Consider the following 144,179-nt stretch of genomic DNA (forward strand, 5'->3'; position numbering starts at 1 on the left):
ACAAGTTCACCAGTGACAACAAGCATGGGATCTGCTCTTCCTGCCTGGCTGGCCTTACAGAGTTCAGAGAATGGGAAACTACAATTACTAACAGCCTTTGAGGAGAGAGTTTGGAGTGGAGGAACTTGACTGGCCTGCACAGAGTCCTGACCTCAACCCAACAGAACACCTTTGGGATGAATTAGGCCCCTTTCACACGGGCTTTCCGATCAGCCTGTCAGTTTTTCAGATGCTCCATGCACCCCTATGGAGCAGCGGATGTCAGCAGTGACATCTCCGCTGACACCAGCTGCTATACGACCCGATCCTGTCCGTGAAATCCAGAAGGATGGAAAGCCTGTTTTCCAATTCGTCTGGAGAATCGGATTAGATGAAAATGGACAGTTTTCATCCGATCTCCTATAGAGGAGAGCGGGAATCTGACAGGTCTGTCTCTGCAAAGTAAGCGAAGATGGACCCGTCATCCGCCTGCTCAGCAGGGATCGGCGGACTGATCCCCGCTGAGCAAAGCGGAGTCCGCCGGGCAGAAAGTCGAAGGACCATTAGAGCGGAGACTGCGAGCCAGGCCTTCTTGCGCACATCAGTGCCTGACCGCACAAATGTGCTTCTAGAAGAATGGTCAAACATTCCCATAAAGTATTATAAAACAGCGCTACCAGGCGTGTGAAAAGAATATTCAAATAAAGTGCACTAATGATAAAAACTAGATCCCTCAATAATAACAATAATAATAAAGTGCATCAGTGACAAAAAATGTAATACCATACAATCATATAATAATTATTATTAAAGTGCAAGAAAATTCTTTTGAAGTAGAGTGCCAAAATGTGCAATAGGTGCCAAAGTGCTAAATATAGTGCAGTCCAAAAATTATAAACAGTCCACTTGTATAAAATAAAGTTCTGAATATCGTGCTCCACACAAAGTGCCAAGTGCTTCCAGAGAAACCCTTTTGGGGATCCACTCACCAGACTTAGGATTGGCCTGAGGATCTTATTCAATAAATCTCAAGTTACTGCACTCAGAGTGGCACCTGTGTTTCCTCCCTAGTTCGCTCCAAGCAATCTTCTACTTGTCACTAGAGCTGCCTCAGGAGTGCCCCTTGGGATATTTTATGGACTCCCTTTATGGACTTTCTTATGGACCTCTTTTATATATGGACTTATGTATTGTCCTTCAATTCTATTGACAACCATTTTTATTGGTTGTTGTGTTTAGCGACACTTGTGAAGTCCCTGGTGATACTTTCATTGCCCGTTGTGCGCCAGCTGTTTTTATTTTCATGAAGATTACTACGCCTGCTGGTCTGTTGACAACCATGTTTGGACATCTTACTTTTTGCATACTTATGACTGAGCTGTAATATACAGAGCTCTAAACTAGTGATTGAACCCATGGGGATGTTCGAGTCTACAGAGGTATACTGCTATGTTCTCTTGAGACTATCAGCACTCCTTAAGGGCCACCATCCATAAACATGGGCTACCAAGAATTGCTGAGGGGGCTGGGACTCCCCTTCCTTTTATCAGAAGGACAGCTATATACATGGTCAGAATTTCAACCAGTTCCTGCTGAACCGGCTGATATTCGGCCCGTGCATATCCAACTTTAGGTGACTCTCCCTATCCAATTAGAGATGTTGCTCCTGCAGCCATTTATTCAAAGTCCCCACTAGACGCTGCACCTTTTTACCTCCCATTCGCCTCTACCGGGAACAAGGCACACCATAAGCACCTTACTCTCACCTCATTGTCTTTCCCTTCCCCTACCTAGATCTCCTGATTGGCTTCCCCTCCTCCATTGATCTTCCTATTTGTTTTGGGATCAAGGTGAGATAGGATTAGACCCCTAAGCCATCAGGTACATGATTGCATATCGCTAGTTTTTAAGCCCATACAAGCTTATAACCTTTCCTTACCTAAAATTAGGCCTAAATTTAGATGAGACCTTGATTCTTCACTCTGGCCTCCTATAAACCCTTCCATAAAAATCTGATCCCACAATTCTCTAAAGCGTATAACTATCTTCTTGATGGTGACTCATTCCCTTGAGACACTCTCTTGGCTCACATTTCAGTAATCTCTAATGACCGGTTCACACTGGAACTCTTCTTATTTTGATAGCCTATTAATTTCAATGGGTTGGCAAATAAACTAAAACGCGGAAAAAGTAGTGCAAGCTGTTTTTCCAGAACACGTGGCCAAAAACATGTTGCGTTTCGGATGCTATTATCCCTCTCATGTGTCTCACAAGGGCAGCACGTGGTGCAGAAAACACGCACGGAATGCACCTTTCCTGCACCACCTTTTGATGTAAATGGGCCCTAGAGAAGAAAAGGATATGCACGAATGCAGTAATTATTGCCCTACTAACCACCACCTCCTCCCAAGTGTCAAAGCTCTTGATACACACTGATCAAGCTTGATTTATCCAACAAACAGAAGTGAGGGACTCTGAATTTGATTCATTATGTAGCCTCGCCAAACCACAGCCTCTCCCTTATACCTTATGCTAAAATAAAGCATTTAACAGCAATACCTGGCAATTCATCCAGGAAACTTTATCCTCTATAGATCCAGGGCCCAAAATGCAAAAATAAATTCAGGCTATATATTCTTCCCTCAAAGTGTTCAGATATGTTTCCCATTACAAACCCTATGAGTCAAGGGTACCCTCTTTTCCCCCACATATTCATCCTCACAATGGAATCTGCACTATAGACATCTGTGGCTTTTCAACCTACTCCACCACCACACAGCCTATGCAAAAGTTTTTGTTTTCTTCCTTTGACACCAAAACCAATTTCCCCTCACTTATAGCCCAACCTAAAATATCCAGTCAGCGTTCCAAATAAAAAATTAACTACCACAATCTGAAGCCCTAAGGATTCTCCTAACCAATTTAACAGTACACATTCTTCCCCTGCTACAGACAGAAAAACATGATCCTGCTAAATGGCTTCAGGATAAATTTACCTGGTTTAGCCGTAAGAGTGTGATTGCAGCTTTTAAAAGTTGTATTTAATTGAATACCCCCCCCCCCCCAAGACTTATCTTTTCAAAACATCATCTATGTCCCTATCCCAACACTTTCTCACTGATTTTAGATTGATGTTCCTATGTTTTTTATGGGCGCAGGAAAAGGCAAGAATCAAACTTCAGGTTCTCAACCGTTCTTAGACACCATTCTCTAACAGAATCCACTTGTCCCAAAACCTTTTTCAATCCTCTTGGCATCTCATTGTTCCCTTCCTAGGTAAGCCTGTTTTTGACCTTCTGATTCTCCCTTTCTAATGCCCCATACACACGTGCAGATTATCTGCAGACTTTTGTCTGCAGACTTACCAAAACCATATAATATGAGGTCAAACCTAAACACTTTCAATTTGTATGCAATCCGGCAGGCCCTTGCACTACATAGAAAAGGTAAGTCTGCAGACAAAAGTCTGCAGATAATCTGCACGTGTGTATGGGGCATTAATATGTTTTGAGCCCTTCATTTTGATAGAGCTGGAGGTTTTTACTCTCGCCCTCTTTCAGCGTAAACATTCAGCTTGGTCCACAGCTGGCGTCTTACTACAACTTTCTCATTTTCTCTGCTTGATATCACACAATGAAATGCTCTTCTGAGCCACCACCCATTTCTAGAAGTTTTGCCTTGAGTTGTCCCAACAATGACACAAATGACATTAAACTTTACTGGATTCACTTATTCCTAACCTCCCTATATTTGAGCCTGGAAAAAAAAAAAAATCTCAAATGTTCCTTTACAGAGAACCAAATTGACTGAATTCTAATTTTAGCACATAAATGTTCAGTTTCCAGTAAAATCCATAAATTTGAATACAAGCTGCTGACATGATGGTACAAGACCACAGAATCACTACACAAGATGTACCCTCAAAGCTCTGTCCTGGTCTGACATGTCTTCTTTCGCACTAAGAATTTACTTTTCCCTTTCTACTCCCCCTTCAACTGTAGGCCCCACATATGTCCTATGTCAACCCTCCCTCCCAATTCTTTCTCAAGCTGGCCATAGATGGATCTTTTTCTATCCACATGAGCATTGTGGATGGAGATATCCCCCCCTAGCCAGAACATTGTATTCTGACAGCAGGACTCTCTGCTGTCAGAATACACTGATCAGCAGCTGGAGCCGTTGATCAACGAAAGTTTTCTAGCATTCCTGATCAACTTCTGTCAAGTGGGAGCAGCTACACATGGATCGAAATTCAGCCTATCCCTACTGAACTTTGATCCATCTATGACCAGTTTTACATTTTCCCACCCTTTCCCTCCAATGGATATGATCTCATATCCTCCACTTTCTCTTGTGGAAACATCCTTTCCCATTGCTCTCTTCCTATTCATTTTACGTGTTTTCCTTAAAATGAGGATCTCCAGAGCCCAGACAACTGTGCAACCTACAACTGTATGGAAGAGTAACAATTTATTAGCGCAGCCTTTGTGTTCTTCTTACAATAAAAATAAAAATGCTTTGTGTCAAATATCTGAACACAAGAACTTCGCAAGCTTTAAGAGTTACATGACTGTGTGATCCCTGTCCAGGAAGAAAATGCTGACCTTTAGTAGTACCTGAATAAAGATATCTCTGTTTTTCTGTTAAGAAAAGCAAATCAGGGAATTGCCAAGGGGAATATTGTGATATCTGAGAACTAATATATATGTGTAGGTCTTACGAACATATTACTTACCTTGCATGTATTTAGTAGTGAAAAGTATACATGATGGTAGGTCCATTTAAAAATATAATCTAAATATATTAGCCACATAAAAGGATACTTGTTCATTTTTCAATTTTAATTTATTTCTCTGTGAAACTTCCACGAAACAGAATAATGCAAAAATACAAGCAGATGGCACAGTGTATACTGTATCATGAGATTTATTATGACAAATACAAATCTTATGGCAAATGAACATTTCATGATACAACTTTTTAAAGGTGCAATCACATTCTCACTTCACATTCAAGCTTTGTGCTTACTATCATAAACCATACAAATACACTGTACAATCATCAGATCCCTATTGTATGATTTCAGCCGCACATATTAAACTTCAGCCACACAAATCTCAAGTAGTCAGGAATAGTAAACATATTTGACCTTTCAGATATTCTCCTATCCTCCAAAGACATGTCAATATACAGAGAAATGCAGGGCATACACGGGTCGAATTCAGAACAAATTTTCTTTCGAAAATCAGAAATGTGCATTTGGTGATCCGATGGCGCCACCATTGATTTAAAAATTTGATCAACCAAGCCTTTTCTTTCACCTCATATTGCTACAGAAAAGAATGCTTGTGGCCAGGAATCTTTATTTCTTTCCAGGAATTTACTTTTCTTGCGCTCACGTGCACTTATTTTTCATTCGTTTTTCAAAAAATATCCAACATTCCTGATCACTCAAATTCGACAGCCGCATGAAAATCAGCCTTTGCTGCGGCCCACTAATAGTGCAAAATTCGAATTAAAATTCTTAGGATTTTCCTAAAAAAAAAATATTTTGAAATTTGACCCATGTAGGGTCGAATGTCTCTTATAGAAGAGATTTCTCCAATTTGTTTTGGTAAATGCCTACATAAGACACTAGATTGGGTAAGTAACTCAGCTGACTAGCCTTTAGAAAAAACAATATCTTTTACACCAAGGTAAAAGCGGTGACAACCAGGCCCTAGAGGAATGGAGAACCAGTGCAGTCAAAACCCTTGATATGATTGTTATTGATATTACAGGCCTACTGAATGTCTCCCATTTTAAAGCTGCTAGATTAAGACTTCTAGCAACTGCCAAATTATTAGCAGGGTACCACAGGGAGCTGGGGAAAGCTGAGGGGTAAGCTAAACCCCCCCCCCCCTTCCATAAATCAGGGCCCAGGGTTCTATGTCTAGACTCATGGCTATAAGATCTTAGAGGAGAATTATAGAGATCAAGTTATTCCACATTTGCTCATTAGTAACCAGAATCATTCAATACTTATACACTCTAGAATTTTAACAGGTGCTTTAATCTGTGTTTTCTTAGCATATTGGTTGAATGACCTGTCTTCCTAAAGATAAAAAAAAAAAAATTTCTACAATAAGGTAATATTTCATCAAAATGCTTAAAGTGGTTGTAAAGGAAAAAAAAAAAAATTACTGCCAGCCCCTCTGTTTTATGAAGCCATCCTACACTGTGTAAATGTTACCGTAAAACAATGCCTCTAAATACATTACCTCAGATCTTTTCAGGCCGGTCAGATGACCTCCGGCCTGCTCTCCTCCTCAGATCTAAGGGCTACAGCAAGAGGGGCCGAGATCCTCTCTGTCAGCCGGTAGGTCACGTGACCGCTGTACTGTCCACTCAGCCCCTCCCGCTGTAGCCTTTAGATCAGAGAAGAAGACCCGCTGGAGGTCACGTGACGGGCCAGAAAAGATCAGAGAGAAGGCATTTGGAGGTATCATTTTACACAAACATTTACAGTGTAGGATGGCCAAAATAAAGAGAGGGTCTGGCAGTAATCTTCATTTAACTTTACTGCCGGTGGGAGGGGAGGGGCAGCTCACACACACAGGAGCTGAAAGGCAGCGAGGGAGAGGGGAGAGAGGAGAGAAGTGGGATGGCAGAGGCATGTAAACTGACCACTGTAATTATGGATCAACAGCCATGATTACCATGGTCAGCACACTAAGGGGGACACAGGAACAGGCAGGATCAACCAGGTTTTTTAAAACTTAGAGAGAGGGACAGTTTAGACAGCACAAGCACTGTGCTGTTTAACCTGCTATAAGGGAACAGGATCTCGCTCGATTTTTTATTTTTTTTGGGGGGGGGGGGGGGTTATAAGCATGTTAATTACTGGCAATCCAGTAAGTACATGTAAGTGGTTGTGAGGTATGTTCAATACATCATAAACCTAAGAATCACAATTGTTCCTAGGCAGATAACTGCAAAGTAACATGATAAAGATGAAACCACTACTGTGGCTTTACAAGAACAAGTAGTGCCATTGTCAAAGCTGATCATAAAAGGCGTTTTGGGAAAGCTCTAGACATATTAATGTATACAGATCATGTTAGATCACATTAAAGAGCACTTGTCACAAACCTGGTAATTCAAACTTCATGCAAAACAGCATGCAAAAATGATCAGGCGATACACAGATATAGGTAAGTGAAATTGTATGCAACAGTCTCTTCTTGCGAAATTCCAAATGATCCCATTTCACTATTGCATCCTTGGTGGGTATGCCTTGTAACAGGTGGCCCGATAGACCAAAAAGGAGGCTCAGGAATGGGGGCATGCTCATCATTTACTGTTGAGATATGCAAACACGGGAGTGTTAGTTGACACCATTTCTAAATCTACTGACTGTTTTCACATGTGAACTGAGGATAGTATGGCTTATGTATTTTGTTTTACCATAAAGAGAATTTCAATTTCCCAGATTTGTGTTCAATTAGTTTAAAGTGACATTAGCATTTTTTTTTTTTGTCTCAGTCGTAACTGTGTAGTATAAACATAGCAGGTTCATTGGCTAAATATTTTCATTTTGCAGGAACTTTCCTAGTTTCCATGAGGTTCCTATCCAAACATCATTTCTGAGACACAATACAATAGCATAGGATGTGACTTTGTAAGAAAGTATGCACATGAAATCGCAGAGGGTAGCAATTATTAAAACTGACTGTGGGTGTTGGGTAAATGACTAAGTTCTATAAATGTGGAAAACATCAGATTAGGTAAACGTAACGCACAACTACAACCCTGGACAAAATACAATTTTTTGCTTTAAAGGGGAATGTCCCTTAAACATATAAATCATTTCCAATTTCCCAAACCACAAAATTAGTCTTTTTAAAATGAGTTTCTGTTTGCTACATAAGGCCCTTTATTTCATTGCTTCAGCCACTATAAGATATGGTGTTCCATCTCCCCACTGTCCAGCAGAGAACATACAAATGCATTGTCATGATGTTGGACTTATCCAGTGTTGAATGCATAATGCCATGGCAAAGCGTTGATAAATCATTCAATGACTGTTTGATTTAAAGTTCAGTTTTCACTTTGTGCATCAAATCCTGTTGGTCTATTTTCTCAGTGAGCTCAAACCAGCGGTTGAAAGCAAGTAAAGCCACGTTTTTTGCAGCCACTGCAATCATTTCCACTGAGCTGGCTGCCCACTCTGCACCGCTAAGATAATACAGACCATCATGGAGAATGATAGGAGGAAGTGATTTGGAAGAACTGGCTGTGCCATAGTTTGGGAATGCCTGCCACTCAATGACCTGAACAGAATAATAGGACTTAAACAGAGTCTTCAGTTCCTTCCTGTCCAAAGGCCGTGAAGAAAGCACCCGCCAAACCCCAGCTTCCTGTGGAGGTTTGCGCCGGAAGCCAACAGACACATTGACTGGGCACAAGCTTTGTAGACTGTGAAATATAGCATCTGGACTGTCTGTGGAGAGGATACAAGCAAACGGGAACAGTTTGGGATCCGTGAAGCCAAAATAGGAAGAATTGAGGTAGCCATGGACGATGGATGTCACCACTCGATGGTAATGACCTGTGTACTCAGGAAGAGCAGGTTGGAAATTCAGAAAGGAAATAGGGAAGCCTGTTTTTTGTAACGGAGCAGCTAGAATCACCAAATCATAGTAATCAGAACCCAGTGTCCCATCTCTCTCATACTTTACTTCATATAGGGGCTTCTTTTCTGCAAGAAAAAAACAAACAAAGCAAATACTGTCACGCAAAGTCCTGATCACTTTGTATACGGTTTAGGAGTGACCTGTACATTAAAGCTCTACCACAATAAAGTTAACATATAGTAGTACTATTTCCCAGCACAATTCTAGAGGGAAGAGGGGATTTAACCTGTATGGCTTACAGTGATAGCAAAGTCTTGATTTATTTTAGTTAAAAAAAAAAAAAAACGTTATAAAAGTGGTTTTGCACAGAGCAGCCCAGATCCTCCTCTTCTTGGATCCCTCGCCAGTGCTCTGACTCCTCTCTCCTGTTGAGTACCCCCCACAGCAGGCAGTTTGCTATGGGGACACCCGAGCTGAGCCACAGCTCCCTGTGTCCATTTAGACACGGAGCCGTGACCCGCCCCTTTCTGTCCTTATTGGCTGACTGACTTTGATTGACAGCAGCGGAAGCCATTGACGCTGCATTGCTGTCTCAGCCAATGGGGGGGGGGGGGACCTGGGCAGCCGAGACACTTCTGCAATCTCCATCTAGATGGAGCTCAGGTAAGTATTAGGGGGGCTGCAGCGCACAAGGTTTTTTTTTATCCTAATGCATAGAATGCATTAAGATAAAAAACCTTCTGCCTTTATCTAATCCTGTTAAAGTGGTTGTAAGTGGCAGGTTACCAAACTGGTCATGCCATCTGGCATGGTACTGGGTTGACATAAATACAAACTCCTTGGCAGGTAAAAAGCTGCCATACATTTATTTTAGCTGTTTGTCTACATAATGGTGATAATTTGATTACTAATTTCAGCCACTGGTCAGGAGATAAAGAATCATAAGCTAAATCATTATGGGATAACAGATGAAAGGTACTTGCCTACTTGTTAAACCCCTTTGGATCAGTCATATATTTTTTTTTAAGCAAACACATAAATCTATTAAGCAAAACAGTAATGAACAGAAGCCGTATTCCCAATCCCAAGATTAAACTTGCACTCTGAAGGGAGCACTCATTAATTTACCAGGCAACATGCAATTCAACTTTAGCAGAAAACAAGCTCAAATCAGATTATCATGTCAGCATATGGTATTCAGAGCTTATCTGAAATGTATAATATCATAAATGGCACTAAATGACTCGCACAGCTGATCAAATAATATTCAATGCTAGACGTGGTCACACAATGTGTGTATTTGGACACAACTCCCCTCCACCTTTCTGCACGCACATCTTTCAGACATGCTCTTACACTTACATAATTGAAGATCTTCATGGAATAACACCAACATTCTGCCCTAATTCACTCAACCATGCTCCATTTGACTGAGGAATATCCAATAGTCCAGTGTTCCACTTAGTACAAAGTGACAAAGTATCTTACAAGCCCACCACCTGACTTATATTCGTCTATGAGCTCTGTGTCAAGGACATGCTATCCTTCTTATGTGAAAGTTTTTAAACCTGACGATCGGTTGAGGATCGGACTTTTTTTTTTTTTTTCTTTAAAGCGGTTGTATACTCACCTAAAAGAAAAAAAAAAAAAAAAAAAACCTGCAGGAGAAAGGCATAATGAGCTTAGTATGCATCCTAGCTAGATACTAGCTCATTATGAAATACTTACCTTAAAACGAAGCCCTGACACGGTTACCTGATCACCGCTGAGGGAGCAGTCATGTTCCCTCAGCGTCTCTTCCTGGTTCGGAGGTTCCAGGGCTGTGAGTGGCCGGAGCCGCGATGACATCACTTCCGCGCGCATGTGCATGAAGTTTCTTTCCGGCAAGGATCCGGCAAAGAGCTCTGAAGGTCCGCATGCGCCACTGGTTTCAGTGGCTGGATGCAGGACGAATATCTCCTAAACTTTGCAGGTTTAGGAGATATTAATTATACCTACAGGTAAGCCTTATTATAGGCTTACCTGTAGGTAAAAGGTAAAAAAGTGGAGTAGACTACCACTTTAAATACATACCCTTATACATACCTTAAAATTAAATTCCAGCCTTAATATAATTTTAAATAGTTTGTTTGGGCCAAGCTGGCCTGAAAAAGCTATTTCCATTACAGAATGACAGGGCAGCTGTGTGTGTGCTATAAGATACTTGTAGCATTAGCTACATATAGTAAGCGGCATTGTGTTCCACCAGCAGCATGGGCAACTTCCCATCTGCTGCCATTAATAAAGAATAGGGGTAGAGTGCTTCTCCACCATTTAGGAGAAGCCTTGTATTTATATCAGTGAATACAAGGCTTCTTCTGATTGGCTGGGTTTGGGCGAGCAGATGATATCACAATTTCCACCCCAGCTAAAGGAAATTTTGTATTGTATATTATTGATAAAAATACAAGGCTTTGAGGTCTGGCCATTCCAGATCTACAAAAATACTATTAGGCGGCTCACTTGGTTAGATTCATCAACTGATGCCGTCACGTGGACATTAGGCTTTGGCCGCGACAGGAACAGGCCCAAACCCAGATACCGCTATGGTGACTTGCCCTCCTCTCTCAGGGCTCACCCTTTAATAGGATACATGTTCCTTGCTTTCCTCCACTGTCTGCCTGCTTTTCCCTATTTTGGGCAACCTGTGTTTTCCACCGGGCCTTCGGAATGGGACTTTCCGCACTTTAATTGATTCCAGGAGCTATCAGGCCTCCCACTTTCTGGTAGTGGATGCCTGGCCCACCTTGCAGGCTCTGGCAGACTCTGAGGGCCCTTTCCACTTGAACTTCTGGAGGGCCTTGAAGTTGCATCATTTTTTGTGCTCTCTTCCACCTCCACGTGACTTCCGCCGCAGTCTGACTAAATTAGAGGTATATTGCTCTGAGCAAGGAGCTTTACCTCATACACTCTCGAAGATGTACTCCCTACTGGTAGCACCCCCAGATGATTACCAATTGACCTTTCTTGAAAAGTGGGAATTGGACCTGGGTAGGACATTTACGGTGGATCAACCCAATAACATTATTAGTTGTGCCTTAAAATCCTCAATCTGTACAGGAAGTTCAGGAAACCAATTTCAAAATTTTGACTCGTTGGTACCATACGCCGTCTCGCTAACATAAATATTTCCTGAATACGAATTATTGTTGAAGGCTCCAGGAGGAGCAGGGGACACTATTGCATTTCGTCTGGTCCTGTTCCAAGCTCAACAATTACTGCAAAGAGGTCCGGAGGATTACCTAAAAATTTACCAATTCCGTTATCCTGGAAGACCCGACCTTGTCCCTCCTTCATGCCTCAAACATATCGATCAGCTCCTGAATGCCATCAAATCATGCACCCCCCTTACCTGGAAAATTTCCCAGCCACCGTCCAATAGATTCTGGCTCCGTTAGATCAAAGAGTTACACCAGATGGAAGATCTGGTGCTTTCTGCGCAACATACACGAGAGGCATACTCAAAAACCTGGACTTTGTGGAACGCTTGTTCTACTCTGAGGAGGGTAAAGCCCTCTTTGATGTGAATTTAGCAGGCTGATGGGTGCGAGTGACATTTCTTTTTTTCTTTGCCTTACTTATCACTCTCCTTCTCCTCCTTTATATAATAAAAAATTCTAGCAGTTACCTGGGTAGTGTCATGGGTAGGCTCTGTTTTTGCCTTCATCATGTTTTTATTGAATGAGGTCCATCTCATACCGGACCGATCTCTGGCAGTGATAGTGAATTCTTTACTTCAACTGGTCTATATAGACCATCAATTCCGAAATATTCTGTTTTTCAGTCATGACCACAAGAAGTTTAAGGTTGTACTTTACATGAATGGATGCACCTTATTCAATCTTGTTATTTGGATGTACTGGAAACTGCTTCTTTGTTAAAAAAGAATTTGTAAAAAAAAAAAAACAAAAAAAATAAAAATTTTCTCCTGTATGTTGGAGAAGCACGAAGCCCAACTTAATTGAAATCCAGCAGATGGTGGGAAGTTGCCCATACTGTTGCCAAAACACAGCACCCTTTAATGTATGTAGATAACACTACTACAGTATGTTACAGTGCACACAGTGGCACCATCAATATGTAATGGAAATATTTCATTTGGGCCAACCTATTTAAAGTGAAGTTAAAGATGTAATTCTTAGAATTCTCAGATTCTTAAAGTGGTTGTAATGGCACAAGGTTTTTTTTACCTTCATGTATTCTATGCATGAAGGTAAAAAACCTTGTGTGCAGCAGCCTTCCAGCCCACCCTAGTACTTACCCGAGTCTCCTATCGGTCTAGCAATGTCCACGAGAGCCTTACCTCTCCAAGGACTCTCACTGTCAATCACAGCAAGGGAGTCAATTAGAAGACGGGGGGGCTGTGGCTCGATGTGTGAATTTGACACACAGATTAACAGGTCAGAAGCATGCCTGCTTCGGTGCCCCCACAGCAAACCGCAGGAGGGAGAGGCCTGGAGCGCCAGCGTGGGACCCAAGAAAAGGAGGATCAGGGATGCTCTGTGCAAAACAACTGCGCAGAGCAGCTAAAGCATGACATGTCTGTTAAAAAAAAACAAAACAAAAAAGGAAAAAAAAAAAAAACACTCAAGGCTTTAATATCGCTTTAAAACTTGTGGACTTCAGGCCTGCCCATAGTGACATCATGGGTCCTTCCTCATCTTCCTTAGCACAGTTGCAGAGCCAGACCACTAGACCAGTGAGTCCCCCAGCTCTGAGTCCCAGCCCAGGACAGCAGCGGCGGCAGCGGAGCACTGGTTGCTATCACCGCCCGGCGTCTAGCAACCAGTGAGGTCACCTGAGGGGGAGGAGAGCGAGGCCCCAGCATTCACTGCGGAGCCTCCTTCCTCCTCTGCTGCATGCCGAGTGGAGTGTTGGCTCCACCTACCTCCTCCCTCCAGCTACTCCAGGCCAGCACAGCGAGTCTGAGCGTCAACCTAAAAAAACTGAGTAGGAGCAGTTCTGGGGACCCTGATGTGGGATTGGGGGGCTCTGTGGGGACCCTGATGTGGGGCTCTGTGTGGACAATGTGAGGGAGGGGCTCTGTGGGGACCTTGTCGGGTGGGGGTGCTCTGTAGGGACCCTGATGTGAGGGGGGGCTCTGTGGGGACCCTGATGTGGGACGCTCTGTGGAGACCCTGATGTGGGGTGGGGGCTCTGAGGGGACCCTGATGTGGGATGGGGGCTCTGAGGGGACCCTGAAGTGGGGTGGGAGCTCTGTGGGGACCCTGATGTGAGGGGGGGCTCTGTGGGGACCCCGATGTGAGGGGGGGCTCTGTGGGGACCCCAATGTAAGGGGGGGTTCTGTGGGGACCCCGATCTGAGGGGGGCTCTGTGGGGACCCCGATGTGAGGTGAGGGGGGCTCTGTGGGGACCCTGATGTGAGGTGGGGCTCTGTGGGGACCCTGATGTGAGGGGGGACTCTGTGGGGACCCTGATGTGAGATGGGGCTCTGTGGTGACCTTGATGTGGGGGGGGGGCTCTGTGGGGACCCTGAATGTGAGGGGGGGGCTCTGTGGGGGACCATGATGTAAGGAGGGGGCTCTGTGGTGGACCATGATGTAAGGAGGGGGCTCTCTGGAGACCCTGATGTGAGGGGGGGCTCTCTGGAGACCCTGATGTGAGGGGGGGGCTCTCTGGAGACCCTGTGAGGGGGGCTCTCTGGGGACCCTGATGTAAGGAAGGGACCCTGATGTGAGGGGTGGACTCTCTTGGGATCCTGATGTAAGGAGGGGGCTCTCTGGGGACCCTGATGTCAGGGGGCTCTCTGGGGACCCTGATGTAAGGAAGGGACCCTCTGGGGACCCTGATGTAAGGAGGGGGCTCACTGCGGACCCTATGAGGGGGGATCTCTGGGGACTCTGATATAATGAGCGGGGCTCTGGGGACCCTGATTTAAGTGGTTGGACTCTCTGGGGACCCTGATGTAAGTGGGGCTCTCTGGGGACCCTGATGTAATTAGGGGGGCTCTATGGACCCATATGTAAATGGGGGCTCTCTGGGGACCCTGATGTAACAAGGAGGGCACTGGGGTCCCTGATGTAAGGAGGGGGCTCTCTTTGGACCCTGATGTAAGGTGGGGGGCCCTGGGGACCCTGATGTAAGAAGGGGGGGCTCTGATGTAAGAAAGAGAGAGGGCTCTGGGGGCCCTGATGCATGGGAGGGTGGCTAAGGGGACCCTAATGTAAGGGGGGTGGCTCAGGGCATCTTTATGTAAAATGGGTGGCTCTGGAGACCCTGGAGTAAGGGGGAGGGTGACTCTGGAGACATAAGGGGGAAGGTTCTTTGACGTAAGGGGAGGACTCCGATAATCTGATAAAGAGGGGGATGGGGATTTATGATGTAAGGGGGGACATTCATGTAAACAAGGGGGCATGTCCTGACTGCAGCACTCTGTTGTTTTGTCTGATGGACTGGCTTCTGATAAACAGTCCTGCAGTATTCGGTCAGCACATGCAGCCAGTGACTGCAATGCTGATAAGAGTATTCTGACAGTGGGGGAATCCTGCTGTCAGAATATACAGACACAGCAGGGAGGATTTCCCCATTCACCTTGGAATGTGTGGAAGGGGAATTTTATTCAGTTTATTTTGTTCAGCTGGCTGAATGAAAATCCTGAACCATGTATGGCGAGCTTTACTCATGGTCCCTGTACTCTATACATTATGATGTTTTGTAGGTTACTGGCCTCTGAACTCTGCAAAGTATGTTGTACATTACATAGCCCTGACCAAGGTGTTTATTGTCCCAAAAGTTGCAGGTTGTAATGAAGATCTTCCTTAAGGTAGGCTCAGTGATCAGTTTCTGTGTGAAGTATAGCATATGTGATGGAAACATTTAATTTTTTTTTTTAAAGGTTCGTTCATTCTGAGGTTTATATGTGTCTATAAAACAGTTACCTGTGGCACAGTACTTAGGAGTATTTTGTGGTACAAGGATTGGGGTATGTGTGTGCAGTGTATACAGCGAGTAGGCACAGATTCTGTTTTATCGCCCCCCTTTAAGCCCTTTCCACTTTTAGCTGGGTATACACTTAAAAGAAGAAGTACGGGGAAAGCTCATTTGGCTGTACTTCTATGGATCATAGGAGTGCAGTTCATTTTGCAATACAATTCTGTAAGTAACAACTTATTTTCTGGCAGTGCCCCTCCCCTGCCTTAGCTGTGGTTGGTAATCCTCCTGGCCTGGGTGACATGTGAACGTGGCTCAGTTCAAGATCAATTAGAGCCTGGGGAATTTGTCAAAGAAAGCCTGGGTCCACATACGAGTTGGATGATGCTAAACTTTATTAAACTCGAAGGGCCAGCACTCTTTCCAGAGAAAAAAAAATAACTGCATAAGATCCCTACTAAGAAGCAGCCAATAGATATTAATGAGATTAAAATAGGATTGTGGTGAAAAGTCCTTGAACAAGGAGAATGGGCAGTGCAATCTAGGCCTGCACGCGTTATCATTTAGTGGCTGTTACATAAAAGTGTGAAGGCAGATTTCCAGAGCTGGCATTCAGAACAGACTCATTGTATTCAATTTTGCTTCTATTATACAGCACAGTCTGGGACTTTTTTAGTTGTAGACATCCCTTATGACTTCAAGTTTGGAAAAAAAAAAAAAAGTTAAATTAGATAATTTGTAATGCAGATATTTAAATATGTCAAAGAATATGCTGCATACTACAAGTGAATTTAAAACAAGTTACACAAAAAAAAACAATAATACTATCCCCTTGTTTTATTAGTAAAGGCAAGCGTAACAGTCCACATACTGTATTTTTGCTATGGAGAACCAAGATGTAAATCATCAGTTTTCATATGCCTAAAGTTATTTCAGCTTTTCAGTACATACGTCAAGAAGTACACTGGTGGAGAACCATTGTGCCATTCTGCTATTATATAATAGAGTTAAAGCTCCCTCTGCTGGCGAATCACAATACAGTGCTGCAATATTGGGCAAAAGACATTATGCATATGAGAAGCAAAGTAAACTCTCAAGTTTAAAATATAACAAATGACTGCATTTATAACAGTATGTATATGCATAGTCCAAAGTTATATTTGCTACGATAATAAACCCTATTAAAAACCTTCATGTGGCTATTAAAATTAATGTTTTACCCAATAAATGGGATTTTTGACTTACCGTAAAATCTATTTCTCTCAGTTCATTGACAGACACAGCTTCTCCATTATTCAGAACTATAAGGTTATACTGCCCCCTACAGGAGTAGCAGAAAACTTGGCTATGCCTATGGGCAGTCCCAGGTGGTTTACTCCCCCTCTCTGCTATAAGTCTTCAGTTTAGTAACAAGCAGTGACAGAAGTATTACAACTCCATAGAGGGGTGGGTGCTAGGTCCGTCAATGAACACAGAGAAATGGATTTTACGGCAAGTCAAAAATCCCATAATATTTCACAGCTTCTCCATTTTTCAGAACCATAGGGAAGTCCCCAAGCAGTGCCAAACATTAGGGTTGGGACAACAAAATAATCCCAAGGCTAAACACAATAGTCAACCAGGTAAACAGGAGCTCAACAAAAAAGACAACTGGAGCTCAACCTGAACAATACACCCCCAAAGAGGGAACAGGCCCTCTAAACAACAGCCTGCAAAACTCTGCGGCCAAAGGAAGCATCTGCAGATGCCAACACATCCACTTTGTACAATTTTATGAGAGTGTGCACCGACGACCAAGTGGCCGCCTTGCAAACCTGCGCCACTGACGCCTGATGACGAAAGACCCAAGAAACACTAAGCGCCCGAGCAGTGTGCCGTTACAGGGAAAGGAGGAACCTGACCCCTGATAGAATAGGCCTGAGTCACCGCCTGTTCAATCCATATGGATATGGTCACAGAAGAAGAAGGGGACAGCCCTTTTCTGGGCCCGTCCGAGATCACGATTAGGGAGTCTGAGCTCCAAAAACACTCTGGCAGCCAAATACACCCAAATCGCCCCAACCACATCCAAGGCATGAAAAGCAAATTCCTTTGGATGTTTAGGCCTTGGACACAGGGAAGGCAACCCAATGTCTTCATTAAAATGGAAAGCAGAGACTACCTTAGGAAGGAACGAAGGATATGGGCGAAGAACCACCCTATCTTTGTGGACCACCATTAGGGGGTACGACAAGATAACGCCGCCAGCTCCGACACCCTGCGAGCAGAAGTGATAACCACCAAAAAGGCCACCTTCTCGCACAGTGTAAGCAGGGGAATCTCCCGATATTCTCAAAAGGGAGGCTTCCAGAGAACTTAAAGCACCAAGTTCAGATTCCAGGACAGTGGAGGAGACTGCAACAGTGGAGTAAGATGTTGAACTCCTTTAATAAAAAAGGTACACACCAGGCAAAGTGTGGCCAGGGGTCACTGAAAAAAGTTTGCCAAGGCCGACACCTGGCCCTTGATGGTACTCAAGGCCAATTTTCACTCAACACCTCGTTGAAGAAAAGTCAAAATCCGAGCCACCGAAAGAGCGTGGGTGAACGCCAAGCGACTCACACCACAAAATGTATGCTTTCCAAATACGATGGTAGATCTTCCCAGAGGTAGACTTCCTAGCCTGGAGCAGCGTCAGAATCACTGACAGAGGCAAACCTCTATACTTCAGCACCTGGCTTTCAACAGCCAGGCTGTCAAAGCCAGAGACTGTAAAGCAGGATGGAAGTAGACCGTACTTATACTTGGGACAGTAGATTTTCCCTAAGAGGCAGTCTCCAAGGGACATCAGTTACCAGTCACACGAGGTTGGCTTACGAAGACCGATGAGGCCAATCCAGGGCAACTAGAATGACCGGAATTCCTTTAGCCTTGATTCTGCACAAAAGCTGTGGGGGAAGCTTGAGAGGAGAAAAGGCATATATCCGACGATACTGGCCCCAAGGGGCCACCAGAGCATCTGTGGCATCCACCAGAGAATCCCCTAACTTTGCCACAAACCTCGGCACCTGTTGAGTCGGGAAGCCAACAGATCCACCTCAGGGGTGCCCCACTGGAGACATATCGGATAAAACACATTTGGATGAAGGGACCCCTGGTCCAACGCTTGCCGACTGAGATATCCACTCCTGGAATGTGTACAGCGGAGGGGGCTGAAACAAAGCGTTCTGCCAGCCGGAGAACGCCGGCTACTTCCAGGGCTCCCAACACACTCTTTGTTCTGTCCTGGTGATTGACATAAGCCACCACTGCCTGATCGTCCGACGTTCTAAGACATTGATCGGTATTCTGGATTTCTCCAGCGTACAACAACCCTGAGCGAAGCTCAGTCGCCGGACACCTCAGCAGCCAGCCAGACAGGCGTCCGTGGTGACCACTGTCCAATACAAGGGGAGAAAGGCGTTGCCCTGTTGAAGAGCAAAGCCGTCAAACCAGAGACCCCCTGGTTTCCCGACTCAGGCCAGATCCTATTGTCCAGAGATTTAGGACACTTGTCCCATTTTACCAGGATCTCCTGTTGAAGGGACCTCGTATGGAACTGTGCAAACGGGACCGCCTCGAAGGTAGATACCATCAGGCCCAGCACCCACATGCAAGTCCGAAGGGGGGACCATCTACTGGACAACAGGAGATGAATCGCTGCATGCAAGGAAGGAACACTCTGGCTACAGCGGAGACCAGAGTCAGACCCAGAATATTCCAATATCCTGTAATTAAATCAGAGCAGACTTCTGTTAATTTAGAAGTCAACCGAACTCCTTCAGGGTCTGTATAGTGACAATGTCGTCCATCAAGCCCATAGCCCAGTACCGCAATCACCTGCTGAAGTAGCAACGCCAGAACCATGGCCAACACTTTTGTGAAGAACAGAAGAGCGGAGGCGAGACCAAATGGTAACGCCACAAACTGATAATGTTCTTCTCCTACAGCAAAACAGAGAAAGCGCCGGTGTCATGCACATACTGGAACGTACACAGGTAAGCATTCTTGATGTTGATAGAGGCATGAAAAAATCCCCCTGATGTAGGGATGCCACCACCGTGCGAATGGACTCCATTCTAAACTTCTGTCACCGCACAAAGCAGTTCAGAGCCTTGAGGACCAGAATCGGATGTATGAGAAAGACGGGCCATGTCTGCGACAAGTTTTTTTCCTTCCCAGATTGTGGAAGAAAGGTACTTTCTCCCCCTGTGAGACTCCTAATAATGTCATCCAGGTTAGCCCCAAACAGGCGATTGCCTTGAAAGGGTTAATCGGTAAGAGCTTTTCTTTTTTTTAAGTCTGGTCCGCAGACCAACACTTAAAGCACAATACAACCCCCAAGCACCACTGCCAAAGCAGATAGCTTAGAAATCAGAGGAGCGGCATCTGAAGAGACATTGCAGACAAACTGCAGCCCCTGGACCAACTGGTCCGCCAACTCAGCAAAAGCAGGGGGAATCTGCTCACCCTCTAGGTCATGGTGCAAAAGTGTAGCCGACTGTTTGTCTGGCCTCAGCGCCGACCCAGCAATAGTGAACATATTGCGGGCCACAAACTCCACCTTCCTGTCTGCCGGAGATTTAAAAGCCGGAGATTCCTCTACCGGAATCATGGCTGCTTTCTTCAACCTGGAGACAAGGGGGTCCACCACTGGTGGAACAGTCTACTTCTCAAGGAGAGACTCCTCAAAGGGATACCACACCGCAAAAGGCGTGTAAGAACCACAAAAGAGACATTTTGGACACTCCCACTCTTTAGAGACAAATTCACAGCAGGAGGGACAAGGAAACACATCTGCCATGTGAGACGGCATGTAGGTGCCCATAGGGGACTGGCATCTTCGCATCCCCCATTCAAAGTTTCCCACACAGATGCAATCAGTGCGTTAACTAGCACCTTCTCGTGCACAGCTACAGGTGTGGAGGCATCATCTTCATTAACTGACAATCAGGAAGAGTGGCCACAGATCCCACAGGGTGGGCCAAGTCCACTGCGGCCGAGTCAGGATCTGATGAGACAGATGAGGCAGGGGATGATTTTTGCTAGCCCGCTTCCCAATGGCCACCTCCACCCAGGAAAACAAGGACTCCAGGATCGCCGTCAGTGCACCCATAAAAGGCTGCAGCCTCAGAGGGGTTCAGGTGGGAAAACGTACTTCTAAGACTCCAAAACAAAGAGGAACCCCCACAAAAAGCATCTAGCACCGCCATGCTCCACTTGTGGCGTCCAAGGGGAAAGAAAAAAAAAAACAGGAATCAACACCAGGGGAAAGGAGGAGCCCCAGAGGCTCCCGGGTCATGGCTCCCGCTCCGTTAGCACACCGGACCAACGAAAAATGGCTGCCAGACTACACAAACATGGCCCCTGGCCACATAAATACATAGGCTCATCGAGTCTCTCAGGGACCCAGGAAGGATCCCTGTAGCCCTGATATTTACCCAGCTGAGAAGCCCAGCTGCCAGCAGCGTTTTCCCCACCGGTACAGTGCAGCACACCAGTCCCAGTCACTATCTCAAATCACCACACTTCCCAAGAAGAGGGAAAGGGGGTACCAGATGGCCCACAGGGAGCTCCAACAACCAAGTGGGGTCTGAGGAGACTCCACAGGTCCGACCATCCCAGGGAGAGCCCGCATCCACCCCCAAACACTCCAGGGGGATAGATACTCCCCATACTAGGAACTAGGTGGGCACCGCTCCAGACAAAAGTACCTCGCCATCGAAATGGGGGGCTGTCGGCCAGGAGGAACGCTGCGACTCAGACAGGGAATCGGTCGTATGCAACCTCGCGAGGCGTTTAACTCTCAGGCCAGCCCCCATCTTTTGGGGTTCTGTTGCGGCCGACCTAGAGCAGAGCTTTGGTCTGCGCGCGTTTGGTGGCCAGACTGGGATGACCAACGTATCTAGATTGTCCAGCCTGTCGCCCTGTCCGGCAGTTGATTGTAGATCTCGCAGGAAAAGAAAATCCGGAGAAAAAAAAGCCATTTAAAAAGGAAACAAATTGCCGGGACCAGAGATCCCAAAAGGGAACTAGGTCCTTACTGCTGACTGGGCAGAAAAAAAAAAATAGATAGATATTTTTTTTATATGGAATGAATGACACACAAAGCAGAGGCTTGGGAGTATGCCTGCTTGAGTGACCCCCTTCGCAATCTGGTTTCTCTGTGGGCACTCGACAGGAGGGAGGGAGGGGCCAGGAGCGCCGGCAGGTGACCCGAGAAAGAGGAGGATTGTGGCTGCTCTGTAAAAAAACGCTGCACAAAGCAAGTAAGTATGGTATGTTTGTACTAAAAAAATATACACACACACACACACACACACACACACACACTGAACAAAATGATAAAGACGCAAAACTTTTGTTTTTGCCCCCATTTTTTTCATGAGCTGAACTCAAAGATCTAAGACTTTTTCTATGTACACAAAAGGCCTATTTCTCTCAAATACTGTTCACATATCTGTCTAAATCTGTGTTAGTGAGCACTTCTCCTTTGCTGAGATAATCCATCCACCTCACAGGTGTGCCATATCAAGATGCTGATTAGACAAGATTATTGCATAGGCTGGCCACAACAAAAGGCTACTCAAAAACGTGCAGTTTTAACACAGCACAATGCAACAGATGTCACAAGTTTTGAGGGAGCGTGCAGTTGACATGCTGACTGCAGGAATGTCCACCAGAGCTGTTGCCCGTGAATTGAATGTTCATTTCTCTAGCATAAGCTGTCTCCGAAGGTGTTTCTGAGAATTTGGCAGTACATCAAACCGGCCTCACAACTGCAGACCACGTGTAACCACACCAGCCCAGGACCTCCACATCCAGCATCTTCACCTCCAAGATCGTCTGAGACCAGCCATCCGGACAGCTGCTGCAACAATCGGTTTGCATAACCAAAGAATTTCTGCACAAACTGTCAGAAACCATCTCAGGGAAGCTCATATGCATGCTCGTCGTCCTCATTGGGGTCTCGACCTAACTGCAGTTCTTCGTTGTAACCGACTTGAGTGGGCAAATGCTCACATTCGATAGAGTCTGGCACTTTGGAGAGGTGTTCTCTTCACAGAGGAATCCCGGTTTTCACTGTACAGGGAAGATGGCAGACAGCGTGTATGGCTTTGTGTGGGTGAGCGGTTTGCTGATGTCAACATCGTGGATCGAGTGGCCCATGGTGGAGGTGGGGTTATGGTATGGGCAGGTGTATGTTATAAAAAACGAACACAGGTGCATTTTATATGCACAGAGATACCGTGACGGGATCCTGAGGCCCATTGTTTGCCAATCATCAACGACCATCACCTCAAGTTGCAGCATGATAATGCATGACCCCACGTTGCAAGGATCTGTACAAAATTCCTGGAAGCTGAAAACATCCCAGTTCTTGTATGGTCAGCATACTCACCAGACATGTCACCCATCTGATTTGGAGCAGTTCAACAGGGAGGCCACCTCACTATATGGAAGATTCAGAGAGAGAGGGTATCCCCATCGCATCTTACGCAAAGCCAAGAAAAGGGCTCTACAAACTGATAGAAATGCCCTACTAATAAAGAAAACAAAGAAAACTACCAAAACCGAGAGGGATGAATCGCAGGGTCACACTAGATTTATTACGAAATTTGGCAGACAATGGAAAAATGTTCAGTCCATTCTTCAGAAGCATTGGCACATCCTTACATCCAATCCCTCCACTGCTAGAATCACGGGGACCAAGGCCACTTATGGTGGCAAGAAGGGCCCCCAACTTGAGGGACCTTCTGGTCCACTCTGAATATAAAAGAATTGGTAAGGGTAATTGGCTGACAGATGTGCCAAGAACTTCTGGTATGTTTCCTTGTGGACACTGTCAGATGTGCCCTTTTGTTGAAAAGACCCTGCCTTCTGGAACACACAACATACTAAAACATTTGAGATTAACCCCCTCCCATCCGCGCTACAGCCCATATACGGCTGCAGCGCGGACTTGAATTTTCGGGAGGCCGTTTTTAAACGAAACAGTGACACGCCCCCCGCGCGCGCGCGCATCGGGGAGAATCTGTGTCGGCCGTGTCCCTTGGACACGGCCGATCACAGATCGTGGTGAATGGCCAATCACAGCGGCCATTCACCACGTGATCAAGCCGTCCAATGAGAGATGATCTCATATGTAAACATATAAGATCATCTCTCATCGCCGGCACTCCTTCCTCACACAGACACTGCAGTGTGAGGAAGGAGGGGGAGCCGACAGCCGCTGGGGACACACAGGAATGTAATCAGGGCACTGATCACCAGTGCCCTGATTACTAGAGGTAAAAAAACCACACACATTGCCCCCCCATCAGTGCCCACAGTGCCCGCCATCAGTGCCCCCATCAATGCCCACAATCAGTGCCCATAGTGCTGCCAGTCAGTGCCCATCAGTGCCTGCTCATCTAGGCACTGATGAGCACTGACTGGCAGCACTATGGGCACTGAGTGTGGGCACTGATGGTGCTGCCCATCAGTGCCACCCCGTCAGTGTCCATCAGTGCCATCCGCCAGTGCCCATCAGTGCCGCCCAGCAGTGCCACCTCTCAGTGCCCAGCAGTGCCACCTCTCAGTGCCCAGCAGTGCCACCTCTCAGTGCCGCCTATCAGTGCTCATCAGTGCGGCATATTAGTACCTCCTCATCAGTGCCCATAAGTGCCACCTCATCAGTGCCACCTCATCAGTGCCCATCAGTGCAGCCTATCAGTGCCCATCATTGCAGCCTCATCAGTGAGGGAGAAAAATTTATTTTCAAAATTTACTCGCAGAAAATAAGAAAAACTTTTTTTTTTTTTCAAAATTTTCTGTCTTTTTTTTTTTTGTAAAAAATAAAAAACCCAGAGGTGATTAAATACCACCAAAAGAAAGCTCTGTTTGTGTGAAAAAAATGATAAAAATTTCATGTGGGTACAGTGTAGCATGACCGCGCAATTGTCATTCAAAGTGTGCGAGCGCTGAAAGCTGAAAATTGGCCTGGATGGGAAGGGTGTTTAAGTGCACAGTAGGCAAGTGGTTAAAAGGTTTATTAACTGTTCATCATCTAGAGTTACTTACTTGCTTGAATGTCCCTGTCAGAAATATATAGGTAAAACAAAACGTCAACTGAGGGTTCGTTTTGGAGAACATCTTAGGGATATTAGAAAATCCTCAGACCTAGACAAGGAAAAAGCTAAAAAACTTGAAGAAAATCCGGTTGCTTTACACTTCAGAGACTATCGTGCAAGTAAGACAGATGGTTTAAAAATCAAAGGTATCTTTCTCTTGGACTTACCTCCAAGAAGAGGGGATTTTGATGGGATTTTGACAGGATTTTGTTGCGTAAGGAAAAATTTTGGATTTACAATGTTAATACTTTGGTACCCAATGGGTTAAATACAGAGTTTAACTTAAACATTTTTCTCGATAACTAAGGCTAGCCAGAAGTAATGTCCCTATCTCAATTTTAGTATTTCCCTACTTCCTGTCTAAATCGAAGCACCACTCTTCGATCTTGGTGTTAAAGTCAACTGCATCCCGGGTATGTGTTTTACTCTTCAGAGGTGGTATGGGGACCTTCAAGTGATTCTTCTTACATATTTCTTTCCTTACCTTTCCCTGCCTTTTCTTCTTAGCAATTTGGGGTCTCTAAGTATTCTTCCAAGATTGTATACTTTACTTTTAGACGGATACAGTACATATTTTATATAATCAAGACGCTGTGATTTTTTTGCCTTTTGACTGTGTTCATCATAGTTAAAGACTATCTCAACTTTTTTATTATCCTACATCTTATCTAAATTGAAGAATTGCCACTAGATCCTAGTGTTAAGGACAACCGCACTTCGGGTATGTTTATCACTCTTCAGAGGTGGTATGGGGACCTGAAACTGTTTTTCCTCCTGTCTCTTTTCTCATCCCTTCTTACCTCCTCCATTTGGCAACCTGGGATCTCCAGGTATATTTTTAATATGATATATTTGATTATCTGTCAGATATAGAGTATTCTGTATAATCAAGATGTGGTGATTTTTTGCCTTGGACTAGCTTCCATATTTGTCCTCCCTTCCCTTGTAATACTGAATACCTACCTCCCCGGGTAATAGACTGAGCCCAGGGAGAGATATATACTTTAGATCTCTACCCAGTTTTCATCTGTTTGTCAGTTAGTGATTCTTATTGTTACATTTCTCCCTGCTTCATACATGATCTTGAAGTGCAGGAGTATGCTAAGTATACTTTGCTCTCTTTCCCTCCTGTACCTCATGATCCTTGATGATTGTTGCCATGTCTCATCTCCTGATTGACTCAACTGTGCCAGTTGCCATGTGGTCATGTGGTCTATCACTATTTTGCAATCCTAACAACTTACTGTGGGGGAGGGAATGTCTGAAATCCATTGAATTACACAATATAAAAAGGACATATACCTCTCCCCTCCCCTGATCCGAAGAAGTTTGCCGAGTGGCGGACGAAACGCGTCATCCAGTGATCGCTGTTACTCCCAGATGAAAGGCGGGTGTGCTCTGAGCTGCTCGTGAAGCCTTAAGGCCCGTACACACGTACCGATCGTCAGCGAACGATCGGACGTCTTTTGTCCCTGGGCTGTCGGTGTCTGTTGAAAAGTGCAAAGACAACACAAGAATTTTGTCCGTCGACTACAGCCGACTGCAGAAGTGATCTCATGTAATGGTTAACTTTCCCTGCGTTTTTTCTTTTTTGAGCATGCCCAGTCTTGCAAATCTGCGGTCTGTCGTCCGAATTCTGTACTGACTGGCGAACAATCGGCCGCTCTGGTGTCGGCATACAAAGATTTTAATGCTTGCAAGACAGACTCTTGTCGGCAGAATGTGCGCTGACGGCTGTCGGAGGCACCATACTAACAAGCGTACAATCGGCAGATCTTTCGTCCGTCGACGTTTGTATGCCGACGATCGGTACGTGTGTACGGGCCTTTACAAACCGATGTGTGTGGAGAGACACTGATGGGCCGTAGCTGCCATACTCACCACACTTTATATTGGAAAAAGGAGAAGCCAGCTCATGGGATCACTCTCTTCAGCCTCATCTCCCCTTACTAACACAGATACTTCATTTGGACAATCTGAAACTGGCTTCTAAGTTCTTATCACCAGCCTGGTCACGGTCAACTTTGGAACTTCATATTGGGGGCACAAGTGACAAGAAGCAGTGAGTATCACACTCCCCATGTTTGGGCGATATAGTATTATCCTGCTTAGGCTCCCCTCTATCTGCATTGAACCGTTTATCCAAGGTGGATGTGTGCTTGAACTTTCAGCTATTATACTCTTTGATTGGAATACCTGACATCAGTGGAATATACTGTTTTTCCATTCCCCTATAGTCAGTCTCAGAATCTCCCTTTGGATGAACTTTGTATTTACACCAGCAAATGTCTCATCAGGTGTGTTCCTCTACAATGCTGATTAATTGGATCAGCTCATGCTGCCCTATCAGATATATAGCACTCTGAAGAGCGACACACACCTCCAACATTGAATTTGACTTTTTGAAATGTGATACACTTATCACTGTGGTTCTTAACTCACGTTTCAAGTGGACTTCAAGTCATGTAATTTATGCCAACCATCACATTGCTACTGTGCTTCACTACAGAGTGGGAGTCACTACAGAGTGGGAGTTCGGATATCTGTGTATTTACACCAGCAAATTTTTCATTAGGTGTGTCCTCTTACTATGCTGATTAATTGGATCAGCTCATGTTGCTTTATCTGAAATACAGCACTCTGAAGAGCGATCCACACCTGCAATACTGAATCAGATTTTTTGAAATGTGATATACTTACTGTGGTTTTCAGATTGATTCCAAGCCATGCAATTAATGCCAACTATCACATTGCTATTGCGTTTCACAGCATAGCGGGAGTTTTGATATTTGCTTATTCTACAGCTGTGAGTGACATATCCCCTGTATTCATTCCCCTGCACGGTCATTGGGATGTTCTTTTAATCATGTTAATGTCATGTCTTGTGATTTGTGTTTGCAGATATGTGTGACAATATGTTATTAATTCCCAATTTTTGAACAAAGTATTTCTTTTTACCCTTCACACTGTGTGGGTGTTGCCTTATCTTGTGAATGGTTACTCCCATTCCATTTTGTTTTTGATGGTTCTACTCCCATAGGTTCCCCACACCCCCCCTTTTGGGGTGAGTCGGTGAAGGACTACCCCCACCAACCAGTTTTTTGACTGGGACCCTTTTTGCATACGTCACCCATTGACCATGTTTGGGATGCTCTGGATCGGCATATACGACAGCATGTTCCAGGTCCTGCCAATATCTAGCAACTTCGCACAGCCATTGAAGAGGAGCGGACCAACATTCCACAGACCACAATCAACAACCTGATCTACTCTATGTGAAGGAGATGTGTTGCACTGCGGGAAGCAAATGGTGGTCACCCCAGATACTGACTGGTTTTCGGACCCCCTAATACAGTAAAACTGCACATTTTAAAATGGCCTTTATTGTGGCCAGCCTAAGGCACACCTGTGCAATAATCATGCTGTCTAATCAGCATCTTGATATGCCACACCTGTGAGGTGGATGGATTATCTCAGCAAAGGAGAAGTGCTCACTAACACAGATTTAGACAGATTTGTGAACAATATTTGAGAGAAATAGGCCTTTTGTGTACATAGAAAAGTCTTAGATCTTTAGGTTCAGCTCATGAAAAATGGGGGCAAAAATAAAAGTGTTGCGTTTATAAATTTGTTCAGTGTATATATTGCCTTTAATATCACTTTAACTAAGGCTCCGTTCACATCTAGGCGTTTTGGGGCGTTTTTGGGGCGTTTTTCTGCTCTAGGATCAGCTCTCAAAACGCCCAACAAGACAAATCCTATTCATTTCAATGGCCCCTGTTCACATCTGAGCGTTTTGACGCTGTATACAAAACGCCCAACGCTCAAAAAAGTACATGAGCTTCTTTTTGGGCAGATTAAAGGCGTTTTCCATTGATCTCTATTCAATCTAAAAACGCCTGCACAAAAATCGCGGTAAAAATCGCGGTAAAATCGCGGTAAAAAACGCGCGAAAAACGCTACGCTCAGGTGTGAATGTAGCCTAAAGGGTAACTTCACTTTTGTGGGAAAAAACGTAGCAAATAAAATAAATAATAATATAGCATATACAATTGCGATACAAGTCATATTTTAATTAAATGTTATTAAAAAATGACCTTTCTTTTTAATCTACAGCTCTGTAATATTCTGTTAAATGCAATCCAATATGGCTACCTGGAGGTGTTCTGTACAGAGAAACTATACAGTACGCCAACCAGACATATCATTTCCTGCTTGTGTGATTGGCTCACTGATTTTGCCAGAAGTCTACACTAAAATACAAGTCAGATTTCAGGCATTCCCTGCAATAAAAATGCAATGTTTGGTGAGATACTCCCAATAGGAAATCACATCTAATAGGATGCAAACCCTGCAATTTTCCTCATTAGAGCCCTACAGGTGCAGCAGCTGATTGGTAATTATGAAACCACTCCCATTAGATTGCACATGGACACAGGCAAAACACACAGGGATTTCTTCAGAATAACAAAAGGCAGGAAACTGCAACATAGTTTGTCAAAACCCTTGAAATGTACACAGATTACCAAGAGGGGAATGTTTTTTTTTTTCTCAAAAAAATTTGAGTAAAGCCCCGTACACACGCGTCGAAAATTGGCAGGGAATTTTCGGCCAACGTCCAATCTGCCGATTTTCGGCTTGTTAGTAGGATGCTTCCGACAACCAACTCCGACTTTTCGGCCGAAAAAAATCTGGTGTGCAGACTATAACATTTTTATTGGCCGTCAACACAACGGCCGACTTTCGTGCAGTCAGTACAGATTTCGGCAGACAAAAATCTGATGAGCAAGTCTGGGCATGCTCAGAGAAGAAAAAACACAAAGAAAACAAGCCAACACATGACATCACTTCTGAAGTAGAATTTTGTTGGCCGAGAAAATTCATGTGCAGTCTAGGCACATTCCAACCAACAAAACACAACTTGGACAAAAGTCGGACGATCGGTCGGCCGATAATCGTTGCGTGTGTACGAGGCTTTAATCTTTAAGTCAAAGGGAATCTTCCCAATGGGACACATACAACAAAAGGAAAAAAAAGGATATGGGTTTTATGGAAAAAAAATGCACAATAAAACTTAGTACATACTACTGTATACATTATGCAGGACTTTACAGCCCTAATCCCCCAACGAAGCGCACAATTGAAATGTCCCTGGAACACTTATACACACACACACACTAGGAAAAACTAGGACTAATATGTGGTTGAAAAACAATTTACAGACGAGGTTGTTTTTTTTGATTGTGGAAGAAATCCCACAAAGACAGAGCTAAAATAAAAACCTTATTCAGACATTGGCCCTGGTAGAATCTAAGCGCTGTTTAAAATAAATATGGTGGCCTATTTGTTAGTCATATCAATGTTGTTTAAAGCAGGTCAATGATTCTAAATGTAAAATAATGCATTTAGGGAAAAATAATCAATTGATAGATTACAATATTGAGCGTACAGTGATGGCCAAAACTAAAGAAAAAAAAATATTTAAAAGATTTGAGGGTACTTTTTTCAAATGATTACAAAATAGGCAAACCAGTGTGTTCAGACAGTGGAGGAAGTTGGTAGAATTCTAGGATGCATCACTAGAGGGGTCACCAGCAGGAGGAATGAGGTGCTGATTCCCCTACTGTTGATCTTTAATTAGACATACGGTAATTTAGAATACCGCATCCAGTTCTAGAGACCTCACATGCAAAAAGATATTGATAAGAGAACAAGTCCAGAGACAGGCAGCAAAAGTGGTGAAAGGTCTGAAGGATAAAACATATCAGGAACCCAATATGTATAGACTTGAGGAAAGATGGTAAAGGGAGGACATGATTGAAACCTTTAAATACTTTAGAGAGGTGTGAATACGTTTCAGAGTTTCAGGAAGGCAGTATTTTCAATATGAAGCTAAGATTAGGAACAATTTGGGGACACGACCTCAAACTAACTGGAGGAAACTAATCTTAGAAAGTAATATTTTACCAAAAGAGTAGTGAATGCTTGTAAAAGACTTCCAGCAGAGGTAGTCAGTCAACAGTAAGTGAATTTATACATGCATGAGACAAAAATAAAATACTGCCTAATCTTTTTTTTTTTTTTTTTTTTCTCCACCACACACTTAGCTGGCCATAGATAGAGTGATTTTCTTTTCTGCAACCACAGGGGTGGAGGGGGAGCCGTGAACACATTGATTATTGCTAGTGGCTGCAAAAGCTGCTAGCAATAATCGCATATAAAAAAATCAGACTGGTTGTACCAAAGTTGGTTGATCGATCAACTTGGGTACATTCAGCCAGCCTATACATGGTTCAAATCTTCGCCAGTCCCTGCTGAACCAGCCGAGATTTAAACGGTTCATGGCTGGCTTTACTCACTGTACCACCCATCTTTACCTCTTATCAGTGGGGATAATTTCAAGAGAATTCTGAAGGTCAGATCATAGTTTATTTTCTTAGGTCAAAATTGAATTTGCTTCCTTGTCAGCATAAAGCTGCCCTGTATACCGTTCAGCCAAAACAAATATTTCTAAATATGCCTATACCCCTAAAACTGCATTAAAAAAAAAAAAAAAAAAAACAGGTTTATGAACTGTAAAGAAAAAAACAAAAAAAAAAATACATAAATGTACCTGAGCTGTGTAGAGACACTGCCGTCACTCTAGCATGGATCACATTGGCCTTTGTCAGCTTTAGCAAACCTGAACATACCAACTTATTACCTCCTTCCACAGCCCACATATTTCCCTGGGCTCCTGCCAAAGACATGGCTCCTAGAGGAAAGCACACAATAACACACCAGAACAGTTACTTACAAATATGTCAGTTGCTTGCAAATCATATAAACAGTATGTTAAATCTGATCTAGTCAATAAACCAAAACCAGCCCACAAAGAATGATAAAACATAAGGCTTATAGTTAAAGTTAGGTTATTAACTGCAGGCAGTTTGTTTGGGATTACTGGATGTCTATGGAAATGCACAGATCTGCAAACCAGCTAAGGTTTTTTTGCCAAGTATGTATCTTTTGTCCTCAGCATGCAATAGGTAGAGTAACAGCCTTAAATGTAACTATATCCTTTATCAGGTCAGGCTCTTTGGGCCAAACTTCTCCTGTGGGTCAAAAGGAATGTGCTTAGTTCTGCACTCCTGTGACCCAGATTCAGCAACAGTGAGCTAAAGTCCGATGTCAGCTGACCTCAAAGCGCTGGTCCATGCTCTGCAGAGATCCCAACAATGATGTCGGGATCTGCCCAGATTCCTAACCCGAGCAGCTGACTCAGCCGGCGGTGTCCTCAGAGCCTAAGCCAACCACTCCCAACCCCTCCAGTCTGGGGCTCCAGTGAGCACTGGAGTGCAGAGCGGACTCCATAACTGAGCGATCAGTGGTCTTTGATCACTCAGTTCTGGGTGTAGATCCAGTGGGGGGCAGCTGCAGCTCGAATTGATGCTGCAGCCATCTATTCTTTTTTTATAATAAAACATGTTATACTTACCTGCTCTGTGCAATGGTTTTGCACAAAGCGGCCCAGATCCTCCTCTTCTGGGGTTCCCTGCTGGAGTTCCTGGCTCCACCTCTTCAGTGAGTGTTCAAATTGGAAGCCGTTTCCTATGACTGCACGCATGCTCAATCCCAAACCCCACTGCCTGCATCCATAAATACAGACAGCCCAGCTAGGCCCTGCCCCCACACCACCGGATTTATTTCACATCAGCAGGAGCCAATGGCTTCACTGCTATCAATCTGCCTTGTGATAAGGGAGAGAACTGCTGCTCTCAGGTACATCGCTGAATCAACATTGGGGTCAGGTAAGTATTAGGGTGGGGTTGGGGGGAATCCTGTGGCACAGAACAGGTTTTACCTTAAAGCAGAGAATGCATTAAAGTAAAAAAACCTTAAGCCTTTAGAACCACTAAAGTGTTTTTGCATGCCACAAAGCCACACTAATCCTGGGAATGTATTTCTTTTCGCAAATAAAGTGTTAGTAATATAGAGATAGCAAATAATAATGTCAGTGATATTGTCTAATGTGATATACAAGCTTTCAAAACACTAAGGCTGGGTTCACACTGATGTGGCTGCGGGGGGTCCAGCTCGGCCCTGTTCACTGGTTCAGGTGCGAATCAGCCCCAAATTTTTGCCTGAATTCGCACCTGAAACAAAGCAAAAGACGCACAGGTCCATTTTCCAATGCGGACCGCAGCCGCCCTGGAGGTGTGTGAACCGGATCTATTGAGAGCTGGTCACAGTCTCCTGTCATGCAAATTGGATGCGGGGAAATCCACATCCAAATTGCATTCGTGTGAACCCAGCCTAAGATATTATTTTTACCACATTCCTAGTGTTCCAAAAACTAGCTTTTGTCATTTTTTAGCAGTAATGCTCCTCTTCTTAAAGGCGAAGGACAGCCATGGATGGTTTGAATCTCAGCAGGATGTATGAACCAAGTTGTTACAACCAGCCTGCAGGAATCGCTTGTGATTATCGCCCCGGGAGAAGACAATTGCTCGGCGGAAGGGATTCCCCTGTGTTGATGCAGGAATCATGTGACCAGTGGCTGCAGGAAAGAAATTTGCACTGTCTATGGCCTGCCTAATGCTGTAATGCTGGCCATACAGTAAGAAAAATCTGCCAAAATTCAGTCATTTGGACAGTTTTAATTTTCCGGTTGAAAAGGTTGTGACGTTTTTCAGACGGAAGTTTGGAAATTTTATGCTGAACGAACGATAAATTGAAAAGGTTCATGTGTTTCTCATCCAAACTGTTGGCACTAGGTATATGTGAAAAAAAAACTAAAAAAAATGATTCATGTCCACTGAACAATTTATCGGTCATTACATGATGGCACAATAGTTTTCTCTCACGACCGAGTGTTCGTTTTTTCGAAAATAAGTTTGAACGATTTTTCGTATTGTGTATGGCCAGCATAAGTTCATGTTTTGCCGTATTTAGGGTGTAACATGTAATCCAAAGCAACTGCCACACCCCCACCTTGAACACTGTGCTAGGGGTTCTTCTCCCCTGCAGAGGCTGTTACTTTTAAATTTTTCACATGGGGGTGTGAGGTTTTGCACACAGCAACAGACAGACTCATAGTTTACAATGCGGTAATCAGCATGCCCTTGTCCATTGACATTTCCTTCAGCTGTGCAACTAAAAGCACTACAGAGGTACAGGCAGGGAGCTGGGGGAAGTATCTGCAGGAGCCAGACATTGCATCCGCCATCCACTGATTGCGGGTGCAATACTTTATATGCTTCTGTAAAAAAAAATATATATATATATATATATATATATATATATATATATATATATACATATACACACACATTTTTTTCCTGCACAAATATGTGCATTTCTTATTATTAATATATACCGTATATATTTTTTAAGATAAATTTAGCCTTTAAGCCTATAGATGATGCTGTGATTTAGAAAGAATATAAAAAAGGTGCATAGCTGATTTTTTCCTAGCCCCAGAAACAAGCCATGATCCGTATATTGGCTATTCATATACGGTACTCAATATTGTTGGGTTACCATTTACATATTCAGGACTTTGGATTATCTCCGCAAAAAACTTTATTACAATATATTTGCACATATTTATACCATAGCCATGCAGTGTATACTGCGCTTACTGCAATCTTGAGCTTTTGGTATGAAAGACACCAATGACACTTGCTTGCAATGCATGTAGAGATACCCAATAATTACAGCTCTGCTTGTATGCTTGCTGGCAGCCTATGTATAACGGACTAGGTCAGTAAAGTGACAAAGTCTTCATATAAAGTTCACATAAAGTCTTCAATGTAAAACTCACCCACTAAAGCTGGAATGGACACCGACTGTCCATAGCTGGCTTTCATCACAGTGCTTATCACGTCATCTATGAAACGCTGTGACACTCCAATTCCCTGCAAAGAATCCGCAACTGACTTCTGAGTCATATTCACAAAATGGTCTCCTCCAAGTGAACGTAGCAATCCCTCAATGCTTGAGAAAGCATACTCATGAGCTTGGTACTTATACACCCTAAAGAAAGCACAGCAAATGTTAAGCTGGACATTATAAAAATAACATTTTAAATTGTTAATTTGGAAATTATAAAAAAAAAAAAAAAAATTATAAAATAAATGGTCTTCTCCATCACATCTAAACATTTTGCCGTGGAAGGAGTTCCAGACTGAGGCTGGCCATACATGTTCATTTTTCTTGTACAATTCTGTTAGATTTACCAAAAACCATATAATATGAGGTCAAAACTAAACAACACTTTCAATTGTTTCCTATAAGGCAGGCCCTTGTACTGCATAGTTGAAGGTAAACCTAAAGGATATTTGTACAGAAAATTGTATTATGTATGGCTGGCCTAACACTGAGGGAGATTTGCTAAAACTGGAGCAGGCAAAATTTGGTGCAGCGGTGCATAGAAATCCATCAGTTTCCGGGTTTAAAGAGGAAGTAAACCCTCCGCTGCAAGTTGTACCTATAGGTAAGCCTATGATAAGGCTTACCTATAGGTACTGTAAATATCTCCTAAACATGTACCGTTTAGGAGAAATTTACCTTACATGCAGCCAGTGACGTCACTGGCGCATGCGCTCTGAAGGAACAGCCGCTGGTGCCGTTCCTTCAGAGCCCCGTGCCGTGACCGTCGGCTCCCGCGCACGTGCGCGGGAGTGACGTCACCGCGGCTCCGGCCAATCAGATGGCTGAACATGTCGCCCGTCATAGAGGTAAGCGAGCGGCACGGCGGGGGCTCGTTCTAAGGTAAGTATTTCATAATGAGCTAGTATGCGATGCATACTAGCTCATTATGGGTTTCTCTTTCAGGTTGAAAAATAAATAAATAATTTGGGTTTACAACCTCTTTAAGGCTCTGTTCACATCTAGGTGTTTTTCTGCTCTAAGCCTCAGCTGTAAAAACACCCAACAAGACATATCCTATTCATTTCAATGGCCCCGGTTCACATCTGAGCCTTCTGTCACCTTAAGTAAAACGCCCGTCCCTCAAAAAAGTACATGAGCTTTTTTTGGCAGATTACAGGCATTTTTTTTTTTTTTCATTGGTCACTTGTCAACCTTAAAATGCTTCCACAAAAATGCCTGTAAAACTCCAAAAAAAACACCTGTAAAAATAGCAACGCCTAGATGTGAATGTAGCCCAAGTCCTGTTCACATTGGGCCGATTTGACATGTCAAATCGCATGCCAAATTGGAGCCTATTGCCAACAAAGGCACCATCCAAATCGGTGTGACGCGACTTTGCGGTGCCGCACAGATTCCCAAAAGTAGTTCCTGCAGTGTCCAAACAATTTACAACTATTGGGATTATTTTTACCAAAAACATGTAGCAGAATTTATATTGGCCTAAACTGATGAATAACATTTTTTTTATTGGATATGTTGAATAACATATCGAAAGGAGCTGGAACATATAGAAAGGATGTGCTGGAACTGGAGAGTCCAGAGAAGGGCAACAAAGATAATTAGGGGAATGGAGGACATCAGCTATGAGGAAAGACTACAAGCACTGAACTTATTCTCTCTGGAGAAGAGACGATTGAGGGGGCATATGATATCCATGTACAAATACTGTACTGGGGATGACCCTAGCATAAGGAGCAAACTATTCAGAGAAAGGGAATACAATAAGACACGTGGCCATTCACTAAAACTAGAGGAAAAATGGTTTAACCTTAAAATACTTAAGGGGTTCTTTACTGTCAGAGCAGTAAGAATGTGGAATTTTCTTCCACAAGCAGTGGTATCAGCAGGGAGCATCGATGGTTTCAAAAAACTATTAGATGGACACCTTAAAGACCACATCATAAAGGGGTATACAATGTACGGTTAACAGCAAACACACACACATCATAGGTTGAACTGGATGGACAGATGTCTTTTTCAACCTCACAAACTATGTAACTATGTTCAATAGCATAAAGTAAAAAATATAATAGCATAAAGTTTAAGTAACGCAGTTACTGCGCAAAAAAGTAGCCACAAAAAATGGCCTGGTCAAGAAGGGGGTAAAACCTCCTGGGGCTGAAGTGGTTAACTGAACAAACTGAAGTTAGAAGCTGATTGGTTACCATGCACTGCTGTACCAGATTGTGAGAGCTCCTGTTTTAGTCAATCTCCCCCATTGTTTCCACCTTTTTTGTTCAGTGATATATACAGCTTCAGCAGGCAGGCAAAGTACATGCACTCTCAGAGGAGAGGAATGCACTAGCATGCCAATTAAACGTAATACGCCGGTGTACCCTGCAATGGAATATCTCTGCTGGATAAATACTTGTTCCCTGCTTGTTTTACCCCCTTTTCAGAAACTCTACAACAAGCTACTGTCTATAATATTTGAATTATGCCTTAGGGCTCTTTCACACTTGCGGACCGTTCAGATCCGCTTGTCCGTTTTTTTGGCGGATCTGAACGGTCCCCCCATACATCCCTATGGGGCATCGGATGTCAGCGGAGACATGTCCACTGACATCTGATCTGATCCGTCAAACCCTATTTTCCATCCGTCCAGCGGATCGGATGGGATTGGATGAGAACGGACCGACGGTCCGTTCTCATCCGATTCCCCCATAGAGATGTATGGGGAACTGACAGGTGTGTCACAGTGCGGAGAACAGCTGTCATTCTCCTGCTCAGCGGGGGATCGGCGGATCGATCCCCCGCTGAGATAAACAAACAGAGTCAGTCCAACGGAGGGACAGTGTGAAAGGGGCCGTAAATAAAAAGGTTTGTTAGAAAAAAAGAATAATCGATCAACAGATATTAGTTATACAAGGTTTGGGCTTTTACGTTTTGTTTTGACTTCTGCACTATTCAAAACTATTCTTGATCTTACAAGAAACCTGTACTTACAAAACAGAGGTTGCAAATGCTAACCTGTTCCTCTAAAAATATTTTTTGCCTGACTGTCATGCCATCCAGTCACTTCAGTTGTATCTATCATCGCATGAAAATATTTCTTACATTTTCCCTGAAATGCATTACCTTTCTGCATTACAAAGTATCAATCATTTCACCTAGTCTGAGATGAGTGCATTAATCTTCCAACAACAGCATTTCCCCAGTCTCTGCTCCCCCATTGATCACTTAGACTGTACATCGTAACTTTGTGGGAGGTTACAAGCTGAGAAGCAGCAGCAGGGACCAATCTGTATCTGAAATTTGCGAATGCAGCCAAGAACAGCCCAGACACAATGATTTACATGATTTTGTCATTTCCGAGCCAGCATCTCTGTCCAGAATAACAAACATGTTATACTTACCTCCTCTGTGCAGTTTGTTTTTCATATAGCAGCCTGGATCCTCCTCTTCTCAGGTCCCTCTTCGCTGCTCCTAACGCCTCCATCCTGTCGAGTGCCCCCCCCAGCAAGCAGCTTGCTATGGGGTCACCCGAGCCGAGCTGCAGCTCCATGTGCCCATTCAGACACGGAGCTGCCGTTCGGCCCTGCCCCCGCTCTCTCCTGATTGACAGCTGCGGGAGCCAATGTGCCTTAGCCAATCAGGAGGGAGAGTCCCAGACGGCAGAAGGATGCATTGACATCGCTGAATACAGATGGGGCTCAGGCAAGTATTAAGGGGTGCTGGGAGGGCTGCTACGCCCAGAAGAATGCATTAGGATAAAAAAAACCTTCTGACTTTACAACTCCTTTAATATGAAAATATACAGAATTTGTTATTACCGCCTTCTTCGGTACTGGTCTTGAACAAGTAAGCAGATCAGAAGTACTGACTTCATTCTGACTAATGCCTCGTACACACGCACCGATTGTTGGCCGTAAATTTTCGGCCAACGTCCGATCGGCCGATTGTCGGCTTGTTAGTATGATGCTTCAGACAACCGACTGCGACTTTTCGACCGAACTGAATCTGGTGTGCATGCTATAAAATTTTTGTTGGCCAACAACAGAACGGCCGATTGTTCATCAGTCAGTACAGATTTCGGCAGATAAAAATCAGATGAGCAAGACTGGGCATGCTCAGAGAAGAAAAAACACACGGAAAGTAAACCAGCACATGACATCACTTCTGCAGTTGGTTGTTGTTGGCCGGGAAAATTTGTGTGCAGTCTAGAGCAGATTTCAACCAACACAACACTGGACAAAAGTCAGCCGATCGGTCGGCCAACAATCGGTGCGTGTGTACGAGGCTTTAATCTACATGCATTGACCAAGTCAGTACCTCGAAATACTAATGTCAGTGGTAGCCAGAAAACTATTCTTATAATTGGAGGCAGCAGTGACAGTCCCTGTGTTTCTCCCAGTCTGGGATTCCTGCACAGATAAACAGATGAGATTTTATGGATAACAAACCTCATGAATTTTTCCATGATTTCTTCTACCCACATCTGAAGTCTCAAAAAACTGATCCCATAGTGCCACCAAAGTCGAAAAAGATTAAGAAGATACCAGTCAGTTTCCTCTAGAACCAGATGCTCGCCATTGAAAATAGCGCTCTTTCCAGCCACCTCTCTGCGATGTCTTAGCCCTGCATTAGGGAGCCATGAGAAAGTAAAAAAAATCCCAATTATAACCTGAACATTGAACACAAATTACTTCCATTGCTCATTTGTATAATTATGATTGCATTTATAAAGCCCCAACATATTCTACGGTGCATTACAGATAGGAATAAATCAGTAGTCAAGACTTTGCAAAGTCAATTTTATCTTGCACATTGTTTTATATAGTTGCCTTAACTTTCTATTTTTTGTGCACTTAATATTACTTAGACCTAGGTCTGTCCCAGTTTGGCATATATCACACATCAACCTGTATTGACTAACCCCTAGGAGGAACAGTATATTATCATACTGTTATATTGATTTATGTTGGATTATTGTTTACCATGTTTGTAGATTTCACTACTCAGCATGATATTACTGAACACACAATGTTAACCTTATAAAGAAAGTCAGTACAATGCATGTTGGCCAGTGGAGTGCTCTTTCGCCACTCCTAAGTGACAGGCTTCCTCTAAGGTACCTTTCTCACGGAGCGGATGCGTTCTGACAGACTCCACTTGCACAGCGGGGATCGCTCTGTTGATCCTCGGTGAGCAGTCGGGTGACAGGTCTGTCTCTGCTCCACTGTGCAGAGATGGACCTGTCAGAGTCCCGCTCCCCTCTATGGGGAGATAGGATGAAAACGAGCAGCCGGTCCGTTTTCATCTGATCCGCTGGATAAATGGTGAACATATCGCCATCCGTCTGTTTTCAGCGGATCTTGTCGGATCAGATGGCAGGCGGGTGTCAGCGAGCATGTCCGCTGAAATCCGCCTCCTCATAGAGGAGAATGGGTGGCCCGATCGGGTCTGCCTGGAAAACGGACAGGCGGACCCGATCAGTCCGATTGTGTGAAAGGGGCCTAAAACATGTTACATGGCTGAAAAAAAAAAAACAGGACAATAAACTGAAGGAAGTATAAAAGTGACTGACATCTTCAAACAAATTTCTAATGCCCTCTCCTGTACAAAATAATGATTAATCTTGTGCCTTCTTTTGCCTAAAATAGCAGCTGAGGCGTGAGCCTCCAAAAAAAAAAAAAAATATGTTACACAAATGGGTATGGCAACCGCATTTTTCTGAATGTGACACTAGTAGCTCTTTTATATAATTTAGGGCAGACCTTCAGTAAAGGTGAAAAAAAAAAAAAAAAAAAAGGAGATCCAGTAGACGTATTGTTTGGTGTTGAGGCCAAATAGATCACTTTTAGTCCCATCTTGACCATACCACCTTTTTCCATGTGGCCTCAGAATCTTCAAGGTTAGTTTTGGCAAAGCTCAGTAGTGACTGCAAGTTGCGTTTCCTGAGGAGTGGCTATTTTTCTTGTAATCCTCCCATACAAGCCACATTTGTGGAGAATATGTGATATTGTTATCAGATGCTCACAATGACTACTCTGCCATAAATTCCTGCAACTGCTTCAGAGTTGCTGTAGACCTCTTGGTAGCCTCTCTGACCAGTTTCCTCCTGGTATTTTCATCTAGTTTGCATCAAGGGAGGGTCTGTGTTGTACCAGATACCTTCCACTTCCTAATAATAGGACTTCACTGTGCTTCAAGGCATTGAAATAGCCTTTGAAATGTTTTTGTATCCATCTCCTGACTTGTGCCTTTCTGCAATTTTATCCCGGAGATCTTTTGACAGTGCCTTGCCACCCATAGTTGATTTTTTGCATCAGTTGCACTAATGGGGACTGAAATGCTCCAGGAAAGCTCATCTCATGCTTAGCTAATCAAAATGACCACAGCTGATCACAGTTGAAAGTCAAATGGCTTTGTGTGCCATTGAGTAGGTAATTAAGTTTACAAGTCCTTTTCAGGAGGGGAGTGTGCCTATTTCCCACTCATTGATTTTGTTTTTTTTTTTCCTGACATGTTGGTGTTATATCTTTCACTTGGACGTTAAAGGTGCACTGAGTAAATACAGCTGGATAAAACAAAAATTGTGTCTTCCCTTCAGGCTAAAAAAACCCTAAAATGTGATTATTTTAAAGGGGGTGATTTTTTTTCTATACCCATCGTAGATGTCATCAGTCTTCTGGGTTGAATGATGGACAGCTGCCTTTGAACACAGGCTGTCATGAACCTGTCCTCTGTAAAGAAAGATGTCAAATGGCCGGGGCTCAGAGTACTACTGCACTGAATAGAGCTTATGCATCAATATGTGAGCATTGTTCAGTGCAGTAGCAGGGACCACTTGCTTTCTAAACACTCAATGTAGGATTATTATGATCCATGATGTCTTTGATGCTTTCTGGTGATCCATTCCCCTAATGCTGCTTATGCTCTTAAAGCATGTCACAAACAAATCTAGTTTCCAATCCCTTGTGATATCAATAGTCACATGGAGTTGAAGAGTAGAATCAGCTAAACAGCATCCTGCCAGAGGACACTGTGATAATTGTTATACAGGATTTATATAGGGCCAACAGTTTGCACAGTGCTTTACAATCTAAAGGGAGACAAAACAATTACATTACAATAAAATACAAGAGGGCCTTGCACATAAGAGCTTACAATCTAATAGATATGTAAACAAGGTGGAACACTGCAGCTCTTGGCACGGCCAGGATTCTGCAGTACAGTGCGCAATCATGAGTGATATCATACTGATATCCATTTCAGGGTAAGCCATTGGAGGAATTGATTCCTCTCTACCTAAAGCACAAACTATGCTTACTAAAGCTTGCTAAAGGGATAGCTTAAAAGTGGAGTTTAAAGTGATTGTAAAGTCTTGTTTTTTCTTTATTAAAAATAACAAACATGTTATACTTACCGGTACCTGCTCTGTGAAATGGTTTTGCACAGAGCAACCCAGATCCTCCTCTTATCGGGTCCCTCTTCGGCGCTCCTGGCCCCTCCTTCCTGTTGAGCGCCACCACAGCAAGCAGCTTGCTATGGAGGCACCCGAGCCGCAGATCCCTGTTTCCATTCAGACACAGAGCTGTGGCCTGGCCCCGTCCCCCTCTCCCTATTGGCTCCCTGAATTTGACTGACAGCAGCGGGAGCCAATGGCACTGCACTGTCGTCTCAGGCCAATGAGGAGGGAGAGGCTCTGGCAGCCGAGACCCTGCTGCAACATCGCTGGATCAAGATGGGGCTCAAGTATTAGGGGGGGCTGCTGAACACAGAAGGCTTTTCATTTTAATGCATAGAATGCATTAGGATAAAAAAAAACCACCTTACTTTACAACTACTTGAATCACTTCCCACCCGCATGGCGTCATATGATGTTGCAGACTGAGCGGGGATATCTGAATGATGCCTGCAGTTAGAGGCATCATTCAGATTTCCTCTTTTACAGCAGGAGATTCCCTGCACAGTAAAAACAATCTTAGCAGCTGTTCAGCCGATTGATTGTTTTTACAGGCGACAGATGGTGACATCCCCCTCTGGTGCTTCTACCAGCTCGCCTGTGCGACTGGCGAGCCAGAGAAGGAATCATTCAGCGCCGGAAGTTCACCATATAGAATACCGTGGGTTGAATGGTCCCCAGCAGTCCTTTCGGAGGCCAGACGCAATGTCATGATGTCACGCCCGACCTCTGCAGTTATAAACACTGCTGTTGCCTCGGCCAGGAAGCCGAGATTGTTTTTTTATTTTAGGCTTTCCATTCTAGAGGCGAGATTTGGGGACTTCTAGATCTCGCTGTGAAGAGGACCTGTCATGTCCTATTCCTATTATAAGAGATGTTTACATTTCCTATAATAGGAATAAAAGTGATAAAAAAAAAAAATATATATATAAAAAAGGAAAGTGTCAAAATAGAAAAAAGTAAAAAAAAAAAAACAAAAGAAAAGTGAATAGCTCCTACATATGTATACAACGTTTAAACCACACATTTGAGGTATTGACGTTAGAGCGAGAGCAATAATTCTAGCGCTAGACCTCCTCTGTTACTCTAAACAGGTAAGCTATGGGGATTTTTAAGTACCAACGTTTGGCACCATTCCATAATAGTGCGCAATTTTAAAGTATGACATGTTCGGTATCCATTTACTCTGCGTAATATCTTTCACGGCATAATAAAAAAATTAAGCTAACTTTAGTGTTTTTTTTTTTTTTTTTAATGCATAAAAGTTTCCTTAAAAAAAAAAAAAACACGTCTGAAAAATTGCTGCGCAAATACCGTGCAAGATAAAAGTTGCAATGACCCCCATTTTATTCCCTAGGGTCTCTGCTAAAAAAGAAAAGATGATTGTTACTTGTAGGAGAAAAGTGACAGAATTTTCCTGGGTGGCAAGTGGTTAAAGTTAGGAGGAGGGTGCCTTACAGAAAAGGTAGAGTTATATAATACAATTTTTAACTATACTATTAAAGTTATTGTGATACCAGTGAAAAATATGCCACAAACATTTGTTTGGAAAAGATGAAAATAACTCTTATTACTTAATATTTAAAGGAGAACTAAACCCATCGATTAACCACTTTCAAAAGACAGTTACATTCCCGACATGTGTCAGGAATGTAACTGTCAAACCATCATAACTGATCACATCTGCAGCAGCATGTTAGTTGAAGATCAGAGGCCAAGATGGCAGCTTCCCTGGCTAAAAATGATAGGAACGATTAGTTCAGCTTTAACTGTTAATGCAGTGCTCAGAATCTCAGAATACAGACTGCACAGTGGCCTAGTGGTTAGCACTCCTGACTTTCAGCATTGGGATTCTCAATCAGTTCACTATCTGCATAGAATTTGCATGTTCTCCTTGTACCTGCGTGGAATTCCTCTGAGTACTCCGGCTTCCTCTCACACATTTATTCACATTCAAAAACCTGCTGGTATGTTATTTGACTCCTGTCTAAATTGGCATGTGTGACCTTAGATTGTAAGCTTCTTGATGACAGGGCCTGATGTAAATGTACAGTATGTAAAGTACTACATAAATTGTTGGCTATATAATTACTACTACTAGTAGGGAACTGAACAGCACCCAAGAGTGCTGAAATGTGAGTGGGTTCCAATACCATATGCACTCCACCACAAAGTGCAATAAAAAAACAAAATATTAATTTATACTGGGGTTCCAATCTGCAAATTTGCTACATTGCACAAAGCAGCAAGGTTCGATTAAAGGCTAAGTTCACCTTTTTTAAAAAAAGTAGAAATAAATGCACATATTTTTGCAGGTAAAAAATGTGCATTTTTTTTTTCTAAAGCCTGCAGAGCATTGCACAACTGATCAGCAGCTGTCTGCCCATACCATACCTAAATACGGGTGTAACATGTTACCAAAGATAAACTTATCCTTTTAACAATAGAAATACAAATATGGGGGCGAAAACTGGAGCACTAGACATGTAAAGAAGACTCACCAGCGAGCTTGACAAAGTCCTGCATATGCAAGTTTAAGGAGTGAATGGAAGCGCTGCCTGACTCATACTGCTGACTGTTCACTGTCAAGGTGGCCAGACGGCCTCCAACCCGTTCTGCCTCGTAGACGTCAATCTGCACCTGTGGGCCGAACTGCTGGTGAAGGAAATGTGTGACTGCAGAGCCTCCAATGCCAGCACCGACAACAGCTGGAAAACAGAGATAATATTTAACAGATTACCCTGTTACCCCCATCTTAAAGAGGTTGTACACCGAGAAAAAAAATTTTTCTCTTCTTTACATCCTGAAAGAGAAACCCATAATGAGCTAGTATGCATCGCATACTAGCTCATTATGAAATACTTACCTTAGAACGAGCCCCCGCCGTGCCGTCCGCTTACCTGTATGACGGGCGACATGTATAGTCGCCCGTCTTCCGGGATCGCGGCATCCGGCCATCTGATTGGCCGGAGCCGCGGTGACGTCACTCCCGCGCGCGGGAGCCGACGGTCACGGCACGGGGCTCTGAAGGAACGGCACGATCTGCCGTTCCTTCAGAGCGCATGCGCCAGTGACGTCACTGGCTGCATTAAAGGTAAATATCTCCTAAACGGTGCATGTTTAGGAGATATTTACAGTACCTATAGGTAAGCCTTAATATAGGCTTACCTATAGTTACAACTTCCTGAGGACGGTTTACTTCCTCTTTAACTTTTTAGCAGTTACACTGATTAGCTGTAATTTTATGACCACACACCTAATATTGAGTAGGTCCTCCTTTGCCACCAAAAGAAACCTGACCCATCAAAGCATGGACACCACTAGACCTCTGAAGGTATGCTGTGGTGACTGGCACCAAGCCATCATTAGCAGATCCTTGAAGTCTGATCCATGGGGTCTCCATGGATCAGACTTGTATTTCCAGCAGATTCCACAGATGCTTGATTGGATTGAGATCTGGAGAATTTGGAAGCCATGTCAACACCTGGAACTCATTATTGTGTTCTTGAGACCATTCTTGAACCATTTTTGAAGTATGGCAGGGCGCATTATCCTGTGGAAGGAGGCTACTGCCATCAGGAAATACTGTTTCCATGAAAGGGTGTACTTGGTCAGCAACAATGTTTATGTAGAGAAGAACAACACCGCTCAGGCCAGTCCGAATCCACGATCCAAGGTGGGTGCTGAACCTCGGCTTGCCACCAGAAAATGCATAAATGAAGAAAATGGTTACATATCACCAAGGGATCCAATGAAAAAGAAATGTCTTTTATTCACATAATTGGTACAAGGTACAGCAGGATAGGAAATAGTAGATGCGTTTCACACGAATGCTACGTGCTTGTTCACTACTATTATCTCTACTGTTTCCTACCCTGCGGTATCTTGTACCACTTATGCGAATAAAAGGCATTTTTTTTTCATCGGATCCCTTGGTGGTGTGCGACCAATTTCTTCATTTATGCATGTAGCGGGGTTAAACATGCCTAAAGACACTGTTTGATATGTGGGAAGGAACTAGGCTCCCTCTAGTGGTAGCTGCATGGAATTTCCCGGGCTGTGACTTCCTTTTCACAAGATGAAGAAACTACATCTCCCAGGCTGCTTTGCAAGATCCGGGGTGCACGGCTGCACCGCACGGCACTATGGGGGAGGTTATTTAAAGGAGAGAGAAGCGCGCGAAGGGGGGCCTTTCTGCGCTGGACTCTGAGGAACCAGCGAGCGAGAGTGAAGGACTGACACTGGATATTGGGCCAGAGCCTTTTAGCCTGGAGGGACGATGTGGAACCGTCCCATCTCAAGCACGAGGCACATTCCTGGAGGTCATACTGCTGTTTGCCGAGACCGGAAGTCATCCGCCAGAAGGACCCCGCGCGGCTGGCATATAGCCAAAGGACTGAGACCGCAGTGGAAGCGCGCGAAGGAGAAACTTCTGTTGGTGAGAGGGCACATGCCCAATAACTGACTTTATCTGCTGAAGAGACAGTTTTATCTACAGATAGCGGTAGCGCAGCAGGAGGTGATAAAACCCCGGGGTTTATCACCATACTCTCTCAGGAGACTCATAGACAAACAATACGGTCTGTAAAGGAGTCGCCAGAGGCTTATCTCTCTCGCAGAAGTTATTGCTCAGTTACGCAGACACCCTGCGGTGACAACTAACAGCTCGTTGTTTTCTCTCTCTTGATCTTTATTCCTAATCTGGATTACAAATGAGCTCTATTCAATAACCTTGCTAGCGAAGATCAACAAGAAAGAAGAGAACTCTGGGGGAGGGACTCAGATAGGCCCACCTACCTGGTACTGTGTCTAGCCTTAATGCAGGAGGAGTGTGGGGGTATTATTTTACCTTTTTAAAGCTGTTTTAAATAACCTTTTATGGACTTGTATTGTATTGTATTGTATTGTATCTCCCCTATTCAATTTGATATATAGTAAACTAAGTTTGGTTAATTACAATCTTGTGCGTTGTTCCATTGTGTCACCCAGAAGGACTACTATTCAAGAAGGTAACAAGGTATTGTTGCATAGTGAAGTATTGTATTCCAACCTGTGTATCTATTTGATAGTCCAGTCCTATTCTGGGTCAGTTGTGCCTGAGGAGGGATCGAGCCAATTTGATTGGGTTGTTAGGCAGGGTGTAGACCCAATAATATAATCAGCAGCTCCTGCGGGGGTGGTGCTACACGTGGGGGCTCGTCCGGGATTTCTACAGTCCTGCAACACAACCCTCTCAGCCCCAGAATCCCCTCCCATGCAGAAATGGATCCTGTCGCTGCTGCTGAGTGGTGCAAGGAAGAGAATGTCATAGTGGAAAATGGCCTGGTGGTTGAAATCAAGGGAGAAGCCTGGACTGAAGAAAAGCTCCTCCCTGTTTTAAGGGCACTATCCACAGACAGGAAATTCTGGGTGATTGACATAAAAACTGACACCACTGCCCCACACACGTATGCACTGTGTGAGTGGAGGAAAGGGGTCCCTGATTATTTCAATGGAAACAGTGTAAAAACTATTGACCAAACAGAACTTTTCCTGATACATCCAGGAGTTCCTACTGCGGGTCCCTCATCCACCACCCATGGGGTATCCAGCCAAGAAAAAGGTGTCCAAGAAGGGCATCCTGAGTCATCACCTTTGTCGACTTTTAGCTCAGAACTGTGTGCTGTTCTTGGGGAGATTGTGGCAAAATGTAGCAGGGACTCCTCGAGCTATCTGATGACTGGATATAGGAAGCTCCGGACATTTTCTGGGAAACAGCCTGTGCCTTCAGCAGAAGATGGGTTCGAAGAGTGGCTAGATACCGCCACTCAGGCTTTGGAGGAATGGGAGGTACCAGAACAGCACAAGAAGCAGAGGATCACAGAGAGTTTAAGGGGACCTGCATTAGAGGCTGTACGTAATCTAAAGCTTAGCAAGAAGAACTGCACTGCACAGGATTATTTGGACATTCTGCAAGATGTGTTTGGTCGGACGGAGAACGCGGCTGAACTTCTCTACCAGTTGGACCACTGTTATCAAGAAGAGGGGGAGAAGTTGTCCGAATTCATTAAACGTCTGGATAGGATTATCCACCAGATTCTGTTAAAGAAAGGAATAGACCCCCGGAAAATAGATGAGACTCGTGCACGACAGGTTCTGAAAGGGGCTCAACCTTTAGATCCCATTGCCATACTGTTACGAACTCGTCGAGATGGCGGCATTCTAGAATACCCCGATCTGATTCGAATGGTCAGAGAGGAAGAGGTCATGTTGGACAACAAGAAGAAAAGTCGGCAGTTTGACTCAACTGCCCGGGTTGGAGTGATAAGTGTGGAAGAGGGTGACTCTCAAGTTGAACTCCTAAAGACCCAAGTGTCTCAGTTGATAGAAATGGTGTCCATCCTGACTGGTCAGGTATCCACTCTACCCAAGGGGAGTATATCGGAGAGGCCAGATGAACCTGTTAGTCTCAGCACAGATCCAGAGCCACGGTCTGTAAGATTGTTAACTTGTTTCAACTGCGGGGGAGTTGGGCATGTTAGAAGGGTATGTCCCAGCTCAGGAAATGCTGCCGCGAAACCTCGCGAGCCAGCGGGAAACTTCAGAGGACACCGGTGAAGGAGTCAACCGGGTGTCCGCTAGTCTTAAGGGACTCCAGAAGTGGTGCAGGATCAGGGAAACTGAGTCAGGGGGTCAGACCCAAATATAACACCCCCAGTTCTAGACTCCGGGTTACTGAGGGAAGGAAAGTCAATGCACACCGGATTCGGCGGGGGCCTAGATCAAGGAAGAAAAAGGAGAAGAGGGCCAGGGTACAGAGAACTGAATCAGATAACAAGGTTACATCAAGAGAATTCCCAACTAACTTGGTCGGGCCCTCCCCAGTGGTCTCGGTTCAGGTGGAAGGAATTTACACAAGAGCCCTCCTTGACACAGGGGCCCAGGTGACTCTTTTGTATAGAGACTTCTATGATAAATATCTTACCCATCTACCTTTGCAGAAGTTGGAAGATCTGGAGATATGGGGTATTGGGACCCAAAGTTTTCCCTATGACGGGTATCTGCCAATCAAGTTGACCTTTGATCCATCAGTGGCTGGTGAAGCGGAAACCTTCGACACCTTAGCGGTGGTCTGTCCTCGTCCACCCGGGGCCAACAAAAGCTCTCTCATCGTAGGAACAAACACTGACCTGGTAAGGCGCCTTCTGATACAACTGGTCCAGGGACAAGATGCTCAGGCGCCAAGGATCCATCCCATGCTACGGCAGGCCTACCAACGATTAGTGTTGGAGCAAGAGACCCCCGCAGAAGGAGTTGGACGACTCTGGAAGCTGGATAGAGCAGAAAAGGTCTTACAGCCAGGAGAGGTGGCCTGTTTTAAGGCTTCTGTTAAACTCACATGGCAACAGCCGGGTCCCTTCATTATCTTTGAATCAGGTCAAAAGGAGAGACAGAGAGGGATAGAAGTGATCCCTGAGGTGATCCCTTTGAAGGTGTTACAGGAAAACCGTGGAAGGGTTTTAGTGAGTGTCAGAAACACCTCTATTACACCAGTGAATGTACCGGCCAGAGTGCTCCTGGGCCAAGTCAACCCGGCTACCCCAGTTGCCCCCATTGATTTCAAAGAAAAGGAACAGGGTGAAGCGGTTATAGAGGAGCTTTGCTCTGGAAACGCTGCCCTCCCGCCGGAATGGGTGAAGAGGGCCAAGGCACAACTTGCTCGATGTAGGGAAATATTCTCTAAGGACGAGTTTGACGTGGGATGTGCCAGGAGCGCCACTCATAAGATCCGCCTGAGTGAGGACAAGCCTTTCAGGGAGAGAGTCCGGCGAGTCCCCTTAGGTGACTTAGAAGATCTACGTCAACAGCTGGCAGAGCTCAAAAAGATCGGGATTATCCGAGAATCCAGGAGCCCGTATGCTTCCCCGATAGTGGTAGTCCGAAAGAAAAATGGATCTTTGAGGCTTTGTATCGACTACCGAACGTTGAACAGAAGAACCATCCCAGACCAGTATACCACTCCTCGAATCGAAGATGCCCTACAGAGTCTGTCAGGGGCGAAGTGGTTCAGTGTGATGGACTTAAAGAGTGGGTATTATCAGATCTCCATGCACCCTGAAGATCGGGAGAAAACAGCCTTCATCACCCCTGTGGGGTTCTTTGAGTTCAATCGCATGCCTCAGGGGTTGTCCGGGGCCCCTGCTACCTTCCAAAGGCTGATGGAGAGGACCGTTGGAGATATGAATTTGATAGAGGTACTGGTATACTTGGATGATGTTATCGTGTTTGGCAGAACTTTAGAAGAACATGAGGAGAGGTTGGAAAAGGTCTTGAAGAGGCTACATGAAGAAGGTCTGAAACTTTCTCCTGAGAAGTGCCAATTCTATCAGTCCTCGGTCCATTACCTGGGCCATATCGTGTCTGAAGAAGGGGTGGCCACTGACCCGGACAAGCTGGATGCTGTTGCTTCCTGGCCGAGACCCACAAATGTGACCGAACTCCGGTCATTCTTGGGCTTTTGCTCCTATTACAGGAGGTTTGTGGAGGGGTTCGCCCAGATTGCCCGACCCCTAAATGAGCTCCTGAAGAATGAAGAAGATGATGTCCCTGAGTTGGTAAAGCCGGCGAAGTCCACCATAGGCCCCCGGAAGGCTAAGGAATCCATCCAGGATCAGTGGACCCCGGAATGCGAAGGGGCCTTTGTCCAGCTGAAGGAAACCCTAACCACTGCCCCTGTGTTGGCCTATGCGGACCCCACAAAACCATATGAACTGCATGTTGATGCCAGCCGAGATGGGCTGGGGGGGGGTACTTTATCAGGAGCATGAGGGTCATCTGCGACCTGTTGCCTATGTGAGCAGAAGCCTACTGCCTGCTGAAAGGAATTATCCTACTCACAAACTTGAATTCTTGGCCTTGAAGTGGGCAGTGGTTGACAAATTGAAAGACTACCTGTACGGAGCTGAATTCATTGTCAAGACAGATAATAATCCCCTCACCTATCTGTTGACTACGGCCAAGCTGGATGCAACAGGACATCGATGGTTGGCTGCCCTCTCTAGCTTCAATTTTAGCCTGAAGTATCGGCCAGGAATCGGAAATAGGGATGCAGATGCCCTATCCAGAAGGTTGCATGTTCCACAGGAACCTGCGGAAGAATGGACTCATTTGGCTCCAGAAGGGGTGCGTGCCCTATATCAGGGAACTGAATTTCGATCCCGAGGAGGGTCAAGAGCAGAAGAGATTGGGGTTTCGGCTATCGGAGTACCCAAATGCTACTGCCAGGTGACCCAAGTTGAAGGGGAGGGTTTGCCCCGGCTGTCCAAAAGGGACTTGCGGAAGGAGCAGTTGGAAGACCCTTTGGGAAAACTTCTCTTGGAAGCCCTGGAGATCCAGAGCCCTGAGTTGCTTCTAACTGACTCCCCTCAGGGGGCCCGTCTGTTGCATAGAGAGTGGACCCGGTTACAGATCAGAGAAGGAGTGGCCTACCGCAGAGGTCCATCTGAAGATCTGGAGGAGAAGTGGCAACTGTTCTTACCAGCTAAATACAGAGAGGGAGTTCTGGCCGCTCTTCATGATAATCATGGCCATCTGGGGCCCGAAAGAACCTTTCAGCTTGTCAGGGACAGGTTCTACTGGCCTTGTATGAGGGCCGAAGTTGAAGGATACTGTCATTCTTGTGTCCGGTGTATACAGAGGAAGACTCTGCCACGTCAAGCAGCCCCAATGGGCCATCTACAAAGTCAGGGACCCATGGAGCTGGTGTGCATTGATTTCCTTTGCTTAGAGCCTGATCTGAGTGGCCAGGGGAATGTCCTTGTGGTAACAGACCATTTTACCAGATATGCTCAAGCATTCCCAACAAGGGATCAGAAGGCCTCAACGGTAGCCAAAGTTCTTGTAGAGAAGTTCTTTGTACATTATGGGTTACCACAGCGCCTCCATTCTGATCAGGGAAGGGACTTTGAAAGCAGACTGATCAAGAGACTGTTAGATATGTTAGGCATTCAAAAGACTAGAACCACTCCCTACCATCCACAGGGGGATGCCCAGCCTGAACGATTTAACAGGACTCTTTTGGATATGTTGGGGACTTTGAGCTCAGAGAAGAAACAGCATTGGGGCAGGCACGTAGCTGCCATTGTGCATGCCTACAACAGCACTGTCAGTGATGCTACTGGATATTCCCCTTATCGGCTGATGTTTGGAAGGGAGGCTCGGTTGCCAGTGGATTTGGCCTTTGGCATTTCGCCTGATCATACCTCTTCAGCATCGCATAGAGGATATGTGGACCGACTGCGGAAGAGTCTGAAAGCGGCCTATGACAAGGCTCAGGCCACATCTGATCAACGTGGACTGCGGAATAAGAAAAATTTCGACCTAAAAGTTCGGATCCATGACCTGCAACCAGGGGACAGGGTTTTGTTGAGAAACTTGGGTGTCCCGGGAAAACACAAGTTGGCAGACCGCTGGAAGTCCCAACCTTATGTTATCTGTAAGCAACTGCCAAACCTTCCTGTGTACCAAATTCGGCCTGAGGGAAGTGTGGGTCCATTGAAGGCTTGGCATCGGAACCATTTGCTGCCTCTCTCTGAAGCGGTTCGTATGCCCCCTGTGGAAGACTTGTCAGCGGCCCCTTCGACTTCTCGCCGGTCCAGACCAGTTACCAGATCTCAGACGATGCTCCCAGATGAGGGAGAGGGAAGTTCTCCATCTGAAGATTTGGAAGATGAAGAGGAGGTACCCGACTGGTTGTGGTCATCTCAGTTGCCAGAACCCACACCTGCCTCCCTGTCTTCGTCTGACTTGGCTGATAGAGGAGCCCTTCGGGCAGAAGCCCCTGAATTCATACCCTTTCATATGCTTCCAGAAGAAGCAGCTGAGGATGAAGATCCTGAGGAGGAGGTTGCACCCTTCTCTGAAGAAGAACTGACCTCTCTTGAACCATCAGGTTCCTCTGTGTTGGAACATGAGGAGGGGGACATTGAAGAATCCTCAGAAGTGCCTGAACCTAGCACCTCTGAGAGCATGCCTCCACGGGAACAGAGGGAAAGGAGAGTCATTCACCCACCTAAGAGACTGACCTATGATCAATTGGGTGAATGTTCGGAAGAAGCTGTTTTTACCTCCAAAAGATCTCCTGACCAGCCTAGTTCCTCCACTGTAGATTTGGTGGGGGACAACCCTAGCTCACCCCCAGGCACAACTGTACAAGCCACCCAAGTTTTGGGGGGTCTGTGAGAGATCATGAGAACAAAGTATTGAAGTAGAAAACGTTTGCATTTAAGTTTGTACATAAGGATATTGGGTTTGGCCATTATAATAAGCACAGTTTGATGTTCACAATTTGGTTTACTTTGTGAGTTAATGTTTGCGCACATTTTGTTGCTCTGACCTCACTATATGTTTTTTTCTCTTTCTCACCTTTTGATGTTTTTTTTTCAACACAAACTTTAAGATGTAAGTGTTTAAGAAATTGCAAAGGCACATGTGCTTTTTAAAGGAGCACTATATAAAAGCACTAGAAATCAGCACTATATTAACACTGTAGAAATCACTTATTTGCTTATTAATTGCACTTTATCGTTTTACTGTTGCACTGCTATTAGAATACAAAATTGGATGTATTCAGATTGACTTATTTCAGTAAAATGTTAATGTTTTTGTTGTATAATGCCAACCTATGCACTAGGGTACATACTGTTGACCTCTTTGGGGACCAAAGTTTCTCAAGTGGGGGGAGTGTGTAGCGGGGTTAAACATGCCTAAAGACACTGTTTGATATGTGGGAAGGAACTAGGCTCCCTCTAGTGGTAGCTGCATGGAATTTCCCGGGCTGTGACTTCCTTTTCACAAGATGAAGAAACTACATCTCCCAGGCTGCTTTGCAAGATCCAGGAACTAGGCTCCCTCTAGTGGTAGCTGCATGGAATTTCCCGGGCTGTGACTTCCTTTTCACAAGATGAAGAAACTACATCTCCCAGGCTGCTTTGCAAGATCCGGGGTGCACGGCTGCACCGCACGGCACTATGGGGGAGGTTATTTAAAGGAGAGAGAAGCGCGCGAAGGGGGGCCTTTCTGCGCTGGACTCTGAGGAACCAGCGAGCGAGAGTGAAGGACTGACACTGGATATTGGGCCAGAGCCTTTTAGCCTGGAGGGACGACGTGGAACCGTCCCATCTCAAGCACGAGGCACATTCCTGGAGGTCATACTGCTGTTTGCCGAGACCGGAAGTCATCCGCCAGAAGGACCCCGCGCGGCTGGCATATAGCCAAAGGACTGAGACCGCAGTGGAAGCGCGCGAAGGAGAAACTTCTGTTGGTGAGAGGGCACATGCCCAATAACTGACTTTATCTGCTGAAGAGACAGTTTTATCTACAGATAGCGGTAGCGCAGCAGGAGGTGATAAAACCCCGGGGTTTATCACCATACTCTCTCAGGAGACTCATAGACAAACAATACGGTCTGTAAAGGAGTCGCCAGAGGCTTATCTCTCTCGCAGAAGTTATTGCTCAGTTACGCAGACACCCTGCGGTGACAACTAACAGCTCGTTGTTTTCTCTCTCTTGATCTTTATTCCTAATCTGGATTACAAATGAGCTCTATTCAATAACCTTGCTAGCGAAGATCAACAAGAAAGAAGAGAACTCTGGGGGAGGGACTCAGATAGGCCCACCTACCTGGTACTGTGTCTAGCCTTAATGCAGGAGGAGTGTGGGGGTATTCTTTTACCTTTTTAAAGCTGTTTTAAATAACCTTTTATGGACTTGTATTGTATTGTATTGTATCTCCCCTATTCAATTTGATATATAGTAAACTAAGTTTGGTTAATTACAATCTTGTGCGTTGTTCCATTGTGTCACCCAGAAGGACTACTATTCAAGAAGGTAACAAGGTATTGTTGCATAGTGAAGTATTGTATTCCAACCTGTGTATCTATTTGATAGTCCAGTCCTATTCTGGGTCAGTTGTGCCTGAGGAGGGATCGAGCCAATTTGATTGGGTTGTTAGGCAGGGTGTAGACCCAATAATATAATCAGCAGCTCCTGCGGGGGTGGTGCTACATGCAATTTCTGGTGGCGAGCCGAGGTTCAGCACCCACCTTAGATGACGGCTTGCCTTCTTCCTATACTACATCCTGAAGTCATCTCTTTCCTAGGTAAGCGACAAATGCACACCAGCCATACACATGATGTAAAATAAAACCTGATTCATCAGACCAGGCCACCTTCTTCCTTTGCTCCTTGGTCCAGTTCTGGTGCACATGTGCTTATTGTAGCTGCTTTTGGGCTGTGGACAGGGGTCAGCATGGGCACCCTGACTGATCTGTGGCTAGGGGTCAGCATGGGCACCCTGACTGATCTGTGGCTAGGGGTCAGCATGGGCACCCTGACTGATCTGTGGCTACGCAGCCCCATACTCAACAAACTGCAATGCCCATTTTTTCTACTTTCAACACATCAACTTCAGGGACAACATGTTTACTTTCTGCCTAATATATCCTGTCGACTGTTAGATGCAATTGTAATGAGATAATCAATGTTATTCACTCAACCTCTGAATGGCTGTAAAGTTATGGCTAATCGGTGAACATCTCCAAGCAGATATAAAAGACACAAATTAATACAGCACTGTCCCTATTATTATATTATTGTATGCATTTTATCATTAGCACATTTCTTGAAATCCCTGTTCATTAGAGCTCAGACAGGGAGAGAGACAAGCACTACAAGGAGCCAGGAAATCAGTTGATGTACTGACAAGGAGCATGCTTATACGACTGACAGAGAAATTAGCTTATCCATCTGCTGCTTCTCCTTTCACTGTCCAGTCTCAGGCTGGCCCTGTCATTGTCTGCTGCAGAGGAGGAAAAAAAAAAAAAAAAAAAAAAATCAGGTCTCCTGTCCTACCACATCGGGTTGCATTGTGTACATTTCAGGACTGGATGGACAGAAACACAAATCCTTTAGGAAAATACAGCTCTTATGTATTTCATCTGGGTATTCTGTTGTTTGTTTGGAGTCCTGTTTTACCATGCTGTACTCGTGGGATTTGTTTAAGCTGGCCACGAAAAAAAAATTATATAATATATATTAAAGGCAGCAGACCTCTGTCAGCACCAATGATAGCCACCTGTTTTATATGTCCAGGGAGCTTCACTGTGGCCTTTAAAAAGAATTTCCAAACTTATAATGCTTTCATAAAAGAGCTACAACTGTGGTAGACTCAGAAGTGTACTCAATGTAACCCAGAGGTGACAAAAAAACGTTCTAAAGCCAGAAACACTATATAGAGGACACCATGAGATTCCTTAGCAAAGTGCCAGAGTCCCTACAGTGATAGTCAGCACAGGCCTTTTTACTTTTCCATTTTCCTCAAGTTGGGGCTGTGATTTAAGCACTTCCCGCACACCGACATACCTGTAAGTCAGCTTGACGAAGTGGTTGTACCAGGATGATCAGGCACCAACTCGGTACTGTTTTTTTACTTTTAGGAGATACTCCAGATATTCCCGTTATTCCGCCGGCTGGTTGGAGTCCTAAACAAAGCTGGATTTGGCTTCGATCAGGTCTCCGATCATGCAACCTGGAAGTGACATTACAACGCTGCAGGTGGGGAGGCGCCCTTTTAAGCCCTCAATAAAAGTGATTACTTTTAATTGGAATCACTTTTATCAAAAAAGACCTTCACTTCACCATGCCGTTTAAAAATCTATCTTGGTTGACAAGTGGTTAAACTCAAATTTCAGGCATCTCTTAGGGCTTTCACACCAGGTGTGGTGCAGGAATGTGTGCAAAAGCATGCGTATCCCGACACCACAGAAAAAATGTGCTAGCTTTAGCAGACACACCAGAGTGCCATTAATTCTCAATAGCACCCCCCAATCATCTAGAGCAGCACGTACGTTCACGCCTGCCAAAATGCGTGTTGCAGTAAAAGGTGTTTTGGTGCAGCGGATTTTTAATGGCTGCCCTAAAATGGAACGTATGGGAAAACGGGGGGAAAAAAAAAAAAGGATGCATGTTCAGACGCACCTCCTGGTGTGAACAAGCCCTTAGGTTTTCTGCATTATATCATGAGGTACTATCATGCAGCAAGTTTAGAGGGATGACAGTATTCTTATTGCTCAGTTGTACAAATCACATGGTTAAAGCAAAGGAAGGACTTCCTTATTAGCGTAAAACTGAAAAGATTTCATGAACTGCACTACCATGACCTCGGTCATTACTTAAAGAACAGAATCTACAAAAAATAAAAAAAAGGAAAATCTGGCAATGAGAAACCTTAAGGGGAATGCTTGTTTTCTTAAAGTGATATTAAAAATAAATAAATAAATAGCAAACATGTTTTTCTGCTCTGTCCAATGGTTTTATACAGAGCAGCCCTGATCTTCCTCCTCTTGGGTCCCCCTGCTGGCGTTCTTGGTCCCTCTCTCCTGCTAAGTGCCCTCATAGCAAGCTGCTTACTATGGGGGCACTAGTGCGTGCTTATTCCCGAGCCCTGCTCTGTGTCTCTCTATAAGACTCACAGAACGGGGCACGGTACCACCCCCTCACTGACTAGAATTGACAGCAGCTTGAGTCAATAACTCCTGCTGTAGTCTCTGAGCAAATGAGGAGGCAGAGACTCAGGAGAGCAGCTGCTCTCCTGCACATTGTTGAATCACAATTGGGCTCAGGTATGTATTGGGGGGACTTCGGGTAGAGCTGCATATTGACAGTTTTTTAACCTTTATGCATAGAATGCATTAAGGTAAAAACCTTTAGCCTTAAGAACCACTTTAACTAAACTGGAGTTTTACTTGAATAGTATCTCAACATACATCTTAAAGCTGAAGGTTAGGCATGGCCTGTTTTGCATACCTAAAGTGGCCCAGCTTTGACTAATGTAGGTATTTATGTGTCATAGCTGTAAGATAGATGTGGGAGCTGTAAATCACAGAAGTAGACACCACTACTCCAGTGATTGTCGCAGGCTTCCAGGTTCCATGCTGGGTGGAAGCTGGCACTTTCCTCTTTTCTCCAATAATCTGTTGTGGATGAATCCTTGCTATACACACACAATGCAGGACCCCGCATTTATATGTGATGATGTTAGTATATGACCGCCAGCTAAAGTGGCTTAGAGAGGAGGGCGGAGTTGTGCAGGAGTCTTTAACATTTTCAGCCGACGCTTTTTTGGAAAGGGTCAGGGACTTTTTTCCCGCAGCAGATTGCGTTTTGCGCATGAAATACTTTAATGGACCCGCACCAAAAATGCAAGTGTTGTGTTTTTGATGCGTTTTTACATGCATTTTGCAATTTTTTTCTCTTTAACCACTTCACTCCAGGTTTTACCCCCTTAATGACCAGGCCATTTTTTGCGATACGACACTGTGTTGCTTTAACTGACAATTGCACTGTTGTGTGAGGCTGTACCCAAATAAAATTATGATATGATATCTTTTTTTTCGTGTGGTATTTGATCACCTCTGCGGTTTTTATTTTTTTAAATAAACAAAGAATGAACCATAGTATTTGAAAAAAAAAAAATATATTTTCTTTACTTTCTGCGATAAAACATACCCAATAAAAAAATGTAAAGAAATCAATTTAAGCCAATATGTATTCTACTACATATTTTTGGTAAAAAAAAAAAAAAAAAAAAATCCTAATAAGAGTATATTAATTGGTTGCTGCAAAAGATATAGCGTTTACAAACTATGGGATAGATTTGACTTTTCCATTGTTTTTACTAGGAACGGTGGAGAGAATCGATTTTTTTTAGCGGGACTGCAACATTGCGGCAGACAAATCTGACACTAATTGACACTTTTTGGGGACCAGTAACACCAATACAGCGATCAGTGCCAAAAAAAAATGCACTGTTACTGTATAAATGACACTGGCATGGAAGGGGGTTAACACCAGGGGCAATTAAGGGGTTAAGTGTGCTCCTAGGGAGTGCTTTCTAACTGTGGGGGGAGTGGATGTACTAGAGGAAAAAAGATCTTGTGTTTCAGCTTAGCTGAAACACAAGATCTCTCTTTTCCTCCCTGACAGAACAGCGGTCTGCCTTGTGTACATAGGCAGACCGCCGTTCTGTCATTCCACCTAATGATCGGCGGGTCTCGCTGGCCATCGCGGCCGCCGGACCTGCTGATTGGCTCCCGCTGTGTCCAATCACAGCGGGAGTGGGGCGCGTGCCCGACATCTACAGTATATATGCGGTGGGTGGTCCTGAACTGGTAATACACTGTTGGGAAGCCGGCCACCACATCTTTAACAACCAATGAGTCATCAGCTGTCAGTGGGGTTCCCTGCTAACAGCTGAATGTAAATAAATAAATAAATCGGGGGGAAAAAAATGACATGGGGTCCCCCCCTCAAATCCATAGCAGGCCCTTTGGGTCTGCTATGGGTTTGGAGGGGAACCCTATGTCAAATAAAAAAAAAAAAAAAATGGGGGTCCCCCCCCTGCCCCACCCTCGTCCCTTCCCTTTCCTGACCTGCCGGGCTGCATGCTCTGATAAGGGCCTGGTATGGATTTTGGGTGGGGGGGGGGCACGTTGTTTTTTCCCCCGATTTTTTATTTTTACATTCAGCTCTCAGCGGGGAACCCTGCTGACAGCTGATAACTCACTGGTTGTTAAGGACATGGCAGACAGCTTTCTGGCCTGCTCCTTAGCAACCAGCTATTCACTGTGTTAAAAGAGAAGAAAAAAAATGCAAAATGCATGAAAACTGCATGCAAAAATGCATCAAAATTGTGGGTTTAAAAACGTGGCACAAAATGCACTGAAAACCGCATCAAGTGCGGCCGCATAGATGTGAGCCTAGACTTAGTAGGTATGAGCCTGCCAAGAAGTGCTCACTTTTATTGGGCCAATCATAAGTGGTCGAGGCATTCCCCGCACTACAGCTGAATATAGATGCAGCTTGGTCTCTATGAGCCTGAGCTCATCCCTAACAATTAATATGGGTGTAACATGAAACATGGCGTGAAAGGCGGAGCATGCATTTAATGAGCATTTAACTCTTGCAGTGGGGGGTAGGCTCCACAACAAGGCTATTTTTTTCTGGTGCCTAGATTTGGGCATTAAATACAAACGTATATAGAAGATTCTTCCTGTGCAGACCAGGATCTGGAGTCTCATACTGGACAGTGCAATCACAGGCACCTCCGCCATGGAAATCAATCCACCCTTTATGTGCCAGACCATGAACAGGACAACCAATTACTACAATGATGGCAGGGGGCTAAATCACATTTCTAGGCACATAGGAAAATAATACAAACAGCCAACAAGTGAGATGGTTAGGTCCTCTGCAATGGAGGTGAATACAGCAAGCAGTGTGGTGTATGGGGGGAAAAAAGGCACGCCTGTGTCCTCCCCTTTACCTATCCTGCCAGGCGAATCCGGGGACCTCGGTTGGCCGCCACACAGCTGGAACAGCACAGTACACAACAGGATAATCGGGGCCATGCTGCTGCAGAGGATGCGACGAGGAAGCTGCACTCTATCCTGCCCGACCAATCAACACAGAGAACGGGAGACTGGGACTTCTGCCAGACCGAGGCTTGGAACGCAAGCAGCGCCGTGAGTCTCATCACACATGCGCACTACGGCTCAGTCAGTGCTTAACAGGTGTGACTGTGCTTAGCACGGGGTGGTGTAGTGATATTTGCATGGTGTACCCTCATAGGAGTGCCACCTCATCCCTTTAAACCAGGACACTTATTAATTACTCAGGTTCTGAGGCTGATATTATGCACATAAGGGCACTAAGTGAGTTTATTAGCACCTTACTAAGCCACAGAACCTGTGTAATTAATGTGTGTCCTGGTTTAAAGGGATGAGGTGGCACCCCCAACCCTACATATGAACATGTTTAATTACATCCTATTTAAAACCTGTGAGGGATGAAATATGGAGGATGATAAAGTTGATTGGGCTTGTTTGCACCAGTCTACATGCTAAAACAAATGCTCACTGGCGTGTGTAAGGGTCCTTTCACACGGGTTTTCTGCCTAGCGGACTACGTTTTACTCAGCGGGGATCGATCCGCCGATCCCTGCTGAGCAGGCGGATTGCAGGTCAGTCTCGGCTTACTCTGTAGAGACAGACCTGTCAGAGCCCCGCTCTCCTCTATGGGAGATTGGATGAAAACAGACCGACTGTCTGTTTTCATCCAATCCTATCTGATCTGATCCTCCAGATAGATGGAAAATAGGATTTCCATCCGTCTGGATTTCACAGACAGGATCGTATCGGATAGCGGCGGGTGTCAGCGGACATGTCACCGCTGATATCCACCGCTCCATAAGGGTGAATGGAGCATCCAATCAGGTCCGCCTGAAAAACTGACATGCAGACCTGATCGGAAAGCCCGTGTGAAAGGGGCCTAAGTCTATTTTCACAGCTGCACATTTGCTGCGGAGGCAGAGCACTGTTTGCGTGTGCGCAACACTCCATTCATTTGAGTGGGCTGCTGTAGCTGCGGAAAAAACAGGGAAAAGTTCCTCAAACCTATTCTGAAACTATAGATGCACAGAAATTAGGGTTGCCTCCTCATCCCTTTAAAACCGAACAGATTTTAACCAGTTCTGGACCGGAAGGATTTGCCCTCTTAACCACCCTGGCGGTATTCCCGAGTGTGGCTCGGGGTTAATTTTCAGTACCAAAAGCGGTAACCCCGAGCCACCCCGAGTTACTCACCTTCCCTGCGCTCCCCCGCCATCCTTCCTGACATCCTCACAGTCTCTCCCCACTCTGTGCACGGCTGATTGCCGGCACTTGCCTTCCGGTTCCCTTCCCTGCAAGCGTTGCGACGCAGGGGTTGGAACCGGCAGCAAATTCAAAAGTGTAAATACACAAATGACATGATACAAAGCTGTGATCCTAACAGATTACACTGTATCATGGCATTTCACCACAGGATTTCACCTGGTGACTTTTCCGGTGCCCTGCCTGTGCTTTTCCAGTTCTTTGTGCCTGGAAAATTTTGAACAACCACTGCGTCCAAAAAGCGTTTTTTTTTTTTGCGCAAAAGCATTTTTAGAGAAACTGGAAAACAGGGACAGCGAAACGGAGTTACTTGAAGAACTGAGCGATAGCGATTCGTGGGAAAATTTGTCATCAGGTACAGAAAGTGACGACAGCGACGATTCTGAAATCTCTTTCTGGCACATAGCTTGTGGAATTTGGGAAGTATATCAAATGATTCTTCAGAATTTCCAACGGAGCTATGTGCCAGAAGGAGACATCAGAATTGTCGCTGTCCTCACTTTCCGTACCTGATGACGAATTTTCCCACGAATCGCTATTGCTCAGTTCTTCAAGTAACTCAGTTTCACTGTCGCTGTTTTCCAGTTCGTCTAAAGGCGCTTTTGCGCAAAAAAAAACGCTTTTTGTACGCCATGGTCGTTCTCTATTTTTTAGGCACAAAGAACTGGAAACGCACAGGCAGGGCACTGAAAAAGTCACCAGGTGAAATCCTGTGGTGAAATGGCATGATACAGTGTAATCCGTTACCGATCACAGCTTTGTAACATGTCATTTTGTGTATTTACGTTTTTTAAATTGCCGCCCGTTCCACCCCCCTGCATCGCAACGCTCGCGGGGAAGGAAACCGGAAGACAGGTGCCGGCATCGGCCGAGCACACAGCAGGAGGACAGCGGGGGAGCACGGCGGGTGATTGCAGGGGAAGGTGAGTTTTAAAAAGTAAAACAACAGATTTCTGTGCAAAACAATGTACCGCTTTTAGCACAGAAATCTGGACATAATCAGACCGCCAGGGAGGTTAATTACCAGGCCATTATTTGCAATTCGGTACTACGTAAGGGCTCTTTCACACGGTCCGCCTCCGCAGGCGGATCCGTGTTGCTCAGCGGGGATCGATCCGCGATCCCCGCTGAGCCGGGCGGATGACAGCTCCGTCTCCGCTTGCAGAGCGGAGAGGGAGGTGTCTCAGCACCCGCTGCCCTCTATGGGGGATCGGAGGAGAGCGGACCGCTTGTCCGCTCTCATCAGATCCGATCCGCTCCGATTACTGAACGGATGGAAAAATAGGGTTTCCATCCGTCCAAATTTCAGCACAGGATCGGATGCGGATGGCAGCGGGTGTCAGCGGAGGTGTCTCCGCTGACACCCGCTGCCCCATAGAGCTGCATGGAGGATCCGATCAGATCCGCCTAAAAAACTGACAGGCGGATCTGATCGGACCGCCCGTGTGAAAGAGCCCTTACTTTGAAGGAAAATTGTGTGGCACCACACACATAGGGCTACGTCGGTTTGCGCAGGAGAGCCAGCCTGCCACAGTAAATGTGCGGCGGGGTGGTCGGGAACCAGTTATTTACGCGGGTTCTGAGGCTAATTTAATGCACATACGGCACCAAGTGAGTTTAATTACCACCTTAATGGGCCACAGAACCTGTGTAATTAATATCTGTTTGGTTTTAAAGGAATGAAGTGGCAACCCTAACGGAGGCCCGGCTGCATGAAATCACATACATGATTTTGTGCAGGAGAGTTTGTGTTCATGCGCGCGCCGCCAGAGCGCCGCGTTCGCTGTGATTGGACACAGCGGGGGTCAATCAGCGGGTCCGGCAGCCGCGATGGCTGCAGGGACCCGCTGGTCGTTCGGTGGAATGACAGAATAGCGGTCTGCGTATGTAAACAAGGCAGACCGCTTTCTGTCAGGGAGGAAAAGAGAGATCTGGGTTTCAGCTAGGCTGAAACCTAGATCTCTTTTCCTCTAGTGCATCCACTCTCCCCACAGTTAGAAAGCACTCCCTAGGGACACACTTAACCCTTTCATTGCCCCTAGTGTTAACCCCTTCCCTGTCAGTGTCATTTATACAGTAACGGTGCATGTTTTTTAGCACTGATCACTGTACTGGTGTCACTGGTCCCCAAAAAGTGTCACTTTGTGTCAGATTTGTCCACCGTAATGTCGCAGTCCCACTAAAAATCGCTAATCGCCGCCATTATTAGTAAAAACAATAAAAAATAAATAAAAAGTCCATAAATTGGACTTTTAGATTGTAAGCTCCAACGAGCAGGGCCCTCTAATTCCTCTTGTATTGAATTGCATTGTAACTGTATTGTCTTCCCCACATTGTGAAGCGCTGCGCAAACTGTTGGTGCTATATAAATCCTGTATAATAATAATAATAATAATAATAATAAATGTATCCCATAGTTTGTAGAGGCTATACCCTTTGCGCAAACCAATCAATATACACTTATTAGGTTTTTGTTATACCAAAAATATGTAGCAGAATACATATTGGCCCAAATTGATGAAAACATTTGATTTTTAAATTTTTTTATTGGAAATGTTTTATAGCAGAAAGTAAAAAATATATATTTTATTTTTTTTCAGAATTATGGTTCTTTGTTTGTTTATAGCGCAAAAAAAATAAAAACCACAGAGGTGATCAAGTACCACTGAAAGAAAGCTGTATTTGTGGGGGAAAAAAGTCATCAATTTTATTTGGGTACAGCGTTGCACGACCGCGCAATTGTCAGTTAAAGTAACGCAGTGCCGTTTTGCAAAAAATGGCCTGGTCATTGAGAGAGTAAAACCTTCCGGAGCTGAAGTGGTTAAGCAAATGGTGCCATGCCACAACCACCCTGCATCCGTAAGCAATTCGTGTGGTTGCAGTGCAGTGGGTAGTGAGGAGGCATCATATCTCCTCCTAACCAACTATCAAACTTTCTACCACCAGGGTGTAAATAAGCGTACACCTATGAATGGCCATGTTTACCGGCACACGCATGCACAAGTGTTTCATGTAGGTAGTCTCATTGCTGTCAATTGGGGCGCAGCAGCTGCGCAGACATAGCTGCTTCTCCCAAAGTGACATCTGTGTAGGTGCGTTACCCCAAACACATCCAGGATGCATTCAGGGCCATTAGGGTTGCCACCTCATCCCTTTAACCACCTTTGGACTAGAAGATTTCCCCCCTTAATGACCAGGCCATTTTTTGTGATTCAGCACTGCGTTACTTTAACTGACAATTGCGCGGTTGTGCGATACTGAACCCAAACACACACAAATAGAGCTTTCTTTTGGTGGTATTTGATCATCTGTGCGATTTTTATTTTTTGCACTATAAACAAAAAAAGAGCGACAATTCTGAAAAAAAAAAACAAAATCTTTCACTTTCTGCTATATAACATTCCCAATATAAAAAATTTAAAAATCTAATGTTTTCATCATTTTAGGCCTATTTGCATTCTGCTTCATATTTTTGGTAAAAAAAATCCCAATAAGCGTATTTTGATTGGTTTGCGCAAACAGTATCGCGTCTACAAGCTAGGGGAAAGATTTATGTCATTTTTTTTTTTTTTTACAAGTAATGGCGGCGATCAGCGATTTTTAGCGTGATTGCGACATTGCGGCGGACAGATCGGACACCCATTGTGCAAAAAGGTAAATCAGCGCAATTAAATATAAAGTGGTATAGTGTTAAGACCCAATAATTTGGGACACATAAAGAAAATGCAGCAGCTATATAGAACCTCCTTCACTAATGGGAGAAATGAACTATAGACAAATATTTATACAGCGCTATATAAAATCAAATAAAGTGACAATGTGCATCATATAAATCAATAAACTCGCTTACAGTGCAATATATATTCCTCTTAGGTGCAATATATAATGTCAATAAAGTGCATTCAAAGAAAAGTGCATAAAAGTCCACTAAAATATAAATATAACCGTGGTTTAAAATTCAATAAAGTGCTTGATAGATGTTTCCATGTAAAAGTGCAAGTGACACCACCACCGTTTAGCCACCAGATGGCCTCTCACCTCACTGAAGCATTAAACCAGCATTGAATCCTCAAAAAATGCCACTTCCTGGATCGATCTCTCACCATCCCATGGACATGATATGTGAATAAAGATAATGAGGCATCTAATGCCTCGTTTCCACTGAGCGGAACGGTTCGGGTCGGTACAGTTTGGGAGGGTTAGAATGGTCCGGTCTATTCAGGTGAGCGTTTCCACTGCAAGTCGGGCCACCAGGGACCATGCAGTGTTTACACCAAATGAGGTGTTTGCTTTGCTCTTTCATTTGACGTGAGCATTGAAGTTTTCCTGTCCGCCAATCAGTGGAATCTATCGTGTGACGCCAGTAGCTCCGCCCTAACCGTACCGTACCATTTCCTATGGCCCTACATCTGAAGCAGGACCAGGAATGGTGCGGTTTGGTTCGGTTGTATGGGCCACTTTCATAATGGAAACACCCAAAATAGCGTACCGTACCGTACCGATCCGAACCGATCCGCTCAGTGGAAACGAGGCATAAGTGTACACTGCTATTATCCTTTAATTGATTCACATTCAAAGTAGAATTGCACTCACATGAATCAGCACAATGGGCTTGTGCGGACCGTACACGCCAAAAACAGGTGGGTCGCCGCTCGTCCGTCCAGGTCTCCGTCCCCTATACGCGTGGCGTCTTATGCTTTCGCATCACGACTTCCTCAGTAGGGGGTCGATCGGACACCCAACTAACATTTTTGACACTTTTGGGGGGGGACCAGTGACATTAGTACAGTAATCAGGGCTAAAAATATACACTGTTACTGTAATAATGACACTGGCAGGGAAGGAGTTAACCCAGGGGCGATCAAAGGATAAAATGTGTCCCTAGGGGGTGTTTTCTAACTGTGGGCGGATGGGCTTATGGAATCATCTCAGGGACCTGTGTTCCTAAATAGGAGGAACACAGGAGCCCTGTGATGATTAATGAGAGAACAACGGTCTGCTGTATTTACAACAGACCGCCGTTCTCTCTTCACGGGGAGCGATCGCAGGTGCCCGCCGGCAATCGCGGCCGCCAGCCCCGCGCCTCAGCTTCCTCTGTGGCGAATGGGTGTGCGCCCCAATGATAGCTCCCACAAACCGCCGTACAGATATGGCGATTCGCGGAAACCTGCCTCTGTATATAGGCAGCGGCTGGTCGGCAAGTGGGTAAACCAGGACACATTAATTACACAGGCTCTGAGGCTAATATACTGCACATAAGGCACTAAGTGAGTTTAACCACTTTACCACTAGAGCATTTTGCTGTCTTACGTCTGGGCCACTTTTTGCGAATTCGGCGCTGTGCGAATTTAACTGACAATTGCGCGGTTGTGCGATGCCGTACCTAAACGAAATTTACGTCCTTTTTTTCCCACAAACAAAGCTTTCTTTTGGTGGTATTTGATCACCTGTGCAATTTTTACTTTTTGCGCTATAAACAAAAAAAGAGCGTTTATTTTGAAAAAATAACAATATTTTTAACATTTTTTTATATGAAATTCCCCCCAAAAAAGATGTAAAAACCAATTTTTTTAAAATTTTTGGCCAATTTGTTTTCTGCTACCTATGTTTGGTAAAAAAAAATCGCAATAAGCGTATTTTGATTGGTTTGCGCAAAAGTTATTGCGTTTACTAACAAAGGGAAAGATTTATGTCATTTTTGGTATTTTTTTTTTTTAACGCATAATGGCGGCGATCTGCGATTTTTTTTGCGGGACTGCGACATTGCGGCGGACAGATCGGACCCTTGACTGACATTTTTGACACTTTTGGGGGTACCAGTGACATTACTGCAGTAATCAGTGCTATAAATATGCACTGTTACTGTAAAAATGACACTGGCAGGGAAGGGGTTAATTTTATTGGAGAGGGAGGGGTTAATGTATGCCTGGTGCTTACTGACGTGTGGGGGGGGAGGTGACTTTGTAAGACAGGGACAGATCGGATGTCCAGCTATGCTGAACACTCCGATCTGTCACTCCCTGTCACTGAGGAGATCCGCCCGCTTGTGTTTACACAGGTGGGCGGATCTCCACACTAGATCCCCGACGATCGGGGCAGAGCAGCGGCGATCGTCGCTGCTCCTCCCCTGGTCCGACTCCCGCTGTGAATGAAAACAGCGGGAGCGCGCCTCCGGCGGCGCGCGAGCGCCGCCTACAGGGGAGGAGTCTGGCGACGTAGGTCTACGTCGTCAGACGGGATCGTGCCACTTTGCCGCAGTACTATTCCAGTACTCAGCGGTAAAGTGGTTAATTACCAACTTAATCAGCCACAGAACCTCTGTAATTAATATGTATCCTGGTTTAAATGGATGAGATGGGAACCCCTTGGGGCCATGCACCCACACAGATGGCACTTTAGATGCAACGGCTGTGTCTGTGCAGCCACTCTGTGTCCAAATTGACAGCAATGAGACTACCTTCACAGAACACCTGCAATCCCTTGTGTGAAAAAAACACGGCCCTTCACAGCATAGTTATATACGCCCTGTGTGAATGGGGCCTAAAGGTGATGCAATGCATTGTTCAAAATATAAAATGGGTGGGTGAACTTCCCCTTTAAATGTTGTTTTGGACTTTTTTCGCGGTAAGGCAAATTAGTAATATATATATATTAACGTACTGTATATTATACTGTATACGCTGAGATTGACCTTTAAAGCATTACTAACAGCTATTTTTATTTATTAAAATAACAACCATGTTATACTTACCTCCTCTGTGTAGTGGTTCTGCACAGAGAAGCCTGGATCCTCTTCTTCTCAGGTTCCTCTTCTGTGCTCCTGGCCCCTTCCTCCTGTTGAGTGCCCCCACAGCAAGCAGCTTGGTATGGGGGCACCTGAGCCGAGTCACAGCTCTGTGTGTCCATTCAGACATGAAGCCGGGACCTGGCCCTCTCTTTCCTGATTGGCTAGCTGACTTTGATTGGCGGCAGCCAAGGGACCTCTGGTAAATGTTAGGGCGGTTGCTGCACACAGAAGGCTTTTTATCTTAATGCATAGAATGTATTAGGATAAAAAAAACTTCTGACTTTACAACTCCTTTAATCTTCCCGCTGGCACAGTGAAAGAAAAGTGTGTAGGCACCTCTCATGGCAGAGCCGGTAAGTGGGAGATCTTTCCCATCTCCACACTGGCAGACACAGTGATAATGCTAATGTGTAGAAGGGGATTAGGGTGTGCCCAGGCACACACGGCACACCCTGTGCGCAGGCCTATGCATGTGACTACATGACTTGCTTGGATTTTGTTTTTCTATTGTTATGTGCAAAGTTTTATCTCTTCTGTTCTTTCTTAGGCCCCTTTCACACTTGGGAGTCCGTTGGCGGACTCCGTTTATCTCAGCGGGGGATCGATCCGTCGATCCCCCGCTGAGCACGTGGATAGCAGCTCTGTCTCCGCGCTGTGTGCGAAGACAGAGCTGTCAGGTCCCCGCTGTTCTCTATGGGGGAATCAGATGGTAACGGACTACCTGTCCGTTCTCATCCGATCCCATCCGATCCGCTGGACGGATGGAAAATCCTATATATGCGTGGTGTTATACATATAGTTCCCATTAAAAGCAGCACGTAACCTTTTTATTGCCTATGATTTTTGATATATACCTGTTAATCCTGCCAGTTTCCATTGGTTGCTGTTTCAAACTGACCATGTTAGGCAGAAGCAGATCTGTCCTAGTGTGGTCAGTTAGCATCTCTTCTTCTGACTTGAAGCTCCCATGCACATCGGCGCCATTTGACATGTCAAATTGCATGCCAAATCGCCGCCTATTGCTGGCAACAGCACCGTCCCAATTAGTGCGACTCCGCACCGATTTCCAAAAATTGTTCCTGGACTACTTTTGGCGACTTCAATAGAAATCTGTGCATGAATCCGAACAGATGTCTTTCAAATTGCCCCCAAAACTCGCAACTGAAATGCAGGTTTGAAATCGTGGTCTTGCACGATTGCAGTCCCGCATTCAATGTGAACGAGGGCGAAAAGGAGCTCCACCCAAAAGGGGAAGCTCCACTTATTCGTACCCTCCCCCCCTCCACTGCCACATTTGGCACTACCATTTTCGGCTAAGATTGTTGCAGTGATTTTTGAGAATTTCCGGCCCCTCCTCCTTTCCCCCACTGCCTTCTGGGACACACACAGGTCCAGGAAGATTGCGAGACCATTCAGAAAGCGCAGCACTACTCGTGCATGCGCAGTAGGAAACCAGCTGCGAAGCCTGAAGGCTTCACAGCAAGTTTCCTTTAGTGAAGATGTCGACGCCTGCACCCGAAGCCGAAGAATCGGCTCGGGAGCCAACATCGCTGGAACCCCTGGATAGGTAAGTGTCCTTATTTTAAAAGTCAGCAGCTATAGTATTTTTAGCTCCTGCCTTTTAATTTTTTGGGGGGAGACTGGAGCTCCTCTTTAACCACTTCAATACAGGGCAGTTACACCCCCTTCCTGCCCAAGCTAACTTTCAGCTTTTAGGGCTGTTGCATTTTGAATGACAATTGCGTGGTCATGCAACACTGTGTCAGTTTTTTCCCCACAAATAGAGCTTTCTTTTGGTGGTATTTGATCACCGCAAGGTTTTTTCTTTTTTGCTACACAAATAAAAAAAAGACTGAAAAGTTTGAAAAAAAAAAAAGTTTTTTGGTTTATGTTATAACATTTAGTAAATAGATACGTTTTTTCCTGCACTGATGAGCACTAATAAGGCCACACTGACAGGCACTGATGAGGAGGCACTGATGGGGGTGGCACTAATATGCAGCACTGATGGGCGGCACTGATATGCAGCACTGATGGGCACTGATATGTGGCACTGATAGGTAGCACTGATATGCAGCATTGGTGGGCACTGATAGGCAGCACTGATGGGCACTTATGGATGGCACTGATGGGCACTGATAGGCGGCACTGATGGACAGTATTGATGGGCAATAATGGGCACTGGTGGGGGGCACTGATAGATGGCAATGATGGGCACTGGTGGGCAGCACTGATAGATGGCAATGGTGGGCAGCACTGATGGGGAGGGCACTGGCAGGCTCCCTGAGCCCTGATTGCCATCCCTGGTGGCTATGGTGGGTATCCCTGGTGGTTATGGGTGGGTATCCCTGGTGCCTCTAGTGGCACCCCCCAAGGGTCTGCACTGGTAATCAATTCTCTGATTACCAGCACAGACCCCCCCCCCCCCCGTCAGGAGAGCTGCAGATCGGCTCTCCTCTACTCGTCAGGCACGAACTGAGGAAAGCCGATCAACGGCTCTTCCTATTGATTGGTCACAGCTGATCACAAGGTAAAGAGCCTACGTCAGAGTGACACACCGCAGCACTGATCGCCGCTCTGCGTGCCTCTGCGCACATGCTCAGTTTTCAGTGAGTTTCCAATGCTGAGCATTTCCTCCCTATCACATCTGAGCAGCCTATGTGACTATAGAGTCACACGTGGGTTTAAACACAGCAGTAAATGACAGCCCACTCCCTCCCTCCTCCTCCATGCCCACTAACCAGCTAAACACAATGGGGGTGGGATATTACATGTAAATTAATGGAGGCTTCACCTCCCTCCTATTCTATAGATTCTTCAGACCCCTGAAGAAAGGCCTGCGTGCCTGAAACGCGTCGGGTGGGAGGATTTCCTTCAAGAAGCTAATATGTACCTTTGAGTATATGCAATACAATTCTCCTCATTTCTTTTTTGTTAATTATACCCATCTACACTATCTGTACAATCTATGTGACCTTTATACCCGTTCGATCTATGTAAGATCAATTTTAAACCTTGTTTAATAAAACAATTTATTTTTATCTACTTGTGGAAGTGTGTTTGCCGGTAAAGTCCCACACCCTAGGGGGACCCCCCATTCTCCCTCCTATTCTAAGTCACAGGCTGGAGGGGCGTGACACAGCCTGTGACTTGCAGAAATCTACCCACACCAATGTTATTTCCACAAAATAATAAAGATTTCATTTCAAATACATATTTGTATGACAAATTTAAAACCGTTTATTGATATTAATTATTTATTTTTACTCTGTATTCCAAAGACTATTTTTTTATTTTTATTTTGAACATGTGACCAGCAGCAGAGGACTAGAAGCTCCTCCTGCTTATGTTTCCTTGCAGACAGGCTGGGAAAGATCTGGGTCATGTGACGGCTGTATATCGAATAGGAAAAAGGTACTTAGCTGTTTATTTTTTATTAAAATAATTACAGTGCCATCATCCACATACAGAAATAGAAGGGACAAGTGTGTTTAGTATTGCTGTAAGGGTTTATTGGCCAACTTTTATTAAAACACAGTGAGAGAAAAGCTCACAGCAGTCAGCTTCCCTCACGGGGGGTTTCCATCATCAATATGAAATTAATAACATTCAGCCTTATACCTGTCTTTACCAGCACCGCTGCTCTGTCCTCCTGGCCATTTATCACAACATCCCAGTGCTCATGCATGAACGCTGTACCTTTGTCAGCTTTCTGTCTCTTTCCTGCAGCTCCCTGCTGTTCCATCTCCAAAGCTCAGGCCTATGTCTGTCCTGTCCCAGACAGCATTGTGCAGACATGTACACCTCTCTGGCTGCTCCCTTGCAACCAGACACAGATTTATCTGGAGAGTGGAGCCCACAACCCTAAACTAGGTGATGGGGGGGAGGGTACAGATGTAGAATTAGCCAGTGGAAAGCAAGTTTCAGAGGGCAGAAATGGGGGCATTAGCGGTAGGGTGTTCGGAGCTCCTATACCCAGGGTGGGTATGGGGAAAAATCAAGAGAGCAGCCTAAAAACATCAAATGAGGATATATGTAACCGGTCAAAATTAAGAGGTTTGTATACCAATGCCAGAAGCTTGGCTAACAAGATGGGAGAGCTGGAGCTGCTGATGTTTGAGGAGGACTTAGATTTTGTGGGGATAACTGAGACTTGCTTTGACAGCTCTCATGACTGGATGGCGACCATTCAGGGGTATTCCCTGTATCGCAGAGATAGAGAAGGTAAAAAAGGGGGAGGGGTATGTCTGTATATTAAGAACAGTGTACAGGTAAATATGAGGGATGATATTAATAATGGAGCTAAGGATGAGGCAGAATCCCTATGGGTAGAGCTTCAAAGGGAAGGCACGGTGGGGAAGGTAATATTGGGTGTATGCTATAGGCCCCCCAACCAGAGGGAGGAGGGGGAGGCGGACCTCATTTTACAAATAGGATTGGCAGCAAGGATGGGAAATGTCATTAAAATGGGGGACTTTAATTATCCTGATATAGACTGGGCAGAAGGAACCGCACACTCAGCCAAGGCTAGGCAGTTCCTAAATGTTTTGCAGGACAATTTCATGGGTCAGATGGTGAATGCACCGACAAGAAACAATGCAGTACTTGACCTACTGATTACCAACAATACAGACCTGCTCAAGGATATAGAAACACGGGACAACTTAGGAAACAGTGACCATAGGTCAATAAGTTTCAGTATTAAAAACAGTAATAGGAAGCAGAGGGGTAATATAAGGACGCTGAATTTCAAAAGAGCCAATTTCCCAAAACTGCGCTCGCTGCTAGAAAATATAAATTGGGATAGAACCCTTGGAACAAAGAACACGGAGGAAAAATGGGAGTGCTTCAAGAGCATACTTAACAAGGGGATTGACCAGTGCATTCCAAAGGGAAAGAAATTTAAAAGAGCAAAACTAAACCCTGGGTGGCTAGACTCCAACATAAAAATGCATATTAGTGCTAAAGAAAAGGCCTTCAAAAAATACAAGACTGAGGGGTCATTGGGAGCATTTAAGCATTACAAAGAGTGTAATAAGAAATGTAAAGACGAAATCAGGGCGGCTAAAATAGAACACGAGAGACATATAGCAGAGGAGAGTAAAAAGAACCCCAAGAAGTTCTTTAAGTATATAAACAGTAAGAAAGCGAGGCCAGAACACATTGGCCCCATAAAAGATGATAAAGGAAATATGAGGACAGAGAGGACAGAGAAAAGGTGGAAGTGTTAAATAATTTCTTCTCTTCAGTCTTCACAAAAGAATCGGAGGGCTACACGAACCTAGCTTGTAAGGCCGAACTAAACAACACACCTCAGGAAATACCGCCATGGCTAACAGAAGATAGACTTAAAACTAAACTAGAGAAACTTAACATAAATAAATCACCGGGACCGGATGGCTTGCACCCGAGGGTTCTTAAAGAGCTCAGCCAGGTGATTGCCAGACCATTATTCTTGATCTTTAAGGATAGTTTACAGACGGGTATGGTGCCAGCTGATTGGAAAAAAGCCAACGTGGTACCAATATTTAAAAAGGGGCCGAGATATATTCCAGGTAACTATAGGCCGGTCAGCCTAACATCTGTAGTGTGCAAGATTTTGGAGGGGATGTTAAGGGACCACATACAAGACTTTAGTAATGAAAACTGTATTATTAGTAGTAATCAGCATGGATTCATGAAAAATCGTTCTTGCCAAACCAATCTATTAACCTTCTACAATGAAGTGAGCTACCACCTAGATAAAGGAAAGCCTGTGGATGTGGTGTATCTGGACTTTGCAAAGGCCTTTGACACCGTTCCCCACAAATGCTTACTGTACAAACTAAGGAAGGTAGGTATGGACCATAAGGTGAGTACCTGGATAGAGAACTGGCTCCAGGGGAGAGTCCAGAGGGTGATGATTAATGGGGAGTACTCAGATTGGGCGGGTGTGGAAAGTGGGGCCCCCCAGGGTTCTGTCCTGGGACCAATCCTGTTTAATTTATTCATAAATGATTTAGAGGAGGGGATATCTAGTACAATCTCAGTATTTGCAGATGATACTAAACTAAGCTTGCCAATATCTTCTATGCAGGATGTGGAAACCTTACAAGCGGACCTGAACAAAATAACGGGTGGGCAACTACATGGCAGATGAGGTTTAATGTTGAAAAATGTAAAGTAATGCACCTGGGTACCAGAAACCAGAAAGCAAGCTACTCACTGGGGGGGGGGGGGGGGGGGGGAGGGGGAACCTCTGGGTGAGTCTAGGATGGAAAAAGACTTGGGGGTACTGGTAGACAACAGGCTTGGCAGTGGCATGCAATGCCAAGCCGCTGCAAGCAAAGCCAACAAAACACTGGAATGTATAAAAAAGGGGATTCACTCCAGAAATCAAGAGATTATTCTCCCACTCTACAAGACTCTGGTCTGGCCACATCTGGAGTATGCTGTCCAGTTCTGGGCACCGGTCCTCAGGAAGGATGTGCTGGAATTGGAAAGAGTCCAGAGAAGGGCAACAAAAATAATTAGGGGAATGGAGGACATCAGCTATGAGGAAAGACTACAAGCACTGAACTTATTCTCTCTGGAGAATCTGGAGAAGAGACGCTTGAGGGGGGATATGATATCAATGTACAAATATTGTACTGGCGACCCTAGCATAAGGAACAAACTATTCAGAGAAAGGGAATACAACAAGACACGTGGCCACTCACTAAAACTAGAGGAAAGGCGGTTTAACCTTAAAATGCGTAAGTGGTTCTTCACTGTAAGAGCGGTAAGGATGTGGAATTCTCTTCCACAAGCAGTCGTATCAGCAGGGAGCATTGATAGTTTCAAAAAACTATTAGATGGGCACCTTAGAGACCACAACATACAGGGGTATACAATGTACGATTAAAAGCAAACACACACACACATCATAGGTTGAACTGGATGGACTGATGTCTTTTTTCAACCTCACTAACTATGTAACTATGTAACCCTATTTCTGAGTACCCTAAGAAACCAGCACACACATACCTCCCAACTTTTTGCGATAGTAACAAGGGACACCTATTAGCAAAAGTATGTAGGCATGGGAGACACACCCTGTCACGCCCCCTTAAAGGAAAATTGAAAAAAAAAAATTGTGTCCGGCCCCCTAATCTACATGCTGGGCGCTGGACGCATGCAGTTCAATGGGTTTTTTTTTCCTGAATCACCTGATAAGAGCCAGAGGCTCTAATAGGCTTCAGAAAAGGGTGGACCCGGGGCGCAGAGAAGTGCGCCCTAGCCCACCCTTTTGTGTGACAATAGCGAATGAAAATTCGCTATTGTCACACAGATCCTCCTCCTGGCCAATCAGGAAGTGGGTCCGAGGCGCTAAAAGGCGAACCCATGCCATTGGCCGAGGAGAAGGACTCGAGGAGACGCGGGGGACTGAGGAGAAGCCGTCGCTGCAGGTAAATTCACTGGTCTCTCTGCTTTGAAGGGGGCATGGCACGCTGGTTACTCTGCATTGAAAGGGGGCACGCTGGTCACTCTGCATTGAAAGGGGGCACGGCACGCTGGTCACTCTGCATTGAAAGGAGGCATGCTGGTCACTCTGCATTGAAAGGGAGCACGATGGTCATTCTGCATTGAAGGGGGCACGATGGTCACTCTGCATTGAAGGGGACATGATGGTCACTCTGCATTAAAGGGTGCATACTATACCTTGATTACTGTAGGCCCCTTTCACACTTTTGGGACCTCAAAGTCACGCAATTTTTTACAGCGTTTTTTGCCCCAAAGCAATGCCTATTACATTTTTCTGTTTGCGCCCCCCCCCCCCCCCCAAAAGAAAAATTTGAGCACCAGCCGCCAATGCGTTTTAAAAAGATAAATAGTACATTTTATATACAACTATATAGATCAGACCAAAATGAGGGACACATGAGCAGAAAAGAGGGACAGAGGGATTTTGTTCCAAATCAGGGACAGTTGAGAACTGTATACACACCTGCACCATCAGTGTGTCAGTTCTCTGCAAAACCAGTTCCAGGCTACCTTTTTTATACTGTGGCAGGGCCTCTCACTGCCACACTGGCCATGGAGCTTTGTGAATGTAATAGTACCTGGTGCCTGGCTTCTACATCATTGACTTTCACATACACTTTAAAGAAAAAATAAAATACTTTTAATGATAAAAAAAAATGTATATATTGTAGTTTAAAAGAGTTGTAAAGTCAGAAAGGTTTTTTTTATCTTAATGCATTCTATGCATTAAGATAAAAAGCCTTCTGTGTGTAGCAGCCCCCCCCCCCAGCACCCCTAAAAATTACCTGAGCCCCATCTCTGTGCAGCGATATCCACGAGTCCCTCGGCCGCCTTGGGACTCTCCCTCCTAAAGTGCAGAGATACAGCCACGGCGACATTGGCTCCCTTGACTGTCAATCAAAGTCAGTGAGCCAATCAGGAGAGAGAGGGCGGGGCTGAATGGCAGCCTTGTGTCTGAATGGACACATGGAGCTGCAGCTCAGCTCTGGTGCCCCCATAGCAAGCTGCTTGCTGTGGGGGCACTCAAAAGGAGGGAGGAGCCAAGAGCACAGAAAAGACACCCAGGAGGATCCGGGCTGCTCTGTACAAAACCAACTGCACAGAGAAGGTAAGTATAACAAGTTTGTTATTTATTTGTTTTTTTAAATTAGACTTTACAATCACTTTAGGTAGAAAGGTATACAGCAGGCATCAGTACATTAGCGGACTGCAGTCCGGATGCAGACCGAGTCACTGTTCCATCCAGACAACAGCGGTCCTGCCGTTTAGGAGCCAGTTCTTTTTTTCCAGTCACTTCTTGTTTCCTGTTTCACTACTACAGGAGACAGAACAGTTCTGCACACAAAGCTGGAGACATAGCAGCGCTGGATAGAGGGTGGGAGCTCCCCGAGTTAATTTTGGAAGTTAACCAGGAGGTGATTGGTTGCTAGGACCACCTAGCAACCAATCATCAGCTTGTTAATATTAAAAGATGACTCCAGCAGCTCCCACCTTCTGTCCAGCACTGCTGTGTCTCCAGCTCCATCAGATGTCCTCTGATGGCCAGCATCAATTAACCCACTTCCTCTGAGCCCAGGTTGTACTGGACCCACACCAGCCTGTTATGGGGCAGTGAAAGGAGAAGCAGTACAGTGATAAGCTAATACAGGTTCACTTACAGTGCTTGCATTTAGAAAATACATTCAATAATAATTGAGAGCTGCTTTAATTTTGTCTTTCAGATCTTCCTAGAGTTCAGCTCTAATCTATCAAACACGACCACTAGATGTCCCTGCAGTATCATTTATTACTGCATATTAAAACTGGAAAATGTAACCAAAAACCAACATGACTTATGAAAGTGAAAATGGCTGTGTTTTTACTATTGCAGAATATTCACATACACTATATTACCGAAAGTATTGGGACGCGTGCCTTGACAAGCACATAAGCTTTAATGGCATCCCAGTCTTATGGGCCATACACACTATAAGATTTTCTGAAGACTTTTTCATTTAGACTTACCAAAACCATATAATATGAGGTCAAACCTAAACACTTTCAATTTGTATGCAATCCGGCAGGCCATTGCACTACATAGAAAAGGTAAATCTGAAGGAAATCTAACCACAAAAGTTGGATAGTATGTATCCAGCTTTAGTTCCTCTTCTAGGAAGGCTGTCCACAAGGTTTAGGAGTGTGTCTATGGGAATGTTTAACCATTCTTCCAGGAGCGCATTGGTGAGGTCAGGCACTGATGTTGGACGAGAAGGCCTGGCTCGTAGTCTCCGCTCTAATTCATTTTGAAGGTATTTTATAGGGTTGAGGTCAGGACTCTGTGTAGGCCAGTCAAGTTCTTCCACCCCAAACTCACTCATTCATGGCTTTATGGATCTTGCACAAATGTGTGTTTCTGAATGAACATAGTAAGTGATCAGCACCGATCACTCACTGTGTTCATTCATAACTGCACTTACTGTGCTTTAGTTTGTAAATAAACAGAGAGACTGTGCAGAGCTCTTCTTGTTCATTCATTCTGTGCCATTGAGGCTGCAGCGATGGGGATTGTGTCCTCAACCTCCTTTCCCTTTTTCAAAAGTGAGAAAGCAGGGGTGTTTATGATCCTTGATATTTAACTATAGCCTTCCCAACAGGGCTGCTTTTAAAACAAAATAGTAAAAAACTACTGACACTGTCCACATACCATCCACTTTTAAGGTAGGCTAAGTTAATATTTCTACAGTGACATTTGTTTTATTATATTACCGTATATACTCGAGTATAAGCCGAGTTTTTCAGCACATTTTTTTGTGCTAAAAACGTCCCCCTCGGGTTATACTCGAGTCAAGAAAAAAAAAAATAAATTCCCGGCCGCCCAGACGTGTTTCAGATTTAAAAATGGCGCCGCCCGTCGCATACATGTCACCGCGCACGCGCCGCCGCCGCTCGTGTAATTTCGGCTATTCCCGGCCTCTCCCGAGCGGCGGCGCCGCTCGGGAGAGGCCGGAAATAGCCGAAAGTATACGAGCGGCAGCGGCGTGTGCGCAATGACGTGTCGGCGCCGGGCGGCGCCATTTTTAAAATGAAGGCGCCTCTAGAACAGGTAAGTGAAACAGCTTCACTACCTGCCATTATGCAGGGCTGCGGGCACACTACAAGGGATGCAGTGCTGCGGGCATGGTCCACCTGTACCATGCCCACAGCACTGCATCTCCTGTAGTATGCCCACAACCCCGGATCCTCTTGTACCATGCCAGTACCCTGCATTCTCCTGCACCATGCCAGTACCCTGCATTCTCCTGCACCATGCCAGTCACCCTGCATTCTCCTGTACCATGCCAGTACCCTGCATTCTCCTGTACCATGCCAGTACCCTGCATTCTCCTGTACCATGCCAGTACCCTACATTCTCCTGCACCATGCCAGTCACCCTGCATTCTCCTGCACCATGCCAGTACCCTGCATTCTCCTGCACCATGCCAGTACCCTGCATTCTCCTGCACCATGCCAGTACCCTGCATTCTCCTGTACCATGCCAGTACCCTGCATTCTCCTGCACCATGCCAGTACCCTGCATTCTCCTGCACCATGCCAGTACCCTGCATTCTCCTGCACCATGCCAGTACCCTGCATTCTCCTGTACCATGCCAGTACCCTGCATTCTCCTGCACCATGCCAGTCACCCTGCATTCTCCTGTACCATGCCCGCCGCCCTGCATTCTCCTGCACCATGCCAGTACCCTGCATTCTCCTGCACCATGCCAGTCACCCTGCATTCTCCTGCACCATGCCAGTGCCCTGCATTCTCCTGCACCATGCCAGTCACCCTGCATTCTCCTGTAACATGCCCGCCGCCCTGCATTTTCACCCTAGGCTTATACTCGAGTCAATGATTTTTCCCATCTTTTTGTGGTAAAAGTAGGGGCCTCGGCTTATACTCGGGTCGGCTTATACTCGAGTATTTACGGTACTCCAAGTTGTCCTTTCTATTTAGTTAGGCCTTGCTAGTTAATTTCTTTTTTTTTTTTTAAGTGTAATCTTTAATCTTTTATGTTGTTCAGGTAGATCTTCATCTCTCAAAGATCACCTACCCTTATTCTACCATTTCAATGCATAGCAATATGCTTTAGTAATTCAGGTTAAGGAAATGTGAGGCTCTGAAAGGAAAAAAAACGAAAAAAAAACAGTTATATTTGTCAGACAACTATCTCTTTTGCCTAGATTTTGCACTACTTCCAGTGTAGTCATCTGGGTAAAAAATTAGCCAAATATCTTAATAAAACTTTTTTCATGCTGTCCATGTTCCTTTTGATGACTTGAATCTCACTGTGTGGTAACCAAGGCAGAAAGGCAGTTGAAATCTCCCCATCAGGGACACACACAGCAGTAAAGCCCCGTACACACGCACCGATTGTCGGCCAACCGCTCGGCTGTCTTTTGTCCGGTGCTGTCGTGTTGGTTGAAAAGCGCTAAAGACTGCACACGAATTTTGTCGGCCAACAACAACCGACTGCAGAAGTGATGTCATGTGATGGTTAAAGTGGAAGTAAACCCTCCTGTCTTTTTAAGTCAAGGAAGCTGCCATCTTGGCCTCTGTTTAATCTTCAACTGCCATGATGCTGCACATGTGATCAGTTATTACACCAGCCAATGGATGGTTTGACTGTTTGGTTGAGAGCACAACCAATGTGACAGCTAGCATTTCCGGCATGCCGGGAATATAACTGCTTTTTGGAAACTGTTAATCGATGGGTTTACTTCCACTTTAACTTTCCGTGTGTTTTTTCTTCTCTGAGCATGGCCAGTCTTGCTCATCTGCTTTTTTTCGGCCGAAATCTGTACTGACTGACGAACAATCGGCCGTTCTTTGTTGGCCTACAAAAATTTTATAGCCTGCACACCAGATTTTGTTCGGCCGAAAAGTCGCAGTCGGTTGTCGGAAGCATCATACTAACAAGCCGACAATCGGCCGATCGGACGTTGGCCGAATATTTACGGCCGACAATCGGTACGTGCGTACGGGCCTTAAGAGTACATCCGCACCAGGTGCGATGGGACTGCGTTTGGTGGCTATTCCAGCACACTCCCACCTAAAGACAAGAAAATATGCCTTGCCTCCAGTGTGGCTGGTTACCCACTTAAGCCCCGGAAGATTTTACCCCCTTCCTGACCAGGGCCTATTTTGCGATTCGGCACAGCGTGATTTTAACGGACAATTGCGAGGTCGTGCGACGCTGTACCTAAACGAATTTGACGTCTTTTTTTTCCCACAAACAGAGCTTTCTTTTGGTGGTATTTGATCACCTGTGCGATTTTTTGATCATGCGCTATAAACCAAAAAAGAGCGTCAATTTTGCAAAAATAACAATATTTTTCACATTTTTTTTTATATGAAATTCCCAAAAAAAAATGTAAAAATCTAAATTTTTTAACATTTTAGGCCAATATGTTTTATGCTACATATGTTTGGTAAAAAAAAAAAAAAAAAAAAATCGCAAAAAGCGTATTTTGATTGGTTTGCGCAAAAGTTATTGCATTTACTAACTAAGGGGAAGATTTTTGTATTTTTTTTTAACGAGTAATGGCGGCAATCTGCGATTGTTTTTGCAGGACTGCGACATTGCGGCGGACAGATCGGACCCTTGACTGACATTTTTGACACTTTGGGGTTACCAGTGACATTACTACAGTAATCAGTGCTATACATATGCACGGTTACTGTAAAAATGACACTGGCAGTGAAGGGGTTAACTTTTTTTGAGAGGGAGGGGTTAAGTGTGTCCCTAGGGGCGTGCTTCTAACTGTGATTGGATGTGGCTTGAAGTGTAAGAACAGTGATCAACGGTCCTACATAGCAGGACCGTATGATCTACATTCTTACACAGGGGAGAATGACAGGTTGCTGTGTTTACATTAGCCGCCTGCCTTTCTCCCGCTGTAACGGACAATCGCGAGTGCCCGGCGGACATCGGGTCCGCCGGGCACATGCGCGGGGGGGGGGTGGGGTCCTTGAGCGAGCGGGAGCGCGGCTCGCGCTCGCTCCCTAGAGCCTCACAGGCTAGCGACGTAGTCCTATGTCGCTTTGCCTTTGAGGGGCTGACCGCCGCAGTAAATAGTCGTGCAGCGGTCGGCAAGTGGTTAATACCACTGCGGGTGGTGGTGTGTGCTTGGAAAAAAAAAGTACTGTGCAGCACAGTTGGGCGATTTAACTTTATGAATTATCAGTATCAAACATTTTAATAAAGTTATTTTTTTTAATTTAAAAAAAAAGTAAGCGTGCTATGATCAGTGCATCAGCACTGCCTGCACCACAACAAATACAAGCTGATGAGTTGTAGCGCAGGGGCTGGTGCAAATGGACCCTCAAGATGTGAAAAACATTGTGGATGTATACTCACCCAACACCTATGGTGTTTTCCTGGGCATTAGGCCCATATTCCCACTAGCAATCCTGTCACTATTGTAGCACTGCCCCCTAGGGAGCGCCTGAGATTGGATTCAAGTGACGTCACATGTGACACAAGGGGCGTGGTCTCCCGATGACGTCATCTGGCGGCCACGCCCCTAATGGCTATATCATAAGCTGCAGAGACCAGAGGCCGGCATAATCGCTGGAGACGTCGTCGGAGGAGGACCGGAGGAAGAAGGAGAGCCGACAGCCGACAGCACAAGAGCAGAAGACCGGAGAGGAGAAGACAAGAAGAGAGGACATCAGAAGGGCGGACAGCAAAAGAGCAGGAGACCCCACGGAGAGAAGACAGCAGAAGACCCCCGGAGAGGAGAGGACATCAGAAGGGCGGACAGCAAAAGAGCAGAAGACCCCACGGAGAGAAGACAGCAGAAGACCCCCGGAGAGGAGAGGACAGCAGAAGGGCGGACAGCAAAAGAGCAGAAGACCCCACGGAGAGAAGACCCCCGGAGAGGAGAAGACAAGAAGAGAGGACAGCAGAAGGGCGGACAGCAAAAGAGCAGAAGACCCCCCGGAGAGGAGAAGACCCCGAAGAGCCGGATGAAGATTTTTAATAAACTTTCCAAAACGTCTCCTGTCATTATTTACATACACTATCTTTTATGGGGTGAATGGGTAGGGGTACAGTGTACCCCAATACCCATTCACATAGGGAGGGGGTCCGGGATCTGGGGGGCCCCCTTGTTAAAGGGGGCTTCCAGATTCCGATCAGCCCCCTGCCCGCAGACCCCCACAACCACCGGCCAGGGTTGTGGGGATGAGGCCCTTGTCCTCATCAACATGGGGGCAGGGTGCTTTGAGGTGGGGGGTGCAGAGCTCCCCCTGCCCCAAAGCACCAACACCCCCCCATGTTGAGGGCATGTGGCCTGGTGTGGTCCAGGGGGGGTGGGGCCGCTCGCTCGTCCCCTCCCCTTTCCTGGCCTGCCGGGCTGCATGCTCGGATAAGGGTCTGGTATGGATTTTGGGGGGGACCCCACGCCGTTTTTTCGGCGTGGGTCTACCCTCAAATTCCATTCCGGACCCGAAGGGCCTGGTTTGGAACCTGGGGGGGAACCCCACGCAGTTTTTTTTTTCCCATTTTTGGCGTGGAGTTCCCCCTCAAGATTCTCACAGTGCAGGTCGCGCCGCAAGTCGGATCCGACTTGCGGTGCGACTTCCATTCAAATCAATAGGCTCCCATAGGGAACCATTGATTTTGAATGGAGGCAGAAAAACGCTGCTAAAAGCAACGTGGCCAAACGTGCAATAACGCAAATGGAAAAAGCTACTGAAAGCATGTAACAGCTGCTTTTTCCCGACGTCAGAAATAGCTTTGCAGGACGTTTTTTCTAACGTCCCGTGTACATGGAGCCTTAGGAAGAATGCTTCTACTTCTTACAATACAGAATTATCTGAAAGGCAGAAAGGCACAGTCCTCCCCTGATAAGATTCAGCTGGTTGGGGATGGGTACAAAAAAAAAATATAGATAAGCAACTGTTGCCACATAAAATGTTTCTGGCAACAGAAATTTAGGTTAAATGGTTTGTATTTACTGTATAATACTGGAAGCTAAAAATATAAATGTATATCCTAATAAGTAAAAAGTCCAATGAAAAATTAAGTGAATTATATAGAACTATAAAAAAGAGTCCATAATCTGTGAAAAGTCCATCCAAAAGGTATTCTTTAGATGTACTATATATACGCTCACCAGAAACATCAAAATGTTAAGCAGAAAGTGGTATCCACCGAATATCACCCAAAACTATGATGAAGTCCTGTGCAAGTGAACCTCCACCCAAAATATGCACTCACCAGAAATGAGACATATAAAAGCTCCAATCAGTAATCTTTAGTCGGTCTCCTTTAGTTTACCACGTTGGTAGCTTGGATTCCTTCTTCCAGAAAGCAACGAATTAAGCCCAAGAAAGCTTATATAGTGTAGTATTTTAAAATACAAGTATATATTCTGCAGCATAGCATTTTTTTTAATGCTGAAGTGCATAGATACAGTATCTCACAAAAGTGAGTACACCCCTCACATTTTTATAAATATATATTTTCATGTGACAACACTGAAGAAATGAAAATATAAAATAGTGAGTGTACAGCTTGTATAACAGTGTAAATTTGCTGTCCCCTCAAAAAACCTCAACACAGCCATTAATGTCTAAACCACTGGAAACAAAAGTGAGCACACCCCTAAGTGAAAATGTCCAATTTGGACCCAAAGTGTCAATATTTTTTGTGGCCACCATTATTTTCCAGCACTGACTTAAACCTCTTGGGCATAGAATTCACCAGGGCTTCACAGGTTGCCACTGGAGTCCTCTTCCACTCCTCCATGATGACATCACAGAGCTGGTGGATGTTAGAGACCTTGCGATCCTCCAACTTCCGTTTGAGGATGCCCCACAGATGCTCAGTAGGGTTCAGGTCTGGAGACATGTTTGGTCAGTCCATCACCTTTACTCTCAGCTTCTTTAACAAAGCAGTGATCATCTTGGAGGTGTGTTTGGGGTCGTTAAGTTGGAATACTGCCCTGCAGCCCAGTCTCCAAAGGGAGGGGATCTGCTTCAGTATGTCACAGTACATGTTGGCATTCATGGTTCCCTCAATGAACTGTAGCTTCCCAGTGTCGGCAGGAATCATGCAGCCCCAGGCCATGACACTTCCACCACCATGCTTGACTGTAGGCAAGAGACACTTGTCTTTGTACTCCTCACCTGATTGCCGCCACACAAACTTAACACCATCTGAACCAAAAATGGATTTTTGTAAAATCTTACCGTAAAATCCTTTTCTCTTAAGCTCATTGACAGACGTAGTCCTCCTTGATTAATATCAACTCGGGTTATACTGCCCTCTACAGGAGTAGGACTAGACAGGAAAGAAAATGTTCTGGCCACACCCTAGGGGCAGTCCCAGAGGGTATATCCTCTCACTTCCTGCTACAGCAAATCAGTTAGGTCACAAAGCAGTGTTTAGAGAATTTAACCCAACCCAACTCAAAAACAGAGGGGCGGGTACTACGTCTGGCAATGAGCTTAAGAGAAAAGGATTTTACGGTAAGATTTTACAAAAATCCATTTTTCTCTGTCGCTCATTGACAGACGTAGTCCTCCTTGATTAATATCAACTCGGGACGTCCCAAAGCAGTGCCACAAATGAGGGGTGGGATAACAGAAATCAAAATCCAGAAGGCCCAACCGGAGCCAACCAGAAGCATCAAGGACTCATCGAGCAAAAAGATGAGACCTAAGTGAAAAAACCCAACAAACCCTCGAGGTAGACCAACGGTCTCCTCAAATTGTGGCCTGCAAAACCTTGCGGCCAAATGAGGCATCCGACGATGCCATCACATCAACTTTATAAAATTTTGTAAAGGTATGAACCGACGATCAAGTAATCGCCTTGAAAACCTGGACCCCTGACGCCTGATGGTGGAAGGCCCAGGAAATACTAAGCGCCCGAATAGAGTGCGCCTTAACAGGGAACGGAGGATTCCGACCCTTAATAGAATAAGCCTGTACCACCGTCTGTCTAATCCATTTGGAGATAGTCGCGGCAGATGCAGGCAACCCCTTCTGGGGCCATCCGTGATCACAAAAAGTGAATCAGTTTTACGGAACGATTCCGTAGTCTTCAGGTATACCCTGATTGCCCGAACCACATCCAAGGAATGCAACGCATATTCCTGAGGATGATTGGGCTTAGGACACAAGGAAGGTAGCACAATATCTTCATTCAGATGAAAATCTGAAACCACCTTGGGAAGAAAGGATGGCTTCGGATGAAGAACTACCTTATCCCTATGAACCACTAGATATGGGGAATGGCATGATAATGCAGCCAGTTCTGACACCCTGCTTGCAGAAGTGATAGCGACCAAGAAGGCCACCTTCTGGGATAATGTAAGCAAGGGAATCTCCCTGATATTTTCAAAGGGAGGTTTCTGAAGAACCGACAAACACCAAATTAAGATCCCAGGGCGGTAAGGGCGCGCGCACTGGCGGAGCCAATTGCCGCACCCCCTGGACACCAAGGAATGAGTAGCCCAAGGCTTCTGAAAGAAGATTGCTAATGCTGAAACCTGACCCTTGATAGTGCTCAAGGATAGTTTCTGCTCAACTCCCTTTTGCAGAAAAGCCAAGATTCGGGTCACCGAATAGGTACGTGGGGGAAATTCCAAAGATTCACACCACGCGATATAAGTCTTCCATGTGCGATAATAGACTTTGCTGGAAGTCGCTTTCCTTGCTTTAATTAGAGTAGGAATAACTGAAGCCGACAACCCTCTGTCCTTCAGTACCTGGGTCTCAATAGCCAGGCCATTAAAACCAGCGACTGTAAAGCACGATGGAAGATCGGTCCTTGAGACCGCAGATCCTCCCTGAGAGGAAGTCTCCAAGGAGCGTCCGCGACTAGCCTGTCCAAGTCGGCGTACCCGGCTTGACGAGGCCAGCTCGGAATTTCCAGGATAACTGGAGTTCCCTCCACCTCTATCCTGCGGAGAAATCTCAGCAGCAATTTGAGAGGGGGTAAGACATATAGTAGCTGATACTGCCTTTACAGGCCGTTCAGCGCGTCTGCTGCGTCCGCTAGAGGATCGCGGGTGCGAGCCCTGTTGAGCCAACCTACCAACAGATCCATATCCGGGCAGCCCCAATGAAGGGACAGCTGGTGAAATACCTCTGGATGAAGAGACTATTCCTCTTGATCCAGAATCTGACGGCTGAAATAATCTGCCTGTCCACCCCCGTGATAAATATCGCGGAGAGAACTGGAACAACTGTTCCCCCAATAAGAATGTTGGCCACTTCTATGGCCGCCAGGGCACTCTTGGTGCCCCTTGGTGATCAACCCAAGTCATGACCGTGGCATAGTCCGATTGGATCCGAACCGGGCTGCCCTGGAGCTGCTCGGTCCAGTAAATCAGACAAAGTCTGATCGCTCTCAGTTCCAACACATTTATCGGTAACCTGGAATTTATCAGAAGAAATTACTTCCCCTGGCTGAGCATCGGAGATCGAACCCACCAGACCAGAGCCTCCCTGGTCCGCTCACTCAATCGGATCCGATTGTCCAGGGAATCGGGATTCCGATTCCATATGAGAAGAATCTCCTCTTTGGAGAATTCGGGTATGAGACTGGGCAAACGGTACTGCCTCTAAGGAGGCGACCATCAATCCCAGCCAGTTGACGGACAGCAACATCCGAATCATTGACTGAATCTTCTGGAGTTTCTCCGCATGGAGAAACACTCTTGCCAAGGATGTATCCAAAATTAGGCCCAGATAGTTCAGTCTCCTGGTGGGAACCAGGGATGATCTTTGGGAAAAGCAACGAAAACGCTGATGTCCTGCGAAGATGGGGATATAAGGATAGGCATCCTAAATGTCTATGGACGCCAGGAAATCCCCCTGATGCAGGGAGGCCACCACTGTATGGATGGACTCCATCTCTTCCAAGACCAGAACTAGAACTCCTCCAAGGAATGGGAACTACCACTGCTTGTTGTATCAAGCTGTCCCCCGCAAAGCTTTTAAGCGACCCGGGAATGTCAACTATTGGAAGGGAAGAATCGCACCGGTGGAAGTGATCGAAACTCGATCTTGTATCCCGACCATATGACCTTGCGAACCCCTTTATCCGGGATTCTGGAAAGCCCTGGATCCGGAAACCGGTGAAGACGTCCCCCCACCCTAGAGATGGGTGGTCCCCATTCTGTCAATCCAACGGGATAACAGTGGCTTTATTTAGTCTGGAAATCGGTGAGTCCACTATTGGTGGTACCGTCCATCTTTGTAATGAGGGATTCCTCAAAATGATAGCGCCTAGCCATGCGTTTGGAAATAGCAGGGCTCATTTACGGACGACCCAATTTGGGCAAGGGAAACCCTTCACCATTTTGGTAGGCTTGCTAGTACCAAAAAAGGAATATGAGTCTCAGCTACCTCTGCCGGTGTAACCTCAAGATTTAAGGTTTCCCGGACAGACACAACTAGTGCTTCCACCAACGCTTCTTGTGCTATGGCGGAGGATGAAGCGCCCTCCTTACTGTCTGAGGAGACCGTACCTGAGACAACAACCCCAGAAAAGGGACTGCAATGACCAGCTCAGAATCCGTATCTGAGGTATCAGATGACATAGGGGTAGGCGGGGGTCGCTCTTCTTGACCCCCGTCCCTGACAGGCTACCTCCACCCGGGATACCAAAGACTCCAAAACTGCTGATAATGCATCATCACAAATGGGGTACTGGAGGGTCCTGCGGCCACCCCGAGGGGATCAGGTGGGGATACATGTGTGGCAGGGTTCATGTAACAAGACACTTGCCAGCAAACACAAAAAAATTAATTGCAAGAAAAAAACATTTTTTTTTTTTTTTTAAACTTAGTCCCCCAGCGCAGTAGCGCCCCTCAGTCTACCTGCTTGGACCCCTCAGAAAGAGAGAGAGAGAGAGAGACCCCAAGGCTCACCTGATGCACAGAAGTTTCTTATCAACCTGCTTCCAGCACTGTCTGTTACAGACAGGAAGTCTTTGGCTTGCTTTCCCTGGGCCAAGGAGGCGGCTCCGCCCCTTTACACGCCTTCCGGCGCCTCCCAATTACTCCACGAGGTGTTTGGTCACCTCAAACATGGCCGCCCCCATGCTGGAGACACGAGGCTACGCTAATATGGCGGCCTCGTGTGATCTGCAGGAAAATGGCGGCTGCCTGTGTAGGATAGCGGCGGCTTGCAAGTTAGCAGCGGCCTGCGGGATGTGTGCATTCAGCCTGTGCGGCCTGCGGAAGTGCCTCGGCCTGCGGGAGGTGTCCTCGGCCTGCGGGAGGCTGTGCGGCCTGTGGAAGTGACCGGCTTTCTGGAGGGATGGCGATCTGTGGCTGCAGTAACTCAGGCATAGGCATCGGCCTGTGTACACACTAGACAGGTAGGATACCTCTATACCTCAATAGTAATGCCTTTTAGTAGTCTGCCACAGACTTCAGTCACCCTTACAGTCATATAGTGACTTTAGATAGTCAGCTCCCAAACCAAGCCTCCTGGTTTCTATTCACAAAAATCACACTCAAATTGGGGGATCTGTGACCGGTTATAGGATAGAGGGGAGACCCAGAAACTGAGTGTCCGACCATACCAGAGAGGGGCCCGCGTCCACCAACAAACCCGACAGGGGGAACATTCTACTCACCATACCGGAACCAGGCGGGCGCCAACTCCTGACAGAACCGCTGTCGACCAATACGGACGCCGTGACTCTGTTGGTCATTGGCGTCCAGGCGAGACGTTTAACTCGCAGGGTCAGTCCCCGTCCAGTGGGACTATGTCGCGGCCGACCCAGCGCGGAGCTATGGCCTGCACGCCCTCGTAGGCTAAACTGGGGTGACCACTGGATCTCAACATCCAGCCCGTCGCCCAGTTTCAGCGTACTTGCTGGAGAAAAAAAGCTGTCTAAAAAAGTATTTCTAAAAAAATCCTGCCAGGACCGAAGATCCTAGCAAGGAATCTAGGTCCTTACTCCTAACTAGACAGAAAAAAACTGATTTGCTGTAGCAGGAAGTGAGAGGATATACCCTCTGGGACTGCCCCTAGGGTGTGGCCAGAACGTTTTCTTTCCTGTCTAGTCCTACTCCTGTAGAGGGCAGTATAACCCGAGTTGATATTAATCAAGGAGGACTACGTCTGTCAATGAGCGACAGAGAAATAAGTTTATCTTGGTCTAATCAGAGTACAGGACATGGTTCCAGTAATCCATGTGCTTAGTCTGCTTGTTTTCAGCAAAGTGTTTGCAGGCTTTCTTGTGCATCATCGTTAGAAGAGGCTTCCTTCTGGGACGACAGCCATGCAGACCAATTTGATGCAGTGTGCGGCGTATGGTCTGAGCACGGACAGGCTGACTCCCCCCACCCCTTCAACCTCTGCAGCAATGCTGGCAGCACTCATACATCTATTTCCCAAAGGCAACCTCTGGATATGATGCTGAGCACGTGCACTCAACTTCTTTGGTCGACCATGGCGAGGCCTGCTCTGAGTGGAACCTGTCTTGTTAAACGGCTGTATGGTCTTGGCCACTGTGCTGCAGCTCAGTTTCAGTGTACTGGCAAACTTCTTATAGCCTAGGCAGTCTTTATGTAGAGCAATAATTCTTTTTTTTTTCAGCTCCTCAGAGAGTTCTTTGCCATAAGGTGCCATGTTGTACTTCCAGTGACCAATATGAGTGAAAGCAATAACCCCAAAGTTAACAGACCTGCTCCCCATTCCCACCTGATACCTTGTAACACTAACGAGTCACATGACACCAGGGAGGGAAAATGGCTAATTGGGCCCAATTTGGACATTTTCACTTAGGTGTGTACTCACTTTTTTTGCCAGCAGTTTACACATTAATGGCTGTGTGTTGAGATATTTTGAGGGGGAGAGCAAATGTACAGTAAACCCCCCTCCATTGCGGGGATTACGTTCCAGACCCAGCTGCGAAAAGTGAAATTCCACGAAATAGAGAAACCCTATTAAAATGCATTGTAGGCGTGTTTATTTTACTGTCACTGTACGTGTAGAAGCATTTTTAAGGTCTTTAAACACACTTTTAAAACAATAGAAACTCATTTAAACACATACAAGATACTAAGAGACATAGCAAGAGCTATGGAAAACACAAAAATATTTCATTTTTAATGATTTATATAGTAAAATAACATTACAAAAAAAAACGCGAATTACCGGGACCGCAAAAACTGAACCGCGATGGAGCGGGGGATTACTGTACACTGTTATCCAAGCTGTACACTCACTACTTTACATTTTAGCAAAGTGCCATGTCTTCAGAGTTGTCACACGAAAAGATATAATAAAATATTTACAAATATGTGAGGGGTGTACTCACTTTTGTGAGATACTGTATATATATAAAAATAAGAGCGAGAAAGAAAATACATATTGGATGGAATTTTCTGAAATTATTGCCTTTTTTTATAGTTCTATATAATTCTCTTAAATTGGACCTTTTACTTATTGTTTTGGATGTACACTTTTTTTCATTCTTCCTAACCATTGCACTTTTATTTACTTTTGATTACAAGATTTTGTACAGTCACCTTACGTGCCAGTTGCTATAAATTGATTGGTGCACTCATAATTATTGTTTTACATTTACATTTTTAAACCATGTATGGGCTAATTCGTTGTACACAAGCTTACCTATCTTGTGTAGAACTAGCCTGGTAGGTTTTTCCAAAACAATCAGGCAGGGAAGGCTCAGCGGTAGGGATTCCCCTATCCACATCGAACTTGTGGATGAGGGAAATTGGTTAAATTTTTTTTTTTTTCATTGAGGCTGGGTTTACACTGAATTCAGCGTTTCTTGTAGCTGGGGGTCCAGTGACCTTTCAGGTCCGAATTTTTGACTGAATTGACTTAATTCAGACCTGAAGTAGATCAGAAGAAGATGTGCAGGACTTTTCTGCAAGCCGCTCCGCAGCCGACAGAGCTGTGAACCAGTCTTCTGTCATGGGAATTGGATGCGGGGAAACCCACATCTAATTCGCAATAGTGTGAACCAATCCTTAACCAAAATAAATAAATGACAGCCTGCCTTAGTAAAAATTGTTAGGACAATAGGCTATTGTTTCCTCTGAAGCAGAAATGCAAAGGCCATATGCTGCGCACTGGTAAAATCAAGATATCCATGATAAACCAAAGTGGAGGATGATGAATCAACAAATAACACCGGCTTCCATATAAACCATGAACATTTGTTGTGTGACCATAGATAAGCATACAGTCTAAATAAAAAAAAAAAAAAAAAAAAAAAACATTGTCGTGTGAAGACACAGTCTAATTTAAAAGGTAAAAGCCTAAAGCCTCGTACACACGCACTGATTATTGGCCGACCGATCAGCCGTCTTCTGTCCAGTATTGTTGTGTTGGTTGAAATGTGCTCTAGACTGCACACGAATTTTGTCGGCCAACAACAACCAACTGCAGAAGTGATGTCATGTTCTGGTTTACTTTCCGTGTTTTTTCTTCTCTGAGCATGCCCAGTCTTGCTCATCAGACTTTTGTCTGCCGAAATCTGTACTGACTGACGAACAATCGGCCGTTCTGGTGACGGCCAACAAAAATTTTATAGCATGCACACCAGATTTTGTTCGGCCGAAAAGTCAGTCGGTTGTCGGAAGCATCATACTAACAAGCCGATAATCGGCCGATCGGACGTTGGCTGAAAATTTACGGCCAACAATCGGTGCGTGTGTACGAGGCTTGAGTCTCATTCAATCTCAAACACTAATGCCCCGTACACACGTACCGATTGTCGGCCGTAAATATTCGGCCGACGACCGATTGTAGGCTTGTTAGTATGAAGCTTCCGACAGCGCATTTTCGGCCGAACAGAATCTGTCGTGCAAGCATTAAAATTTTTGTTGGCCAACACCAGAGCGGCCGATTGTTCGCCAGTCAGTACAGAATTCGGCCGACAGACAGCAGATTTGCAAGACTGGGCATGCTCAGAAAAGAAAAAAGACAAGGAAAGTTAACCATCACTTCTGCAGTCGGCTGTTGGCCGACAAAATTCGTGTGCAGTCTTTTGCAGTTCTCAACAGACACGACAGCCCTGGACAAAAGACGGCCAATCGTTCGGCCGACGATCGGTACGTGTGTACGGGGCTTAAGTAGAGGGCCCAGCATTTGTGATGGAAACAGGCTCTAGGTTCAAATACCAGCCAGAAGGCTCGCTGGGATCAGCCATTTGGCTCCCGCAGGAAAGGCACACATTAGTGTGGTGGTTAGTAAGGCTAGAGCCCACCAAGAAGATGACCGCTCATAGGATGGCGATGATGTGGCCCGTGTTGGTGGAAGGGGAGGGACTTGGGGGGGGGGGGGGGGGGTTGGAATCTCTCTCTGCCTTATTAGTTTACAATTAAATAACTGCTGTGCCTGTTGTAGGAAAAAAAAGTCACATACAATCTCTAGCTACTGACACAATATTGCGAAATATAACAGACGTAAAAAGATAAGGGTGTAGCACTAACTAAAACAAATTAAAAGTCCACTTCCAATATAGTAATTTCAAAGGGTTTCACACGACAGGGTAAAGCTTGAAATAGTATATAGAGGCCACCACAGACACCCAACACCACAGCCTCTTACCATCTGACCAGAACCCTCAATACAAAGGCTTTGCATTTCTGTTTTGGATCTCCATTCCTCTAGTGGATTGCATGCAGCACAGGACTGTGTCAATAGAATGCATGTTACGACTACATATAACTGCTAACCCATTCTATGGTTGAGTGCCTTGGGTCTGTTTGTTGCATTTTTTTTTGGTTTCCTCTGATACAATTAGGGCAGTGATGGTGAACCTTGACACCCCAGATGTTTTGGAACTACAGTTCCCATGATGCTCATGCACTCTGCAGTGTAGATGAGCATCATGGGAAATGTACTTCCAAAACATCTAGGGTGCCAAGATTTGCCATCACTGAATTAGGGTGTCTGTGTACACATTTGTATGCAATTATTGAGTAAAAAAATTTTCTGGTGACAGCAAACAACCAACTGGTTGTTTACACAAGTGTATCGCAAAGCTTACCGTACATGGGTCTATTTTTCTTTTACAATACAATCAATCAGTGGTTTGAACAAGAAACTGACCTGGTTCCCCCAGCCACACATGAGGGAATCGTCCCACTGAGTCATTGTAATCTGAATTCTGAGTCTATAGCTTGCAGCGCTGATCGAGCAAAAAAAAAAAAAAAAAGTTCTGACATGGTAGAAGTAGATCGACTTCTATTCAAATCACAGGGGCCACACATGGATCCAAATTCAACCGAAGAGGCTGAATTTCAATCTATGTATGGGCAGCCTAATACAAGCATGTTTAACGTGCACTATTACACAGGTAACACATGTTGCGTTTAGTAGCCCATTAAATTGTAAGTCAAAACATTTTTTTTTCCTTAGTTTTAGAAAAGAGTGGGGAAAGGTTAAACCCTTCTAGGTCTTTGATTCAATAGATTTCTGTCCTGCTGATAATGTTTTACCACACAAAGCACAGAGATGTGTCCCTTTTGCAGATTTTCCCTCACTTCCTGTCCAGTGAAACCGTTGTCAGGACAGCAAGTAAGCATAATCTTAGTAGGAGCACCGCTTAGTAGCAAGAGCTCAAGTAGAATTTATTCCTCCCGAACTCAAAAAAATAAAATAAAAAGTGGCTAAGCATACATTGTAATCTTAATGCGTTGCCAACGCTCACCTCAATGAAACCAAATATGCAGCATTTATTTCAAAATGCACCACAACATATAGGAGCTGATTTACTAAAACTGGAGAGTGCAAAATCTGGTGGCGATCTGCATAGAAGCCCAATCAGCTTCCAGTTTTTTTTTTTTGGTCAAAGCTTAAATTAAACAAGCTGAAGTTAGAAGCTGATTGGCACAGCTTCACTAGATTTTGCACTCTCCAGTTTTACTAAAGCAACCCCATAGATGGTTCACATAAAGGTGGGAGGTGCTTTGGCCATTATTTAAAATAGACTAATTCATAAGTTACAACTCACTGGTGTGAACTGGCCCTTAAACCTAAGAAATAATTTTTATACTGTAAGTCTGTATAAAATTGCCCAACGTTCTTTATAGAAAAAAAAGACACATTCATAACCGCTTTGCACTTCTAAATGAAAGACAACTTAAAGTTTGCATAGAAAAATTTTTTTTTTATTGAAACTCAAATATCTGTGAAAAAATTGTGTCCCCTGAAAAAAGGCCGATTTCATGCTCAGAAGAAAGGTCCATTGCCCCCAGGAATCCCTGGGGTTAAGCCCTTTACAAGAGGAATTCCAGATTTATAGGACTCTGACTTCCAACAAACCGTGTAACTATATATACAAGCAGGGTCATCAGGTTACCAGAAAAGCTATTTGTTATATACAGAGGTAGATAAGTGTATGTGGCAAACCAATAAGGAAATACAGTACATGTGACTGATATACAGAACATAGTCTACCTGGGAGATGTGGGAAAGGACCTCATCATCCTGAGAGCATGAAATGCTGGTCTAGACATCCCCTTATATTCTTACACCCCTTCCAAAAACAAACTATTTCAAACATAAATCAAATCAACACGCAAAATACATAGCATTATTTTAGCAAGCTGGAAGACATGGCATGCTTTTTTTTTCTTATTGACAACATTTACTACCTGGGTTGCACTCTTAGCCTCATCAAGTGTCTAAAGAAACATATGTTCTGGTTGGTCTTAAGGCTGGTACACATGAGCCGAATATAGGCTGGTTCAATAAAAACCTGCCGTCATGCGGCAAGTGTGTACAGCAGCTTGTGCGGCTTCTGTCGAAAAGACATGCTGGAAAACCAGCATCTGACCAGGATATAATCAGTGCTGGCAGCCAATGGCTGCGAGAGCTGACTGGTGTGTCCTGGCGGGAAGTGGTCCCCCTGTCAAAACACAATACCTCAGTGGGGAGATCAGGGTCATAACATTGCATAATTAGTACAGTGAGCCCCCTCAAGTTTTTTTCGTTCAGCCCCCTGGGTTGCAGAACGAAAAAAAAAAAAAAAACCCTGTGTGTTTCAGGCTTCTGTCACCACGTTCACATTTTCTCCTATACACAATCACAGCCCAAAAAACAAAAATAGCCCATTCACACAGGGGCGACACGACTTGCCGGGGCGACCTCGGCGCGACATGCACGGACTTCATATCATTGAAGTCAATGCAAGTTGCCTCCAGGTCGCCCCAAAGTAGTACAGGACCCTTTTTCTAAGTCGGAGCAACTTGTGTCGCTCCTATTAGAACGGGTCCTGTGCTAATCAATGGCAGGCGACCCACCGCGACTTGTCAGGCGACCAAGTCGCCTGACAAGTCGCGCTAGTGTGAATGGGGACTTATAGGCTGAATGACAATAACACAAGGTATTCCTTCAGAGGATCTCTTAACTTGTAAACACAGCAAGCCACCATGCTTTACCTTAGAGGTAGACACTAAAAATCTAAAACCTACAAGGCATAATACTCATTCAAGCATAATATACCCACAGCATGCACTTTTAAAAGTTTAAAATTGTTGGTAACAAATATTGTGCTTCAATAAGATTAACAATGTAGATTTGGCTGGGGGATGTTTAGGTGAATTCAGCATAAGACATTACATTTTTACTGTTGTATCTAAATTGGAATGTTCTTTGTTACAATGATGTTACATAGAAACATAAAAAAAAAAAAATGAAGTTGGGAAAAATTGCCACCCCCCACCTCTTCCTTCCCAGTCCTGATCATCACACACTGCTGCATCAGACCAGCCAGTAACATCCTGCACCAGCTACATTGGCAGTGCTGCGTTCCTTGAGATACCACAAATGTGTGGATTTTCTCCATGCTCCCCTTGCTCCAATAGAGAGGCCATTCTAATTGCATGCCTGCATGGAGGAGATAGCGTCTCCAATATATACAACAGTCAGGGTAGACTGAAGCCTGGTGGAGGAGATCACCTGCTAGTATGAGGTAGGAACTGTGGGAGAGAGATATACATTACACACACACATATATACATACACATTATATATATATATATATATATATATATATATATATATATATATATATATATATATAATGAGTATGTATATATGTGTGTGTGTGTGTGTGTGTATATATGTGATTATATATCTCACATATATACACACACACAGGCTAGGATAAGGGTCAGCTGGCCCCAGCTTTATTAAGGCCAGCCATGCACGATTCATTTTCTTTCCTACTGAGAGCCAAATCCCTCCTGTTGAGCATTTGTCTACTCCCGGGGGGCACGGTATGTCCATCCCGGTCAAGAAAAGACAGTGACTATTGCTAGTGGCTATAGCAGCCACTAGCGATGATGGCAAGTTAATCCGGAAGGCTGGTTGTACCCAAAGTTGATTGAGTATTAACTTGGTACATTCAGCCTGCCCACACACAAGGTTTGAATCTCGGCCGGTTCCTGCTGAACCAGCCACGATTTGAACAGTCTATGGCCGGCCTTAGAACCCATTCACACTTTTGCATGCATTAAAAACACTTTGAGCAAATCTTTAATGCACAAATACACCTGCACTATTTTTGTCAACGCAACAACACAAAGCACTGACATCTGAGTATCGCAGTGTGCTACTGGGGCCTTATGGCCTTTGATCTATGGGATCCTAATAAATATAAATGGTACATTTTTTTTTTTCAGTCTGTTACCAATAAAACATATGCATTTTACAGACACTGGCTGACAATATTAGCAAATGTATACAGAGAACAAAAGACCTTGTATACGTGTACAAAGGTAAAAGATTTAGTAGTAATTTGTAAATGCCATCGTTGTAGACAGAGGGACTTGTGAAAAATCCCATTTTACGCAGCTGTTCTTTGCCTTGCACTCCTTACTTAGACTGCCCATGCAATGCAGCTTTTTCAATAAAAATGTAATTGGAGAAAAGCCCATTGTCTTCAAATAACATCAGATGTTCTTTTCTTCCCTGCTTATCTAGACTAGACCCCAGCACAGTGAAACACTATTTCCTGTGGAGAATCAGAGTAACCAGCATTCTGAAAACACACTGCAAGTGATGAGCAATTCCAGTCCTAAATATATGTTCACACAGACCCCCCTTGCCCCATTCTCTTATCACTGGAACCTTCCTGGAAGCAATCCGGACATTTATACAGGATATAAACCCTTACAAGCAGGCTCCAGTACTTTGGTGAACAGTAGGAATAATGGCACAGATATTTTTTTGCAGTCAATATTTACAATCAGTCTTATCCAGAAATGTAAAACGGAAAGCAGTTTATATGGCTCAGGCTGCTGCTTCACAGCAAGAGGTTTCCTGGAATTGTTGCCAAGTCATTCGTGTAATCCAGAGCAACAACAAAGCTAAAAGATGTACACCAAGAGGAATGAAATCCTAGGCCAGGATTGAAAATACATGGGAAGGTTGGCTAAATCTGGCATTAGATGGAAATACTTTGCATCAAAAGTGTAAGTGTGGAAACATTAAATTGCTGCTAGAATGGGAAATTATAAAAGCAGCACAGACAGTTTTAAATCAAATGTTTACATTCAGGGGCGGCCCCCATCCATTGGGGGCACCGGGGTGCCGCTCCCCCAATCCATGCAGGGCGCCAGATGCATGGATTCCAATGGAGTTTTTTTTTTTCTTTTTTTGAAGCACGTGATAAGAGCCAGAGGCTCTAATAGGATTCAAAAAAGGGTGGGTCTGGGGCGTAGAGCACTGCGCCCTAAGCCCACCTAGTTGTGAAACAATAGCGAATGAATATGGTGTGGTGCGGTCCGTCTGCGACCCAACCCACTGGCCCATTGAGCACCAGCCGCCACTGTTTACATTATTATGCCAAAATCAATTTTAGCTGCCAATCAACATTTGATTCAGCAGCAATTATGATATGCATGGATGAGATTGAAGATTCTGGTGTATAACAGTGATGAGCATTTGATTCAGATTCAGCCATATGTAAAGATCCCACTGAAACCAATTAGAGTCACGACTTTTTAAAATATAAATGTTCCCACAGACATCACATGAGCCACAGAATCCATCAGGTTTAAGCTAGGATATGGTAATGGCAGTGTCTAAGCACTTCAGATAAATACAGGCCAGGTCCAACACAAAACAAGTGTTCTCAGAATGCATTAACAGTACAATAAGGAAGACACAATGAGTCGGCGCACGACAGAAGAGATCTCAGAAAAGACTTTGACCAAGTCTACCAATGTCAGAATCGCAGCGAGACGTCTTAAGATATAGGAAGATGCTGAAGAAAAAGAGGGTCTCACTACTTATAATATACAGACAGACCAGATAATTAAATCAGAAGTCAGCAGGTATACGAAACATATATGATCCAACTCTTGCAAACTAATCCGATTCCTTTAAAATCCTTAAAAAATCCCTATATCTGTCTGAGGTGTATGAAGGTGGGAAGTAAATCCTACTTGTAGACAACTTTCATCAGGTCAATCTATAAACAAAGGAGGTATAAGACAACATATATAATGCGAATCTTTATATATGTCGTCTTATACCTGCTTTGTTTATAGATTGACCTGATGAAAGTTACCTACAAGTAGGATTTACTTCCCACCTTCATACACCTCAGACAGATATAGGGATTTTTTAAGGATTTTAAAGGAATCGGATTAGTTTGCAAGAGTTGGATCATATATGTTTCGTATACCTGCTGACTTCTGATTTAATTATCTGGTCTGTCTATATATTATAAGTAGTGAGACCCCCTTTTTCTTCAGCATCTTCCTATATCTTAAGACGTCTCGCTGCGATTCTGACATTGGTAGACTTGGTCAGAGTCTTTTCTGAAATCTCTTCTGTCGTGCGCCGACTCATTGTGTCTTCCTTATTGTATTGGTATTTAGTGATTAATACTAGAGTTGGCTGCATATAGAATCGGATTGAATCCGAATCTCAGAGTCATTTATTCATTTATAACGAGCTGCGGCATATTAGAGGAATCCTCCCACTCGGATACATACGTGACAGCGCATTTATCACCCCACTATTTTTTCCCATTAACAGTACAATATCTACTGTACATGTCTATGAAATGGATGAATGGCATCTGTGCCTATGTACTTAAAGTGGTTCTAAAGTTAAAAACACTTAACCTTAATGCATTCTCTGCATTAAGTAAAAAAATAAAATAAAATGGTTTCACCACTTGCTCATTGCTCATCCCCCCCCTTTTGCGGTCAGTCGAATCCTGTGCAGAGGGAGCTGGGGGTTTGGCCAAGCCATTAGTCTCTATGGACGCACACAGCCCAGCTCGAGAGTGCACCTGCATGTGTGCCCCCATAGCACATGGCTTGCTATGGCAGCACACACAGGAAAGGGGAGGAGCAGAGTGCCTGTGGGGGACCCCTCTGTGCAAAATCATTGTACAGAGCAGGTAAGCATACCCTCTTATTTTTACCAAAAAATGGCTTTAAAACCACTTTAATTAGATGGCTTCAGACATTAGACTGTGTTTTAATATGCAAGCAAATTCTAATGACCATGCAATGTCAATGGCAGTGTTTTGCAAATACCTAAAGTATTTCTGGCAACATTACAGATGTACAAGGGTACATTCTTAAAGGATTCTGCTACACAGAATAGAGGACTCCGATAACGAAATTCTTCATAAACGGTACAAGAGTATTTCTACTTGAGAAACTTTAAGAGAATTTATCATACAAAACAAAACATGCTGATATAAAAGCAAATACTTGCTTCGTTGGCGAAGTAAGGGATGGGTCTACAGTATATTTACTGTATACTTTGGTTCTGTAAGCAGCTCTGCATCCGATTTTCTAGTTGTCATCAAATGCAAAGCAGATTTGTAATACCACAGGCATATTATATCTCTGATAACAGCATTTAACCAAACACATTACAATTTTGCATAGGACTTGTACATTCAGTAGAATGTCTACTGATAACGGATGACCACATAGAGGTAAGTCTAGCATAAATTAATTCCTCTGTTTTGATTGGACTCTGGTAGGTTCGACCACCCGCTGAGTATCTCAGCAGGAAGAATACCCCTAGGCAACCGCAACACACACCATTGGGTTACACCATTGTTTTGGTGTATGCTAAAACAATGGTGTAACCCAGGCTGTGAGGATCTTTCTTCAAAGCCCTAAGAAGGTATATAAAGGGGCAGGTATTGCCACTGCCAGAAAGAGTCAAGTAAAATTTTAAATGGCCACAGTGTAAGAGCTGGGGTACCCAGGATATTTAAGAGCTTGTTTCCCCCAGAAGACATGGGTAGATATAGGTTGCTGTCATACAATGCACATTTAAAAGAACAGTCTTAAAAAGTAAACTGCAGGTCAACATACCCAAAATGTAACATGCAGGACTTTTCCAGCACATCACAACAGTGGGTACAGACACTACTCTGAAAAGATTTGATAACCGAATCTTCTTGCATTGTAAAATGTAGCTAAAGACATGCCATAGTGGGAAAATAAACTTGCCAGCATCCACCCAAAACAAAGTTTTCCCATTTCAAACAGGCTTTGCAAATGGTGACATAATCCCATTACAGGTTTTCTTAGAAGTCAGTACATAAGTACACAGATTCTAAAATGCATCACAAGTATTTGGTCTGTATGAGAAAAAAATTATTTGGAGCAATTTGGATTGTCAAGACAAATTCTCTTAATGGTTCACCTTATTCATCTCTGGAGAAGACAGATATATTTTCAAATAAGAAAAAATAAAGCACTAGAAAAATGTCAAAGCCAGTTATATAGGACTGAACTGAGCAAAATAGAAAGTCAGTTTTTAGTCTAGTAAATATCTCCATCCCCTGGGGATACTATCAGAAATAACATTCTATTGGATATAAATACATTATCAGCATAGCATACATATATTTAACATTATTTCTGCCTTCTAAGCAAAAGACTAAAATAAATAAAAAACGTGAGACATTTCTTCAATCCCAGGAAAAAACTGTAGCGCATAAGGTAACAATAAGGCACTCCACAAGATAAGTAACCCGAGGTGGTGAACCTTGAGGAAAAAATCTTTGCATTCCCTGGGACAGAACTGAATAAAAGTCTATACCGCATAACAAAATACAATAAATAAGGGAGATTTTCAGAGGAACATTGAAGGGGGATTTTCAGTCAGCATTTGTCACTCGTGTGTCTCCACTGCTATACCGACATGAGCGTGACGAATAGTACGGCCATGCAGCTTATACCCATCCAGTGATACAGTTGCTATACTTCCAGGACTTCTTCCCTCAGCAGGAACATGACTAACAATTTCATGGTCATAAGGGTCATAGTCGCCTCCCATTGGTGTCATTTTATGTAGTCCATGCTTAATGAATACGCTCTGCAGTTTCCCATCAATCGAAGACAAGATATCAGACATGTCCTTCATTCCCTCCTTGGTGGCTTGCTCAGCAGCGTCCTCCAGGATATCAGCCACCTCCACCAGATCACGACAGAAGCTCTGGATGCCTATAATTAAAAAAAATTAATAAATGAGCTCAATCAGTATAAGCAACAGATATCAAATGTGTCCTAGTAAAGCCGATTAATTTCCAATCATTCAGTAAGTAACCTGAATGCTAAATCATTTTATATACTTTACAAGTATATACATTATTTAGACAGCCCTGAATATGCTTCAGTTCAGATAACAAGATGAGCCAAAAGGAACAGAACAAAACACACTCCTGGGATCTCTTGGTAACTGTATCCATTAAACTATATTGCACTCCTTCCAGGACAGTACCTCAGATCACATAGGATGTGGAAACTAGCAAGACACACTTCATTGCGTAGTTTTACCACCAAAGATGTTAATTAAAAGAAACCAAAATACTTACAAGCCAAATAGATAAAAACATACATAGATCCAAGTGGATCAACTGTGTGGACAAGGGAATGTCCGGCTGCCAAGTGTGGCGACCTCACGTGACTCAGATTTCGTTATAGACGCCATCAGGGGCGCCCCTGATGACAAAAACGCATCGGGAGATGCCGAGTCACATGACATTGCCACACTTGAAAGCCGGACATTGTGTCGGTTGGAAACATTTCCTCCTCCACAACGTTTGTCATTTGGATCTACATGCGATTTTATCTGTTTGTCTTGTGAGTATTTTGGTCTCTTAATAAACATCTTTGGGGGTAATACTATGCAATGAAGTGTTTCTTGCTGGTTTCCACATCCTATGTGATCTGAGGTACTGTCCAGGATGGAGTGTGATAGTTTTATTGATACAGTTGCCAAGAGATCCCAGGAGTGTGACAGCTTGATATTACTAAAAGGCTTTGACTACTTTTGATCAAGTAGTCCAACATTTGGAGTAAGGGTCAGTGTGTGTGTCCTCTATCGGTGGCAGCTTTTCATTAGCACCTGTTGTGTGGAACCACAGTCACTGGATCCCTATCTATGAACTTCACTCAAGTTTATTTGCTGCACTTATTTAATATTGTTGACGTTGTTTTCTCCAGGAAACTGTGATAGCTGCTTAGTTTGGATTTTATCATTATACTGTTTACCACGAGCGCAGGTGTTTTTGGGTTTTGTAAATAAATGGGCTTCCTTAATGTAATGCAAATTAAAATGTACAGCAACGGACCAGCTAGGTGTGAATGGACACGAATGTCAAATAGGCCTGATAAATCCAGAAGTGAATTTGTGTTGTGTTCTTTAACCACTTAAGCCCCGGAGGATTTGGCTGCTAAACGACCAGGGGGTATTTTGCGATTCGGCACTGCGTGACTTTAACGGACAATTGCGCGGTCGTGCGACGCTGTACCTAAACGAATTTGACATCCTTTTTTTCCCACAAACAGAGCTTTCTTTTGGTGGTATTTGATCACCTGTGTGATTTTTTGATCACGCGCTATAAACAAAAAAAAGAGCGTAAATTTTGCAAAAATAGCAATATTTTTCACATTTTTTAAAAAATTCCCCCAAAAAAAATGTAAAAATCAAAATTTAACATTTTCGGCCAATTTGTTTTATGCTACCTATGTTTGGTAAAAAAAAAAAAAAAAAGGCAAAAAGCGTATTTTGATTGGTTTGCGCAAAATATTATCGCGTTTACTAACAAAGGGAAAGATTTTTGTCATTTTTGTTGTTTTTTTTTAAACGCGTAATGGCGGCGATCTGCGATTTTTTTGCGGTACTGCGACATTGCGGCGGCCAGATCGGACCCTTGACTGACATTTTTGACACTTTTGGGGTTACCAGTGACATTTCTACAGTAATCAGTGCTATACATATGCACTGTTACTGTAAAAATACACTGGCAGTGAAGGGGTTAACTTTTTTGAAAGGGAGGGGCTATGTGTGTCCCTAGGGGCGTGCTTTCTACTGTGATTGGCTGTGGCTTCAGCTGTATGAACGGTGATCAACGGTTCTACATAGTAGAACCGTATGATCATCAATCATACACAGGGGAGAATGACAGGCAGCTTGTTTACACAAGCCGCCTGACTTTCTCCCTCTCCCCCGCCGATCGCAGAGTGACCGGCGGACATCGGGTCCGCCGGTCACACACGCGCGGGGGGCCCGTGACCACGCGGGAGCGCGCCTCCGGGGGCGCGCGCTCGCTCCCTAGACCCTCACAAGCAAGCGACGTAGACCTACGTCAGTTTGCCTGTGAGGGGCTGACCGCCGACGTAGATAGTCGTGCGGCGGTCGGCAAGTGGTTAACAGAGAGGCGTGCGAGGATCCAAAATAGTCAAACATTAGCAAATTCTATTTGAACTATGTCCCGTTAAATTTAGGCTTGGTTCACACTAGTGCCCCTTAATTCCCATGGAACTTTCAGATTATGTAGTGTGACCTTGATGTGACTTTAGATGTCGTTCGCAAACTCTATGGCGCCAAATCACACCAAAGTTGCACAGGAACCTTTCAAAATCCCACCACACAGTCGCATTGATGTGACCTGGCTCCATTGAACACAATACGATTTCCCTCGTCATGTTTTCTCAAGTTACATCAGAAATCGCACCTGTGTGAACCGAGCCTTACAGTTACAATTTTAAAACACATGACTTGACTTGCATAAAGTATCCAAAACTAAAAAGGTTTGCTTTTAGTAACAGAGTAGGATTTTTATTGGGGCCTTTGGTGTCTGTGCCTTCGTTAGGGAGATTCTCCATTTGCCCTCTTTACCATTGTCATCTAAAGAGAAAAATAAAAAAAAAATCCAAATTTTCGGGTTGACATCAAAACCGCAATATAGGGGGAACACTTCCAATAGGCACACTAGTCCTAGTGACACCCTGGAATTCCCTCACTTTGGAGGGATGGGACACGAAGTAAAGAGAAATCACCAATATGGGACAAATGGCAAAAAAAAAAAAAAAACTGAGGGATTATAATCCTGCTATATCTATCCAAAGTGAAAAAAAAAAAAAAAGTATTGCTGTTAGTGATGCTTTTATTTCAGAAAAGTAAAATCTGATCCATTCCATTCTTTGCTCCTCTACATCTTCTAACTACTGCTGATGGACAGTGGATAATGACAGAGAATCAGCGTTTACGTGTAAAAAGCACCCAATAAAAGTTTGATTGATTACATTGTAATTGATGCTTTGCCTCGAGTGTTAATGGCTCGAATGAAAGAAGCACATTACTGTCTTTCACATGCATAAGGAACCATACAGAATTTAAAAAATGCATCTTGTCCTAGAATCCCCTTTCAAACAAAGACACCATTTAGGAGAAACACTCAGGTCACAGGCTCCAGTGTACTACAGAAAATGATAAAGCCAGAGGTATCACAAATCAGAACTGACAACACTCTGGTTGGACACTAAATACAGAAGCATTATTTCTTTTCATTAACCCTGCCCTCATCAAGCGAAAGTAACTCATTTCCTGGACTACATCCAGCTTTGCCTAAAGATTCACATGCACATCTGTGTATAGCATGCCTGAACAGACAGTCACGGGAAATTCAGTCAGGATAGCAGCCAGGGCAATTACCTTTTTTTTTTCTTAGTTTAACTGTCAAATGCCATTCATGGCCTCCGATATCTTACCAAATATTTTGGCGTCCTCCACAAACTTCTGAGTTCTTTTTCTGACATTTTCAGAATCACTTATAGCCTTCTGGTAACGTTCCTAGCAAACAAAGACAAATTAAAGTACATATTTAGCGAGGCTTCAGGTTATATATAACCCTTACACAGCAACCATTTACCAAATATCCCAAGTAGGTGCCTTTACCTCAGATAAACTCTAGATCAGGGGTATTGAAATAAAATACACAAAAGGTCCAGTCAGTAAAATACTCTTCCAGCAGAGGTCCGAATTGCATGTTTGTGCGATGACCGCCCTGTATCCTCACAACCAATCACCTGCTTGAAAACTTGGGTAGCCTTCTGCCCTTTGTTCATAGCTGTCCTGCCTCCAGCTGTTGGCTCTGTGAGAATGGCAGTGGTGATGGCTGTGGGCAGAACGACTCTAAAGGGTGGGGACCGCAGGGGTCCAGATAAGACATTAAATGGGTCCGGACACGGACCTAGGTCCGCCATTTAGTGATGCCTGCTCTAGATCGAAAAACTGAATTGTCAGTACCCCCCACTATGCTTTTGGACAGAGAGGCGGCTCAGAAGCAAGCCCGCACCAGTGCCTCCATCGCAAGCAGATTTCCATGTTGGGGATTCAGCAGGGAGGGGGGGGTCAAGGAGTGCAGGAGGGGTACCCCAGAAGAGGAATGGGGCTGCTCTGTGCAAACCACTCTACAGAGCAGGTAAAAAAGATAAGTTATTTTAAAAAAAAATAAAATCCCACCCTTTAGGCTGCATTCACACCTAGCGTCTGAGAATTTTTCTTTTTTGCGTGGCTTTAGTGTATTTTTATGCAGAGTTTTTGAGCTTTAGCTTTGTTTATTGGCCAATAGAGTACACTATCATCTGTTGATAGGTTTTTCAGCTTTTTTAGTTATTTCATTTTTTTTTTTTTTTATGGTTAGGGTAAGGGTTTAGATATTTTTGTGAGGGTGTCAATACTACTACTACTACTACTAATAAAGATAAATAAATTAAAGGAAATACACAAAAAATAAATACAATAAATGAATAGTATGAAATAATGAACCCCTAACCCTTTTAAAAAAAAAATTAAACAAAACCATAACTTAACAACCTAAGACAAATTTTAATTGTTAAAATTATTCTTATTAATTGTTTGGGTAGATTAGTTATTACATTTTTTAAAGGTTAGGGGTTATTTGTTATGTATTATTACACCATAATTTTATATTTGATGATTTTTAGTCATTTGTGTATTTATTTTACATTTATTCATAGGATTATACCTATTTTTTTTCTTCACGTGCGCAAACACACCAAAAATACGCAAATCTGCGAAATTTGAGCTACAAAAAAAAAAGCTCCAGAACTTTGAGCTTCAGGCGACTTGGAGTGGAGATGTGAAGCATCTCCATAGAGAATTAATTTTTTTAAAGCTTCAAACTCCAAAACACTGAGGTGTGAATGGGGCCTTACAATCACTTTAATCTAGCCCCACTTAATCACATACAAGAATACAATGCTGCACAAATATTCTTAACTATGGGAGAAGGTCCAGGTAGTCCATGTAACTTATCCCTCAGCAATTCACCACTGGTCCTAACTAAACTTTGGATAGTGTATTAATGCAAGTAGTGCCGCAATAAAGCACATGCACGAACATGCATTATGTTGCACGTTACTGTGTGCTGCCTTAGTGCTTTGGATACCTTTCAAAATAAATGGCACCACGACACATTATGTGTGTTACCGCAACACAAAGTGTGAATTTGACCTCAGGACCGGTTCGTACTGCGCAGTACTGTGTGATTCACATATGATTCGATCAGAGCCCATTCCTTCTGAATGGGCCAAATCGCTCTGGAACGCAGAAAAATGAATGCATGCACTACTTCAAAAAACGCACTGCAACCGGATACTTTTAACATGTAACTTGGTGCAGGCATACACTGCTTGGGACCCACATTTAGAGAGTGTGGTTGAAACTAACAGCTGCTGATTGCAACTGCAGTACATTTTGAACACAGTGTGGGAAACCCATGGAACCCATACAGCAGGCGTCTCTTCATTTAGCAAAACCCTGCCTCTGCAGCAAATAAGGAATGAAACTTTAGAATTTCATTCAACCTATTTGTGACAGAAATCTTCTACGTTACAGAAACAAAAAGTTCTAATTCTGAAAAGCCGACATCCTCAGCAATTCAGTACTGACCTTTTGGGCCACAATAAGTTTCACATTAGGTGAAGTAGGTCATTTTGCAAATGACCAGCATATAGTGATCAGCAACATCTCTACACTTGCAAAATAGACTGGCATGGAACTCACTGTTAAATCTCGCACTTCCTCCTCCAGCTTCATAGCTCTCCTCTCTAGAGTCCTCACAATGTAGGATCTATCGTCCACAGTGCTGTCATCCACAGTGGTCTGGTCTCCAGCACTTCTCTGCTGAGGAGCTGCACTGTATGCGCATACACAACTCCTGAAATGAGATAATGAGTGAGAAACATGGTAAGATTGTAGGGAAAATCCTAATGTTTACTGGTTTGTACGTTTAATCAAGTCAAAACTAGAGACATCAAGCAGCCTAAAGCTGGCCATAAATTATCACAATTCAGAGGGTACCACTAATTTCAGTCCACCTACAGCTGTTCCTGTTCATGAGAAGTCAGTTAATGAATCAACTTCTCGTGAACAGTCCTGCTGGAAAGTTGTCTTTCGATCAGCACGTGCAGCCAACAGTTGCAGCACTGAACAGTGTATTCTGACAGCAAGGGAGTCCCACACTCAGAATACAATGACATAGCGGGGAGGATTATTGCATGCACATCGGATCTTTAGACCGCTGTAAAGCCAGCCTATGACTGCCTTTCAAGTGATAACTGAATTTTGTAATAATGGTCATGGTACGTCCCCAGCGTAGCTTGCACTTATTCTACTCTGCCTTCCGGTGTGCCGTCAGAATAGGCGACCCATCAGATTAGGTAAGGAAGAGACGTTCCGTCAGCGGAATACTTTCTGCACATGCAGGTTTGCTAATGTGACAGAAGACCTGCAATCAGAAGGCAGCAGCTGACATGTTACTACACCCAGCTTTGTTTTGAAATTCACAATCATTTTAGCAATAAATTGAGCGAATATAAATATAGTATACTGACATCTGATGCCGTTTTGAATGTTAGATTTTGAAAGAAGCTGGACGCCAGCAGTAGAAAGGTGGTGGAGGCCATCTTGGTACACCCTGCATCGGTCAGCGCTAAACCTTTAGTCTTTGAAAATGTAACATGAAAACAGCGTGACAGATCTCAATATACTATATTGATGTATATACTTGCACTTTATTTGTTAAAGACCGTGAAATTTTAAAAAGTAGCTGGCTGTAGTAAGACGTCCGCTGGCGCCTTATGACTGCTTGTGTTCTGTGAGAATAGCAAACCTGCGCATGCGCGGTAAGTATTCAGCTGACAGAACGTCACTTCGGTTACCTAATTTGACAGAACACTGGCATTGCCGCTGCACATGTCTTCCTGCTGCAGACCTGTGAGCAGTCTACACACTCTGTATCAGAAAGATATCAGCAACACCTATTAAAATACAAACTGGTCACATAGCGAGAAGGTATCATTTAAAAAAATAAAAAATCCTAGTTACTGGCTGCCAAAATTTCTCCTTCCCAATTCTCATTTGGGGCCCTGCAGGATTTGTCAAGGGGCTCAGGAAATACATGAAAAAAGTGCTAAAATGTAAGAATACAGACACTTTATCATGCAAGTGGTCTCTTCCTAATTTAGTAAAAGGTCAAACAAATATAATCATTTCTGCAGTGTAACTTCTGTAATTGGTTTGAGTAATTAACATTACTTTGTAAACTTTTTGCGCTAAATAAATCTAGTAAAATTAATTTTCTTCCCCATTTTGCTGTGAACTTCTGGGCCACTTTTCGTCATGATGTGAGATATTATATTAAGCCCAACCAACTCACATAGGATCTGAATGAGAGACACTGGTTATAGAAAAATAGGAACAGTTTTTATAAAATCTCTATTAAGTATATAAACAAATAGAAAGCTTTCATAGCTTTTCTGAGACAAAGGCAGAGTGACACTTTAAAACAGATATAGAATACATTTTTATTTTGCCTAAAAAAAAAATTACCTTTACAATGAATGCATATTTTCCTTGGTTTTACTCAGATTTGTAATAGCACATAAGGATGATGACACACACCATAACCTGATGTGTGGTTGGTCGTTTAAAATGAATGGTTATAAGTAGCTACAGCGACAGATTTCTGACAAATTGAGTCAACAACTTTATTACATGTCAAGCCCTTTGACCTCAAACATCCTAGCAAGGAACCATCCTACAAGGAGGACAAAATTAGTGGTGTCAGCACATGCAATGTTCTTGTAGACAGAGGAAACCAAAAGGAATTGCATTTCTTTTCATCTGGGCTACTAATTTTGTACAATTAGACCTAAATTGCAGACTCCATCAAAACTGAAGTCAATTTCCAGGCTGGCTGAAACATTCACACGGTTAGTGATGGTGTGTCATATTGCTGCTAAAAAAAAAAAAAAGAAAAAAACTGAACCGATACCCCCCATCCACACATCCAAGGAGGATGGGGAAATCCTCCTCACTAGGTCATTAAATTCTCATCAATTCTGACATTCATGTACAGGAAGCAATGTCATGCCCATTGTTTAGGTATAGGGTGTCCTGTAAATTCATTTAAAGCAGGGTATACACATGGAGCTATTTTTTTTTTGTTCAACCGGCTGGTTGAAGGAAAATGAACGCACAGATCCACGCATCAACACAAAAACGAGGTGTATAGAAGGATCTCTCTCGCTATGCTATAGTATTCTGATAGCCGGGCATCTGTTGAACAGACAGCGATACACGAATACTGAAAGTCAGCTGGTTCCTGCTGAAGCAGTGTGATCAGTTGTATTCTGACAGCGGCAAAGTCCCTCTGCTGTCAGAATACAACTGCTCAGCAGGAGTGATTCCCCCATCCTCATTGAATGTGTCCATGGTGGAACTGGTTTTTATCCCTCAATCTACTGTTTGAGCGAAAACCAAAAAACGGATCATCTATGGGCTCCCTTATGGCCCGTACACACGATCCGAAAATCAGACGAAAAATAACGCTTGTGAAAGGATCGAACGATAATCTGATCGTTAGTACACAGCTTACGGGAGGCAATCACGTCAGTTCGCCCGATATTATCCGGTCGTGCAAGCATAAACACATCGTACGATAATCGTATTATCAGTATGTTGATCGTCCGAAAAAAATGGTGAGCAGTAGACAGCGCATGAGCAGTAGACATTTTCCCCTCACACGCTACAGCGTGGTTACGCATACCAGAAGCTTTTGAATCATCGTCCGAGAAAATTAGTATCGTAAGTGACCTCTCCCATTTGCGAATATAATTGAGAGTTCCTAGCAACCAAACAAAAACGGACAGAGAGTCGTCCGATTTTCGTATCGCGTGTACTGGGCATTAGTGTGATGGTCAGTAGTCCAAACCTTACACAGGTTATCCATTAGGAACACCGACCATACCTTGACTGGCAGACATCAAGCTGAACCCCTCCCAACTTACACCAACATCCCTCCCTTCATTCTGTTTCCTCACAGAAATCACACAGCATTCATCCGGTAATGTTCATTTTCAATCATTTTATTTACACAAACACTATTGTTTGAATTTGTATTAGAATAACTGTTTAAAGAAGGCATACTGTGCTTAGCAGGTCTATGAAACTAAAGATGTGAAGGCCAAGAAAGGAGATCACTGTTACAACAAAATAGTTGTCCCCTCCCCCACTCTGTCCTGTTGAGGCTGTGGAAGGTCGCTATGAAAGTGTCAAACAATAAAAACATCCCCAAACCAGACACTACAGAAACGGTGATACAGCAGCTCAGTTTGCCTTACATTACGCTAATCTATTCTCAAGAACTGAAAGAGGAAATGCAGACTGCATATGTCATTCTTTATCTAGAATGTCTTTTGTGTCCTATTGCACGCAAGGCATTAAAAAAAGCCCAGAGACTGTGGCCAAAGACCTTTCCAACTCCATTTCTGCTTGCTCTGAATTTAAACATCTCAGATTTTATTACAATCCATGTAACTTACAAAGCCATCCATAACTTGGCACCCAGCTACATCACTAACTTGGTCTCAAAATACCAACCAACTCGTTCTCTTAGTTCCTTTCACGACCTCCTGTTCTCTAGCTCCCTTGTAACCTCTTCCCATGCTCCCCTCCAGGACTTCTCCTGAGCCTCTCCCATCCTCTGGAATGCTTTACCCCAATCTGTCTGACTATCTCCTACTTTGTCCACTTTCAGACGATCACTGAAAACTCATCTCTTCAGAGAAACCTATCTGACAATCACCTAACAACTGTACTTTTATTTTCTCCATCAGCCCATCCCCCACAGTTGTTACCTCTTGTATCTCTTGACCCGCCATCTTAGATTGTAAGCTCTAACGAGCAGGGCCCTCTGATTCCTACTGTATTAAAGTGTATTGTATTTGTACTGTCTACCCTCAAGTTGTAAAGCACTGCGTAAACTGTTGATGCGATATAAATCCTATACAATAATAATCCCTACTGAGGGACTTTATTTGCATCATGCAAAAAACAGCCTAAAAACCCATTCACATCAGTGCAACGTTAACACACACGCGTTAAACATTTTCTGCGTAAAAGCAGCCCAATAATGTGAATGGACTCTGCCTAAGACATCAAAAGCATACGTGTACCATTTCTGGCAGCACACCACAATGCATATTTAGCATCATTCCGAATAAATGGCATCGCATTGCACAAACATGCTGCATTCACTGCCACAATGCAAATGGGTACCTAAAGTAAACCTGTGCCTAGAGCAAGCACATTTTACTAGTTCCCTATTCAGAACAAGCAGTAATAGCACCGTAAAGTGAATTTTCACTTTTGCATTCAAATTTGCTATAACGGCTACTATAGGTTTGTTGTATGTTCCCATTCAAACACCATACCTTAAAATAATGAATATTTCTTGCCTTACAGGTTCCCCAGGAGAAGGCCTCATATCTGACTGCAAACATTTCTGAACAAGAGTCAGTCTGTCCCAATAGATAGGCTTGGGACAGAGCTTCCTCTCACAAATAGCCTGTCTAAATCTTTAACCCTTTGTTGTAAACTAGATTTGTACAATATCTGTTGTAACTAATCTTGAGATCTGCCAGGACAGTACACACATGGCTAGTTATGGCAAATGCATCAAATACTAGCCCCCCTCATAAACCAAGAGAACCAAGTTGGAGTTTTCAGAAAGGGCATTTAGGTCACTAGGTTTTGTCTAAGCATGGCTGGAGTTCCAATTCCTAGGCATTGGCAATCTACAAAACAATCCATTGGGAAATAGAACGTTGAGATGTGCCATTTGAGAAGGATGGAAGAAATGATTGCTCAACAACATAATAAATATGAGGTTTTTTTAATCAGTTGGTTGGGATTGGGAAAAGGCGATCTGATGTCAACCTTCTCTGTAAACCCACTTATAATGGGTTAAAAGAGAAGTATGGGATTTGGGAATTTTCTTTTTTTTTTTTAAATCATACTTACCCAGATGGATGCAGCATTGGTTCGATGCTGCATCTGTCCCCCGCCAGCTCTAACACTGAGAACCGAGTGATTAAACACTGCCACTCGCTCGGTTCTCCCAGCTCCCTGAGCAGAGAGCTGGTGACTGTCGTTTACCGGCTCTCTGCTCTTCCATCCCCCACCCCTTCGCTCAATGGAGCGCTGGGCTGTGGACAGGTGGGAGCAGCCAGCTCAGGCTCCCAGCAGGTCGCTGTAAGGCTGAGCCGGGTGGTGGTCCAGGCATGCTGGCAGATGCTGACCATATGGTCGGAGTTTTCCCCAGCCTGGACCAGCTCTGATGTCAGTAGACACCGGGCTTCAGCCTGCTGTTTGCTGAAAAAGGGTCACAGAACTACACTCCTTTGATCCACAAACAAGCTTTGGCTGTACGTGTCCTTTAAAGATGGTAAACTGTCCCTCTGTTAGAATTGTTTATCCCCAATTAGTTTATTAATATGCAATATTTTTCCCCTATTAGTTTATGTATTAATATGTGATACAGTATACAGTTATAGAATATCCCCCCACATTTAAAAAAAAAAAAAAAAAAAATGTATGTAATTTTAGAAGAGGTTGTTTAATATAAGTAAACATGAATATATATATTGCAGATTTGCTTTGTATAGGATAATAGGACTGGGTTGTTGAATGACCCCCACCCCCCTTTTCCTTTTTTTATACACTATTGTTTTTAAAATTTCAATAAAAAAAAAGGTAAGCATCCATTTTTTTTTTTTAGGATATATGAATGGGAACACTTTAAATACAATGTATCAAATATCTCACTCGTTTACTTTTATTAAATAAAAATATGAAGTTATATTAGTCAGATGGGTACATTACAGGCGGTCCCCGGGTTACAAACATCCAACTTACAAACGGAGAGAGACAACAGGAAGCGAGACGAAATCTAGCCCTAAGGAAGGAAAATTCACTCCTGTAAGCGTTGTCATGGGAAAAAGGTTTCTCCACCGAAGCTTTATCACCAATCCTGGTTTCCACAATAACCCAAATTTTTCAAAATACAGTTGTCATAGGGACAGAAAGTGAGGTGAAATCTTCTGAACAGGGGCACAGACAGCAAAACAAAGGGTACAGGGGTGTTACCCTTCCCTAGGCTATATAAAAAAAAAAAAAAAAATAATTCTTTTGGCTGGAGCCAAACTCAAAAAATTGTACCTGTTCCGACTTACAAACAAATTCGACTTAAACCTACAGTCCCTATCTGGTTTGTAACCGAGGGACCGCCTGTATTTAGATCAGTGATCGATAACTTGTGATCTTCTCATCAGCCATCCTTTGTTAGTGTACTTTATGTGTGGCCCAAGACAATTGCTCTTCTTCCAATGTGGCCCAAGAAGGTCACAAGGTTGGACACCCCTGCTTTAAAACAAGCCCTTATTCATTGTAGTTCCATCCATTGTGGAATTTCTTCTTTCAAAGCTCAGAACAGAAGCACTGAAATCCTTTTTCCTATTACTTTTTATTTCATCAGAACCTTGCAGCCTACCAACCACCCTCCAACAAACACACAAAGAGTTTGTTAGAAACCAAGATCCAATTTTTACTTAAGATTTGAGAAATAAAACCTTTACATTGAGTGATCAGGTATGGCTTCTTTGAAGTTCTAACTGCTCTTTAGGACCCGTACCTTTTGTTGTATTAGGCAGGCCAATAAAATAAATGAGCTGCCTTGATGCAACATGTTAACGTGTGCGCTAAAGCACCACAATGCTGTGAGCAGGCCTTCAGATTAGTAAGAAACCCGTTACTGCTCTACCAGGACCTACTGCAACCCGCTAAACATAGCAACAGCTATAGTTAATGTACATTGAGAGGTATAAAATTAATCAGTCTGATTTAACCACTTCCCGCCCGCCCTATAGGCAAATGACGGCGGGAAGGTGGTTGTATTATCCTGACACACCATCATATGACGGCGGCAGGATGGTGCGCAGAGCGTCGATCGGTGATGCGGCGTGTCACTCTGACACACCGCATCTCCGATCTGGGTAAAGAGCCTACTGACATAGTCTCTTTACCATGTGACCAGCCGTGTCCAATCACAGCTGGTCACATAGTAAATAGGAAGTGCCGTTGATCGGCTTTCCTCAGTTCGTGCCTGACAGGCACGAGTAGAGGAGAGCCGATCTGCGGCTCTCCCGACGGGGCGGGGGGTTGTCTGTGCTGGTAATCAGAGCATTGATTACCAGTGAAGACCCTTAGGGGGGAGCACTAGAACCACCAAGCCCACCCATGACCCCAGGGACGCCCACCATGGCCACCAGGGATGGCAATCAGGGCTCAGGGAGCCCGCCAGTGTCCTCCCCACAGGGCTCAGGGAGCCCGCCAGTGTCCTCCCCATCAGTGCTGCCCGCCAGTGCCCATCATTGCCATCCATCAGTGCCGCCCGCCAGTGTCCATCATTCCCATCCATCAGTGCAGCCCACCAGTGCCCATCAGTACCGCCCATCAGTGCAGGGAGAAAAGAAAAAAAACGTATTTACAAAATTTTATAACAAAAAAAAATAACTTTTTTTTCAAACTGTTCGGACTTTTTTTATTTGTTTAGCAAAAAAGAAAAACCTGGCGGTGGTCAAATACCACCAAAAGCAAGCTCTATTTGTGGGAAAAAAATGACATAAATTTGGTTTAGGTGCAGTGTTGCATGACTGCGCAATTGTCATTCAAAATGCAACAGCACTAAAAGCTATAAATTGAACTGGGCAGGAAGGGGGTGAAAGTGCCCTGTATTGAAGTGGTTAAACAATTCCCTAAAATTATGTTCAGTATGGAAGGTGATCGCACTACAAAGCTATTGGTAAACTGCATGCGTTTGGGGTGGGGGGGGGGGGACCATAGTAGGAAAAAAATGTAACCATTAACATATTGTACATCATACACAAACTACCGAAAATAACTCAGAAAGAGAACTGTGTGTGGGTTTTTTTTTTTTTCTGAGGAACTAACCAGCGCCTGACTTCAGTGGAAGCAAGTTATTTATCTTTAGCAGACTTAGGCTACGTGAAGGAGAGAGAGGGCAGAATGGATTCTGGGTGAGGCAATTCTCCTCCTCCTCCTCCTCCTCTCCCCTCACTGCACATCTGTTGCAGTTACAAACTCCATGTGAAGGGATGGGAACAGAGCCACAATACTTTACGTTTAAAAGACAACAGCCAATATATTAAAAAGAAAAAGGCTATATATTTCTATTTTTTCTTTTCCCCTTTCTTTAAAGACTATTTGTAAAAACCTTGTTTTTAACACAGGATTTCCATACTAGAAAAACTTTTCTCTAACACAAGCTGGCCATGATGGTGAATATCTGAAGGTTACAGGTTGAAAGACAGGATAGATAGGACACTGAAGCTTTATTGGTGTTGTAGTGATCAATTCCCAGAAAAGCTGCTATATACCCCACGAGCAAATCAATTTGTTTTCTAAAGTTATTCCTGCAGATATGTATAAAGCCACTCTTGTGGATACAAATGATTACACTAACTAGATGATCACTACCCAACTTTATGTTAGCCTGACAATGTATAGGTAACAACCGCCAATGTATAGGTAACAACCGCAGCAGACTAGCTCAAAATCTAAGGACAATGACAGGTGGAAAGTCATCACGTACTTAATTCTAAGGTGATTCTAGATGGAGTATTTCCCACTTTTAAAGTGAGAGTGACCCTAAGAACATTAAAAGAGAAGTACTGGAAAAAAAAAGTGAGAACTGAGCGATCAAACACCACTGATCGCTCGCTCAAGTTCTCCCCCTTTTCTCTGAGCAGAGAGCTGTGTCTGTCAGTCACTGACTGTCTGCCCTGCCCCTTCAGTGCTCACTGGAGCGCTGGGATCTGGAGGGGGTGGAAGCAGCTGGCTCAGTCTTCCAGCAGCTTGCTGAGAGGCTGAGCCAGCTGCCAGTCTAGGCATTGGAGAGGGCCCTTACTGTAACGTCAGGATCAATCCAGAGCTAAAGCCAGCTGTGGGCTAAAAACAGGTCACAGGAGCGCAAAAGGAACTGTACTCCTGTGATTCATAAGAGAAGTAGGGCCAAAATTGCTTATAGCCATACAATGCGTGCACTTTGATAAATGCATAGCACAAGGTTTGACGTCTGTCCATGGTCTGGTTGTCCAGAAATCAGCATTGGGCACCAACATCATCGGGGTACAGAGTTTAAAAAAAAAATGCAACTCCACCTATCTTTTTAATCCAACTTTTTTTAAGGCCCCTTTCACACGGGCGCACTGCCTGACGAAGTTCGTTCTGCTCAGCAGGGGATTGATCCGCCGATCCCCACTGAGCAGGTGGAGGACAGCTCCATCTCTGCTCTGTGTGCAGAGACAGAGCTGTCAGATCCCTGCTGTCCTCTATGGGGAGATGGCATGAGAATGGACCCACTGTCCGTTGTCATCCGACCCTACAGACGGATGGAAAATAGGGTTTCCATTCGTACAGATTTCACGGACAGGATCGGATCGGATAGCAGCGGGTGTCAACGGGGGTGTCTCCGCTGACATCTGCTGCCCCATATGGATGCATGGAGCATCCGATCCGGTCTGCCTGAAAAACTGACAGGTGGATTGTATTGCCCGTGTGAAAGAGGCCTAGGATGGTACCAGGGTGCACTCCACCCTCCCCCATAAACCTGATGCCTGGCCATTTTGAGTGTTTGCATCTTCCAAATTTGGAGCCTGACATTTTTGCAGTTGAGGAATATAGCTGTCACTGAAAAACAAAGGAGCAGCAGGAGATGGATGCGCTCATTCCTCTTTTCCTGTAAGCATTTTTTCCCACACATGTGCATGCCTAACTGCCCACTCACATTAGCCATTCTCTTAAGCCTACTGCATATGGGCTAAATGTCAGGTGACATTGGCTGGTTCAATAAAAACCTGCAGACATTCTGCCTGCTTGCATGGCAGCCGGTCTGACATGTCAGACGAGCATGCTGGAAAACCAGCAGCCGCCTGTCTCCTGATCAGTGATCAGAGCCGCCCCTGTCAGAACAACAGCTCAGCAGGAGAGCAGTCAGTTTTTTTTTTTCGTTCAACCTACTTGGATGAACAAAAGAAAACCAAATGGCGTGTACTAGACTTTAGTCTAATGCCCCGTACACACGTGCAGATTATCTGCAGACTTTTGTCTGCAGACTTACCTTTTCTATGTAGTGCAAGGGCCTGCCGGATTGCATACAAATTGAAAGTGTTTAGGTTTGACCTCATATTATATGGTTTTGGTAAGTCTGCAGACAAAAGTCTGCAGATAATCTGCACGTGTGTATGGGGCATTAGAGAGTTTGGCATCAGCCTCTTCTATTTGGAATCAGAATTGTACTGCACAGGAGCTTTATCAGGCCACTACCAAATCAAATCATCATGGGCATAACATCTAAAAAGGTGGCCCTAAAGGGCGTACACACTTGATGGAAATCGGACGAAATATCCTCCGATTTTCTCTCTCTTGCTCAGCGTTCATAAACGTTTTTAGTTGACAGTGCATAAATGTTCACAAAATTTTTCGTCCAATTTTTTTTTGGGACATGTGTTCCTAGACTTCCGGGTCGTCAGCAACTTCAGATCATGCGCGGTCTTTCATATCCGATTTTTCACGGACGTACCGCATACACATTAAACAAAAATTGGTCGTCTGGGGACGGACGATAAAAATTTTGGCGTTTGTCCCTCCGTTTTTTTTTGTTGAAAATGTCGGCATCGGCTGCTGAAAGTTGTGTACACACTAGCCGAAAAATCAGAGGATTTTCCCTCGGACGGGAATTTTCGGCAGATTTTCTGCTGGTGTGTACCCCACTTTAACCTCTAAACAGACAGCTCCTACTTTCAGAAAACCTGTACAGCAGGAATATGTAAGCTGCCACTGAGCTAACCTAGCTATGATGTGATCTAATAACTAATGTTTTCTAGTCCCTGACCCAGAACAAGCATGCAGATCAGGAGTTCCAAGTTTACTAGCTGTATCTGGTTCTATAGAAAATGGTCATGTAAACTAGCATTGGCTAAAAAATGTGTTTCAGCCTCTCCATCACATGTATTTTCTACAACTGGAAATTGTATGTTACTACCTGCAGACTTAAAACCAGTATACAAAATATGTAGCAATGTTCTTGCTGAAGCCAGTGAGGACACTGAAAATGTAGACTTTACTCACGTTTGCCCAAGTAAAGCCATTCATGTCTATAGGTGGCTGAATGTGGGACCTGGGTAGGGATGTGAGCTTGGAATGTACCTTGAAGGGTCTAAGGCCCCTGCGGGCAAGAGGCTTTTGCCCCCTATTAAAGCTCTGTTCACACCTGAGCGTTTTATCGCTCATCTGTGAAAATCCAAAACGCCCAACAATCAAAATCCCATTCATTTCAATGGCCCCTGTTCACGTCTGAGCGTTTTGTCCCCTGAAGCAAAACGCCTGTAGCTGAAAAAAGTACAGGAGCTTCTTTTTGGGTTGATTACCAGCGTTTTTGTTAGAGGTCAATGCCTGCCTCCAAAAACGCCTGAAAAATGCTGTAAAAATCGCAGTTAAAAATGCGCGAAAACGCTACGCTCAAGTGTGAATGCAGCCTAAGTCTTTAATCTAATGGGTGCTATAGTTACCAATAAGGTGGCTCAGAAGAAGGTAAAGCCAATGATTTTTATGGAAAAAGCTAAGCAAAAAAAAAAAAAAAAAATCTCCCTCTGTTTATGTTTGTTTTCATCATGTTGTCAGTCTGAATTTCCCAGGTTAATTGTCAGGGATTGTGTGTACACTTATTTGTAACACAGCAAACTAGACTCCAGTGTAATCAGGTTTAAAAGCTAATAGCATACCAATCTTATCTACACATAATGCAATCTAAGGCGGATATAAGGCTAGGTTTCATCTTCGAGATTGGGTGCGATAGTTCTACATAGCGACAGTTCAGAAAGAGGTCATGAAGCTTCTAAAGCTGGCCAGACGGATCAAAATTCAGCCATGGGCAGGCTGGTAGTACTGAAGTTGATCCATCGATTGACTTTAGTATAACCAACCTATTTTTTTTTTCACATGATTTCTGTATTCTGCTGGTGGGGGAAGGATCCCTGCCCTCCCCTTGACACAACACAATAGCACTGCGGGAGGGATTCCCCCATCAACACTGACTGAGAGTTGACAGAAAGAAAATTGCATAATATATGGCCAGCCTAACTGCACCTCAGTTTATTAAAGGTTTGGGAATAAAAAAAAAAAAAGGGGAAAACAATAATGTGACCAATATGTTTTTATTATTCAACCCGCTGGTAAAAAAAAAGGACCCGGTTTGCCCCATCCTCCTCGCTGAGCTATTGTATTCTTACAGCAGGGAGACTTCCCCCACCATCAGAATGAACTGATCAGCACTGCAGCCTATAGCCTGTGGCACTGACCAAGTGAGGACACAAGCAGTAACACCCAGCCTCCCAAAAGTAGACATTCCGGCACCTAGACCCAAAGATGGCTCGGGTGACGAATGCGCTGGATCACTGGACAGGCGAGTGTCCTTTTATTAAAAAAAGACAGCAGCTACAGTATTTTTTTTTTTTTTGAGTGAAAAACCACTTAAAGCGGAGTTCCAGCCTCAAAAACAACTCTGCACCATCCGCTTGCTTTTTTTTTTTAACCTGAAAAAGAATTGGATAATTTAATTTTTTTTATTTACTTACCATGTTTTTAAAGAAAATATACTTACTTCCTTCCTATCTCTGTGGCCGCGCCATCTCGCCCTGCTTGCATTGGCTCTTTAGAAATGAGAGTCATCGCTCCCAGGAGTCAATGCGCCTGCACCGGCCCGCTCGTCACTTCCGATGCGGGTGCGTCATTCCCTGCTCAACAGCTTCTGTCCCTGTGCAGAAGCTGTGCAGGCATGACGCGCCTGCACCAGAGGTGACGAGCGGGACCGGTGCAGGCGCGTCATTCCCTGCTGAACAGCTTCTGTCCCTGCGCAGAAGCTGTGCAGGCATGACGCGTATGCACCGGAGGTGACGAGCGAGACCGGTGCAGGTGCGTCATTCCCTGCGCAGAAGCTGTGCAGGGATGACGCGCCTGCACCAGAGGTGACGAGCGGGACCGGTGCAGGCGCGTCATTCCCTGCTGAACAGCTTCTGTCCCTGCGCAGAAGCTGTGCAGGCATGACGCGCCTGCCCCGGAGGTGACGAGCAGGGCTGACGCAGGGCATTCTGGGACTCATCACCGAAGAGGACGCTGCGGCTTCAGCTGCCCACAACTGAGATGGCAGCAGTGGACAAGACCTTTTCAAGGTAGGTATTTCTTCTAAAAAGGTAAGTGAAACTAGCCCTGACTGTCCCGGGGGGTATTTTTAGCTTAAAAATGCTTTTCAGGGTGGAACTCCGCTTTAAGGTATAAGCTTGGCTACTAAAACATTTAGGTCCAGTACACCAGCAAACAGGGGTAACATAAAAACGTATGTGTTGTGCTTTTTCATGGCACTCCAGTTCACTCACTATGGAAATGAGCATCCATCGTAGCCCACTTCAACCCACAGTAACGCACAATATGGTCCTATGGTGTGCTTGTGCTAAAAATAATGTATATGTATTTATGGTCCATTGTGGAGCATTGGCAACCCACTGAAATAAAATACTCTAACAGAATACATGTTAACAGGCGATGTAATGCAAGTTGGTTAAAAAAAAACACACTGGCTTGGTATGAATCAGCACTCAACCTCCCCTAAACAAACTTCTCACGCCAACCAAATTTTAGCCATAGTGCAATGAACATTAAAACCAAAAATTGGCTTGCCATAGGAAACAGACAATTTCCTCTAGCTTTTACAAATAAATATACAAAAAAAAAAAAAAAAAACCTAAAGAATAAATGGATGACCAGATGGTAAAAGTACACATTAGAAGAGCATGAATGTGTCTGAAAGCACTCGTACAAACCAGTTCTATGACAACTAACAGGAAGTAAGTGGGCTTCCTAGGTCAGGAAGTTTGTAATGATATGCTCATTACACATACACACCGCATTCCTCAAATGTTAAGTGTTATGTAAACAATTACATCATTGATAACTGGTCACAACAAACCCCCAAGGAATAGTAGACAGCAAGTACACATGGAGGCGATATTCCCCAGCAACAGATCAGTGTTGGAGACACAGACTTGGGTGTGTGCACTCTTTTTCTATCAACAACTCTCTTAATGTACATTCAAATTTTATTTACAAGTGATAAACAGTTCTAATTTAACAGCTATTTATCATATGAAAAAAACAAGCTCTTTGTTTTGTTACTGTTAATTTGCTCCTCAATCAATGCAAATGCATGTTGTTTAGTAGTGAATGTACAGCTGTGCCATTAATTAATCCCCCACCCCCAACAATAGGAGGGATGTTCGTGGCTCACAAGGTTACAACAATGACAAATGGCTGCAGATAAGGTAAATGCTAACAGGGTGCTAAATCACTCAACAGCTTGAGAGAAAACCACCCATATAGTCCTTCAATCTGACCACACAAATAGTACGATGATCAGCAAATTCAGACCCTCGGATGCAAAATCTGGTACAGATCTGCAATGTAGCTAATCAGCTTGTTCAATTCAGTTTTGACAAAAACCATAGGAGCCTAAAAGTTTCTATGCAGAGCTGCACCAGACTTTGCACTCTAGAGTTTTAGTAAATCAACCCTTGTGTGTCTTTTGAGCTTAACAAAAAGGAAGAATTAAGCTTTTTCCAATCAATGTTAGGGTCCTTTCACACGGGGCGGACCGGTTTTTGATCCGCTCCGGCACTTTTTTTTTTTTTTAACGGACACGGATGACACCATCCGGTCCGTATGTCCGTTTATCATCCCATCCGTTTGCGGATGATAAACGGAGATAATGTATGTCAATGGGATTGCGGATGACACCGCTGACATCCATTTTGCGTCCGTTCCGTTTTTTTAAGCGGAAGAAAAATAGGGTTCTCTTCCATTCCAAAAAACTGAACTGATCGGAAAGGATGCAAATCAGATGTCAGCGGATGGTCATCAGCCGACATCCACAATCCCACTGACATGCATCATGTCCGTTTTTCTTCCGCAAAAAAAAAATGGGATGAAAAACTGACATACGGACCGCTCGTGTGAAAAAACAACTGTATTTAGGGTATAACATAACTATACAGCACCTACCTGCATCCCCCAATGACAGCAGACAGGGGTTCCTCTCCCCACATCTGCTGTCACAATTTAAAAAAAAAAGGCTGTGCAAGGCACCAACCACACAGCTGGGGGGAGGGAAAGTCTGTTTAAAAAAAGGAATTATCTACAGCCAGCCAGTCTTGATGATCCAGACACAAGCAATTTTTTAGGATAGCGTCAAAATCACTCATCTGACATCAACTTTTACAGTACTTAACCACTTTACGACTGCTCACAGTAATATTACTGCGGCAGAGTGGCTTGTTATATTCTGACGACGTAGTACTACGTCGTCAGACACTCCCCCTTCTGGGCGGCGCGCAAGGCTCGCTCCCACTGTTTTCATTCACAGCGGGAGTCGGGCCAGGGGAGGAGCAGCGGCGATCGCCGCTGCTCTTACCCGATCGTCGGGGATCGAGTCTGGAGATCCGCCCGCTGTGTGTAAACACAGCGGGCGGATCTCCATAGTGACAGGGAGTGACAGATCGGACTGTTCAGCATAGCTGGACATGCGATCTGTCCATGACTCACTCAGTCACCTCCCCCCACACACGTCAGTAAGCACCAGGCATACATTAACCCCTCCCTCTCCAATAAAATTAACCCCTTCCCTGCCAGTGTCATTTTTACAGTAACAGTGCATATATATAGCACTGATTACTGCAGTAATGTCACTGGTACCCCCAAAAGTGTCAAAAATGTCAGTCTAGGGTCCGATCTGTCCGCCGCAATGTCGCAGTCCCGCAAAAAAAAAAAAAAAAATCGCAGATCGCCGCCATTACGCGTTAAAAAAAAAAAAAAAAAACAAAAATGACAGAAATCTTTCCCTTTGTTAGTAAACGCAATAACTTTTGCGCAAACCAATCAAAATACGCTTATTGCGATTTTATTTACCAAACATAGGTAGCAGAAAACAAATTGGCCAAAAATTTTTTAAAAAATTGGTTTTTACATTTTTTGGGGGGGAATTTTATATAAAAAAAATGTTAAAAATATTGTTATTTTTTCAAAATTAACGCTCTTTTTTTGTTTATAGCGCAAAAAGTAAAAATCGCACAGGTGATCAAATACCACCAAAAAAAAGCTCTGTTTGTGGGAAAAAAAAGGACGTAAATTTCATTTGGGTACGGCGTCGCACGACCGCGCAATTGTCAGTTGAAGTCGCACAGCGCCGAATCGCAAAAAGTGGCCTGGACGGAAGACAGCAAAATCCTCCGGTGGTAAAGTGGTTAAACAGGCTGAATGTCCTTAACCAAAAGCCAAAAAAAAATCATCCTCACCACTCTATCCAATTCTACTTTAACCTTTGCTACAATTCAAAGAAACTGCCAAACAGATTTTAGACCGATTTACTTAGTCCCCATTCACACTAGCGCGACTTGTCAGGCGACTTGGTCGCCTGACAAGTCGCGGTCGGTCGCCTGCCATTGACCGCTACAGGACCCGTTCTAATAGGAGCGACACAAGTCGCTCCGACTTAGAAAAAGGGTCCTGTACTACTTTGGGGCGACCTGGAGGCGAATTGCATTGACTTCAATGATATGAAGTCCGTGCATGTCGTGCCAATGTCGTTCACAGGTCGCCCCAGCAAGTCGCGTCGCCCCTGTCTGAATGACGAAGGCTGGCCATACATTACACAATTTTCTTGTACCATTTCCTTTAGATTTACCAAAACCATAAACCTAAACACTTTCAAATTTTTTGTATGCAATCAGGCAGACCCTTGCACAACATAGTTTACGGTAAATCCAAAGGGAATTATATAATGTTATATCAGCTTAACACACAAACAACCAGAATGACACAAGATGTGCTTTCACTATGGAAGATGGAAATACGCAATCCCGAACTTGTTGTGGAGAGCACAAAATCTGGTGTAGCTGTGCATGATGGCCAATCAGCTTCTAACTTCAGCTTGTTTCATTAAGCTTTGACAATAAAACCTGGAAGCTGGTTACTATGAAGAGCTTGACCAAAATTAGCACTCTCCAGTTTTAGTACATCAACCCCAATGTGTTTGTAATAAAACTTATTAAACAGTCTCTTCTGAGAATGGGCAGTAATTCTTTCCAACATGGCCTGCCCTACACACTTCCTCTTTTACTATTAGGTGTGTTCAATTTGGCTGTGAACATTGGGTCTTAAGAAATCTAAGTAAACCTAGGAGAGCCAATAATTAGAACCCTTAGGATGTACATATGCAAATCAGAATTTGTATATCAATGAAACCCCCCCTGTTCTACATCATATTATAGCTAATCTGTTGAATGCTTTCCAATAGCGAGGAAAATATATGAAGGTCGCCACTGCTGACCACTGAAGAAAGTGCTAGCTGACTGGCTGCCATATTGACCTGGCGTCAGATCTTTTAAAGAGGAAGTAAACCCTCCTCTGCAAGTTGTACCTATAGGTAAGCTTATAATAAGGCTTACCTATAGGTACTGTAAATACCTCCTAAACATGTACCGTTTAGGAGATATTTACCTTACATGCAGCCAGTGACATCACTGGCGCATGCGCTCTGAAGGAACGGCCACTGGTGCAGTTCCTTCAGAGACCGTCGGCTCCCGCGCACGTGCGAGGGAGTGACGCAATCGCGGGTCCAGCCAATCAGATGACCGGATGCCGCGAACCCGGAAGAAGGGTGACAGAACATGTCACCCATGGGAGAAGTGAGCGGCCGGGGCTTCGGGGCTTCATTCTAAGATAAGTATATCATAATGAGCTAGTATGCAATGCATACTAGCTCATTATGTGTTTGTCTTTCAGGTGTACTTTTTGAGAAAAAAAAAAAAAATTCTGAGGTTTACAACCTCTTTAAGTCCCTGAACAGAACTAGTATAAGGAATAAGGAACTTTCTTTGACCTACCTGCACACTTTCTCCAAGCTCATTAACACAGATTCCTGAAGTCAATGATGGCCCACTCAGACAGGTGGGCTGCTGGCAGGAATTTGAGATTCTAAGACTGGCCATACATTATACAATTTTCCTTTAGGACTTACCAAAAGCAAATAATATGAGGTCAAACCTAAACACTTTCAATTCGTACGCAATCAGACGGGCCCTTGCACTACATAGTGCTTGAGAGTAAATTTAAAGGAAATTCAAAAAGAAAAAAATTGTATAATGTATGGCCAGCTTTACCTGCTGAGAAATTATCCCCCTATGCACACATTGGGGTTGGTTGATTTACTAAAACTGGAGGTGAAAAATCTGGTGCAGCTCTGCATAGAAACCAGTCACAGCTTCCAGGTTTTTTAATTGAAAGTTTAATAGAACAACCTGAAGTTAGAAGCCGATTGGTTTTTTTGCAGAGCTGCACCAGATTTTGCACGCTCCAGTTTTAGTAAATCAACCCCAGAGTGTACACTCAGCCCCATCCAGATCTGTACCCTGTGTAATGCCGGCCATATATGGATCGAAATTTGGCCGGTCAAGCAGGGACCAGCTGAGATTCGATCAATCCCAAGTCGAGAATCTAGCACCCAAGTCGAGAATCTAGCACCCAAGTTGAGAATCTAGCACCCAAGTCGAGAATCTAGCAGTTTTCTTTCCTAAGCCCCGGTTCACACTTGTGCGCGTGCGGGGTTCGCATGTAATGTCGGAGCGCACTGCTCCGACATTACATGCGATCGGCTGTGCGGTGCGAGTCTAGCCATACAGTTTGTATGGCTAAATCCGCACCGCAGCCGCACCAAACACGCACAGGGACCCTTTTTTCTAGCCGCATCAGGATCGGATCGCACAGCAGTTCACACTTGTACGATCTGATCCTGCGCGAACTGCACGATCGCACTGCGATATGCGATCAAACTGGGGGTGTCGTTGAGATTACATTGACACCCCCAGCGTATCGCATATGGCTGTGTGAACTGCCGGGGGTGCGTGTGCGATGCGGGAACAGGCTGCGAATTCGCAGCCTTCCCGCACTCGCATAAGTGTGAACCAGCCCTTACACACGATGGTGTAAAAAGCGAGTCATTTATGGGCTGCCTAAATAAACACCTGGCCAGGGCTGTTCATCCAAGTGGTTCCATGTGATTAGAGACTGTGATGCATTTGGGGCTTATTTACTAAGGCTACGTTCACATCTAGATGTTGCTATTTTTACAGGCATTTTGTAGCGTTTTTAGGTTGACAAATGACCAATGAAAAAAAAAAAGCCTGTAATCTACCAAAAAGAAGCTCATGTACTTTTTTGGGCAATGGCCATTTTGCTTAGGCTGACAGAACGCTCAGATGTGAACAGGGGCCATTGAAATGAATGGGATTTGTCTTGTTGGGCGCTTTTAGAGCAGAAAATCACCTAGATGTGAACAGAGCCTACAACCCTGTTCAGCTTGTAAAACGCTCATCTCTGAAGTCTCAAAACGCCCAACAAGCGAAATCCCATTCCTTTCAATGGCCCCTGTTCACATATTAGCGTTTTGTCACCTGAAGCAAAATGCCTGAAGCTCATAAAAAGTACACAAACTTCTTTTGGCAGATTATAAGCATTTTTGTTAGATGTCAATGCCTGCTGCAAAAAAAAAAAAAAAAAAACGCCTGAAAACGATACGCTCTGGTGTGAATGGAGCCTTATGGCCTGTACACACGATCCGAAAAGCGGACGAAAAATAACGCTTGTGAAAAGATCGGACGATAATCTGATCGTTAGTACACAGCTTATGAGAGGCGATCACGACATTTCAACCGATATTATCCGGTCGTTCAAGTATAAAAATTTGGATCGTATTATAAACACATCGTACGATAATCGTATTATCAGTATGTTGTTCGTCCGAAAAAAATGGTGAGCAGTAGACATCATTTCCCCTCACACGCTATGGCGTGGTTACGCATACCTGGAAGCTTTTGAATCTTCGTCCGAGAAAATTAGTATCGTAAGTAGGGATGTAACGATATCAAAATCTCACGGTACGATACAATTTCGATATTGACCTCACGGTACGATATTTATTGCGATATTGTGGAAAAGCTCATGGTATTGTTAAATAGCTCATGATAGTGTTTGTGAGGATAATAGCGAAAAAATATCGACATTTATTCTGCTTTTGCCAGTCAACAGGCAATTTATTGTTGTATTTATGGATCCATGACAACATAAAACACTGATCACATAGTGCTTTTAAAGTGCAAGTTGTAGTCAGGAACATCAATATTCTGTATAGTAATATTTGGTTGCATAACTGATTTTTCTGTGCAATGTTCAAGTTAAGAAGCAGCTAGAACAATTGTAAACAAGCAATAGGCAATTCCCTTTAAGTGCAAACAAAGATCAAGTTAAGTCAGGCTTAAATGTGCAAGGAAAATAAAGGCAGCCTTTTAAAACTGGTATTTAGGAACATAACAAACTTAAATAAAATAGTCAGTCAAAAAGCCTTTAAAAAAAAACACTGACCTATCATTTAGCTTATGTTCACGTTTTTCATCAGAAAGATCAAAATATTTACATTGCAAGAAAAAAAAAAAACTGTAAAAAAAATCCTTAGGCTCGGGTCACACTATTGCGATGCGGGAAAGCTGCGAATTCGCAGCCTTTTCCCGCATCGCACACGCACCCCCGGCAGTTCACACTGCCATATGCGATACGCTGGGGGTGTCAATGTAATCTTAACGACACCCCCAGTTTGATCGCATATCGCAGTGCGATCGTGCAGTTCGCACAGGATGGGATCGCACAAGTGTGAACCGCTGTGCGATCCGATCCTGATGCGGCTGCAAAAATGCCTCCTGTGCGTGTTTGCACCGGGTGCGATGCGAATTTAGCCATACAAACTGTATGGCTAAACTCGCACCGCACAGCTGATCGCATGTAATGTCGGAGCAGTGCGCTCCGACATTACATGCGAACCCGGCACTCGCATGAGTGTGAACCGGGTCTTAAACTCTGGTCTATGTAGTTAACAATGATTTGTTCCGCGGGACTGTGTTTATTCCTCTTGCTTTTTGACAGACACCTGTCCTTTTAATATTGTGACCCAACCACGACGATATCGAGACGACCACGACAATGCGATATCTTCAATATCGTTACATCCCTAATCGTAAGTAACCTTTCCCATTTGCGTATAATTGAGAGTTCCTAGCAACCAAACAAGAACGGACGGAATGTCGTCCGATTTTCGGATCGTGTGTACAGGGCATAAGCTAGAGAGTGCAAAATTAGTCACAATTCTACAGAGAAACCAATCAGCTTCCAGGGTTTATTGTCAAAATGTAAACAAGTTGAGGTTAGAAACTGATTGCTTTTTATGCAGAGTTGTGACTAATTTTGCCTTCTCTAGCTTTAGTAAATAAACCCCTTTGTGTCTCTGAGCAGCACTTCTGGTCTTATACACAGTGGATGCAGCTAACCATCCAGTATGTAGGTGTCCCTAGATCAGAGTGCTGCTGTTTCCTCATTCCCTCAGCTCAATGATCCCCCAACAGCTCACACATTTCCATCAGGACAGGTTTACGTTCATCTACTTACCTAGATGTATTACAGCTATTCTAAACTGGAAAGTAACATTGGAAGGATTCATATGACCAGCTAATGACAATTAGATGATTTCTCCTAAATCCCTGATGTTAGTCCTATAGTGTACACAGGTTGTATTGGATGACAGTGGTGTGCTGAGCCATCTCTAGGACTTTCCCTGGAAATCAGGTCATACAGCAGCAGTAATCCCTTGTAATTAGTAGGCCTCACACCCCACCACATCAGGGTTGCTGGGTGGTCAACTAGCACTGCTATGTTGTCATGGTAACTGGGGGGGGCAGGCTGGATGAGCTCCACACCTCCTTCCACACACATCACACAATTCCCTGGGCCTATATATAATATAAGGAATGAGAACATTCAGCCACCCACCACATTCCACTAGCGGTCTCCTCACCTGCGCTGCCGGGCGGCGTGTGTTAGTAGAATCCGAAGCTGCTCAGCGGCGCCTCTCACTCTCAGTCCAGCCATCATCATTCCTCCGCTCTGTGTGTGTATCACTCCGTAAGCTGCTGTGTCGCGCCTGCGTACTACACTCCAGCTTGGGCCCCCTAGGGCAGGGCTCCAGGCAGCCAATAGGGGAAAGGAGGCGTGTCGGACTACAACTCCCAGCGTCCCATTCACTGCTCGCTGCCGTGACTCGTGGGCGGCACGAGCCGCGCTGGCAATCAATCAATAGTATAAGAAGCGGACTGTGAAGCCCCGCCCACCCCTAGAGCTGCTGCGTAGCAGCTGGTGTGTGTAACCTTCACCCTGCCGCCACCTGCGGGACGACCGCTGTCCACTGGAGGAAATGTGTCTGCTGTACAGTTTAACCACTTTACCACCGGAGGATTTTCCTGCTTTACGTCCAGGCCACTTTTTGCGATTCTGCACTGTGCGACTTTAACCACTAGAGCATTTTGCTGTCTTATGTCTGGGCCACTTTTTGCGATTCGGCGCTGTGCAACTTTAACTGACAATTGCACGATCATGCGACGCCGTACCCAAACGAAATTTACGTCCTTTTTTCCCCACAAACATAGCTTTCTTTTGGGGGTGTTTGATCACCTGTGCGATTTTTACTTTCTCTAGCGCTCATTGACAGACGTAGTCCTCGGTGATACACCACCTTCGGGTTATGTTGCCTCCACAGGAGCAGGACTAGACAGGAAATTAAAAAGCTCTGGCCACACCCCAGGGGCAGTCCCAGAGGGTATATCCTCTCTCTCTCTGCCTCAGCAAATCACTTATTTTCTGTCTAGTTAGGAGTAAGGACCTAGATACCTTGCTGGGATCTTAGGTCCTGGCAAGAATTTTTTCTTAAAGGATTTTTTAGACAGCTTTTTTTCTCCAGTGTTCCTGTGAGATCTTCAAGCAAGAAAGCTGAATTGGGCGACGGGCTGGATGTTGAGATCCGGTGGTCACCCCAGTTCAGCCTACGAGCGCGTGCAGGCCATAGCTCCGCGCTGGGTCGGCCGCGACAAAGTCCCATTAAAGGACTGTCCACGCGAGTTAAACGTCTCGCTGAAACGCCAAAGACCATGAGTCACGGCGTCCGTATTGGTCGACAGCCCTCCCGCCCCGGTGGAGAGGGGTACTGTCAGGAGTTGGTGCCCGCCTGGTTCCGGTATGGTGAGTAGTATGTTCCCCCTGACGGGTTTTGTGGTGAACGCGGGCCCCTCTCTGTATGGTAAGATAGAGTCCCTTTCTATCCTACAACATGACACAGATCCTCCTACTTTGAGTGTGATTTTATGTGTGCAAAAAGCCAGGAGGCTTGGTTTGGGAGCTAACAATCTAATTGTATACATGTTTTAAAGATGTAATCTGTGGCATTCTGGGAATCTTATGGGTTAAGAATAAGCTACCTACCAGTCAGAAGCCACGAACATGTAGACTGCCTTCCTAATCAGATCTCCAGCTATTAGCAGGCCTCCCGAACGGCCATGCGGTCCGCCAGGGCCGGTACCGCCAGCCACGCCATATCCCCATGCAGAGAGAGTGTTGTGTGCCCTGCAGCACACCGCTATTCAGTACGGGCCGCCGCCATTTTTTTTGCTGGATCGCACGAGCCGCCATTTTGGCGTAGCCTCGTGTCTCCAGCATGGGGGCGGCCATGTTTGAGGTGATCCAAACACCTCGTGGAGCTTGGGGGAGGCGCCGGAAGGCGTATAGAGGGGCGGAGCCGCCTCCTTTTTTCCTGGGCAGCCAGCCAAAAGACTTCCTGTTTGTCAAGACAGCGCTGTAACCTGTTGCAGTTAAACTCTGAGCATCAAGTGGTGAGCCTGGGGGTCTATCTCTCTCTCGATCGATAGGGATCCCTAGCAGGTAACACTAAGGGGCTTTTGTGGCGCTGGGGGTCGAAAAAAAAAAAAAAAAAAAAGTTTTATTTTTGAATTATATTATCCAGGAAGTAACTGGAATTATCATGGACCCTGCCACACATATTCCCCCACCTGTTTCCCTCGAGGGGGCCACGGGACCCGCCGGTGCACAGAGTATAGAGTCATTTACAGCAATTTTGGAGTCTATGGTGGCTCGGGTGGAGGCGGCCTGTCAGGGACGGGGGTCAAGGAAGCGACCCCCGCCTACCCCTATACCATCTGACACCTCTGACTCTGATTCAGAGGTGGTCACGGCAATTGCAGGTCCCTCTGCAAGGGCTGTTATCCCAGGTAAAGCCCCCTCAGACAGTGAGGAGGACGCTTCTTCTCCTGCTATTATTCAGGAAGAAGCATTGGTGGACGCACTAGTTGTGGCAGTGCAGGAAACCTTAAAACTTGAGGCTTTACCGGCAGAGGCAACTGAAACAGAGATTCCTTTTGGTACTAATAAGCCCATCAAGACGATGAAGGCTTTTCCTGTACCTAAATGTTTCGGTAATCAGATTAAAGGAGAATGGGAGCATTCTAAACGTACCTTTACTATTTCCAAGCGTATTGCTAGACGCTATCCGTTTGAGGAATCCATCATTAAGAAATGGACGGTACCACCAGTCGTGGATCCGCCTATTTCCAGGCTGAATAAAGCCACGGTTATTCCAGTGGAGGACACTTCGTCCTTTAAGGATCCGGTGGATCGAAAGATGGAAGCAGAGTCCCGCACCATCTTCTCTCTGATAGGGTCAGCATTTAGACCAGTAATTGTTATTGGTCTAGTTTCCCAGACACTTACGGAATGGGCGAAAATGGTACGCCAAGAACTTAGGGGAAAAGATATTCCCCAGGAGACATCTGATTTGATGGAACAGATTATACAAGGGCTACAGTTTATCTGTGACGCAGCCTTGGACACTACTCCCTTATTAGGGCATGCATCTAAGACAGCGGTGATCCTCAGACGTGTGCTGTGGTTAAAATGCTGGTCAGCTGACCTAGGTTCCAAAAAGACCTTGACAAATCTCCCCTTTCAGGGGAATCGTCTATTTGGGGCCAACCTAGATGAAATCATTAAGGATGCCACTGGGGGCAAGAGCACTTTTTTGCCACAGGATGCCTCATTTGGCCGCAAGGTTTTGCAGGCCGCAATTTGAGGAGACCGGTGGTCTACCTCGAGGGTTTTTTCTGTTTTGAAAAAAAAAAAAAAATTCTCTTTTTTTGTTGAGTCTCATCATTAAGGATGAGCATTGTAAACTTCTAGTTGGCACCGGTTGGGCCTTCTAGATTGGGATTTGATTTCCATTTTCCCACCCCTCAGTTGTGATACTGCTCTGGGACGTCCCGAAGGTGGTGTATCACCGAGGACTACGTCTGTCAATGAGCGCTAGAGAAAAATGGATTTTTGTAAAATCTTACCGTAAAATCCTTTTCTCTTAGCTCATTGACAGACGTAGTCCCCGCCCCTCTGTTTTTTGAGTTGGGTTAAAATCTCTAAAGACTGCTTTTTCACATAACTGATTTGCTGAGGCAGAGAGAGAGAGGATATACCCTCTGGGACTGCCCCTGGGGTGTGGCCAGAGCTTTTTAATTTCCTGTCTAGTCCTGCTCCTGTGGAGGCAACATAACCCGAAGGTGGTGTATCACCGAGGACTACGTCTGTCAATGAGCTAAGAGAAAAGGATTTTACGGTAAGATTTTACAAAAATCCATTTTTTTGCGCTATAAACAAAAAAAGAGCGTTCATTTTGAAAAAATAAAATTTTTAACATTTTTTTTATATGAAATTCCCCCCAAAAAAGATTTAAAAAAACATTTTGTTTTTAGATTTTTGGCCAATTTGTTTTCTGCTACCTATGTTTGGTAAAGAAAATCGCAATAAGCATATTTTGATTGGTTTGCGCAAAAGTTATTGCGTTTACTAACTAAGGGAAAGATTTGTCATTTTTGTTGTTGTTTTTTTTTAACGAGTAATGGCGGCGATCTGCAATTTTTTTTTTGCGGGACTGCGACATTGCGGCGGACAGATCGGACTCTTGACTGACATTTTTGACACTTTTGGGGGTACCAGTGACATTACTGCAGTAATCAGTGCTATATATATGCACTGTTACTGTAAAAATGACACTGGCAGGGAAGGGGTTAATTTTATTGGAGAGGGAGGGGTTAATGTATGCCTGGTGCTTACTAACGTGTGGGGGGGGGGGGGTGACTGAGTGAGCCAGGGACAGATCGCATGTTCAGCTATGCTGAACACTGCAATCTGTTACTCCCTGTCACTTAGGACAGGGCTCAAAATTTCAAGTCCTGAGCTACTAGCCAGTCCTTAAGGGTTACTCGCCACCAGTTGCCCCACCTACAGGAGACGCCCCCATCATGTGACCATAAATAAGACATGCTGTGCCTTGTAGTCCTATATGAGACCCCCCCCATCATGTGACCATAAATAAGACGTGCTGTGCCTTGTAGTCCTATAGGAGACCCCCCCCCTTAGGCATGTGAATAGAAATATGGAATGCTGAGCCTTGTAGTCCTATAGGAGACGCCCCCCCCAACCATGTGACCATAAATAAGACATGCTGAGCCTTGTAATCCTATATTAGACCCCCCCAACCATGTGACCATAAATAGGACATGCTGAGTCTTGTAATCCTATATTAGACCCCCCCAACCATGTGACCATCAATATGGATTGCAGCCTCACCTGTGCAGGAGAAGAGAGGGGAAAGGCGGCCGGATAATCAGAGCGGGGATCGCTGCACTGTAACATCTTTCATTTGAATTGCAGGGCGCTCAGCTTCACACGTAGTCCCGCCTCCTGGCTCGGCTCCTATGATAGATGTCACATGTACCGGCGGTGTTCTGTCTATCAAAGGAACCGAACCAGGAGGCGGGACTACGTGTGAAGCTGAGCGCCCTGCAATTCAAATGAAAGATGTTACAGTGCAGCGATCCCCGCTCTGATTATCCGGCCACCTTTCCTCTTCCTCTCCTCTCTCGTCCTCGCCCGCAATCATTTTCCACTCGCAAAATGCGAGCAGGCGAGTGGAAAATTTGAGGGCTGACTTAGGAGATCCGCCCGCTCTGTTTACACAGGCGGGCTGATCTCCAAACTGGATTCCCCGACGATCGGGGCGATCGCCGCCGCTCCTCCCCTGGCCTGACTCCCGCTGTGAATGAAAACACGAGCGCCGCCTACAGGGGGAGGAGTCTAGTGACGTAGGTCTACGTCGCTAGACGATAACGAGCCACTGTGCCGCAGTAGCAGCACAGTGGCTAGTGGTAAAGAGGTTAACTGACAATTGCGCGGTCATGCAACGCCGTACCCAAGCAAAATTTACGTCCTTTTTTTCCCACAAACAGAGCTTTCTTTTGGTGGTATTTGATCACCTGTGCAATTTTAATTTTTTGCGATATTAATAAAAAAATGTGACAATTTTGAAAAAATAACAATATTTTTCTACTTTGACAGTTAAAAAATATCCAATATATTCAATTTTTGTCATATATTTCGGCCAAAATGTATTTAGATACATATCTTTGACAAAAAAATTCTCAATGAGCGTATTTTTAACTGCTTTAAGACCGGAAGATTTTACCCCATTCCTGACCAGGCCATATTTTGCGATTCAGCACTGCGTTACTTTAACGGACAATTGCGCGGTTGTGCGATGCTGTACCCAAATTAAATTGATGTCCTTTTTTTCCCCCACAAACAGAGCTTTCTTTTGGTGGTATTTGATCACCTGTGCGATTTTTACTTTAAGCGCTATAAACAAAACAAGAGCGACAGTTTTGAAAAAATAACAATTTTTCACATTTTTTTATATGAAATTCCCCACAAAAAAAATATAAAAATCAACATTTTTTAACATTTTAGGCAAATTTGTTTTCTGCTACATATTTTTGGTAAAAAAATCGCAATAAGCGTATTTTGATTGGTTTGCGCAAAAGTTATCGCAGCTACTAACTACGGGAAAGATTTATGTACTTTTTATTGTTTTTTTTTTTAACTAGTAATGGCGGCGATCTGCGATTTTTTTTTTTTGCGGGATTGCGGCGGACAGATCGGACTCTTGACTGACATTTTTGACACTTTTGAGGGTACCAGTTACATTACTGCAGTAATCAGTGCTATACATATGCACTGTTACTGTAAAAATGACACTGGCAGGGAAGGGGTTAACTTTATTGGTGATCAAGGGGTTAATGTATGCCTGGTGCTTACTGACGTGTGTGGGGGGAGGTGACTGTGTGACACAGGCACAGATCGCAGGTTCAGCTATGCTTACACAAGCGGGCGGATCTCCACACTCGATCCCCGACGATCGGGGAAGGGCGGCGGTGATCACCGCCGCTCCTCCCCTGGCCCGACTTCCGCTGTGTTTGAATACAGTGGGAGCGAGCCTGCGGCGGCGCGCGCGTGCCGCCCACAAGGGGAGGAGTTCAGCGACGTAGACCTACGTCGCTGGACAATAACGAACCACTTTGCCGCAGTAGGCTCAACGTGAGCGGTCGGCAAGTGGTTAAATATAAAGTTAATAAAAAAAAATAACTAATTTTGATTTTATTTTTTATTTAATGCAGAGGGCTCCTTCACACTATGCACAGACCAATGCCCATTGCTTCCTATGTGCCCTATTCATACTTCAACTGTGTGGTGATGTGGCCCGTGGTCTGTGGAAGACATGCTGCATTATTCCACAGCTTATGGGATGGCACCGCAGGTCAGCGTATCGCATGGTGCTGCTGTGTAGAGATTTTTTTTTTTTTTTTATAATTTTTATTATTATTTTGCAAGAAAAACAAAGTTTCCGCCACACACAGGGCTCTGTACATAAACAAAACCTTCCCCACAAAAACAAAAACCCACCCCTCTACCAGGCACCATCCTAGGAAGAAAAGGTGTTTGTAACGGATTGATTTTTGTAAGAAATTTTAAGTATTTGGACATTCGGATCAATCTGTACATCTGAATAGGTAAAAGAACGAAAATACGACAATTCCAAAATTCCAAACAGGCAAAATAACAAAAAAACTAAAACTCGAAATTCCAAACATATGAAAGAACAAAAATACCTATTTTTGAACTACATGGTATTCATTATATTACATTGTATCTGTAATTATCTTTTTACTCGTACTTTATGATGTTACTTGTTGCATCTAAGAGGCGGTTCACACTACCACGACCAGAAAGTCACCCCCCAATGAAGGAGCGACTTTTTAGCAGAGACTTAAAGCGGTAGTATACCGCTTTTTGACACTTTTAACTACAGGTAAGCCTATAATAAGGCTTACCTGTAGGTACAATTAATATCTCCTAAACCGGCACGGTTTAGGAGATATTTGCACTGAATGCAGCCGCGCATGCGCTCTGAAGGTCCAGCGGACCTTCAGCTTTCCATGCTGGGAGCCTGCCGGAAAATGACTTCCGCGCGCATGTGCGGGAGTGACGTCATCGCGGCTCCGGCCAATCACAGCGCCGGAGCCGCCGAACCCGGAAGAGACGCCGAGGAATCATGTCAGCTCTCACAGCGGTGTCCGGGGGTCCGTTTCGGGGCTTCGTTACAAGGTAAGTAATACATAATGAGCTAGTATGCAAAGCATACTAGCTCATTATGCCTTTGTCTTGCAGGTTTTTTGTTTTTTTTCAGGTTTACAACCGCTTTAAATGATAGATGACTTTGTCTGTGGGGAATGCCTGGGTAATCTCTGGAAAGTCTGATCACAGTCACTTGAAAATAGATAAGGATCCGACTTAGAGGCGACTCCCATTGAAGTCTATGTGCACAAGTCGGATAGAGGTCGCCTTGAAGTAGTACAGGAACCTTTTCTGAAGTCAGAGCGACTTCAGTAGTGCATATTAAGACGGCTCTCATTAAATTACATTGAATTTGTAATGACAAGAGACTTGGAGCGACTTGAGGGCACACAAGTCACGTCCCAAATCGGAGTAGTGTGAACCTGCTCTAACCTTGTATAACAAGTTAAAACTCAATAAAACAAATTTGACAAGGAAAGAACGAAAATACGAACTTCCGAATAGATGAAAGAATGAAAATGTCTCTATAGCGAATAATTTGCACACGTTCATTCTCACTCCCTATCACAACACACGCAATCTCTCTCACTGCAGACATTGTGTTTTTAACAAAAGCACCCAAAACCACCAAAACTATACCCCTTTCTGCTCCCCTTTCACCACACCACTGTACTCTTTCTCAAAACGGCGTCAGAGGGGCGTAGGCTATACGCGTCAGAAAATGAAACTAAAATTTTGAAATTGCGGATCATTCCGAATAATCAAAATGTGTTTACGAAAGTACAAATAAATCCAAAGCACCAAAATACAGTGCATTTCACAATTTTATATTTTGGCTATTCAGAATGATTGGGAAATTGGTATTTTAGTTTGGTTTTCTGACACATTAGGCACCGCAATTTTGAGAGAGACATGTTTTTGGTTTTCTTGCTGTTTAAAAAAAAACACACACAATCTGATCCTGCTGGATGCAACGAAAGTAAGAATCAATGAAAAAGGCAATATCACAAAAGTAAAAATTACAAAAATTACAAATTTCGTTCCGAATTAACGAAAAAAGCAATCTCACGAAAGTAAGAATTCAGAGTCAATTAAAAATTAGCCTTACGTAATTATGAATCATTATGATTCAATGAAAAGTGACCCTTACGAAAGTGCGAATCATTCAGAATAGAAAAACATGTTTTAAGAAATTTACCAATTGTTACGAGTCAATGGAAATGAAATGAAATGAAACTAAACAAATTTTCCCTCTGTGCACATCTACTAGCAAGTACTTCCACAGCATCAAATGCTATGTGTCCTTCACCAGAGACATAAATGTAGTTTCCAGTATAGAATAATAGGCAATCACAGCTTGTCCCTCCAGGGGAGAGCACCCCAAGCTAATGAGGGCCTAAGGACCATAGGTTTGAATGACATCAAGCAAGGATTTTATACAACAGGTGAAAGAAAAAACTCTAGCACAATTCACCTTGGCAACCACCACCCCACTGAGGAAGTCCTATCCTAATTGTCATGTCCCTAGAGGTCCTGAGCAACTGTTGTTGGGCTATCAAGCCAGATCTGCCAAACTTTCTCAAATTTCTTGGGACAACCCCTGCTCAAGTATGTAACTCTATAGAGTGGCAACATTTTATTAACCAATCCCTTCCAGTAGGAGATAGAAGGTGTGGTGGTCTTTTTCCAATATAAGATTAAATAAAGTCTTGCAGGCATAATACAACAACAAATGTAGCAATGTACGTTGGGCTCTAGTAGGTGCCAAACCCTCCACCAACCCAAGCAGACAGACTGTCACCGTCATGGGCACAGGTAAAGAGGTGAGTTCTGAAGAATAACAGGCCAATAATCCCTGACCACCGGGCAATGCCAAAACACATGACCAAAGGTGGCCGGAGAGAAGGAGCAATGCCAGCAATCCGCCGATATCCCTGGGTAAATTCTGGCTAGTTTTGCTGGAGTATAGTAAATCCTATGTAGGAATTTAAAATGGATTAGTAGATCCCTTGCTGAGACCAGATGAGTAAAGGGGATCCAGAACCTCTTCCACCCATTGCTCTCTGCACTTAAAGGATAATTCCAGCCTAAAACTAAAATCCCTGCATCTATAGATCTCCATGATCTAACACTAACCTATCTAGCCCTGTAAAGAAGAAATCAGTATACATACCTTTTTTGAAGCCTATCCGAAACGGTCTCCATCGGTGGAAACTCTGCAGAGGACATGGCCAACAACGAAATTAATGGGAAGTGACGTCGCCCATAGACTTACTATGGGGCTTCCATTGTTGGATGTGTCCTCTGCACCTGCCTCTACAGCAAAGCCGCAGCTGATAGCTCAGCATGGGATCGGGTCGGCATGGCTTCACAAAAGATAAGTATACTGATTTCTTCTTTACAGGGCTAGATAGGTTAGTGTTAGATCATGGATGTCTATAGATGCAGGGATTTTAGTGTTAAGGGGGACTTATCCTTTAACCACCAAGGGAGGAGGGACTGGGAAAAGTTCTTTATATAACTCGGAGAGTGTTTTTTCATAAACTCATCTAGTAAATGTTTTCTAAGCTGGATGGCTTAATTTCCACCTTAAATTGTGCAGAGACCTAAATATACTGTACATTTCACTCTCAATAAAGTTCATAAAAACAATGTAAACAGTGCAATGCACTCTTTATATATATATATTGTTTCCTCTTCCTGTTTTAATCAATACAGCATCACAGAGCATTGTACGCAGTGGAGCAGTTGCGGAACAGCCCCATTAAGTTGAATGAGTTGCTTTCGGTGGATGGTACTGCCCGCCAAATGCAACAGAAGGGATAATTTTTCACTGCACTGTACAGCAGCCGCAACATGTGTACACCCTCATCTGCTGCCTTTGCAGCTCAAGAACAACAAAGGAACCCCCCTAAGTGGGACTGTACTGGGCAGACAATTGGATGAAAACTGTAATTATAAAAGCAACAAAACTTTATTTATGCAAAATTAGACAAAGGCCAAAGGAAGCTAAAAGCATTGTTGCGGTTGAAATATATATAGCATATACCATATACCAAGGTTACATAGATGGAATGGCTGCTGGTTCAGTCCACATGGGTCTGTGTACCATAGGAGACAGAAATACCCAACACGTTTCTCTGATAGGCAGACAGAGCCAAAAACTCTCTCACTAGCACCTACCTAGGAGGGTGCTATATTAAAAAGATTGCAGTAAAAATTACTTGATTCCAGAAACTTTTAGAACTCCAGTCTATATACAAATTAATGGTAATCCTTGATAGTAAAGAGTGGATAACCTTTGGTGGAATCCTCCTAAAACCCGAAGGGGCTAGGTGGCAATAAAGGTATCAAGGCAGGTGTGAGCCAGGTGGTTCCCTAGGCATGTTCACAGCAGCAAGAGAGTTGGTTGGGGAGAGCAGTAAAAATGTGGCTTACCCATGTGTTTTTTGCCACCCTCCAACCACACCTACGAGTGTGTACAATTCCATTCTTTGATTATCATCTATTTCTATACCCAGAAGCCTTCATATATACATGTAAAATAGAACTTCAGCCCAGGCTTTAGTTTTAGGTAGAGTAGGGAAGCGTTAGCCCTTTGCCCAGTTTTATTGCTGTCTGGGTACCCACTGGGTAGAGTAACCCTTTCTATTTGTCCTGATGGCCATTGTCATGGCACAGAAAGTGATGTGAAATCTAAAATTGTACAATGTAAGATGAGGGGAAATTTTCCAATGGGGATACCTGCTCCAGGACAATTGCCTAAAGCTGGGTACACAAAATTCAGCCTCTACAGCAGGGACCTTGCCTGTTTGACAGCAGACGATCAAATGAGCCTGCTGGAAATCCTGCTTTAAAGCTGAGTTCCAGCCTCGGAAACTATTTTTCAATACAAATACCCTCAGGGCTAGTACATTTCATAATAGATAGGCTCTGAACTGTCCTAGGTTGCACTTACCTTTTAGAAGAAATACTTACCTTGAAAATGTCTTGTCCAGCGTTGCCATCTCAGGTGTGGGCAGCTGAAGCCAGCGCGTCCTCTTCGGTCCCACAATGCTCTGCACTGGCCCTGCTCGTCACTTCCGGGGCAGGCAAGTCATCCCTGCGCAGCTTCTGGGCATGGCCAGAAGCTGTTTAGCAGGGAATGACGCGCCTGCACCGGAACCAGGGCCAGTGCAAGGATTTTTGACGCCCTAGGCGAAACCTCATTTTGCCGCCCCCTTGGCTCCACCTCCTTTGCCCTGCCCATGTATTCCCCTGACCTTTTAATCACTGCTACCGGGGGGGGGGAGGAGAAGGAGGGGGAGAAGGAGGGGAAAGGAGAAGGAGGGGGGAGAAAGATAAGGAGGAGGGAGAAGGGGGGAGAAGAGGGAGAGGGAGAGGAGGGGAGGGGGGAGAAGAGGGAGGAGGAGGGGAAAAGAGGGAGGAGGAGGAGGGAGAAGACGGGGGGAGAGGAGGGGGGAGGGAGGAGGGGGGAGAAGGAGGGGTGGGAGAAAGTGGCTGGAGGAGAGGGGGTAGCTAAGAGAGAGAGGGGTGGCTAACAGAGAGGGGTGGCTGAGAGAGAGGGGGGTTGAGAGAGAGAGAGGGGGCTGAGAGAGGGTGACGGACAGAGGAGGGGGCTGAGAGAGAGGAGGCTCAGAGAGAGGATGGCAGACAGAGGGTGGGGCTGAGAGAGAGGGGGGCTCAGAGAGAGGGTGGCGGACAGAGGGTGGTTCTCAGAGAGAGGGTGGCAAACAGGCAAACAGAGGGTGGAGCTGAGAGAGAGGGGGCTGACAGAGAGATGGTGGCAGACAGAAGGTGGGGCTGAGAGAGAGGGAGGCTCAGAGAGAGGGTGGCGGACAGAGGGTGGTTCTCAGAGAGAGGGTGGCAAACAGGCAAACAGAGGGTGGAGCTGAGAGAGAGGGGGCTGAGAGAGAGGGTGGCAGACAAAGGGTGGAGCTGAGAGAGAGGGGGGCTCAGAGAGAGGGTGGCGGACAGAGGATGGGGCTCAGAGAGAGGGTGGCAGACAGAGGGTGGGGCTGAGAGAGAGGGGGGCTCAGAGAGAGGGTGGCGGATAGAGGGTGGGGCTCAGAGAGAGGGTGGCAGAGGGTGGAGCTGAGAGAAAGGGGGCTCAGAGAGAGGGTGGCAGACAGAGGGTGGAGCTGAGAGATAGGGGGGCTCAGAGAGAGGTTGGCGAACAGAGGGGGGGGCTCAGAGAGAGGGTGGTGGACAGAGGGTGGGGCTCTGAGAGAGGGTGGCAGACAGAGGGTGGGGCTGAGAGAGAGGGGGGGCTCAGAGAAAGGGTGGCAGACAGAAGGTGGGGCTGAGAGAGAGGAGGGCTCAGAGAGAGGGTGGCAGACCGAGGGTGGGGCTCAGAGAGAGGGGGGCTAAGAGAGAGGGTGGCAGACAGAGGGTGGGGCTCAGAGAGAGGGTGGCAGACAGAGGGTGGGGCTCAGAGAGAGGGGGGCTCAGAGAGAGGGTGGGGCTCAGAGAGAGGGGGGCTCAAAAAGAGGGTGGGGCTCAGTGAGAGGGTGGAGCTCCCGCTCGTCCTCATCCTCCGGGCTTTACTGCTGATGCTGGAGCGGAGCAGAGAGGAGGTTGGAGGTGACGGAGTCCAGGCTTTGGAACTCCGGGGATGCTTCTGCCCGCCTCTTCTTTGCTCAAAGAGGCTGTGAACCTCTTCCCTCTTCTAGGCTCCCAGCTGCCCTCGATGTCCATATTCCAAGGGAGCGTGGCCTCCTTCTGCGGGGCAGCACAATTATCATGTGGGGATAGATGCCCACACCCCCAGGATGCCGCCACCCACCTGACATTACAACCAGCTACTGCAGGCTGCACACTGACTGGGATCGAGCCAGCACACTCGGGACTGACACTGCCCTTCTGAATAATGCGCGCAGGTCCATAGTATAGTCCCAGGCAGGGGCGTACCTAGAGCATTTGGCACCCGGGGTGGATCCTATATCTGGCACCCCCCC

General features: G+C 44.6%; 2 protein-coding genes across 2 annotated transcripts; both read right to left on the reverse strand.

Moving 5' to 3' along the window:
• Positions 1-7,871: 7,871 nt before the first annotated feature.
• PCYOX1L (prenylcysteine oxidase 1 like) lies at positions 7,872-60,495 on the reverse strand. The gene is made up of 6 exons (XM_082255561.1): positions 60,340-60,495; positions 44,480-44,686; positions 38,974-39,148; positions 34,461-34,672; positions 31,269-31,409; positions 7,872-8,719 (listed from the first exon to the last, which is right to left on the reverse strand). Exons 1-6 carry the CDS (start codon positions 60,422-60,424, stop codon positions 8,052-8,054), a joined length of 1,488 nt encoding a protein of 495 aa, XP_082111687.1. The 5' UTR covers positions 60,425-60,495; the 3' UTR covers positions 7,872-8,051.
• Positions 60,496-102,089: 41,594 nt separating this feature from the next.
• GRPEL2 (GrpE like 2, mitochondrial) lies at positions 102,090-130,808 on the reverse strand. The gene is made up of 4 exons (XM_082257029.1): positions 130,718-130,808; positions 108,358-108,511; positions 106,038-106,119; positions 102,090-102,485 (listed from the first exon to the last, which is right to left on the reverse strand). Exons 1-4 carry the CDS (start codon positions 130,795-130,797, stop codon positions 102,154-102,156), a joined length of 648 nt encoding a protein of 215 aa, XP_082113155.1. The 5' UTR covers positions 130,798-130,808; the 3' UTR covers positions 102,090-102,153.
• Between the last annotated feature and the right edge of the window lie 13,371 nt (positions 130,809-144,179).

This window comes from Pelophylax lessonae (genome assembly GCF_965119305.1).
Source record: "Pelophylax lessonae genome assembly, chromosome: 4".
NCBI lineage: Eukaryota > Metazoa > Chordata > Amphibia > Anura > Ranidae > Pelophylax > Pelophylax lessonae.

Excerpts from the sequence above, each read along its gene's own strand:
- PCYOX1L (XM_082255561.1), bottom strand. The coding sequence starts at position 60,424 with ATGGCCCCGATTATCCTGTTGTGTACTGTGCTGTTCCAGCTGTGTGGC. Across the intron at positions 39,149-44,479 it reads GGACTTTGTCAAGCTCGCTG|GGCTAAGACATCGCAGAGAG; the intron begins GTGAGTCTTCTT and ends TCCCTAATGCAG. Across the intron at positions 34,673-38,973 it reads ATCATGGAAAAATTCATGAG|GGTGTATAAGTACCAAGCTC; the intron begins GTTTGTTATCCA and ends TGCTTTCTTTAG.
- GRPEL2 (XM_082257029.1), bottom strand. The coding sequence starts at position 130,797 with ATGATGATGGCTGGACTGAGAGTGAGAGGCGCCGCTGAGCAGCTTCGG. Across the intron at positions 108,512-130,717 it reads CACGCCGCCCGGCAGCGCAG|GAGTTGTGTATGCGCATACA; the intron begins GTGAGGAGACCG and ends ATCTCATTTCAG. Across the intron at positions 102,486-106,037 it reads GGAGGACGCCAAAATATTTG|GCATCCAGAGCTTCTGTCGT; the intron begins GTAAGATATCGG and ends TTTTAATTATAG.